This window comes from Eimeria acervulina, genomic scaffold, assembly GCF_000499425.1.
Source record: "Eimeria acervulina Houghton genomic scaffold, Eah_scaff10, whole genome shotgun sequence".
Lineage (NCBI taxonomy): Eukaryota > Apicomplexa > Conoidasida > Eucoccidiorida > Eimeriidae > Eimeria > Eimeria acervulina.
In genome coordinates, this window is record NW_013549486.1 from 41,295 (window position 1) to 174,289 (window position 132,995).

General features: G+C 49.3%; 14 protein-coding genes across 14 annotated transcripts; 12 read left to right on the plus strand and 2 right to left on the minus strand.

The window, feature by feature from the left end:
* Positions 1 to 9,099: 9,099 nt before the first annotated feature.
* EAH_00002910 (hypothetical protein, conserved) lies at positions 9,100 to 9,867 on the minus strand (the record flags this gene model as incomplete). The annotated part of the gene is made up of 1 exon (XM_013394001.1): positions 9,100 to 9,867. One exon carries the CDS (start codon positions 9,865 to 9,867, stop codon positions 9,100 to 9,102), a length of 768 nt encoding a protein of 255 aa, XP_013249455.1.
* Positions 9,868 to 18,301: 8,434 nt separating this feature from the next.
* EAH_00002920 (hypothetical protein) lies at positions 18,302 to 19,813 on the plus strand (the record flags this gene model as incomplete). The annotated part of the gene is made up of 2 exons (XM_013394002.1): positions 18,302 to 19,267; positions 19,592 to 19,813. 2 exons carry the CDS (start codon positions 18,302 to 18,304, stop codon positions 19,811 to 19,813), a joined length of 1,188 nt encoding a protein of 395 aa, XP_013249456.1.
* A 520-nt stretch (positions 19,814 to 20,333) lies between these two features.
* On the plus strand, positions 20,334 to 23,012 carry EAH_00002930 (hypothetical protein, conserved; the record flags this gene model as incomplete). Its single annotated transcript, XM_013394003.1, has 7 exons — positions 20,334 to 20,360; positions 20,685 to 21,056; positions 21,449 to 21,801; positions 21,922 to 22,084; positions 22,249 to 22,389; positions 22,534 to 22,632; positions 22,830 to 23,012. The coding sequence occupies 7 exons, from the start codon at positions 20,334 to 20,336 to the stop codon at positions 23,010 to 23,012; spliced, it is 1,338 nt and encodes a 445-aa protein (XP_013249457.1).
* Positions 23,013 to 33,510: 10,498 nt separating this feature from the next.
* On the plus strand, positions 33,511 to 37,658 carry EAH_00002940 (hypothetical protein, conserved; the record flags this gene model as incomplete). The annotated part of the gene is made up of 10 exons (XM_013394004.1): positions 33,511 to 33,702; positions 33,845 to 34,026; positions 34,175 to 34,321; positions 34,964 to 35,275; positions 35,408 to 35,534; positions 35,688 to 35,828; positions 35,953 to 36,106; positions 36,726 to 36,929; positions 37,078 to 37,257; positions 37,456 to 37,658. The coding sequence occupies 10 exons, from the start codon at positions 33,511 to 33,513 to the stop codon at positions 37,656 to 37,658; spliced, it is 1,842 nt and encodes a 613-aa protein (XP_013249458.1).
* Positions 37,659 to 40,609: 2,951 nt separating this feature from the next.
* EAH_00002950 (hypothetical protein) lies at positions 40,610 to 45,807 on the plus strand (the record flags this gene model as incomplete). The annotated part of the gene is made up of 14 exons (XM_013394005.1): positions 40,610 to 41,251; positions 41,382 to 41,567; positions 41,702 to 41,868; positions 42,027 to 42,226; positions 42,383 to 42,609; positions 42,769 to 43,092; positions 43,244 to 43,396; positions 43,579 to 43,809; positions 43,915 to 44,044; positions 44,228 to 44,394; positions 44,627 to 44,716; positions 44,869 to 45,132; positions 45,289 to 45,399; positions 45,574 to 45,807. The coding sequence occupies 14 exons, from the start codon at positions 40,610 to 40,612 to the stop codon at positions 45,805 to 45,807; spliced, it is 3,126 nt and encodes a 1,041-aa protein (XP_013249459.1).
* A 1,490-nt stretch (positions 45,808 to 47,297) lies between these two features.
* On the plus strand, positions 47,298 to 52,728 carry EAH_00002960 (Dynein heavy chain, related; the record flags this gene model as incomplete). Its single annotated transcript, XM_013394006.1, has 13 exons — positions 47,298 to 47,464; positions 47,714 to 48,014; positions 48,542 to 48,659; positions 48,755 to 49,052; positions 49,475 to 49,614; positions 49,750 to 49,868; positions 50,505 to 50,604; positions 50,733 to 50,945; positions 51,097 to 51,255; positions 51,505 to 51,623; positions 51,733 to 52,008; positions 52,095 to 52,302; positions 52,427 to 52,728. 13 exons carry the CDS (start codon positions 47,298 to 47,300, stop codon positions 52,726 to 52,728), a joined length of 2,520 nt encoding a protein of 839 aa, XP_013249460.1.
* Positions 52,729 to 54,048: 1,320 nt separating this feature from the next.
* EAH_00002970 (hypothetical protein) lies at positions 54,049 to 63,749 on the plus strand (the record flags this gene model as incomplete). The annotated part of the gene is made up of 22 exons (XM_013394007.1): positions 54,049 to 54,083; positions 54,610 to 55,116; positions 55,247 to 55,543; positions 55,733 to 55,944; positions 56,047 to 56,332; positions 56,452 to 56,695; positions 56,797 to 57,000; positions 57,213 to 57,387; positions 57,496 to 57,853; positions 57,959 to 58,235; positions 58,381 to 58,626; positions 58,742 to 59,164; positions 59,387 to 59,560; positions 59,753 to 59,844; positions 59,959 to 60,162; positions 60,695 to 60,862; positions 61,484 to 61,745; positions 62,070 to 62,171; positions 62,269 to 62,457; positions 62,621 to 62,779; positions 63,143 to 63,274; positions 63,405 to 63,749. The coding sequence occupies 22 exons, from the start codon at positions 54,049 to 54,051 to the stop codon at positions 63,747 to 63,749; spliced, it is 5,091 nt and encodes a 1,696-aa protein (XP_013249461.1).
* A 2,562-nt stretch (positions 63,750 to 66,311) lies between these two features.
* Positions 66,312 to 81,119, plus strand: EAH_00002980 (WD domain-containing protein, putative; the record flags this gene model as incomplete). Its single annotated transcript, XM_013394008.1, has 25 exons — positions 66,312 to 66,636; positions 66,936 to 67,407; positions 67,537 to 67,630; positions 68,069 to 68,415; positions 68,534 to 68,659; positions 69,554 to 69,744; positions 69,936 to 70,491; positions 70,763 to 71,501; positions 71,697 to 72,073; positions 72,256 to 72,442; positions 72,981 to 73,163; positions 73,401 to 73,493; positions 73,641 to 73,785; positions 74,235 to 74,412; positions 74,582 to 74,869; positions 74,958 to 75,474; positions 75,611 to 75,712; positions 76,525 to 76,745; positions 76,835 to 76,901; positions 77,185 to 77,346; positions 77,551 to 77,651; positions 77,822 to 77,915; positions 78,083 to 78,271; positions 78,698 to 78,853; positions 80,712 to 81,119. 25 exons carry the CDS (start codon positions 66,312 to 66,314, stop codon positions 81,117 to 81,119), a joined length of 6,318 nt encoding a protein of 2,105 aa, XP_013249462.1.
* Positions 81,120 to 87,497: 6,378 nt separating this feature from the next.
* On the plus strand, positions 87,498 to 94,349 carry EAH_00002990 (hypothetical protein, conserved; the record flags this gene model as incomplete). The annotated part of the gene is made up of 17 exons (XM_013394009.1): positions 87,498 to 88,125; positions 88,391 to 88,672; positions 88,815 to 89,188; positions 89,460 to 89,822; positions 89,968 to 90,249; positions 90,420 to 90,605; positions 90,747 to 90,899; positions 91,045 to 91,336; positions 91,540 to 91,654; positions 91,960 to 92,096; positions 92,223 to 92,297; positions 92,394 to 92,528; positions 92,799 to 92,995; positions 93,101 to 93,230; positions 93,515 to 93,662; positions 93,791 to 94,005; positions 94,309 to 94,349. The coding sequence occupies 17 exons, from the start codon at positions 87,498 to 87,500 to the stop codon at positions 94,347 to 94,349; spliced, it is 3,753 nt and encodes a 1,250-aa protein (XP_013249463.1).
* A 4,995-nt stretch (positions 94,350 to 99,344) lies between these two features.
* On the plus strand, positions 99,345 to 101,169 carry EAH_00003000 (hypothetical protein, conserved; the record flags this gene model as incomplete). Its single annotated transcript, XM_013394010.1, has 6 exons — positions 99,345 to 99,372; positions 99,706 to 99,779; positions 99,872 to 100,034; positions 100,287 to 100,445; positions 100,560 to 100,716; positions 100,956 to 101,169. 6 exons carry the CDS (start codon positions 99,345 to 99,347, stop codon positions 101,167 to 101,169), a joined length of 795 nt encoding a protein of 264 aa, XP_013249464.1.
* Positions 101,170 to 101,967: 798 nt separating this feature from the next.
* EAH_00003010 (Cytadherence high molecular weight protein 2, related) lies at positions 101,968 to 106,904 on the plus strand (the record flags this gene model as incomplete). Its single annotated transcript, XM_013394011.1, has 11 exons — positions 101,968 to 101,973; positions 102,146 to 102,346; positions 102,459 to 103,056; positions 103,403 to 103,534; positions 103,709 to 103,821; positions 103,985 to 104,200; positions 104,643 to 104,763; positions 104,933 to 105,124; positions 105,245 to 105,519; positions 105,673 to 105,771; positions 106,692 to 106,904. The coding sequence occupies 11 exons, from the start codon at positions 101,968 to 101,970 to the stop codon at positions 106,902 to 106,904; spliced, it is 2,166 nt and encodes a 721-aa protein (XP_013249465.1).
* A 1,955-nt stretch (positions 106,905 to 108,859) lies between these two features.
* Positions 108,860 to 121,468, plus strand: EAH_00003020 (hypothetical protein, conserved; the record flags this gene model as incomplete). The annotated part of the gene is made up of 32 exons (XM_013394012.1): positions 108,860 to 109,098; positions 109,294 to 109,336; positions 109,614 to 109,691; positions 109,987 to 110,078; positions 110,358 to 110,379; positions 110,647 to 110,732; positions 110,948 to 111,068; positions 111,205 to 111,562; positions 111,750 to 112,077; positions 112,186 to 112,579; positions 113,289 to 113,411; positions 113,514 to 113,783; positions 113,893 to 113,952; positions 114,067 to 114,171; positions 114,325 to 114,504; positions 115,547 to 115,786; positions 115,957 to 116,019; positions 116,138 to 116,379; positions 116,523 to 116,694; positions 117,125 to 117,295; positions 117,539 to 117,885; positions 117,984 to 118,095; positions 118,212 to 118,359; positions 118,538 to 118,737; positions 118,841 to 118,915; positions 119,042 to 119,160; positions 119,302 to 119,341; positions 119,632 to 119,748; positions 119,876 to 120,337; positions 120,501 to 120,574; positions 120,740 to 120,864; positions 121,005 to 121,468. The coding sequence occupies 32 exons, from the start codon at positions 108,860 to 108,862 to the stop codon at positions 121,466 to 121,468; spliced, it is 5,670 nt and encodes a 1,889-aa protein (XP_013249466.1).
* A 1,512-nt stretch (positions 121,469 to 122,980) lies between these two features.
* On the plus strand, positions 122,981 to 127,318 carry EAH_00003030 (CMGC kinase, putative; the record flags this gene model as incomplete). The annotated part of the gene is made up of 9 exons (XM_013394013.1): positions 122,981 to 123,079; positions 123,362 to 123,535; positions 123,634 to 124,011; positions 124,365 to 124,476; positions 124,819 to 124,907; positions 125,155 to 125,327; positions 125,624 to 125,809; positions 126,062 to 126,318; positions 126,813 to 127,318. The coding sequence occupies 9 exons, from the start codon at positions 122,981 to 122,983 to the stop codon at positions 127,316 to 127,318; spliced, it is 1,974 nt and encodes a 657-aa protein (XP_013249467.1).
* A 2,572-nt stretch (positions 127,319 to 129,890) lies between these two features.
* On the minus strand, positions 129,891 to 131,868 carry EAH_00003040 (CDP-alcohol phosphatidyltransferase domain-containing protein, putative; the record flags this gene model as incomplete). The annotated part of the gene is made up of 6 exons (XM_013394014.1): positions 129,891 to 129,898; positions 130,020 to 130,060; positions 130,188 to 130,465; positions 130,707 to 130,856; positions 130,941 to 131,150; positions 131,644 to 131,868. The coding sequence occupies 6 exons, from the start codon at positions 131,866 to 131,868 to the stop codon at positions 129,891 to 129,893; spliced, it is 912 nt and encodes a 303-aa protein (XP_013249468.1).
* Positions 131,869 to 132,995: the final 1,127 nt, after the last annotated feature.

Genomic DNA, 132,995 nt, shown 5'->3' on the forward strand with positions numbered 1-132,995 from the left:
TTCAATAACTGCACTCATTCAAACTGAGGTGGTCGTCTGTTGGTGGAATAACCAAGTTTCGGTTCGCTCCGCACTTTTTTTGGCACACCGGCTGTTTTGTGCGTGTTTTTAGTATGATAGTGGCAGAGTCCTGCCACTATATTTCTACTTCCGTAGCAGGCGCTACTGCACAAAGTTAAGGAGATCGTTTGTCGAAATTAGCTTGCTTGCCCATATGCCTGCCGGGCTTTCCCAAATTCGCCTATTTATTTGCACGCAAAATGGGTGCACTCATAAACTACCGCCCAAACAAGGGGTAGGAGCTATTGCGAGGCAGGAGGAACTAGCTTTGCACTGAACTGGCACAGCGCAAGTTTTTCATGACCCACGTGGCGTGCTTGAGCTCTTGGACAAACTTGGAGAGGTTGTCAGATATATGAGAACATGTAAGATGCCTGAGTCTGGGCTTTAGCGCCGGCAGTGGCGCCTGGCATGTTAACCTGCTTGATCCGCAATACTGACCAATCAACCTAATATTTCATCGACAGTGTCGAGAAGACAGCATGCACAGTGTGCGTTTTATTGAGTACTCCAAAAACAAGTTTTACTTGTGGACGATGTTTCCTTCGCAGAAATGGGCGAAGAAGGTAAGAGGAATGATATTCCATGCGTGAGGAAAATATGACCCTTCACAGGTAAAAACATTAGCACCAGCATCGAAATGCTTAAGACAATAGTTTTCCAGATGGTTATTAATATCTCTTCAAGCCTTCATGCGTTCTGAGCAGAGCAGCACATGGTACTGGTGCTGGTGGGGAGATGGCAGGACATCGCTGAAAGTACTGCCGCAAGGCAAACCCGCGCAAAAGCACGCCCAGTCGCCTTTGACAGGTGTACTACCCAAATTGTCTACCTGCCTTTCACTAGGCACACTACACAAGAAACATAGAAGCGGCTATATACTTTCAACCAAGCTAAGCTCACCCCTTTGCCTTTCCCCAAAATGCTTCCCAGCACATGCTCTCGTTTGTCGAGTCGTCCACGCAAAAAGCAGGACAAGAAGGCCTAGACAGGCTGGCAATTAGAACACTGCAAAACCAACTGTGAAAAAAATGAAGGGAATCAGGAGTGCTGCACATGCTGCACATACATCGTTCTGCGGTTGCACACCTCATGTGGCTGACTGATGCCGGGGCAAAGGCGTAGTCCACTCGTCACCTGGAAACATCACAGTAGCCAACGCGGGGTATAAGCCTTCGATTTGTGGGGGCGGCCCAACCTTAGACAAAATAAAAGATTGACACGCAGCAGCATAGTATGGGAAATGCAGAAAGGCACGCCAGCACCAAGTGGGAACCAAACCCCAAAGTGAGACACAAATGAGAATGCATTCCGCTGAACAAGCGCGCCAGTCAAAGGGGAAGGGATGTGCTCAGATCACTGCCAAACAGGCAAACGGTACAGAAAAGCACGTAGGAATAGGGTGTAGAACTTCATCTGACTTTTGACAAGGCGACTCACTCTCGCGACTGCAGACAGCTCATAAATAAATTCTGTTGTTCATGCCGATGCTTGCATTCGGTGCCGGCGAATCAAGGAGACCATGTAGTTGCCTCTGAGGGTTTCTCAAGCAGTCGTTATTGACGTACTCAGGTTTCCTATTTCTTGGCCAGTCCAAAAAGAGCTCGTTTTCTGTCACACGTGCCCATCACATAAGACTGTCTTGCGGCCTTCGCTGTCCTCCAGGTGGCTGCTTCCATAATGGCTTTACTGACGTCTAGTGGGGAGAGTTCGAGCGCAATTCGTTGCTTCTCTTGACCACCATAGACAACGGAGATTTTGAATAGTGGCGTGGTATGATGGCATCTTCATTTGCGGGGAGATCTAAATGGTAAGCCAACTCGCTTACCAGAGGGCAAACAACAAAGCTCCCTAGCCAGTGCCCGGCGCACCTCGTTTGATCTTCACCCTCCTTCGCACATTCTAAAGCATGATAATATAGGAAGAACAAATCCCTAGAGGTTAAAGCAGCTGCCAAAAGATTGTGCAGCAGTTTCTTTCCTGGCTGTAGGAAGATGAGGATTGCGGGGTTGAAGTATCACCCAGCGCTACACAAGGAAGGAGAGCAAGCCACTCTAATAAAACTTCAAATAACAGAGCAGGGAATACTCCACCAGCGTGCGGTGTGTGCGTTTCATTTGATTGCGAGCCTCCCGGGTGTTCTCTGTAGTTTCGTCACGGTCGATGTTGAGCGGCACCATGCATTCTATAAAAGGAGGATAACTTCGGATTTCTGGCAGTATGAGCGACGACGAGGAAAGTATAGATTGTTGAGACTTGATCAATCAATAACTGGGGTACTCCCGATTCGATTGACTGGTCCATAAGCGGATTTGGTGAGGCACCGCGATGGGTTTCAATGTGGGTTGATCAGCATTTAAAGCTCGCGATAGCATATACAGCAGCCTTGTGCAAGAAACGTAACTGCTTGGCGTCGACTTCATTCCTTGTTGGAATTTAGTTACCTAAGTTTCATCAGGCTCACTTTAATAAGTTCAGTGCTATCTCATCTAGTAGGAAGGCGAGCCTCATTTTGCGCATTTAGACTGCAATCACTGCACTCTTTATACATTTAATCAACGTTTAATGACATTTTCTAGTGCGTCGGAAAGATGGCCAGCCCTCATATTGGGTTTGCACAGCTTTGCAAAGGAGAGTCATCCTACGAGGAAGACTAAATAGGCAAAAAGCAGCGTTTATAGCAAAACATACAAGTGCAACTAGTGAAGTCTATATTAACCGCGGGTGTAAAATGCGCACTAGTCCCTCCACATTCGTCCGTAGAGTCAGTGATAAGATCACCCACGCCCAGTATATCCAGCAATTTTCACGCAAATTCATGCACAGATGACGATAAGCTGCGCATGCAACAAACAACGCAAAGGGTAGTTCATGCGAGACAAAAGATATATTGGGGACGACCCACTCTGGGGGAAGCCTTTCCCAAAACAAGGATCAGCCTGTTCGCTGTGATGATCGTCCAAGGCTGGTACCGTTGGCTGCCGTTCATTTGTGCTTGGTGCCTTTATTTCCATCTAGGCACAGGCTTTCATTCGAAGGCGTTTGCGGTCCCGCGATGCTGCCCTTTCACTAGCCAAGGAGGGGGCAGTTGGGTCATAGGCAGCGCAGTGGGAAAAACGCAAATAACGGGAAGCATTACCGAAGGAAAGATTGTCGAAGAACTATTATCTTTTTGGCTTACGTTGCGCTTGCTCAAGAAGCCCCTGGGTCTGCTACGCTGCAGCTGGTCACGTGGAACACTTGGAGTGTAAGAGCCTGCACAGTGGCTGGGTAGCCTCAAACACGCAGTCATTTCTTCCACTCGCAAGAAAGTGCATCTCTCACAGTAATTCGTAAGACAGTCCTGCGTAGCGTAAACTCAACACACCAGATTCTGCTGTGACACGGCCGAGTCAAACCGAGGAGTGCAACCCCTCACTAAAGAATACGAATAAAGGCAGGGCCTTACAGATGCATGCGCGTTTACAGTTTGACATGGTCTAATAAAGAATAAACCTGTACATATAGACCAAAATTTCCGTACCCAAGGCAATCTAGGGATGCTATGAAAGTTGCCGTCGCTGAAGGGTTACGGACGGCTTCTCCAGATAACTGGCTGCAATAAACGGAATCGGTCAGATCTTTTCTCCATTGTCTGAATCCCTCTTCAATCAAAATTTTTAATAGTCATTTACGCAACCCCATTCCTATCTCGCACCAACCAAAGGTCGTGGAGACGTATCTCCAACAAGATGGATTTCCTCCGAAGGGCCTCAGTTTACAGTCGGCTTCTCTGTACTGTAGTGGGGGTATCCTCAGTCTTTGAGGAACACTCACGAGGAATAAGTTCGGCGGAGTTTCACGCGTGTTGCAAGCCTCTGCCTTGCTTCTGATATGCGAGCCTCCGACCCCAATTGGCCCTCACCTTCTGAAGCAGCTTGCGCCTCTAGAGCTCCATCTGGAGATGGATTTTACCAAGATGGTAGTGCCACCAGTCACGAATTTCTTGGCTTCTCGCATGTGAGTTTCTGCCCAGAGGGCACGCTGCTCTGAGTTAGAACCCAAAAATTTGTTGCCCTCTCTTTTTTGCCTTGTGGTACTTCAAACATATGGGCACCCTTTGCACATAATCAGCTTCCGCAACTCGGAGTCAAAAACGCCAAGACCTTTTTGCTATACACTGAGTAAGTTGGGTGCTGCTACTTGGTCTTTGACTGCCGACGCACTAACGCTTTTTCTTCTGTGATATCTAAGTTCCTTGCGCTTAGTGGGTTTTCTCCGCGGCCTGCTACACATGCGTGGTAAACGAATATATGCTAAGCAGTACGCTCTGTCGGCACTCTGAAGGCGTCTCACAGTCTAGGGGCTTGGTGATGGTAAGGAAAAACATATGGGAAAATGAGTCGCTTCTCACTTGTCTTTGTAGCGAATCGTATAATGGTTTCAGGCAGGCGGAGGTAAGGCTAGGGATCTACACTGACAGGGCGTAGAGCCTGGGTGACAACGCCTGTACAGTATAGAGGCAAGTCGGGGAAAAAGTCCAAGATGTTTTTAACAGCAAGCAGAACAGGAAGAAACATGTATGAGCAGCCCATATGCAGGAAGGTTCTGACCTTGCAGAATCAAAGGACGTCTGAACGCCTCTAGGTGGCGAGTGCAAATGGGCTCTCAAGTTAGCTAAAGAATTGGGATTCTACTGCGTCAAGCATTTGCCACTGTCAAATTAGTGGTTGCTTAGGCCTTAGAGACGGCTTCTCCTCAGTATCTCGGCGTTAGAGGTTGGGGCGTTTTAACCGCGAGCTTGAACAAGTCGTGGCTTGGCTAAACATAACCGGTGGACACTTTCGACTACTCCTCCGTAGAATTGGAGCGAAAACTTTCACCTCCCAGCCCAGCGTTTCCCTAAGACATATAACTAACTACAGTGGGGTCGCAACGCATATTGTCATAGACGATATTGCTTCAATAGTCAAAAATATCATATTTTCCCCAAGGTATTGTACACTGGGACTCCGGTTGGTCCTTCATTCTTTGCTAGCCAAGCGTGCGAAATCTCCCGAATGTAAGTGCAAATTCCGCAAATAAATGTACCAATCTACCTCTATCCGACTCTCCAAAACTCAACTGTGCCATGTTGGGTCGTGCAACTACCGGAGACGAGCGCTTCGTGGGGTCATGTTGGCGGTTGAGAAGGGCGATGGTCTGCTCATTCCGTACACTAAACTCCTGAGTAAGTCGGTGCCCAAACAAACTGTTCGAGAAGGTGCACTTCGGCACCTTGATTTCGCTGCCTGTTACTTTTATGCTCTGTCGGTCTTTATCGCCCTCCTTTCCCCCTTCCAAAGCGTACGGCAACACATCTTTGCATATCGTGCCTTTTGTATCCATCTAACTACTTCGTACACCTATTGATTTGTGATATACCGATGTTGGGTGGGTAAAAGTAGCGAGGCTACGCGTGCCATACCTCTAAAGCTCGCTACGGCATTTCTCCCTACAATATAAACTGAAGGGCTTGCCCGCCTACGCCCTTGTCTCTTACACTAAGGAGATGTGGAAAAGAAGCATACCCTGCCCTTTAAATCAACGTTTAAAGTGCCATTGAGGGCTGCTCAATGACTGCCAGTTCAACCACAGGATGGAATGAGAGATGTTGGCAAATATGGGCAGAATGTGGGAAAACCAAAGACGCTTAGCGGCCAGCTTGGGCGGTATTTCCTTTTTGATCATTTCTGAACCCGCTAATTCCACAGGACCATAAGCTTTTTTTACCGGGAATAGGATTCACAACTCCTTTCCTGCTTATCAGCGCGTCCACCCTTTTTAACTCCCAGCATATCAAGCCCTCTGAAAACGTATTGGCGCTACTCATTGCACAAGCTTACCTACCAGCTGAAATGTGCTCAATTCCTGTTTTGCAAAGCCTACTTAGAGGGGATAAAATGCTGTCACGATGGGCGATCCTTCTCATAGCCCGTTGTTCGGATACTGTTCAAGACTTTTTGAAAATTTCACTCCCCCCAGTGGTGGGGAAAATGAATCACGCTGGAAGGGGGACTGAAAGAATCTTCCCGTCCTCTGCGTAAGAAAGAAAACACCCGTTGCTCTTGTTCGTTAGGGCTTCATACAGTACGTAAACCCCGTGGGTGGCGGGATATGTTACAAGCGCATCGATATTTTGCCAGAGTAGCACGACGCCTGCGTACATTACGAGAGCTGACTAACTGGAGAAGTACGTTGTGCATACAAACCTGTTCCTGTCAGCAGTATTTCGAGCTCGGCAACCTCTGTAGCGCTGCCAATGGGTACGTTGAGGTTGACTGCCTTTCGGAAGCTTGACCCCTTCCAAAAGGTCACTGCGCCGCCACGGGTTATCGAAGCCCAATCGATCTCTTTACCGGGAGTGGAAGAAGTACCCAAGATGGAGAAAGGCGGGTCTTCAAGTTGCATGAGAACATGCAGGCACTCGGCAGTATCCGGCTGCCACAGACGGATTGTCTTGTCCAGTGACCCTGAATATTGACTCATGCACATTCAGGCGATGTTGAGACGGCCAGACAGGAAAAATTCATCCGGATACATAAGCAAATCTCCCAATTGTTTAGCCCAGTTCCGTTTACCCGAGACCAGTAGATGCTCAACAATCTTCAATGCGGTAATCGAGTCCTGGACATCGGTAAGAATACCCCAAATATCAGTAGCTTAATACGTTCAGCAATCAAAAGCTTGCGCTTGAGGCACTAGGTGCTGCTAGTGCTTAAGAGAAGACAAGTTCTGTCACATTCGGGGGGATGAGAATCTTCTCATCTGACTGTGCCTCACAGTGTGGCCGCCTAGGCGGATAGTTGCTGTGGGGTCTTCTATGCAGTATCTGCTTATATCCCTGCCGTTTCCGGCTGCATATTCCGCATCAAATAGCTACGAGGCAGACCGATCGTGCAAGCACATACGATGAGCTTGCACTGGGGGCAAAACGAGAGCTAAAGCTGTGAAATGCCCTTTACCTGAGAAAAAAAGTCTCTTGGAGTAATAGCCGGCTAGGTACAGCACCTCCAGGTCTTTGCTCCCGCCGCTTCTATACAACTCCTGCGAAAATGCAGTGGCCACAAGGGGAGAACAAGTAATACAATGCCTAACTTGCGATGCCGTACAAGATGCGGATTCTGTAAGGCAATGTATCGCCGATACTGTCATTCTCAGAGGCGATATGGCCGTTTTCCCGTGCAACTAGAAAGCCAGCTTCGTCTCAAGGTGCACCATCATATTCCATACACATTGTCTCGTCATAATTCTCCCGTCTACTTCGTTGACGAACAGAAGACACATCTTGCCGTCGTAGCCACCCGTCAAGACGTAGAATGCATTGCATTTGAAATCGGGCTGGAGTAAGGAGCTCGCTATCCTCGTATCGTCTTTCGATTGCTCCGTCGTATCAGACCACGACTCCATGCAGGCCACTGTGTTCTCATGGAGGTTTTTGCCTGACCAATTTCATATGTGCAGTGTTAGTCATTCGATGCTTGCATCTAGCAATATCCTCTACTGTTAACGGGTCAGGTTTACCGCATGGGCGTTTAATTCCAAGTCCCACTACTCCTTGATGGTTCTATCAACGGTATGGCTTGAGATCTTGCCTTTTCTGTCTAGCACTGGTGCTGAGCTATCGCTGGGGAGAAGCCAGAAACGGACTGAACCGTCTTCATGGCCAGTCAAGAGAACATCCAACCCAGCCAAGAAGGTGAGGCTGACGTCAAAATCCGCATGCACTGCAGTGGTGTCCCATTAGCCTTGAAAAATATAATGAGTATGCAAGGGGGTAAACCGGAGGGGCATTTTAAAGGAGTGCTTTAGATGGTTTAAGATAGACGCGTAGCCTGCCTTGTGACTTCGGCATGCTTGCAGTAGATTGCGGAGACTGCCGTCGCTCTTTGCAGATCCCACCTGAGCAAATGCATTCCAGCATTGTTTTGCTCACTCCACACTAAGAAACATATGGTAAGTGCCAAATGCCTGAGAAGTTATCGATTTTTATTGCTCTTTTTGTTCGGCCCGCTGGTGACTCACAAAAGAAACGTTTTATCAGCTGCCATTGAAAGCAAAAGGCGAGTGTCTCCCATGGGCAACCAGAGCAAATGGGATACAGCACCTAATCGGGCATGGCGTATGGCACAGCCGTTGCTCCTCGGCAAAGGAAGCGTCAATTTCGCAACGGAGATGGCCAACGGGACTTTAATAAAAATTATTTTGGACAAGTGCAATATGCTGTACCCTCGTGGCCGGATAGGACTGGCTCCGTGTTTGTGGGCTTCGCTCGAACAGTAAAGACGGAATGAGTTGATCCAACGACGATTCGCTCGGCCTCTGGACGCACGCCATTCAATCACGTGCAGCAACACTGGTAATTCCTCTGTGAGCAACTTGATCCTGATTGATCGTGTGCAGTGAACCAAATCAACTAGCATATCTTACGCGGGTCAACGAATATGTGGAGAATCTTGTGCTCGCTTATTTGCTGTGAAGCAACTAATTCGTTGGAGTATATATTAAAGTAGCTCAAGGTGCCTGAATCGTCCCCGGCAAGGAGAAGGCTTTGCTTGGGGTCCCATGCCAAAGCCGAAAATGATACACCTCGTGGATTTGCCTGCTTCCACCAGACTTCCCCTAGAAAGGGATCGACAACAGCTATTCCTGTGTCACTTCCAGCAGTGACTACAACAGATTCTAACGGAAGGGAATATACAAGTCTAGTGCACAAGCTGTGCATCTGCATTTTTCGACAAATACTAAAGGCCTCGCGACACCAACGAGAAGACCGTGCTGGTTTCATATTCAACTCATCGAACTCTTGTTCGGCAGCGGAACCACCTCCCTCCAGTAATAATAGCGACCCGTCCGTAGACGCAGCAGAGACGCGCACTTTGTCTCCTGCCCATTTGGCTGTCACACATTCGAACCATGAATGCGTTAGCACCGTTATACCCTTGACTGTAGCTGCACACGACGCAAGCAGAGTCGTTACAGATAAACTTTAGTTATTCGATATTTCCCCACGATATGTGGTTAAAAGAGATTTTGGTTTTTGGCAGAATGCGACAGACATGTAGGGGCAGCTCCGCTTTGCAGCTTTTGCACCAAGGAGAAAGTCGGGGCCTTTCTCAGCGTAATGTCGACAACAAAGAATGAAAGAGATCCGTCAGTGGAGGAAGATATCAAATAAGGCATGCACATAGCCAAGGAGACGATTGTACCGCCGTGACCTCCAACTGTCCGGATGCATTCCACGCTCTTAGTGGAGATGCTCCATATTCGAATTGTGCGGTCTGCTGAGCCACTCAGCAACCACTGGCCCCCTACATCGCGATCTTCCGCAGCTGTTTCAGCAGCAGAGAGTCTGGGAAAGGCCTCGGGTTGAGTGTTGAACGCAAAGTGCAAACAGTGAACTGCCCCACTATGCCCACGGAGCCTCTCAACAGCTGCAGATTTCGGTGAAGGACCAACTAAATCGTGTTGAAAGAAAAGGATATCTCCCGATGATAAACCTATAAAGGTCAGCTTCAGTTCAGAAAAGCGCGCAACTGCAGTAATCTCATTTGCAGTTTCTTCACGAGAACGAGGGTTTCTCCCGAAGATCGCGAAGTCTTCGTGTATGAAGGTATCCGTCACAACAAAAGACATATCATAAGTAAACTTGGGAGGCCGTTTTATGGCTGCCACTATGTCTGCCCTGTTTGTCGTCGCAGAAGATGAGCTGGTGCTGAGCTTTTCTTGGCGGCATAGATAACTAGGGCGCCCTAGAGAGGCACGTGGGCGCAGATTATCAGGCTGCATTGCCAAACTGTTTTCCGACGTCCCAATGTGGAGGCGGAGACGCAGCCTGGGCAGTACACTTTTTAAAGAGAACCGTTTGCGCTTATCTATGGAGCACTAGCCTTTTTGGGATAGCGAGCCCAGAACGTCAAACTTGCCTCGCGACGAATACTGGACTACCCTGCATGCAGTGTATCACACTGACCAATGCCCCCCGTGTTATCATTGATGCCCTGACGGAGAAAGTTGCAATAGTTGGAGCAGGGCAGGCGTCGTGCAAATTCGAAGCACCGACGGAAGCCTACGCCTGTCTAACTGATAGTCGTCACCGGTGATTCACAAATATGAGACATAAGAGGTGAAAATGTTTTAAAAGTACACTTGAAATCTCATTGGTGAATAGCTAAGCATCTGCACCATTTCATTTCCCTCCTGTATTCATGTCCTTCACCAATTTCCATGGACATAGGAGCCCACCAGAAGCTGGACCAAAAGAGCTTATATAGCACATTAATTCTACATAGTTGGCCAAACGGATGATTTTGTGAGGCACATTGCAGATGGTGCTGCTCGTAGAGATCGCCATCTGCTACGTGTCAAACAGAACCAGCCTCCTGCTTTCTGCTCACCCTCGCCGCTACCGACGACGGCGAAACAATCAAAACCAAAAACTCCCTGAAATCCCCATTTTACGTGTCGATTAAGCTCAGTGTATCTAAGTAGATTCCCGTAGGAATAGGTTTTTTTGGTGTTCCCGACAGCAATGGCATGCGTCTTTGTTCATGCTTCATGCTATGCTGTCGAAGCACGTATGGATTATCGAGCGCCCAAGCTAGCAGCTAGCACCTCAAAGAAGTATTGATCACGATATAACAATTTGTTCTTTTGAAATCGGACATCACTGAGATCACGACAAAGGTTTATTTAGATGGAGCAGCGTTTCACAGTACTGCAGTTTCCGAAGCAGTGACCCCGTTGATGCAGACCGAACTCAGGTGAGAGCATCGTAAGCAATCCACAAACATCTTAGCTTTTGACGATTATCGTTGCACCAGTTTCTATTCGCCTAGCTTTGCAAGCAGATATTACTGCAGGGACCTGCGTCTATTGACCAGGCTAAAGTCCGTGAAATTCGCTTGAGCACTTCACACCTAAAGAGTCACTTATCGAGGTGCTGGGTACGTTTGGTGAGACCACTAGAACCCATTATGATGCGAGATAAATACCAGTACAGTGAGGGCATGCGGTTGCTGTTGCTCTCCTGCCCTTTACTCATGCCTGCGACTTCGCGAACTTCTGCTACGTTTAATTTATCATTTCTCCAATTTGTTTTGAGAGGTATCCAGCGTTCTACATCTTCCATATGAATTCGGCTTCCACCTAAAACCCTCATGAAAACTTTTCTTGTGCAGAGGAAGCGTTTCCTCGTTGGTTCCTTCTGAGGAGGCAGCAGTTGAAGACGCTTTGCTGCACAATCGTAGAGACTCACCAGCCTAGTCGACCTGTGCCGTCCACCACCTTCCCCAATAATTATAGCAAAGGCTAATGCGTTTGGGCGCTAAGGACTGATGTGTTAATGGCCTCTCACGCTTGCTGAAGCCTCGCCAGGTGCAAGGGTTGCGTGCAAATGCCTCCTGAGGATATGAGTGTATCTGCAAACCGCCATTAGAAGTCAGGCTCTGTTGCGCTGTATTTGTGACTCAAAGAATGCGCAGCCCTCAAAAAATGCACTGCATGACAACTTGCAGAGTAATCTCTAACAGCAGGCTCCAACATAAGGCGCAATCCACCCACTATCTGAACGTGGTTTTCAGTTCCGCTCTCCCCGGATACTACCTTTCCATATACCACAGCTGCGAGGCCCCAAGGATGAATCCCCGCACTGGGGATGGAAAGAAACTTGACAGACAAACGGACCCGTCAAAATGATCCAAAGCTGATTGTTAGGGCGAGGACAATGCAAGCAAAATGACACATTGGCAATACCAAAAACTTTGCTTCGACGGGTCCGTGCGAATAAACCCTATTACACTCCCATCACAGATAACGCATCTCTTCCACACCTCTGCGGCTTGCCACGGCTATTCCATCTAGGCATCATAGCCTGACTCAACGATGCAGTTTATATTCCCTCCAGTAAGACCTCGAAAAAATTCTTGGTCAGTTTTGGGCCTGTGCACGATCTGTTGCGTTTGGTGGCAAAACTCGCATGTGTCATGATGCCACCATTTGGCCTCGTTTTCATCTCTTTCTGATTTTTCCGGATATCCACGGCGTTTTTTTTCTTTTCAAGCCAATACATGAGTCCACTCCACATACCATGTTCCTGAGAATCTGAACCCGTAGAACTACAATGGCATCTCTTGTATTTGCCGAATCCTCATGGATTCGTCATCGCCGGCACCACTCAATGCCTGAATTCCAAAGCTTCATAGTCTAGCGTTTTCGGCTTCTAGATCAGTGCTTGTTTGGTTCTAGGCAACCGGATAACATGTCTTACCAGTAGGTATTCCGTGGGTCACCTCCAATTATGCAACAATGCATCCACATGCTCTTAAGAATCCCATTTGCCCCTCTAAGCCACTCCCGCTGTTCCGCTATCACTCCCGGAGACGTCATCCTTGGCACTGGAAACAAAGAAGCAATACACTCTATTCTTGTATACGCAGAGTGATGCCCTACGTTTCCGCAACTTAACGCAGAAAGACTTTGAGCTCCGGAGTTTATCACGAGACTAGGCACCGAGATGAAGAGTACCTGAAGTGGGTACACGATATTGAATACCTGTATTAAATTGTAATCTATGCCGGGGCAAAACAACCAGCCAACATAATTCACAGTGCAGTACATTCCTCAATGAAGGAAGGCACGGCTACCACATTGATGCATCTCGTTACAGACGTTATGAACAGACGAGATGAATACGCGTAAGCCTTGCTTGAATACGCATAAACCGTATGCGCGCTATGAGTTTTTTCTGATGTCAGCTTTGCAACACTCTAGTTCCCAACCCACTTTTCACAACATGCGCTGTTGACTATCGCATGCCCCGTTCGAGAGATGATGCACATGAACTAGTGAGCGCAAAAGGACCATTACATGTATTTAGGGCGAAGTAAACCTGACGTCGTCACTACAGTCAGAATCACTCAGCATGGGGGAACGATGGCCACAAAAAGCTTAGGTTTACGGCTTGCCTTGGGCTCACTGGGTTTCATTCCAAGGCTATCAACACAATCTCCTCTTATCTACTAGCGTTGCCAGGCCGTGCACCGCCTGGCAGCCCTAAAGCTTATTTGAGTGCTCTTTTTGCCAAGCAGCTTGTAAGTTGCTAGCTGCTCTACAAGCAACACTGATTCGCGAGATACTCAATTCTGGCAAACCCGCTTTTACAGACGTGGACAGAAGAAACAAAGAATTCTTCTGTAGGTGCGGCTCCTTTGCAAGGTACCAAAACAAAAAGCACATTTCCCGATTGTGGACTTGGCCATTACTTGGGGCTTCAAAGTCCGGCAGGCTCAAAAGCACCCCGAACCTGGAACCAATGGCGCTCCTGCTTCCATTTTCGACATTGGCCTTCCAATTTCGAAAGATCTGTTTACATCGGTTTATACTGTACCTACACTAGCAAATGCTACAGATGGAAGCATTTTCTTCGCCAGTGATTCTGTTAAACACTTGAATTCTGCGCTTGCTCATGTTCGCATTCGTACAGTCCTTTTCTCTGAACTACGCTTCCAATTTCCTGACCTCTTTTTGGTGAGAATGAATTTTAGCTTGGTCGTTTCTAGCCCGGGTCTTGTATCCGCAGTGGGGTACCTGATATCCTATCTTCCCATTCTCCTCCCATCTCTATTTGTGGGCCCGAGTGTTGTATCTGCTGTTCATACTGCCTGGTTTCATTTTCTCATCGGAAGTCTGGGTCAAGATGAGACATGGCGTACTGTTGGGAATAGCCACAATGCTTGGCTTGCCTTAGGGTTGAAATATTGCTGACGAAGACGATGCCGTGTCGACGAGCTACTAGATTCGCTGAAGGTGTGTGGATGCGCAGGGATAGTTTGAAAGGAAAGACGATTTCTTTGTAGAGCAGGCAAATTCAATTACACAGAGTAAAGCGCAAAAAAACATCTTTTTCTATCGTTTGCTAGGGTTCGCGGAAACCGACATCTGTCTCGAAAGAGTGAACCCTACTCGACCAGAAAGTGGTAGCTTGGGCTGGCCAGGTGCGGGCCTACGAAGAAAACACTGTATTGCTTCTCCATTTCTGAAGCGCTCTGCAGATGAAATGCAAGAATGGGTTAGCCAAGAATGGTCCTAGATGGCAAATCACTGTGGGCTAGGCAGTGCGGCAGGGCCTGCCTCAAGTAGGTGCAGCTGCCAATGTTTTGGTGTGTAGCAGCCCAAGCATGCTTAGACAAATCGGATGTATCCCATTTGCTGCGTAGGTTAGTTAGGAAGGAGGCGATGATGGCGAATCTGGGGATGAAAGTGCATTAGTGCGGTGCGAAGCTGAGGAGCACGCGAACGTCGTACACGTGTACAGGCGCAGTGGCAATGCCCTGGCCCTCTATTTTCCGGATCTGATTAGCCTGCCGACTCCTAGATACTGAACCCTAAAAATACTAGGTGCTTGCACGAAAGGAGACTTCCGTCCCTACACAAATCGCTGCTTCTCATACGGCATATGCAGAGCACGCTACAGGTGCTGCAACTGCTTCTGCCCATTCTGGTTCGGCACATTCACATGCATTGTCCACGTATCTAACCATCCAGCCAAGTTCCGCAGCTCGGCAGGTGCATTCACTAGCCCGAAGAGCATACCGCTGAACTGTACGTTGGGAGAGCAGGTATAGAACATTGTTTTGTGCCTTTCGTCGGGATGCATTGGAATATGCAAGGACACGTCAGCAAAGTCAAACGGTGAATATGCAGATAAATGCTGCAGGCTGCCAAGTGGTTCGTCCACCCCGGGCATCGGAAACTTCTGCGCCACCGTGAATTTGTCTAGTAGCTTGAAGTTGAGGGCAGTGCGTCACTTCCCGTCCTGGCTTTTCACCAGCGCAGGGTTGTGTCCAAAGGCGCTAGTTTGTCCAACTTTGCCTTTTCATAGCAGTTCGCCTGCGTCTCGCTCGTTGTCCTCGTTAAGATGTGGGGGTTGCATATACCTTGGAAGAGAACGGGGTCAGTTCGATGCGGTGCACTGGGAGCCCAGCAATTGGCCGGCCCGACCGTAGCTCGTAGCTATTTAGTGCATCTGAGAACACCTCCCTTAATTGTGCCCGTTACTGTTGTTGCTTTGGTGTTATGTTGATCGAACCCTGCCAGTTCCAGTCTTCGTACGACCATCAAGTGCTTGCGTCTCCCCGTCTGTTTCTGCAGTGCCTCTGCACTGAAGGGAAGCCTCCTCGCTCGTCTCTATTTGGGAAACCACTTCCACTCCTGTTACCTTGCGCGACGCAAGTACCGTTTGGAGCGCTAAGATATGCAGTCTCTCAGTGCTTCCAGGCCAATGTAGCTCGATAGTCTCTTCAGGGGGGCGATTGCGCAACGGCCGTATTGTCACCCACGGCATGCCTCGGATTTTTCGGTGATGAACTGGACCAAGAAGGACATCTCGTACCATGTGAATATGACCCATTTCCGAATTGCGCTCCCATTTACGCCCATAGTTTCGCCCATTGTAAAATAAAATTTGCTCCGCAGCCGGCATGAAGTAGCGCTAGCAACCGTTGGACCTTAATACGAACCTGGATAATCCCTGAGTTAATTTGATGGCCTGCACGTGCGGCTATCCTCGCCGTCGGCTGTAGCCCCATTACTGCGCCGCACTTTGCGCGGATGCCACGGCATTTTTTGGATTACTGTGTTTGCTCGTCTGGGTGCGCTGCTCGAGGTCTTGCTTCTCCAGTTCTTGGGCCTGAAATATTGAATAATGCGGCCTTGTTTATTGCAAAACAAGGGGATGCGCCGCTTCGCTCGCTCCGACGGCTTTTAACGTGCCGAATTTGCAAACTGTTGCCCGTTTCCCGATACCGCTTCTTGTTTTTCGAGGCGGGCAGGCGTTCACACTTTGAGTATCTGTATATATTACATATGGGTCATCTGCAAAGTGGAAGTGCCATCTTCCCCCTGTGTGATGCTAAAGCACTCCATCATCTTGGTGGGGTTAACTGTGTCACCCCCTAGCTCCCTCTCCGAGGCCTAGCCGGTTACGGATTGTCTATCTCCAGCGAAGTGTCCCGCTACGAGCCATTGCAAAAGAACTTTCGAGTCCATTGTTGGACTTCTCTTCATCAAGTACTCATGCTTATCGACGCAGCGCTCTATCTGTAGTTTCCCCACAGCTTGTACCCTTGCCGAACTGGGAACAGACCTATATCTCGGCATATCTCCTAAAGCTTCCATAGTCCAGGCTTGCTCCAGCAAAGTGGCATCCTGGATTAGATAGAATCACCATTGCTGCGTTCCCATTTCTAATAAAGAAGATGCCATTAATAACAGCAGTTCTTTGGGCGCGTTTTGGAGACGGAACAAGAACACCAGAGAAGCATGGGATTCCATCGCCCCCGCATGGTGGCACCGGCCATCCCTCCACTGCCTACAAAGGCGGGTGCGTTCTTCATGGGTTGTTCTCGCAGAAAAAACATTATTTGTTGGGCAGGATATAGATACTGCGTTGCTTTCAACGGGACGAGGCTACCAGTCGCTGGCTGCTTCCCCGCGCCAGGGGACAACTTGATCCATTTCCACTATGCAGGAGGAGCAAAGGCGCTGAGATCTCCACCGGGCTTTGGAGGGAGTACCTAAAGCTTTTCCGTCTTTTTCTTTGGGTTGTGCTTTTTATGCACCTCCGATACTAATGAGCGCTATGCTCCCTTCCGCCTTACTGTGGGGCGGAGGGGGGGCGGGTTCTTTGCTCTTTCCTTCCCTGATGAAACAAGGGCAATGATAATTCTCCATCCTATGAGGACTGCCGTGTGGATCAGCATAGCCAAATTCCTTAAGACCAGACTCCGCCAAAAAAGCTTGGCCAAGGGGCCAGTGAGGACAGGAGACGGTACAACGCTGCAAGTAATGCTGCGAGGCGGCCCCGCATGCAAGCACAACCAAGTCACCTTTGACGCATTCACTAACACTGTAGGCATTCGCTACACTCTTACTTGGCCCTGCTTAACCATCCCGCGCGCATGTAGCTACAGGCACCATCACAGAGACACGGGAAAAAGAGGCAAAAACACCTACATCCTGCATTCCAGAATTGGAGATATGCACGTAAAGATATATCCCTTACCTTTAGAAGAAACCTTTAAGAAACGGCTAGCACTGGCTGAATCACGGTGATTGGGGAATAATGGTTGTACCAGTGGCTCGCCAACTCGGACAGTATCAGGAGCTTCGTGAGTATGCTTTTGCATACTGCGGCACGAGAAAGTATGATGAGTGCAAATAACAAACATACCTTCCTAACTGCACATCTATGTGGACACGTAATTCGCCTTTTTGACCAATATTCTGCAAACTCGCCTCCTAGGTCACTTCCGGGAAGCCCCACAGACCCATCCTGCTCCATCCAGCCAGACCGACCGACTCCGTGCAAAGACTGTGTCAAGAAACGTTCCTTTTCCCTTGGGACCTTCAATTTGGAGCCTTTGTAGATAGGTGAAAGGTGCGAATGCCCATAGGCTGGCCTTTTCCAGGCTGCCTTTTTGAGTAGCCCCGTGCTTGCTCATGTGTGCGGGGCTGTCCGTGCTCCTTTGGGTTGTAGACGCACGTTGGAAGTTATTTTTGATGCAACGAAGTGCATTGAGCGACGTTTACACTAGTTAGGCAGGGGCTTCAGAGCTAGCACAGTGTAGAAACGCGCACACAGAGATGCGCGTTCGCTGCGCTCTCTAACGCGGCATCCTGTTGCATGTTTTAATGGAGAACAATCGACGTTTGAGAAAGCGACGAAGTCCAGGATAGTACTTAACGACAGGCAGGCTCTGCCGAAGCTAGGCAACGGCCGATGGAGTTGCGCCCATACGATGTTGGAGCCAACCCAGCTGATGCGGTCCAAACATATCCCGGAAAGACGCAGCGTTTGTTCCATAAGAAGTTAAGCAGACTTGCTTTGTTTTATTCACGCCGACACCGAAACATTGTCGAGGAGCTGCATTTTACTGGCAGCATTAGAGGCGCAGGGACGCTTGCATGACACGATAACACTATTGGGAGATGTGCTGCGGCAGGACATGAAACACAAGTAGGTTTCGATGCAGAAAAGCTGGATTCTCGCAGAGCTTTGGCTTCCTTTCCTGGGGTTGGAGGACCACCAGAACTAGTTGCTTTAAATGACAGCGTTTCAGTCGCTGCGCAAATCGGAAGCGGGGAAAAAGATGTTTCTGAGAACCACAACACGACTTCCGTTACTGTTGAATGAGTGAAAAAGCAGCTTTTTAGTGCAGTTGGGATGCATACCGAGATGTCGAACAACGCAACGCCGCAGTTTGATACACAATCAGCAGTTGACTCACCGGCGGGAGCGGAGAAGGAAGAACCGCCGGCCGAAGTTGCAGCGAAGGCAGCAGAGGAGACCGATGAAGAGCTGTTGCCTGCTCCCACTATAGAAAATTCTTGCCATGCAGAATCACACAGTCCTAAAACAGCGGTCGGCCAGCTTGGTTCTTTAGCAGGTACAATGGCGAGCAAGGGCATATCCACTGCTGTAGCTCTGGCATCAGAAACAGCGGCTGCACTTCTCACAGCAGCAGCAGGAACAGCAGCAGCAGCAAAGGGAACAGGAGGGAACCTGCCTGAATTGAACGGGGGGCTGTCTGAATCAGCTGGTAGACCATTGTGGAGCGCCTCCAGCCAGAACAGTCTTCACAGTGAGCCCTCCTCCAAAAAGAATCCATCTGACGAACAGCGGGACCCGTCTATTCTAAAATCGAATGGTGCATGTGGATCCAGCTCTGAATTGATACGCGCGGCAACAAAAACTGTAGAGGAGGAAGATGACTTGCCCGCATTCGCTGACGAGGAAAGCATTGCATTGTATGCCGAGATAAGGGATAAGCAGCGACTGCTGTCCAGACAAGGGACCGAGCTAGGGCAGAAAGCTGAGCGAGTAGTGATCATGCGACAGCATTTGCATCAATTAAAAGCAGAAGCAAACCATTTAGAAAATCTCGTTGCTGCAAAGGAAGCTCACATTCACAGTGACAAACACATGGAAGGGGTGGCGGTTCGCCAGACCAGCAAACTCAAAAGCGAGGTGCAGCAGCAGCAGCAGCAGCAGCAGCAACTCCAGTCTAGACTAACGGCACTGCAAGTCGACGTTGCAAAGGGGCAGGAACAGATGGACTGCTTCAAACTGCGAATGAGGTGGAATGAAGACGAACTGGCCCAATGGCGTTCGGCTGCTCACCAAAAGGAAGTGAGCGCACGCTCCAGTAGCAGTGATTCGCAGGAGTATTCGCACTATAAAATGAGGCATCGCTTTTGGGAATGCACTATTGATTCAAGTGGAACCGATTGGGCTAAAATATATAGCTAAGAACACTTAGCTACCTCTTTCAAGAGGCGACTTGGCCTGGATACTTCCCCTCTCCGTCTGGCTTGTTGCAATTCGCTTCCCTTGCAACTTCTGCACAAGAATTTTTCGGTGTCCTCTGTCCACATCCTCTCCCCGTGTGACGTAACTTAGGATGGGGGACGGGAAAAGCAAGGTGATGTTTTGTGATGTTCCCCGGCCGTTTAGGAAGACCTAGCTTGCATCGCCGAGTTCAAGAAGAAAGATGACATGCGAGCTGCAGGACTAATGGCACAGGCACAGAAAGCTTCTGCCGAAGTGACTGAAGCAAAGAAACGCCTACAGGAAGAACAGACAGCGTCCCGTGCTGCACGGGCAGAGCTCCAGCGATCGTTAGAGCACTTTGCCGAGCAACAGAAAGAGAGAGCACTCCTGATCGCCCAGGGGTGAGGCCAGACGGCGTGCGGGATGGCATGCCGTCTTCTTGAGCCATAGTGTGAGACACAACATGCAGTGTGTACTGCAAGAAGCGCCCCTGTGATTTTGATGTGCTTCGTGCGAATCCTTTGGAATCCTTTGTGGGCAGGGAAACTACTCTAGAAGAGATGTGGAGGAGCGATTCTCGTATTGCACGATCAACCTGCATATTTGAAAGGGCGCAACAAAGGCTGAAGCAACAGTTGGAGAAGCTAGGTAACAACAGCCTTTAGAACCCGAATTTACCTAGGTTGCCACCAGATCTGCAGCGGCAGCCTGCGTTGTGCCACCCGCCGGCGCATTTGTTGTCGAGCTGTAATTGGCGAGGTGCTCTTGTTCCTACAACACTCGCCTCAGCTATGCAAATGTGTGAGCAGCTGCTGCCAAGGGCTTCGCCCTTAGACAACAAACCCAAAACAAAGAACTTCAAGGGGGGATAGCTAGCTTAGAGCAACAGCTGACCCAGTGCAGGTCAAACTACTCCACTGCAACAATGGCTGTTAGCCAATTGACGGAAGAGGTCAGCGGCGATGAGAGGGAAACGTTGCGAGGGTCTTTGACGCGCAACCCAAACTGATGCGTCCAAAACATGGCCCCTCATTAAGGAGGAGTTATTGCTACTGAACAAAACCGCATGCAGTCAACGATTGGAATGCATTGGACAACCGGCGCTAGTCACCTCTGTTCTTGCCTTCACCTTGTAGCGTTCCATACTTACCGATCCGACAATCGTTCACAACTGATGCAGTTATGGAAGAACCGAAGGGCATGCCATTTTGCATTTTGCAATTATGACGGACACATTATCCTTTGCAACCGTGTTTTCAATACTATGCTTTTTCAGGTGGCCGGTTTACGAGGGCAGCTGTCCGCTACAGCAACCAGAGGAAAGACAGCAAAAGGGCAGCTAGTCGAGCTCCACGAGAGCCTCGCCGTTCAGAGGCAACGATTAGACTCCATGAATAAGAAAAAAGAGGCAGCACAAAGAAAGCTAGCCAAGGAACAAGAAAACGTTCGGTCGGCTGGGGAGGCAGGCGAGGCAAGAGAAGCTTTTCACGCACAGGTGGCTGCACGCCTCCAAAAGCTGCAACAGCGAGTCAAGTCAAGCAGAGATGCTCTCTTTGGAGCAGCACAGAAACTTGCAGAGGAGAAAGCAACGCTGAAGATGAAGCGCGGGGGACTGAGCAGCACAAAAAATGCATTGAGGAGTCTTCACGTAAGAAATTGGTCGTCAAAAGTGGCAGACTTGCACCAAGACTGATGTTATTGATCCTCTTAGTGGACTCTTAGTGGACTAATGTACTGTCCAGAATGCCAGCACTCATTGGGCGGTCTTGTACTTGATGCTTGGTAAACATCGTCGCAGTATATCGCTGACTTTCTGTTGCCCTCCTGCACATTTGGCGAACTTCGAAAGACGGTGTCCTGGCTCGGCGAAACTTCACCTTCTGCAGCTTCTAGAAAGTCACCATTTCGGCTTTTCTGTTATGGTACTGTGCGGCCGCATGCCTGCGTATACGGCCTGAACTTGCGAAAGCTCAAAGAGAATGTAAATGACTGTGCCAGTGTAGTCTGGCAGCGCCAACTGAGATGCTGTGCTTCCTTCAGGCTCAACTACAACAGCAGGAGGCAGAAAAGAGCCGACAACAAGAACTGCTGTATTCTATTGACTTCCAGTGCCAAGCAATGCAACGAAAAGTCTCGCGCATCTCGGGTTACAAGACTGCGGCAGAGGCGAAAGCCCTTCAGAAACACATGAAGGAATTACATGCTGTGTGCATCAATCTCCTGCCCTTGAAGTCTCCCAGACGATTTACGCCTTACATGACTGCCCCACAGTTGATGTCCATGCTTCTACTGGCATTGTGGCTCTGCGTTTCCGATAATCAGGAGTCCACATTGCAGAAGGAGGAACAGTCTATGCTCTCCTCTCAAGTCAAGCACCTTGACGGTGAATTAAGGTAAAATTGTCTAGTCACATTTTAGGCTATCTGTATTTCCAACCAGCACTATCGACCACATAAAATGGGCAGCAAACTTTATCCCAATGCCTTTTTGTGTATCATTTTTGGACTGGGCAGAAAGGCTCAACGAACACTTGCCAGGGTTGATGAAGAGGACAATCGATGCGCTAATAACGTTGGGGACATTCGTCTGGCTTGCGCGTCCCTTGATCGAGAACTGCAAACTATAGTCAAACAGAAGGAGAAGCTGGTTCTTGCCGAATCTCTAAGGAAGCTTGAGGTCATCAGATTCTTTTGAGTTCATTCTTTAAACCCTTCAGGGGTCACCGCCGCTAGAAACAACGAACAACTCTGTGTATCATCCAGTTTGCTCTTGTCTCCTTGACCTCACTACATGCCTGATTCAGTAGGCTGTCAAGTGCATGGCTCCGCTGTCATTATCAGGTTACACGGTTGCATGAGGAATTAGAGGCATGCGCCGATGCATCTTTAGAGGCAGAAAACAGGAAGGTGCAGCACCACCTTCAGATGCAGGAAGCCCTTGCGGCGATGGAGTTGGAGTTGGACAGTGCCAAAGGACAACTTGTGGGCTGCCACTGCCGAGGAGTTCATCAATTGCTATAGCTACTTACAAAAGTTTTTCTCACCTTATCTAAAGAGTTAATCCTCTTATTAAGGCTTTCATTCATTCGTGCACTCTTCCTTAGATTTAGGATTTTTCTTGCGCAGCGCGCGGTGGAGGAAGAGAAGCGCAAGCTTTTTAAGGAGGCGGCAGAGCGAAGGTCCAAAATCTCAGCGCTGGAAGCAAGATACGAAAACGTTGTGCAGGTGAATGGGCAAATGCAGCTCCTGCTCCTGCTTACGTGGGTGATGTTCCGATTTACCATGCGCACGCAGATCCATACCACTTTGCACAGGGTGGCCTCTGCTGAGGTTGACGTTGGTAGTCGTGGCTGCTGTCTGCAGGTCTCTACGAAACCCATAGAGGAAGTATGTAAAATGTTTTTGTTTGGGCGTACGCTCAGAGCAGCCAGACGGAAGACGGCGCAGGACATTCCCAGGCTTACTATGTCATTCGTGTCGGGCAGGTACCTTTGACATATTCCACAACTGCCCACGCTAAGGATGACGATTCGATGAATTATAACACCTCTTCAGTAAAGGCTGGCGTGGCTGGCGCACATCTGCGGCTGCCCAGGGATTTCTAGAGAAAAACTGGCGATGTTGAAATTACTAGCTAGAAAGCTGAATATTGCGAACCTTTCTCAGGAACGCGAGGAGCTCCAGCGGAAAGGTGCTGAAATGCACCGCAGGTTGCAGAGCGCTAGTGTTGAGGTACAGGGTCTTGAGGCTTCATTAAAAGATGTATCTCTCTCCAATAGCCGCCTACGTTCAAGACTTCAACAGGAAACCAAAGCCCTCGGAGCTCTACGCGAGCAAAGAGCGGAAAAAGAGGGAACCCTCTTCCTCAGGAATCACATGGTTTTTACACAGCAGCAGCAAATCTGCGTACTAAAAGAAGCCATCGAGGAAGAGCAGCGCTGCCTCCAAAAAACGAAGGAGCAGCACCAGTGCGTTCTGGACAGACTAAGGGTGCGTCAAGCAGCTGCGCCACCGAGAAACTGTCTGCCTCGTGTAGAGGCATAAAAGGAGCCTGAATTGTCTGTCGAGGAAGTAATAAGTTATTTTTACCTTCAACTTTGGGAGGAGAAACCCAATCCGTCTTGGATATATACCTGAGCCATTGTAGAGCCGTTGTAAATGCAGCATGCATTGCTAATTGCTGCTGCAGGACGTTGACGAAAAGAAAAGGAACGCGGAGAAGGAGAGCAGTCACATCTATGAAAAGCTGCAGCGGTCCATAAAGCAGAGGCATAAGGTACAAACCACTATACAGAAGCGCCGTCTACGTACTACCCCATCAAGTCAGCTGATGGAGGCGAACGAAGAATGCAAATTTTGCAATGCGGAGATAGAATATCACGCTGAATGCCTAAAAGGCATGCTGAAGAGTCTTTATCGATCGATGGGGTAAGAAACTTGGAATTGATCTTGAAGGTTAGCGGTGGTGTTGTTGAATGAGTTAATCTTAGCCACCTCATGTCAGTAGGCGATTTCTTGAAGCTTACAGCCGCATAGTTACTGATTTCCTTAATAGCTCTTGCTGTTGAATGTACCAGATAGGGAGATGCAATGCCTCCTGTTCGCCTCTCAGGCCAACGGTTGCCTCCCAGCCGGCTGCATTCGAGATTCTTCAGCGAGTATTAGGAGAGGGTAGGAATACCATATATTGCATCGCCACGTTTTGCCAGCCTCTATTCCATCCCCGTGCATCTCTGTTCATGAAGAATTAAGGGTTTATTTCAGTTCGTAGTTAAGTGCCATGCATAAAACTTTAGATGACTCACTTCTGGATTCTTAACATGATTAATACCAACCAACAAGATTTTCAGGGCTGATGAACGGGCTGAGAGATGTGTGCCTTCCTGTCCCTAAGCTGTAGGGCCAGATAATTCTTCTATGGAACTTTCGCTCTTCGACAGACGATCGTCCTTCAGATGACAGCAGAAGACAGCGCTTCGATAACAAGTGCGTCTATTGCCTTTCGCTATGCTCTCCTTGTAGTGGGTTCAAAGCGCGACCAACGTTGCTCAAGTGCCACAAGTGGACACTAGTGAGCGCCCTTCAAGTATATCCTTGTGCGGCAGGCGCCCACAGAAAATGAGTACAAATATTCTGCTGGGTGTGCACCCTTCCATTCATTGCGATGATGACGCTACTCAAGTGACCAAGTTCCCTGGCATGTGCACTTACTCTTATTTTCGTCGTGTTCGAACTGACTTCTAGAACCCCGCTTTTCCCTTCAGGTTCATATGAGCATATGAAGGGGCACAAATGCACATGATTGAGGCTTTGCACTAAAAGCACAGCTCGTCGTGCAAAACGTTTACTGGAATCACTGTGCCGGATCTGCTGTATTATTGCACGGCATGGCGCTCACTCGAGCAATCTTAGGGGGCCCGCAAAGCGAAATTCTGCCTGACGGATGCTGTTTGCTGCTGCGTTGATTTCTTGCTGCAGGCCCCTTTCTGACATCATGGAGCGCGAGCAAGCTTACAACCAATAAGACAACGCTTGGGACATGGGATGCATAGCATGGCTTCGTAAGCAAATAACACTGCATGCAAACGTTGTAGGCTGGTAATTTAGATTCACCAGCATGCCGGCAAACCAAGACGCTAGGTTACGTGGAGTCCTTTTCCCCATCGTAGCGATGTTTGCTTTTTGCCATAAGACAAAAATTATTCAATATCAGTGCCCATTCATATTGACGGCATAGATGCTTGCTTGATACCTACTCTACATGTTGCAACAGAATATCATCTCAGTCCCTTAGGTGCTGCTCGTAGAGGCATTCTTTACAAGAGGCAAGACACCTTTACGCTGCGGCCGCTAATGCGATTGGGGACGAAGTTCCCAAATATTTAGCTGGGCTATGAGCAGATATCGTTGCGGTAGTGCGCTGACTCCATTTTATCCCTCCCTGGCCGCAGCTCAAATAAGACTGCACACTCTCTCAGTTAAGCAGTTGAAGGCGGTGTAAAGTAGCCTACAACGGTCAAAAGCACTGTGAGGGAGTTAGCGCTTTGCACCCACGGGTGTTATGACAGCGTCACAGGCGCTGCTTGTAACCAGAGGCTGCACAACTTCAGAATTCTCCAATACGGAATATGCCCTCACGTTACACATGAATGGAGCTGAATTGTATGCCACGTCGTGGGATGCAGCAGTAAGTTAATTTTGTGGAACATTTGCTGTTGTCAGCAAATGACTGTCGCACCGCCGTCTGCAACCCACAATAATTTGCAGGGCGTCCGTTATTTAAAGTTACGTGCTCAAAACAGAAACATGAGGACATGAAATACTTGCAGCCTGCAACGCCGCCCTACCAATGCTTACTGGATGCGTTGCTACTATAATGCTACCAGTGGCCACCCAGCGCCCCGTACCCTGAAGTCCCTTTGCTACGGGAATTTCTTGCTTTGAGATTAACCTAGTTGGAGATATGTGATAATTATCTGTGAGGAAGGCAGACGAATACAGCAGTCACCGACCCACAGCAGTATTCAATGCAGTATTTAGCTGTGTATCTGAAGCAATCAGCAGAATCAGCCTACAACCAGTTGTACACCTTCGCCGAAGATCGTCGGCAACCTACCAATCGGAGAGCCTGTTCCTATGGTGAATGAGCAAATGAGGAAAGATCAGTGCAAAGGAGGGAGCGCGAAGCCTTTCCCTTTGCAAGGCCACTATACCTAACGTGCGCAGGCCACTGGGATTGTTCCCGCTGGAGCGAGGAGTAGTCCATGAAGGAAGGACCTGGGTAGGCAAGGGTATAATATGCCTTACTAAAAGGTGACGCGCTCCCAGGAGAAATGTGAGGACCTTTTATCTGTGACATGCGACGTGACTCCTTTTTTGCTCCCAACGCCCTGTTGCAACCCTTGGCGTTGGACAAGGGACAACCGGCCGAGCAGATATTGAATCCTGGTAATGTTCCCTCTACCTTCGGCTAGAAGTTTCACTGCAAACTAGCTAAGCAGAGCAGATTGCTTAAAGGTACCTCGAGACTTGCGAGAGCTCCCACGGAAGCGAGCGTTGAAGTCTGGCCGAGCGCTCGCGCCGGCAATGCCATCCACTACGGCCATTCACGCCCTACTTTTGCACAGCTGATTAATTTCTGCATGAAGACGACAATATCCGATTGCGGCATTTGCTTTACGTAGGACATTATGAAATGAACTAGTTGGTATCAGCTGCTGATCGAGGTCACCTTTCAGGGCTCTCTCCCGGTCCCCTCGAACAATCGCTGGCCTCCGCCTATTGCTCTGTAGCACTGAAAACGTTATCGGGGCCTATAGGGGGGCTATAGGCAACTATGCACATCTCTGTAGACTCGTTCTAGCCCTTCAAGTTATACTTTTGTGGTTGTGCTGCTCAGTCTGGCCCAGCAGATCGTAGCGTACATGCTGAGTATCCATGAAGCTGCACTCTGAAGCGCCAATACTATCCTTGAACCACAAACATACTAATTTGCACAAGAAAAACGGGTTGTAGCATCTCTCCTGACTCTTCAGTAGGCTGCTGCCATGGTGGGCAGATTCCACCGCCGCGGCCTATGGTGTACGGCGGAAGGCAAATTCTTCAGTCACATACTTAGCGGTCTGCGTGTGGCTGCTAAATCCACAGAAAGAGCAGCGGAAGGAAAATAAATGTTTAGGAGATGCATTGGTGTTCGTATTCTCCACGGCAAGGCCGAACTAGGGTTTGCTGTGTAAGAGCTTCTTCCCGGTGTTCCCTCCTGTCCATCTGAAGGGCGAACCTAAATTCTTGAAGGAACTGGATCGTCCTTTCAGCCAACAAATTGCAGCAATGGTGGCTCCCCGATGCACTAAAAAACCTTTCTTGCTGCTATCTTGCGGCTCCAGACCCGAATGCTTTTGCTCTTTTTCCGATGGTCGTACCTGCGAACTTTCTGGAAGACATCTACGAGTCACTAGCTTGCGCGGGGAGACAGAGTATATTTCGCTAGATGATGCTGACAGCAATTTAGGAGGGAGTGAAGAAGAGGCAAGCGGGTGCGCATACATCTCGTGTGCTAGCCACGATAAAAGAAAGCTTGTGGCTCTCGGAGGCGCAGGCATCAAAGCAAACATTAAGGTTATTCAGCTGTCTTGCACGCCTCCGAGGTGCGCATGGAGGCACACACTTAATATTGCAAGTCCAATGGAGATTCTTTCTCTAGAATTTTCACCATGCGGGCGCCGATTATTTTGCTTATCTTCTTGGTTGCAACCGGCGAAAGAGCAGCATCCGCAATATAGTCCCAGAGTTTATCACGTTACAATTCTGAGAGCATTTGATGGAGAAATGCAGGCTTGTCATCTACTGCAGTGGGACGATTCGGCGTCCTTTCCCACAAGGCTGCTTGCTGGAAACAGCTGTGCGCTTGCCGTTGTAGCAGAAACTAACTTGATGGTTCTGCAGGTACTTCGGAGCAATGAAGACAAGGTAGTAACATCTGGGCTATTGCTCCCAGTAACTCGCGGCCCCTCCATTGGCTCTGCGGGAGACGTGAGAATTACCGGGGCTTGCTGGATAGCTGCTACTGCAACGGGAAAGAAGAACGGCAGCAACCATAATCTTCTTTTTCTGGCGCTTAGCAACAAACTGCTTCTTGCACTTGGAATAGGATGTCTAGGCACAGACGAGCCGTTTCTTGCGTGGGCGACTACCTCGGAGGACAAGTACATATCACTAGCAGCGGAGGACGGGACAGGCATCTTGCTCGGGTTAACAGAATCATCAGTCCTACATACCTACAAGCTTAATGAAGGAGCAGCAGAAAGAGTTTTTCAAGAAACACAAGTAAGTGGGCTTCACTGACAGGAAGGATTTGGTGTGTTCCAAACAAGCAGGGGGCTTTGCCCTGTCCGGCGTTTCGGAGAAAGGAAGTTTGCAGCACAGATGAAGTATCCACCTTTGTACTACTCGTTACAATGCACCTCCGGGATGCATGAGTATTTAGGGCTGATACCAGTTATTTAGTTAGTTGGTTTAGTTAAGTGAACTGTGTGGCCTTTCAAACAATGCAGGAAGACCTGAAGAGGGGGCTCAAGGCTAATCTCACACGGTTACTTCAGGACCAGCCAAAAGGGACTCTCGTCTCGTTCGTCAAAGCAAGTCCATCTCACGGGTGTTCGCGCACCTCCTTCGCCGCTAATGGGTTCTCTGGACCATTGATTCTGCTGGAACACCAAATTCGTATTGACCTCCCAACAGCAGTTGACGCGTCTGAATGTGTTGCTTCCAGCATGTGAGGCTGTTGGAGAGCCATGTATCACTGCCATGCGCAGCAGAACACTTCCGGTCTTAAAATATGCTGTCTCACGAAGCAAGCTGCTGCCGGCATTGTGCAAAAAAATGGTGTTTAAGGATGAACATACCATATGGATTTAGAGCATCCAGCTCCACATAAATTTGCCCTAGTGCCATTTCGCAGAAGGTCGTGAAGTACTAACTGCCGTTTCAGACGCGAAGTACAACCAAAGCGCACCTCCTATCTCTTAGAACCCATTAGAATTCTTGTGTGCGATGCTTCTTGAGTGTAGGACGCCGGGCTCTGTACGACTGCTCAAAAGCCGCACTGAGGAGCTAGCTCCACTCCTCCTTTCGGATGCTGCGGGCTGTATGTGGAGCCTTTCTAAGGAGAGACATGTCCGGGAAAATTCGAACTGACACAAAACCACTTTTGTTTTCTTGCATTACAGTGCCTCTTATACGCTTGCGGAGCTTGATATGCAACAATTCCCCAGTTGCGAAATAGCTAGGACCGTTTCGTTACTTCAGAATGGAATACTGCGCAAAGCTTGCACTGCACTTCGTGATCACTGTATTATGGAATATGTACATTGTGCGGGCGTGCTGGTACCTTTTCTATTTAGGCTGAAGTTTGCAGTGGACGGAATAGCCCGCAAGAGATTGAGAAATATTCTGCGACGGATGATTCTGATGGCGACGACCGAAAGTGAGAACTGGCACGCTTTTTAAAAGCATTTCACGTACTTGGAAAAACTCCCGAAGAAGCATGGGACTGGCTTTGGTGACTTTGTCTACACGTGCCCTACAGTGAGCTGAGCTGGATCCCTGCTATCTGCGGCGGTTTTTTCGGTGGACTGGTCGGAATGACGCTGACTTGTGATGCTTGCAACCCCGATCACATATGTCTACGCGTGATGGGAGCGCACGCCTGCGGAACGGTCACGTAAGACGCATCCGCACATTTGTGATGCATTGAGATAGCCTCAAAAATAACCAATGCGCTCAGATGCCTGCGGCTCCACAAAGGGGCGTTGCTCTCCTTTTAGCTAAGCAAGTATGAAGGATTTCTTCTTGCAGGGTAACTGCAGCGCCTTAGCACGTTTGAAACTTCAATGACAGTCGTGTCGAGCATGCGACGCTGTAGGGAGTGGAAGATATCTGCAGAGAGGAAGAAAGAAGTACTCAAAGTGTCTCCCAAGTTGTCCAAATGTATCCATACTGGGATGCCCATAAGCTGCTTAGGCTGCATCACGGACAGCGCAGCCGGAAGCGAACATAAGCTCGAAGAGAAGTGGGAACAACGACGCCTCTTAGGCTTTGCTGATGGGAAAGTAGCCTGGGTAGAAGGTGGCGCTGTCCTCCAAGCGAGCCGGTGGGCCACCAGAATGCTTCTGCATCGTTCGCAAAAATCCTACAATATCAGCAACACCTTCACTGGAAGGAAAGCTGTTTCCTCAGCAACGATATTTTGGATATAGTGCTGTTGAATAAAAGTCAATATTGGGCATTTCCGGGTCTGTAGGGTGTCAAACGGTCCAATCAAAAGCCTGGTGGGAACGAGGATTTTGGGCATCTCGTCTGCCCGGTCACGAATGAACCAAAGCTGCTTTTCTGGTGCAGCTGATTTAGTGGACGACATCCTGTGGGCTGCAGTTTGCTCCAGTGGGGAGGTGGTCTTCTTTACGTTGCCGGTTGACACTGCAAAAGATAAGACAAATGTTCCAGAGGGCTCCACCACGACTGTTGTGAAGAGGTTCTTCCTGACCTCCTGGCTGGTCGAGAACACACCTGCCGTAATGCCAATCGTTTCCTAGGTCATTTGAGTATTAAATATTAGGCATTTCCCCCCTAAAATGGCGAAGCGAGTGATGACAGTGACTGCTTATCTGGCCTGTTTGCCCGCCTGCAGTCAATGCCGACAAAAAGAAGCCCATCATCTATCCGTCTTCGGCTTCCAGAGGGTAGCGGTTGTTGGCTGGACAAGGGACCTGAGATATGGGAAACACTTCAGCCCCACCAAGGCCAGCAAACAGGCCATTTGGACGCTCCCCTTGGAGTGTTTGTGCTTGGATTTGTAACGACACTTTTCGACACCCCCCTTGGCGGCCTTGCATTTTTCGCTCCCCAAGTTGACGGTGGCACCGCCTCAAGTCACCCGCAAGTAAGCCTTGCAGGGTACCAATAAGATGCACAGCTTTAACTAGGGGGGGGCAGTGCGCCGTACAGTAGATACCTGTTTCGTGCATCTCAAGCCAGCTAGCCTTTGCGGGAACCTCCAGAAGAGCTTCCTTTTAGGCAGAAAACAGCTTTCATAATGATATGTTTAGAAACGTACTCTGCCCTGCACTAAGAAAAGCGGATCTGTCAGGGCTCCAATCCCGTAAAATATGATGCGGCTTCCTTCTTCAGATTTGCTGCAGTCGATTGAGTGTAACACCAGTTTGCGTCGCCACCCGGGGCGCCCTACTTGCAGTTGGTACAGCATTTGGAGGGGTTTTGGTATTCTGTACGCATGACCTTCTCGGTGAATCTTACAGCTGCGTTACAGGATTTGCTGCTGCTGCCGCTGCCACACCTCTTACTTGTGTTTCTCTCGGGTCTCTTCCGATACAACGCGTCCAACTTCTTTGTCACAGCTGCGACACGGCGGCAGGTGCAGCCAAGAAGGAACTGACCTCCATCGCACATAGCACAACGCATTTGTTGGCCCTGCAAGTGGATGGAACCTTCTTTGAAATGCTGCTGCAGCCTGAGTTGCTGCAAAACCCCCTCTCGCGCTCGCTTCTTCTCGACAGAAAGCTGCATAGCCAGGCGGCGGGGGACGCTTGCAGAGTATTCGCAGGAACTACAGCACCCGTAGCTATTTCTTCAGGAAGCGGCTATCGCACTCACTCTTCCTTTCTTACAACGGCATATGCAGAAGGCGGACCTGTGGCTGCGGCTATATTAGGGGAGCTAGGCGTCTTCCAGCTGTGGCTGCTGGCAGAAAACACAGAAAAGCCAGGTTTGTCTACTGCATGGTCATCACCCCCCGAATCACTAACATTGGAATTTTTCTGGTACGTTCGTTCCCGAAACTGGCTCGCGTTGGCTGCTTCCCGTGTAGTTAGACAGAGGAGCTGAATCTGGTTTAGCAAGCCCTCATTGCTCACAGTTGTGAATCTTCCGATACAACCGCTACATTCAGCACCAAATAAACTGACTTACGGGACATTTGCCTGCAGCTCGGCTGCCTCCGAATTCGGCTCACCGGCCAGAGAAGTCGGTGATTCTCAAGGAATTCGAAGGGATCCCCACAATGGCCCGTCCAATCTCTCGTTCTCACCCAGGAGTTCGCGTTTCTGTTTGGCACGCCGCTTGTCAATGGCTCCTGACGTGCAGGAACAGCTTGAAGCCATACTACAAGAAAAAGAATCCCTTCAAAGAGAGTTGCAGGCTCTTCTCGGCAGAGTTGCAGTGAGAGTATTCTGCTTAAACTAGCTCAACCACTTGTGACACGAAAATGTTTCCAGGCGCTTACCAGACAGATCGAAAGAACCTTGGCGTCCAAAAAGCTCCCATATGGACCACTAGTTGTGCCACTCTGGTATTTCAGGCAAATCCTGCTCTCCGCGGCTTAGAAGTAGAAGCAGCCAACGTGGATGCAAGTGTCCGCACGCTCGCCAACGAACGAGCCGTAGCAAGCCGAAGGCAGAGGCAGCAGCAATTGCTGCTGCTTCAGCACGCGTTTGTCGCATTCAATGTAAACTTGCTGCAGCACTTAAAAGCGTCAACCCTCACTGCTCCAAAGGAACTAACTGTTGCTGCGGAAAACAGCGGAGAAACGATCACTGCAAAAACTTACCTCTCCTTCAAGCCGAGGTCAAGAGAAAAAGTACTGTCAAGAAAAATTCTCTTCCTAAGGAAAGTTCAGATAGACTCAACACTTCATTTCATCGTAGTCAAAAATAGTTGGGCCATTCGATATAATGGCTGGGCATTGCCGTTTTACATTAACTACAGCTGAAGGTTCCCTGCATGTTTACCACATCAGGAAGTACCTCCGCTAGAATAGAGAATTTCACTGGGAGTGAGGCGTTTGGCGGTGCTGGCTTTTCAGGAAACTTCAGCTGCTGGAGGACGAATGGGTAAGGCGTGTGACTCCAATCCATGAATCAATGCTACATATGCAACAAGAGGACCTTGCACCTCCTCTTGAAGGATTTGGAAGAAATGAACAGGAATATCTGGCCTTCTACCATTCTTCAGATGGACCCCATGGTGACAAGGAGCAACCACGCCACCTGCTGCTGCCCTAGGTTGTGGCTGCGTGGAAGGCACTTGCTGAAACCCTGCAGTGCACGTACAAACAACGAGCGGCTCCTCGCCACTGTCAGAATCAAATACCTCTTTCATCTTCCGAAGTCTATTTTCAGGTTGTAAAGAAACCACGGGACTGATACGGGAAGCGGCAATACCTGCTCCACACGTATCAAACGGATCAGAGACATCAAACCGGCGGGGATGGATATATTCTCAGCAACCCCTAAAACACCTCAGCAGAGTGTTACAGAATCCACTACTGATAACATCCAATGCCTCACGCCGGATACAGTTCTGGATCCTACGCGAGATGTCGGCCGAGGTGGGAAAGTATGACACATGTGTGCGTTGAGCAACAAAACGGCGCTCCCGAATAAACCGTGTCACTGACCCAGTACTGCTGCTACATTCCTAATTGAAAATTAAAGCCTAGGGAGCTGACCCAATGAGCTACTATACTGGAGTGAAGAAAATCAATCGCAGTGCATGTGCTATGGCAAAGTCTTTTTGTCAGCCTGACACATGCTTGCACAGCTCCAGGCTTCTTTCAATCGACAGCTAGAGGAGTGCAGCAGAGGTATCCTCCGTAAAATAGACAAAATGCAGCAGCAAGCCATAAAGGCAAGGGAATGCGCAACTCAACTGAACGAGGCCACCGATCCTTCAGCGCCAGAGTTGTCAGTACCTTGCATTCCTGACGTTGTAAAAGATCTGGTGAGCAAATCATGGGGCACTCACGACGCGCTCATCGCCTGCAACGTCACGGAATTATGGACTGCCCTTCGTTCACAAAGTGTATATGCTAGAAAGATATGAAATGCTCTATTTGCCCACATTGCTGCTACTTGGCTTGTAGGAAAGTGCGCTGAGGAGCCCGGGTGCGTCAGGGATCACCGGAGGCGATCATGGGACAGCATCATCGGAAAGAGGAGCCAATCCTACGGACTCAGGGGCCAAAAGAGCCCTTGACAAAATGATGGGAGGGAAACTGCAGACCGAAAATGCACTCACCTCACTTGATATCAAGGCTGACAAGTGGTGATTTGATCTCACTCCTGCGCTTTATCTATGCTATTTGGAGGATTAAATAGCGCTTCCCCCCAGCGCAATTTTGTTCTGAGGGTGCCGTATGCATTCAAGAGATTGCTGTTTGAACTGGGAGTCTGTGGTGTCACCGGCGAAACAGGGAGGCATGGATGGATGCTGTTTCTCCAGAGGCGATGACGGACGCGCAGGCAACCAAGTTTTCCGCCTACCAGGAGCAGTTAAGGACCATAAAAGAAAAGCAGGAGACGATGAGGGCAAAACTTCAAGGGGAGTTGAAAAAAATGAGGTAGGGCCGCACGGTAGATACCTTGTTGCGCATTAAGCGAGACAATGGAAAAGGGATACTTGTAACCTACAAAGAGAGATACCGTAGATAAGCTTTTGAAAGAGAACGAAAACACCTGAGAGTTGCAAAGCAGTGAATACAGCTAGGAAAGGTGCGGAGCAAGAGGCGCGAGAAGGAGGAAGGCCTTAGTGGCGGCAAATGAAGAGAACCAGGGTCTCACTGACTGTGGTACTCGTGAGAAGCACAAAAAACATACATGCGCTTACGCGTTCATTCAGGAGCGAACTTAACGCCACTGCAGCTCAGCTCCGTGGTGACCTACAAAGCCTGGCAGACTGGAAGTGAGCAAGCTCTATGAGATGTTACAAGGCGTAGCCAATAAAATACGGGTGAACAGGGTTAGCGAGCACGACGGCGAAGCATAGGCAAAAACGCACAAACCTAGGAGCCAGCGATCAAGCCTGAGCCTGCGTTGACTGCCAGTGATACCATATATCTGCCCCAAGCATTGATTCCCTTATGCGCGAGTCCCCGTGAAGGCCGCCATTCGGGTCCCCCATCTTCTCACTCAGCAATGATGTGCAGCCTTTACGTGAAGCTGGATTTGCTTCTGCCATTTCTGCTATTGTCCGACCATGTTAGGCGGGTCTACGAGGAGGAGCTGCTGCTCAATGAGTTAGCAAGCGCAAGGCTCACGGATAGCATAACACAAGAGACCAGACTGAGAAAGACTGGAACAGAGCTGCGAATGAGGCTTGAGACCACTAGACTAGATGCACAAGAGACAAATAGAGAACTTCAGAAGCAACAATGTTCTTGCTGGTTGTTAGAGGATGAGCGCACGTCTGCCCAACATGAACACAGAGAAAAGCAAGCTGCCTTATCAGCTGCGCTTGGGGCTGGGCATGTGCCGACCGAGGTGCTGGCGACTCTCAACAGACGACTTGACGATGCGTAAGATAGTGCCGGCCCCAGATCTGCAGATAAGTCTTCTATCCGCTAGGTATATTGTTGCCCCAATCCTCCATTGTATCCACTGTCGACACTCGACTGATACCCTGCTTCTACATTCGGCCGCCAATGCAGGTTAATACCTCAGGAAGCTCAGGGACAGGGAAGTTCTTCCGGACCACAAGAGGAGCCAGAGCAAGCACTCAGAAGAGAATGTGCAGCCTTGAGCTGCCGCCTGGACATGCTAGTTGGTTCATTAAGGGTGAGCAAGTGATTGCAGCTCTAGTAACGGCAGAGCCTCGCAGCCAGGTGTGAACATTGTAGCCCCAGAGTAGCTCATGGTCATACGATGCCGACGATGAAGAATAGTGCTCAAGTGCAGAGACCGAGTCGCTGCCAGGTCTGCCCTTCGTAGGCGGAGCTTGGTACTGGGTCAGAGGGACCCTTCTGCAAGGTTCTGGAGGCATCACGTGACGTTGTCTATGCTCACCGACGGCTAGTCCTTGCGTCTGAAGCGGCAGACGCTGAGCAACAGAAGTTGGCACATATCAAAACGGTACTTGGCCCCTGCTGTAGAAAAATGCAACAAAGACAGAGACGATGCAGTGATACGAGCTAGTTGGCACACGGTGCAAAACTGAAGTGCACTCTCGTGCGCTGCCTCGCAATTATGCCCGCAGAGGCTAGAACTGAGCCAGAAGGAGGAAGCAGCCCTTCGTCTCCAGTTGGAAACTTTTCGGGATGCATTCGAAGAAACGCAGCGTGACGTGGATGTGCTGTTGAGGGTCAGAAAGGGGATTGTCCAGGAGCTTCCTTCGGCAATCGCTGGGCTTCGTGAGCCTTTCGACTTTTCGGATTCTTGCCTCGTTAGCCAGGGGAGTATGGATGGCTACAAGCAAGATATCATTGCTTGTGGACGGCAAAAGCTAAGGACCCTTCAAGCCATTAAGGTCAGAGTTCAGCTACACAGGAATGCAGCTCGTTAAGCGAAAATTCCTTTCAATGCGCGTACGGAGGGGATGATGCAATTCAGACTCTAGTGCGCGCATACACAAATATTGCAGGCGCTCCGCCGGCAAGTAGAAGCAATACAATGGCGAACACGTCTTCTGGAACTCGAGGCAAAAGATGTTAGTGAAAGGACAAAGGACATCCATCTTCTCCGCATTACCAGGAGCATGCAGCGGATTCTACAAATGCCAGGTAGGCCTGCTCGCTCTAGTGATGTGGCGTGGGGCGTGTCTTCTCACGATAATTGGAACTGCGCCTCCCTTGCTGCTGCAGTGACAAAGCAACAGTTACTTTCTGCCCTGTTGCTTGCTAGCATGCAAAAGAAAATAATGGCTTTGCCCTAGGGCGTTACAAACCTCGACGAACAGCGCATCCGACTTGAAAAAAAGAGTCAACCGGTGACCCTGGAAAATTCTGTTTCAGCGAAGCTGTTGATTTTCAGGGGGGGATATCCCAAATGGTGCCTCGGTTGTAGTGTCAAAGCAGCAGAGGGAACTTGGCGGCCACCAATGGGCCTCTCAGCTGCCTACAGATGGCTTAAAGGATGGTCAAGAGAGCGAGGTTGGGCTAGGAAGGCTTGAAGAGGAGCGCGCCGAGCTAGAAAAGAAGTCCGCTGCAGTGATAGCGGAGACTAGGCAGCGGGTATGTCCGTCCGCCTATGTTTCTAAACAGACGGCACCAAGGCCGGCGTACACTCTGGCGTTACGACTGCCTCGTTATGGCTTCAGATTTAGCGTTTGTCAGCAACTTGCAGCCTCATTTGAACGGTGGCTGGGGTCAACGCTGAGTATCAGCCTTGAAACAACACAAAACTGTGCTTGTAGTATTCCATCTGGCGGATGAATCGCATGTTGCCCCGCAGGAAATGGCGATAGAAAGAACAGAGCGGCAGCTGGAGCGTGTCAATCAGAACCGAAAGTTCAAGCAGCGTGTAATTGTCCTTCGCCGTGCTCAGGAAAAACAGTCCAACAAATGTAAGCTGAATAGGAGACATGCAAATTGCACCAGGAGGGCAGGCCTTGCAGCTAGCGGCTTCGTAAGAACTACGGAACGCTAACGCAATGGGGTACATCAATATGCCAACCCCGTAGTGTATGCCGTAATCCGCCGCTTATGTTGGACTGCTGTAAACACTGGCACTCTAGCTGTGAATTGCTGAGCTATTTGGGCAGATGCCGCTAGAAGGAATGCCTCAGCAGCGTGGGAACCAGCAGATGACATACGGATGGCCTCCCAGATGAAGATGCGCTTACGGAAAAATACAGAATTGATTAACTCACTTTCCGAAGAACTTAATGCGTTACGAGAGCGGAGCGTCATTTTCTTCCAGGATGTACCGGAAGCACGCCCACTCAAGCAGAAGCCTGCTCCTTAAGCGAAAGGGATTGTGAGGAAGCTCGCAGCGCGATGCGTTTGACACTATGGAACCAACCATCCAAGTGCTGGTCGCGTTTCCCCGTTCAACTGAAAATCTTGTAGTGGCGCTGGCACCGAGTCTTGTGCCACCAGCCTCTCTGAGCCTAGCGCTCTCTCGCAGCGAGACTCAGCTACAGGAGTCGAAATGAGCGCAGTTTTCGAGGTGTCTAAGGCTCAGTCGTTGAACAATTGCCCCAGAGAATGCCTGAGTGTATGTGTTCTGCCAGCGCACCGGGAATCAGCTAAAATTGACAGCTACAATTGCCCGTGGTGGGGAATGTAGTTCGCACATATACGGCTAACGCCATTTGCACCCCTTACTTTACCTGAAAATCATATAATGCGCGCAGTATATTTACTTGTGCTACAGAGCACCTCAGCGCGTGCGTTTAACTTTACGAAAGGCACTATATTGATAAACATTGTGCTGTGGCGCTTCCGCTGTTGGCTTACAGCGTGCTCGTTCCCCATAGGGAGCTTGTGTGCTGGCTTCGTAGGCGCTGCGCTGTGCAAGGAAAATATACACAATTTTGCCGCTTCTGTGCTGTAAGAAGTTTGCGGAGCAGGAGCTGAGTGCGCCTGCCTACCACGCAGGTAGGGGTGCAAGTCCTGCGTATCAGAAAACATACTTCAAGTTACTTCTGCTTAGGGGCGAGTTTCCACCATGCAAGCAGGCTTCATTGTATTTGCCTGCGCTACGTAGGCTGTCTCGCTGTATGCCTGCCCCCATAAGGCGAATTAATAGTCTTGATGCGGCACTCGTACTAGGAATGCAACGCTTCGTACTGACACTGCAGACAGTAGTGGATACTTTCACTTCCACCACTTGTTGTACTTTTTTGTCAAAAGCCTGCCTCACGACGGCATCAAAACAGCAGCAAGGCATACGGGGGCTTATTTGTTAGCAACCAGCCGAGGCATATGCCAGGCACAGTGCAATCAGTGAACAATGAAATGGCCTAAAATAGGAACGATCCCGGTACAGGGCTTGAGAGTGCATGCCAACTTTACCCGCTGCCACCTGAAACCTTCTCCCAAAGACAGCCTTCACTTCAGTAGGTTTCCGGCACTGTTCCAATGCAGGGATTCTTTGCAGCAGCCCTCCAAGGATAGAGGGTGGTCAAAGGACCCCTATTTGCAGTTCACAGAACACACATTCCCCATTGAGTGGTTGCGGTTGGTGTTCTTCGTCGTGCATTGCTGTAAAGAAAACTCCGTGTAAAGCTTGAAAGCTTACTCCGTGAGGAAAACGTAAGATAATGAGGCGCAGCGCTCCCTCTACAGGTTCAAGGACTACGGAAGTTCAACGGGAGGGGCAAACGGGCGGCCTGGACCGCAAGATTCCAGCTTATCTAGTATGCCTTCAAAGTCTTCTTGTGCATCAAATGCATGTGAAAAGCGTTCTGCCGCACCATTCGACAGTTGTTATGCCTTCGACTGCGACGCGGAACAAAATTGTGCGCTGGATGGTCCGGTGCAACGCTGTATTAGAACGAATTTGCTCAATTTAAGTGGACAAATTCTTGCACCCTACACAATGGTGCAAGGAAAGAGCATTGTGTGGCTCCTCCTAACCTTTGAGGAATTTGACTACAATGCAGCAGCCAGCCTGCGCAGGCATGCTTAGTGCGATGTGTCCGGGTTTTGACACAACCCCACGCGATAGTGACCTCCAGGGTGCATCCCATGGCTGAAACACTCTAAAAGATCGTGTTCACCTTCATTTCTTATGAATTATCTCGGAAATTTCCCTTAATATTCCGTTATGCTCTAGAAAATAACTCTGAAAAACAATTTTCGTGCACCTTTGCTCTAAAGGACCGGAGACACTGCGCGCCCCCTCTGTGAGCCCCACAAAGAATAGTAGTGGGCAGCGGGTTGAAACTTTTTTGGTTCTCCATTTAAGAGTTAGAATGGATTTTTTCATGAAGGTGAATCTGTTTACAAACTTTCCTTGCCCTCTCGTGACCCTTTAGAGAAGCAGGGGAGCTGGAATGCAGCCGCAACACCAGCGCAGAGAGATACTTCGCCACGGCCGCTCGTTTGTATTGGAATGGTGTCTTTCATAAACTTTTTATGGAAGCAAATTAGGTCAAAAGTTACCAGCATCTAAGAACCTGGTACTTGGCCCCACGCCGGTGGTTCAGTTTTTGTTTTCCAGCACCCATTAGACGACGAACGAGTGCAGGAGTGCAGCGAATGCCGCTGGTGCAGCGGAACGTACTCCGTGGGAGTAATGATGCTAATTAGAAACGCATTAAACGTTTAGCCGCCGGGTGAATTGCTTCCTGTCGCTTCTGCAGTGCGTGAGGAACGGGATGTTCTCGACCACCATAAGGGCGGGAAAAAGTTGGGCGGTAGGAGGAGTAATAGCGTTGTAGGCTAGCTGAACGCAAGCCGTGAAAGCACAACTTCGTATAGATTCGGAGGCATGAGTCCCTTTTGCCCTCTTTATCAATATACATTACGTTTATTTGGGAGACAATTTGCCTCTACACACGTAAAGCACCCGCAGCAGGCACCGTAGACTTCGCCGAGCAGGGCCCTAATGGACCCTTGAAGAGGATTGTACTAAGCATAGGATCAGGCATGGACTGTTGATGGATTTCTCGAGAGGACTACTCTCAGGAGCTCGGGGTATCTCGTACAGCCGTTCCAGGCCCTTCCGGGCAGTTGCACTTCTTTGCAGCCCACCAAACATCGCGCTGCTGAAAACTGCAAAGTAAACTGGAACGGCGAAATGCACCATTTGCAGGCTATTCCAGGACAGAGAATACACTACACTCGACACTGAATCCTCAGCAAACGGGTGGTTGGTGCAACGCGACACTCAGTTGTTCTCTGCGGGGCAAGCCTTTCACTAGGTGGCAGCTGAATACTGCATCTTGGCAATTGAAGGTATCAGAAACGATGTCTGATGTGGTTTCCGAAACTCCAATGGCAACCCCAGATGAGAACATGGGGCATGGCACGAGTAACCCACAGGGAGGATCAGCACAATGCAACGGAACAGCAACGCACGGCCCCCACTCTTCGATGGAAGACCCTTGTTCCCTGCCGGTAGCTGAAGAGCTAGCCAGGTGGCTTGTCGCTCAGATTCAGTTGCCTGGCTTCGTCGCAGATGAAGACTGGACCCCGGAGCACACGACGGAATTCGCTAGATTCTGCAATGACGAGAACCGCAAGCAGTGGTTTCTATGGATAAGCAAGCCTTCATGCAGAACTCCACCGAACCTCAAGGAAGAAGGTGAATCCGTTATGGAAAGATGGCGCTCTGCTAGGCTCTCGTTTAGCGATGAACTTCCTGCACACTGCATCGGCTCAATGCTGCAGCAGACAACTGCTGAGGAGCCTAGTGGAAATGGATTGGTTTTTGTCGGGAAGCGAAATGGGTTGGTGAGGCACCGAAATGCGGAGGAGCAGCTGCTGTGCCTTTCATTCCACGGCGACGTTCTTTCGCGTCTTGCTGCCGTCATTCGCGGTGTCCACATCCCGGTGCTCGGAGACAACCATGCTTGGCCACAAAGCTTCAAAAGAGAGCTTTTAAGAAGGGTAGGAGCTGGCGCAACTGGGAAAATAGAACCAGGAGTTGTAGAAGGGTTGGGTAAGTCACTCTATAATACATGGCAATATGTGACACTACGTGGAGGGGCAAAAGCACTGCCTTTCGCTATCTCCGCAGTTGAGTAACTATGTCGGCCGCATGACGGACATAGTGCATCGTGCCCAGGGATGCGCTAAGCTTGTCCTTCCATTGGAGGACCTTGGAGATACTGAGGGATGCCTATGCGATCGGGACCTGGTACAACGGCTTGAGGCACTCGTCGTGTGTTGGACACGGCAAGTGAAAGAAATTCTAGCGCTGCAGGTGTGTTTCCAGTTCATGTTTACAGCAAATATGTGCTGCTCAAGTACCTCGCCATACATGGTTGCTTTACTGAATATATAGTTTTCACGAATGGTCTTCACGCTGTTTCCGACGGAGAACTGCATCTTGCTCAGGACGGTCCGGAGGGGGCAGTAGAATCAGGGCACCTCGGGGAAATTCAGCGGTGGACCGAGCATGCTCAGAACCTAGCTTCACTTCTTGAGCAGTTTCAAGAAGAATCTTTACACTCTGTGCTCAAGATATTAAATGCGGCGAAGTCATCTTACGCCAAGCCATTTCAGTGTGTGACCACCAGGGTTGCTTTGAGTTCCTGCACACGCTCTTGGTCCTAAGGAGGCAAACCGATACGCCGTCCAAAAGGCTAGTTGCACCGATATTTTGGGAATTACGAAATCCTAAAACGCTTTCTATAAGAGCGCAACCTGTTTTTGATTGCAGAGCTGCACAGCATGAGGTTGCTGTTGCCGCACACTTAGCGGATGAAAACTTGAAGTTTCTGGAAGTGCTTCGAGGGCCTTGTCAGGCTTTACGAGAAGCTGATTCAACGCAGATACCTCGAGTAGCAACTAGACTCCTGATGGCTGTGCGAATCGTTGCAACACACAGCAAGTACTACACGACTCCCGAAAGGATTGGTGGTAAGCAAAGAGACAACCCCAAACTCGACAGGCCTCCACAGAGAAACCATCGGATTTAGGGGTCCCGTGCTTCACCCGGTTAGCAGGTTTCTTCTGCTGGTCACGCATAGAGGAGAAGCCTCATTTTTCACTTAGTCGAGGTTGGGTGCTCCACAGGCCTGCTGCGGAACATCGCGGGAGAAATTATTCGGCGAGGTCAGGCCTCAATAAATGTTGATTCTATATGGTCTGGAAATGTGGCGGAGCCTATGGAAAGTCTGAGGAACGCGGTTCAATGCGGGTTAGCTCTAAACAAGATTTTCAGCCAGCTTTCTACGTTGATCAAGGCGGAGGGAAAGGCTGTATGCAGTTGGGACTTCGCAGACGGCGCGGCGTTTGCAGAGGTGACTTTACTAGACAGGATAACGCCATTGTGCTGTTGAAACAACGATGATGGGTTAAATATTTGCAGTGTACCATTTTGCCCACACCAAATGAATTTGCTATTCCTTTCCGTCTGAGTGCGGCTTCTGTGTTCTCTTCCTTGTGTGCACTGGTTCTAGAGCGACGCCTTTGTACAGAGATGTAGCGACCTGTTGGACGTCTGCCAAGCCCAGCTCCAGTTCAACCCCACAGTTCAGTTAAGGCAGCATGAGGCAACAGTGTCCTCTAAGGAGGAATTCCAGACGAAAGCTCAGCAGAACAACGTTCATCAAAATCAACTACCATTTTTTGGTGCATTTCAAACTGAGTCAATTCGCTGCAACATAAGAGATATTCAAGAAACATTTGGAAAATCTCTCTCGAGGTTGCGTGCAATGGGACGCAGCGTGCTCCATGTTAAAGCTACTAACTGGCATACTGAATACGCTCTATTTAAGGAGCAGGTAAAAAGGCATCTTCATAGCAATGAACAATCTTTCCCCTTCGGTTGGTTGGAATCCTTTTCGATGTTGCAACAATAAAGCAAAGCGGCAGGACATCTTCTCTTATGCCGATTATATACGATGTGTCACCCCGTTTGGAGTCACATTGCAGGTTCGTGACCAGGAATGCATGTATACGAACGTTATTGCGACTGCTTTTAAACGAGTTGCTACAGTTGAGGAAGCGTGTGAGATTTACGATGGCTTTAAAGTTCTGGCGAAACGACCGAAGATCCAGAGATTTTTGGAGAAGAAGGCCGGGGAGGTGTGGAAGCTCTTTCTCCAGGCAAGTTGAAACAAAACTATCACGTCAACTGAACCCTTGAACCTGACAGAGTCGCGTAGCTGCCTCCCAGTTCAAACAAGCTGGGCTCAGAACATCTGGGTGTCGACAAGAAGTATATCGTTACTTTCAACCATGCGGCCCTGCAAATGCGTTCCTGGCAGTCTTTACTCGCCATCAAAAAACAGTTTGATAATCTAAAAAGATCTCGGGCGGCTTTTTTGGTGACAAGAGTGCTCCATCCAAACAAATCAGGTGCTGCACTTTGGTGCCGAGGAGCCGCCATATATTTGCAGCGCAAGCTGCAGACTCTCCGTAGAGTCGCTTTGCCAGCAGACGGAAAGGACGCTGAGCAAGCGCTGGAGCTCTTTGAAACTGTAACAAGCATGCTGCAGGTGCGTATACAGCTGACTGCTTGGTGGATGCACTTAATCACCCACTAAAACACGTTTGCACCTATGAATATTTATTAATTTTACTGGGGTGCTGCACATCTGCAGAAATTCGTGGAGAAATCTTTTCAGGAATGGCTACAGGATATCGAAACCCTTCATCCATCTGGGCAAGCCAGCCAACCTTCTGATCTCCCCCAGTTTGGCTGTGACATTTACATTCTAACCAAAGGACGAGGTTAGTCGATCGGTAGGGTCCTGTTGAATCCATGCAGCTAGGCTAGCCGGCAAAGACCACAAGCTGCATTGCAGACTCGGCTGTGCCATACACTTTTCACAGTTTCGTGGAGCCGAAGCCTTATTTTACCAGTCTGGAGACTCCTTGATATTGCCGACCTAATAATGTTATACTTTGCTGTAGGCGGTGGGCTAGAGCTGAATTTTGACAAAGGGCTTCAGCGGGTTTTGCAAGAAGCTCGCTTCTGGCAGTGCTTGCAAGACCAGACTATCCGGCTTCCGTTTTCTATCCTCGAGATAATGAGGCACCAGGACCGTCTATTCCTTCTCCGGCAGCATGTGTCAAAAATTGTGAAAGCATACAACGCCATATTCGAGGGTCTATCGGCAAGTTCTACACAAACGGAGCCAGAGCCGGCGAAGTAGCGATTCGATTGCAAACACGCCGACGCTCCATATCGCTTCACATGCCTTTTAGCACAGGCGGGAAGCCTTTGACAAGGGAAAGTCAACGTAGCCACAAAGGCGGTCCCAATAGAGCATGCCAGAAACATGGGAATGTTCTGTCAGCATGTGCCCTCAGCCCGAAGAGCGACGTCTGTTCCAGCATCATTTTGGCGCCCTTGACAAAAAAATTGCCCCAGGAATCCAGAAACTGACATGGAATTCGAAGGTAAGGGGGCCACAGCATTCCAATCATGCGTGAAAAAATATTAGCTTGCGTTCAGAATACTGGTCCTTTCAGGCACGACGTGAAGAATGGAACAAAGCTCGACAGACATACTGCGGCCAACTATTACCATGCTGATCCATGTTGGATTGCAGGGTATTAAGGAGTTTTTCGTGCGTGACGTATGGAAGGACTGCCAAGAAGTTTCCGAATACGTGAATCGTTTTCAATCTGCAAAAAGAGCGATTGCTGGAATTATGGAGGCGGCAACCCATGTGCGCCTAATATGCGTCGACAAGAAAAGCACACGGGAACTTGAAGACTTCCTCTGTCAACAAACTGAGATCCATACAGCTGCTCTACGACTCTTGAAAGATCATTACAACGAACTTTTGGGCAATATTCTTAGGGTTCAAGAGGTATGCCGTACGCGATTCCTCTTGCGATAAGGATATGGAGTTATGAGATTGCTGCAGAGAGCTGCATTACCCGTACCCTCTTTCTTCACTTAGTAGAGCGGTGGGTGCTTAAGCTATCGACAAGCAAGTCGGGTTGTCACACGTTCTCATTCGCAGCTGTTCAAGGAGCAGAACAAAGATGTACAAAGAGAATGGGCAGCATTTGTTGATAGAATAGACGCTGAATGGCGGGAGACACTGAGAAAAATTGCCCGAATGTCTCTTCAGGTGAGACTGATTCCCCAAGGGTCGTAGTTGTCGAGCTGGGCGGAAAGTTGAACAAATGCGGCTCAGGGTTCTGGCAGCCTTTTTGTAGAAACGAAGCGTTGGCGCTCAGTGTAATGTTTTTACCACCCTCACGGTCCAGCGTTCCCCGTTGATTTATGGCCCGTTTCGCCGCAGGAGCTTGCGACAGCGCTCTACCCAAAAGAAAGCAAGCGGAATTCCGTTGATGCGTATCCAATGCTGCGGATTTTTGCCGTGCTTTGCCTTGACGAGGTGGATGGGAACTGCAGTCGGATGATGTTTGACCCACCAATGGATAAATTGAAGACAACAATGGAAAGGGTCTGCAGCGACGCCATCCAAACACTGAGCTACTTGCCCAAACTGTCTGAATCATTGGAGGAAGGGTGAGTTGCCTTAATAGGATGACACAAGGAAAAGCCATCAAGCTTTTTCGAGCTTTCAAGCGAGGTAGAGCGGTCATATCGAGAGGCAGGCTCTATGCTCCATGTGTTTGTCACAGAGACGCACCAACGTCCTCGAGTGAGCAGGCGGAGCTAAGCCAATTGGGTCTTGCGCGTCAGATTAAAAACAACGTGGCATATTGCTCTGTTTCTATTACTGCAATGCCTTATTGGCTAATGTCGGTTCCAAGGAGCCTATTCTTTGTCTCTCTCAAGCCGTCTGGAGCAATGCCTGGTTTACCCACGCAGTACTCTAAGAGCTAACTGCGCGAACAAGGTCTGGTAAGCCCACGACCCATACGGATTTGCGTGGCATTTTTCATGCATGTTTTTGTAGGTGAGGAGGGATATTCTAAACCAGCAAACAGCTGGTATACTGCACTTGCTACAGACGAAGAGTGTGAAAAGCTTGCGTCACAGGTACAACTTTGGGCTGCTGCTGACGCATATGAGCATTCATGGGGCACTCAGTAACAGCTGCAAGAAAGTAAACCGGTGTGTACACTTAGAAACGATCTGCGATGCAATCCTCCGCGCAGGTCTCCCGATGCGTAGCAAGTACGGCCCATAAAGTCCTTGAACGCCTGAAATGGTGGAGCACCAATTATTCGTGCCTGGTGGAAGAGAATGCAGAAGCTTTAAGCCTATTGCTCCAGCGCTCGGAGCAGCCGTTACAGCTGGTTGTGTCTTCCATCCAGGAATACAGCGACTATCACAGTGATATACAACAGGAGGAATCAAAGGTTAGCTTATCAGTGTCTGAACAAGCCAGCAATTGCCTACTCATGGCTTGAACGCTCTCCGCTCTGGCGGGCTTCTTATGTACTGTTGATGCGTGCATGCCTTCAGACGGTTATTTGTTTCCTAGAGACGGACTTTACACAACTAAAACAGTCTTTGCTAGAGCAATGCCAGATTAAGCGAACGTCCTTCACAGCGTATTTGCACGAAAGTGCAAGGAAACAACAACATGAAGTCTTCGATTTTATTGAGTGTGAGCACGTAGAGCCCTCGCCTTCCTGAGAAAAACGGGTTTAATGCGATTTGTCTCTTCATGAGCTCCTCAAATACTGAGCGAGAAATCAATATGGTGAGTAGCACATTTGGCGTGGATGCATCGCGCAGCCAACAGCAAGATTCTACAGCGGGTACCCACGAATACCGAAGAGCTGCGGAATCAAGTGGAGCTATGCAGCTATTGCAAAGAGCAGCTACCATTCTTACGCAGCAAAATCCAGCCTATTCAGGAACAGTTTGCAACTCTTCGAGACTTGCGAGGTATAAGCCCGATTTGCAGTATCTAGGGTCAAGTACAGAGCTGCTTACAAATGTCATTTCAGAATGAACATAGCCCAGTAAGGCTGGTATAGAGCCAAATCTCCTTTGGTCTCCTGTCGAGACTAAAGGACATTTGCACTCCTTGAATTACAATTATTAATGTATGCCTGGATGGAGAGCGAAGACTTTGTTGGCGCCTGCGGAACTCTTGTGGAAATCATTTCAGTGAATGTTTCTGAAGAGGAAACTGCTAACCTTGGAAAACTCACGCCAGAGATCGACGGATTCGTGGCAACGCTAGAAGCTGCAGAGGCTATGCTCATTCGGTGCGATGCAAATGGTACCATAGAGAGCACGTGCACTGGGATGGTAGACTACGTCTCCATCCGCTGACCACAGAGCTCGCTGAACAGTGGACTATTATTGAAGAGGCCTCTCTCACACTTCACTGTAGAAACTTATCAGGCGATGCTTCCCATCGATTGACACCCAGAAAAGTTCACCATAGGCCTAGTATTTCTACAGAAAAAGGCTCAACGGTGTGTTTTGTACAACTTGTTCTGCCCGCGTGCCAGGACCAAAAAGGCAATGAAAGTGGATACGGAAATTCTTGTCAACGCTTTGGGAAGAAGGGCGTCTGAGCTCTTCAAACAATTTACTGCATCTGCTCCGTTTGACGGATCTTCCTTTAAGTACGAGGCGTCCACAGCTTTCGGCATTATACAGGGCTTCAAAGCTGAATTAAGCAAACTTTCTGCTGACCGGGACCAACTTATTCCTATCCTTGAATTCTTTGGCATTGAATATCACACTAGCCGGGACCTGGAGCAGATGCAGGGTGATATCGAAAAGCTATGGGACGTCTGGTCACTAAAGGTCAGTCACGTGCATTACCTGATGCACAGTTAATCTGCCCAACTTAACGCACAAAGCTAGTGCTACAGTACACAAGCAACATGCACTCAAGAGCCCATAGCTCCAACATACAGCTGCCTCCGCTTTGTGGAAACTGGACAGAATAAGTGGGACGCAGCGTGGGAGTCAATGAGTGCCAAGCCATTTTATTCACTGGACGTCCCAGAAATTCGTGCTCAAGGAGAGGCTTTCCTTGAAAGTCTCTTAAACATAAAGGAAGGAAGGGACTGGGCAATCTGGCGAAAGGTTCACCTGGAGCTGGAACAATTAACACAGGCGCTACCGCTCATTACGAACCTCTTAGACCCCGTTAGTAGCATACGAGCGCCTTGGTAGTACCGAAAGCCATATGCACTACAACCCTTAAAGGAACATGGAAGGAATTGAGCCTTTTGCATATTGGGGCTTTCCGTTTTCTCGTGAATGCATTTGGCCATGCTGTGGTATATAATGTCACGGATATAATAGTGATTGTAATGTGCATTCAGGCAATTCGAGATCGTCACTGGGACAGAATCAAAGCCGAAGTTGCAGAAAAGTTCGACCAACGCTCTCCCGATTTTACTTTGAAGTCCGTGTTTCACCTGGATCTCCTGAGACGATCCGGTGCGTCTCATAACACTTTCAAGACTTCCTTACGAATACACACACAGCCTTTGCTGTAAACCTGATAAACACGATGTATGCTCGGGCTCTTGCAGATTTGATCTCCCGTCTTACTGACGAAGCGCGGAAGGAATTCAAAATTGAGGCTGCTTTGAATGAAATCATAGCTGTGTGGAGTTCCTTAGAGCTTAACATAGTGCCATACAAGAACAACATGCTCCGCGTCGAGGCAGACGAGGGCCTTCTGGCTACGCTGGAAGAGCATTTGCTAAGTCTTTCGACCATAAAAAGCGACCAGTTTCACTTCCCGTTCAAGGACCTCGTGTCCTACTGGGAGGCGACTTTATCCACGATTGCTGAGCTTCTGGAGCTGCTGCAGCAGGTGCAAAGACAGTGGGAATATCTGGAAAATGTCTTCCGAGGTGGGTTGATGGCTTCCTTAGAACACGAATGCGGGAATGGTGTATCGTGACGATCCAAAGACAACTCATTCATTCATTGCTCATGCCATGACAGGATCTGAAGATATTCGCATTCTACTACCACAAGAGGCGACCTTATTTGACAGAACTGACAGGCTGTTCTTCTACACATTGCTTAACTTTCAGCAGGCCTCGACGTTGGTCAATGCATGCAGCCAGCCCAACATACGAGAAGAGCTTCGTCTCATGAATGATGATTTAGAAGATATACAAAAATCTCTGGACGACTATCTTGAGAGGAAGAGGTTTGTCCGATAGCACCCGATGCCGATTTTGCTTATCCAAATGCGCTTCGCCTCTCCATTTTCAAGCTAAGCTGTGTATTGTTTTCAGGCAAGAGTTCCCCCGCTTCTACTTTGTCTCTAATTCTGACATGCTGGAAATATTGGGAGAAGCAAAGGATCCAGAAAAGGTCCAGAAGCACATCAAGAAGTGCTTTCAAGGAATTAAGAACCTGGACCTTGTGCCACCCGGTGCGGCCAGCGTTCATTGTTGCTACCTTTGCGAAAATTTGAGCTCTTTAGGGTAGGCGCTTTAGGGTAAGCGCTGATTATCACATGACAGTTTTTTGAAGCGACGTTTGGCGACCATTTAGTTGTGCTTTGCAGGCAAACGTGGAAACAGGTGCTGGGAAGCTGACGGGTTTACTTCATGCGAAGGAGAGCGACTGAAATTCACTCCACGACCTGTGACAGTGGAAGGAGGAGTGGAGCAGTGGCTAAACAAGGTATAGAGAGCAGAAAGGGCAGCTTTTGAAGAAACCGGAGATCAATATGCTCTACACATCTCCAAGAATGCATAATGATCTCAGGGCTAATGCTGCCTGCAGATTACGCGAGCGATGCGCGATACTTTAACGAAACAACTGGTAGCTGTCCACCAGCAAAGTATGGCACATGGGACGAAGAAAGACAAGTGGATCAAAGACAACTGCTTTCAGCTGGTCATAACATCTTCCCAGATTAGTTGGTGAGCAAGTGCTTCTGCTAGCTGCCACTGAATTTTATTTTCTCCACTCAAACCACACTGACCCAGCCCCTTGTGAACTCCTCTTGCGTCACTAGGACTATGGAAACCGAAAGCGCTCTCCGCCGGCTCAGCAGAGGAAACAAATTGGCCCTTAAAACGTTGAAGCGCCATCAGTCGAGACAGCTTCTGCATCTGGCAGAACTTATGAAGAGGGCTGGGAGTGACAAAGAAAGGATGAAGCTAAAGCCACTAGTGACCGTTGAAGTACACAACAGAGACGTACATGTAAGAACGAAGTGCCTCGATGCCATATTGCACTATACCACTCCTGCACTTTCGCAGCAAGTAACGCAGATTGCTTCAATTGCACGTTCAAACGATTGCGCCTGCACAGGAAAAACTGATGCAGAGTCGCTGTGACAGCGAGCATCACTTTTCATGGACTTCACAGCTCAGAATGGAACTGCGGGAAGACATTCACGAACCAGAGAAAAGTGATCTGCACTCGGAAGAATGACAGTTGCGGCATGGCCTTTGTGAACACAGTGTTAAGTCACTGAAACAGTATCCATCGACTCACTATGTACCTTGTTGAAGTAGTCTTCTGTGTGTTTCCTTGCAGATGGTATTTCGGCCCCCTTAATGCAGCCTGGATTTTCAGGCGCCTTGGTATGCCAGTGCCTTCAAACGGAAACAGTTACTCCTTATGGCTACGAGTACCAGGGGATTTACAGTCGGCTGGTCATAACCCCACTGACAGACCAGTGTTTCATGGCGCTTACATTCGCTTTGCACTTGAGACTCGGCGGGTCGTGTCAAGGGCCTGCAGGAACTGGTCGGCAAACTCCACAGTTGCGTATGATATCTCAGGGAACCTGTTGATTGCTACTGTCATCCGTCATAATTATTTTTTTCGCTATAAGCACACTACAACCACGACTAAGTGATATGACAACTGCGTCGTCGGTTCCGTTCATTTGGTGCAGGAAAGACCGAGACCGTGAAAGACCTTGGAAAGACCCTGGGGAAATTTGTTATTGTTTTCAATTGCTCTGACGCACTAGACTACGTGTCTCTAGGGAGGATATTTAGTGGGCTGGCTCAAAGTGGCGCTTGGTGCTGCTTTGACGAGTTCAACCGAATTGGTTTGGAGGTCCTCTCCGTGGTTGCACAGCAAATATCAACTATTCAAAACGCCTTAAGGCAAGTAGCGTTTTTGATGTCTGATGCGTATGGAAATTACTCCATGGCGTCCGCATGATTATCCTACTCTCCTTCGTGCTTGTTCTGCAGGGAAATTGCGTCGGATGATCACGTCCAACGAAAGTTTTTTTTTGAGGGACAGAGGGTACGCCTAGACCCTGGCTGTGGAATATTCACCACCATGAATCCAGGGTACAGAGGGAGAGCCGAACTACCTGACAACCTGAAAAGCCTTTTCCGGCCAGTTGCGATGATGACACCGGATGCCGCTCTCATATGTGAAATTTTGCTGATGGCTGAGGGATTTGACGTAAGCTGCAACAGGTGCTACTTTCGTGCGTACCCGAGCGTCGTGGAGGCACGAACAATTCAGGGTCCCTTTATTTAATCATTCATGATTCTGCTGTGGACAACTTCAGAACGCTAGACTACTTTCACGGAAAGCTACTGCGCTCTTCCAGCTGATGGCGCAGCAGCTTAGCAAGCAGGACCACTATGATTTTGGACTACGCCCAATCCGTGCAGCACTGCAAAGGGCAGGGGAAATAAAGCGTCAGGCTAGTGAATCCATGGTGGAACAAGCTGCCGTAATCCAAGCAATCCTTGACATGGTTGTCCCCAAAACAGTGCCAGACGACTTGGATATTTTGTTTGCGCTTGTCAAGGATCTTTTTCCAGAAGCTGAACTTGCTGAAGTAAGCATGGTGTGCCTCAACTGGCCAGAACAGCAACGTAGCAACATGGGCAAGGTTCATGAGCGCGTGCTGCGCACTTTCTTCAGAGTGAATCCGAAACCCTTAGGGAGGCTCTGGAAGTGATCATAGAGAAGAACGGTTGGACTAAAGTTGACCATCAAGCAACTAAAGCTCAACAATTGTATCAGTGCATGCGCACTCGTCATGGAAATATGATGGTTGGAAGTACCCTCTCCGGAAAGTCTACGGTGTTGTCAATGCTTGAGCAAGCGTTGACCTACCTCAGTATTGGAGGTTAGCCTGCGTGGTTACGTATTCAAGTCGACATCAAGACTCTGAGTCCAATAGTTAGGATAAAGACGTATTTCACCAGGGAAAGAAATGCCAACTGCGGAGTGCGAGCCTGCTGAAACCTCAGGATTGGACTACCCTACCGTCAGGAGGTGCGTAGTCAACCCCAAGTCACTGGATGGGGCTGAGCTCTACGGTGGGTTCAGCCCCACTACACGAGAATGGACAGATGGCGTATTTTCAGCATTGCTTCGGACATGCTGCAACGAAGTTCAGCAGCAAAGCCGAAGCAGCAGATGGGTTGTGCTCGACGGGCCCGTGGACACAACATGGGTAGAAAGTATGAATTCGTTGCTCGATGACAACAAGACACTGACTTTAACAAATGGAGATCGAATTGAACTGCATTCCCAGGTGGGTGCTCCTTGACATAACAGCAGTCTTTGGCATTGAAATGCAAAAGTGGCCTTTTGCGCCATGCGGGGAGTTCGGCTCAGGTTTCATTGCTCTTTGAAGTAGAAAACCTGTCAGCAGCGTCTCCAGCAACCGTTAGTAGAGTGGGCATTCTCTTTATGGACCCCACAATGCTAGGTAGGACAGTAGCCCTGGAAACTAAAGCTTGCGTGGGAGGACAGATCAAGATGCACACTCTGAAAGGACTGAATATAATCATCGAAGTTATACGAAAGACATAGTGTGCACGGGCAAGGCTTAATGAGCGAAAATCTGGGAGGTGGGACTTGCGACGGTTTAGGTTGGGTACCGTACGTGGAAGCGTGGCTGTCCAGGCAATACGGCGCAGACGATTCAGCAAGATATCTTCGTTCTCTCTTCGACAAGTATCTTCCGAAAGTGCTGCAGGTATGGATATTCGTCAGAAAGTGGTGTTGCGCACCGGAAAGAGATTTAGACTTCAGGAACACACTTGTGCGATGGCGCACAAGGTATGACCCGGAAATGCGCACTATTCAGCTCCCACCAACAAGAGTAAACGCGTACGCCACCTATGATTGCTTCACAGAACCATGTTCCATCAATGACTTTTAACGCAGGCAGTAAATGATTGTGAGCAAGTCGTAAAACAGTCTGAAATAGGGGCAGTTATATCCCTATGTCGACTTTTTGGTGCATTCGCTTCGCAGTCAAACGTCAATGCCAAGGTCAGTGACCCACGCACTTCACGTTCGCTAAGCAGCGGTTGGTTTACCTGTAGTAGGGGGGAGCTTACCTGTTCGCTCTGTTGTCTGAAGTTGAACGTCAAGTGCAATTCTCTGTCTGCAAAGTCTCAGGGGCATGGAACGCAGTCCTTTTTGGAAAAGCTCTTCCTGTTCTCCCTCACATGGTCTGTCGGAGCAGCTGTTGCTGAAGCCAGCCGGCAACATTTTGATTCTACAATTCGTCAGCTGAGCAACAGCTTTCCGCCATTGCATACCGTTTATGATTATGCTTTGAGCTCGGAGAAGGGTGATTGGATTCTCTGGGAGGACCGGGTGCCGTCGCCATACAGGTAGCGCCCAGATGATTCATATTGAAAACCCTATCTCTCTGCAGGCTTTCTATACCTCGGAATATGCACTGTGGAGCGTCCCCATATAATTGTTGACACTTGTTCAGAAGTGTTGCATTCGGTCGCTTCACGGCCTTTGCCGCTCCGCTGAGGGTAACCCGTTGAAGAAGGCATGCAGTATATGTGCTGCCCCAGGCCTCTAGACGGCATGCCATTCCATCGGATTTTCGTTCCAACCGCGGATGTCGTATGTCATGCTTTCCTTTTGGGTGGACTGGTGAGACACAAAGTTAACTCACTCGTAGTTGGGAGCCGTGGCTGTGGAAAAACTTCCTGCATCAAGAAAGCCGTTATCGACGACCTACCGGACAGCGTCTATACAACCACTACACTTACGTTCTCCTCACAAACATCGTCAAAGGAAGCACAGGAGGTACGGCTTTGATGAGTTGCGTCCAGATAGTGAAAAGGGATGGCGTTTCGCATGCGTGTGGATTGCCCACATCAGTTGGCACTACTTGAGGGAGTTGCGCAGGGCTTCGAAAGCAAACTTGAAAAGCGAGTGAAAGGGAAGTGGGGGCCGTCTGGAAGAAAACTGCTGCTCTGTTATGTTGACGATCTGAATATGCCGAAGCCTGATGAATTTGGCTCCCAGCCGCCGCTCGAACTCCTCAGGCATTTTCTCGATTATGGCTGCTGGTAGGAAGGCACTGACCACAGAGTCTTCACGAAGGTTTATTGTTACACTCTTGCACTCGCAGTCTGCAGCATCTCAGTTGCAGATGAGCCATTTGTATCTGCAGGTACGATCGAAGCCGGCAGTCACTCAAGGTAGTGCTTGACATGCAACTTATTGCGGCCATGGGAGCTCCTGAAGGCGGCCGAGCGTCCATTTCCTCTCGCTTACTTTCGCGATTCAACACTATCGCCTTTCTTGAGCCCCCATTGCCACGAATAAATCGGATCTACCAAACTCTTGTAGTCCACAAGTTCTCCGACTTCAAAGAGGTGAAAGTTAGTCGGATATGTTTGAGCATTGCATCAGATCACTTTAACGCATCCCACCACAATTTTTGCGATTGCGCTGCACGTCTATGCACACTCCGCACCATTCAGGACGTGAGGGGCGTCGCAGAGAACATTGCTGTATCAACTGTCGCTTTGCACCAAGCAGTCCGGCAGACATTCAGACCAAAGCCTGGAAAACCGCACTACCTATTCAGCATGCGCGACATGTCAAAAGTGGTGCAAGGTCTATATCAAGCTGATCATCGGTGCATTGAGGATAGGGACGTCTTGTTAAAGTTGTGGTCCGCCACAAATAACAGCCATGTCAAACATACACTGGAAAGACGCCGCCTAACAAGCTCTTGAGCTTCATACAATCGTAAAATCACAGCTAATCAAAGCTTAGTGTGCTTTTTTGGGGTCTGTACAAAGGTATCATGAATGCCAGCGCGTGTATCAAGATCGTTTGGCATCTACTTTGGATGTAGATCGCTTTACAGAGATATTGGACAGCATTCTTGAGAAGAACTTTCAGATGCGGACAAAGGAGTTGACGAAGGAACGGGGCATTCTGTTTAGCCACATGCGGCTAGAGCAGTCGGGCGCCTTGTCACTGGGAGGATACGAGGAAGTGCAGGATCGCCAAGCGCTACGATTGAGTCTACGCCAAAAGCTAAACGAGATCAATGCAACCAGCACCACCGGAGCAATCCACCTTGTCCTTTTTAAGTAAGCTACCTGCTGAACTCGTGGATATTCGCCGTAGCCGTCTGCTAATTATGGGACTTGCGTTATACAAACCTTTGGGAAGAAGATTTCCTCGCACTTCTCAAGACGTATGGGCTCACAGAGTAGTTGATCTGTGCCGCATAATTTAATATCAACCGCAACAGTCCTTTTTGTGCCGTTTTTATTCAGAGAGGCAGTCGAACATTGCTGTCGGATACACAGAACACTTTGTATGCCAAGAGGCCACATGCTGCTGGTTGGTATTGGAGGTAGTGGAAGAAAATCGCTGGCTACATTTGCGACAAAACTACTGAAGCTAAACCTCTGGCGAATTCGAGTGACGAAGAACTTTACTGTTCGAGACTTTCAAGAAGAGTTAAAGCAACATATTGTGAAGGCAGGTAAGGCTACGCCCTTTCAGCCTTGCATCGAAGAAGACTTGCTTTAAGACTGGCCAGCTGTTTCCAAAACAACCGAAGCGCATCTGGTGCGTTTGAATTCAGGGAGAGATGGTATTCGCTCAAGCCTACTGCTAACGGATAAAGACCTCAAGACTGACGCATTCGCAGACTGCCTGAACAGCTTATTAGGTTCTGGGCAAGTCCCGGGAATGCTGGATGCTGAAAGCCTTGGACTGCTGCTTAAGGACCTTCAGCCAGCAGCTGATGCTGCGAGGGTTTCAATGCCGCCGGATGCAATGCTTGAGTTCTTTCTAGGACGCGTTAGAGAAAATCTTCGTGTTCTTCTCTGCGTTAGTCCAATCGGGAGCACCATGAGGGACTACTGCAGGTATAGAACAGTAACAGCACGTTCGCAACCTAAACTCACGAATCCGTGTATGCAGCTTGCTTTGGCGGTTCACCCCTCCGCATAACTGGCAAAGTCGTGTAGACAATTTTTGCCTCCAGGATGTTCCCTGCATTCATCAACGAAACAACAATTGACTGGTTCTTCACATGGCCCCAGGAAGCTCTTGAGGAGGTTGCTGCCACATTCCTGGAGTCTGCTGATATGGAAGCTAGCACTCGAGAAGCAGTTGCGCGTGCCAGTAGCTATGTTCACATGGATGCTGTAAGCGAGGCCGAGGCCTTTCGGAAAGAGGCCAAGAGGACCAGCTTCATCACGCCTACGAAGTTTCTTCGGCTCGTTCGGGTGAGATTAAGTTTTTTCCCCATATGAATTGCTGATTAGATTCCTATAATTGTTGTTAATATTCTTGGATGGATGCGTAGGGGTATTGCCACACGCTTAAGGAGAAGAAAGATCGAGTCCACGAAAAGATTGATAAACTGTCAAGTGGTCTGGGCAAGCTAGTAGAGGCTCGTGAGCAGGTAGAGGCAATGAATGAAGAACTTGAGGCCAAAAAGGAGGACGTCGCAAGAAAACAGCGAGAGTGCGACGAGCTTATGGTGGTTATTGTCGAGAAACGCACTCTAGCAGATGAACAAATGAAACAGGTATCATCGTAGCTAATGGATTTCTTCAGTGCCTCGTGTATTGGCGTCTCCCTTCTCAAACAGAGAAACCACCATCTTTTCACCCTGATGCTTAGCTTTCCTCACCATTTTACAGCAAAAAGATACGCTATTCAAACCCTTGACCAGCAAAACCTGAGAAATCCTGCCCCCTTCCAATGATCTCCAGGATATTGCACCTCGTCCATCTTCAGGTTGAAGCTGACAGCGCCCGTATCCAGACCGAAGAAATGGAAACAAAACTTCTTTCAGACGAAGCCAGGCGGGATCTTGCCAAGGCGATGCCAGCCCTAGAAGCAGCAATAGATGCTCTTGAGAAGCTTGATAAGAAATCCGTGGCGGAGGTCAAAGCATACACCAAACCGCCAGGTCTTTGAACCACCCCTTGTCTTACTCGTCAGGCAGATTTTGCAACTGACGTCATGATCCCTTGATATTGACAGTCAATTGTTTAGCGGAGTTTGTTGAATGTTGCAGATCTCGTAGTCAAAACGATGGCAGCTGTTATGACAGTCATGGAAAAATCACCCTCATGGTCTCAGGCAAAAATCGAACTCAACGACCCCAGCTTCTTGACAAGGGTTAAAAACTTCGACAAGGATTCAATAACAAATGCGACCTTAAAAAAGATCGAGAAATTCACGAAGGACCCTTCATTTGCACCGCCAAACGTGCAGAAAGTGTCTCGCGCTGCTGGAGCCTTGTGCTTGTGGGTTCATGCAATGCAAATGTACGCGGAGGTTTACCGGGAGGTGGAGCCAAAGCGTTTGAAGCTGCGCCTTGCAGAGGAAGAGCTGGAAAAGAAGCAGAGCGACCTGCGGCTTGCTCGCAAAAGGTAAGGGGTAACGTACATCAGCATACTCATGCCTGAGCATGAGCTTGAACTGGCTGCTAGGGGCAGAAAACAATCAATGTGACTAACTGCGTGGCTCCTGCGCAGCCTAGAGGACATTCAAGGAAGACTCGAGGAACTGAATAATCAATATGACGAAAGCCTTCGCAACAAGAGTGAGCTAAACAGCTCGGCTGAGGAATTGCGAGTAAAGCTGGAAAGAGCAGAAAGCCTGATCACTGGTTTGGCTGACGAGAGAGATCGGTGGGAGCTGTCCCTGGAAAGCTACAAAGATAAGTTAGGCAACATCCCTGGGGATGCTCTCCTTGGATCAGCCTTCATGTCATATGCTGGCCCATTCACATCATCGTACAGGTCTCATCTTGTGAGTTCACTGGGTTGCTAGATGGTAACGAGTTTATAGTAGCATCGTCCAGAAATGAAAAACCCAATATTGAACGTACTTCACGGGGGACAAAGCACAAAATCGAAAAGCGCGCCTCTTCGTGGTTACGTGGCATTTTTTGCAGGTAAAAGATCTTTGGATTGGCAAAGTGCAAGCTGAGACCATCCCCTGTAGCGCCGATTTTGATTTCACTGATTTTTTCGTGACTCCTGTAGACGTTAGACAGTGGCAACTGGATGGGCTCCCAACAGACCCGTTTTCGGCTGAAAATGGCGTGTTAATAACAAAGGCTTCGAAGTGGCCTTTGATTATTGACCCTCAAAATCAAGCTAATCGCTGGATTAGGAAGCTGAAGTCTTCACAGATCACGGTAAAATATCGGAGCATGCAGGTTCTTCTTCGTCGCGTATCTCACAAGGTAGAGTGCCTATAGGAAGGCCAGAGGCTATAGGGCATGCGCCGTTTTTCTTCGCTCTGCATCCCAGGTGGTCGACCCCGAGTCAAATTCACTCCTGCGAATTCTCCATCTTTCAGTACAAACAGGACGATGCGTATTGCTTGAGCGCCTGCAAACCCAAATTGACCCATCTCTTGAGCCCATCATTACTAAGAACATTGTGGATGTCAACGGGAAGCGGCTCATTAGCATTGGTGGGGAAATAAGCAGGGCGGTTCGGGAGCTGTCTAAACGTATGGACACGCTAAACCCTAAGCCCTTTAGAAGTGGAAAACTGCCATGCGTTGTGCGGTCCCTTAATACAGGAGAACAGCTTGTGCCTTTTGATGACAGCTTTTCGCTTTGGATGACGACGAAAATCGGGAATCCCTTGTTTCCTCCTGAGATAGAGGCTGAAGTCACACTAATTAACTTTGTTATAATGCAGGATGGGCTCACAGAGCAGTTGTTGGTCAGCACGAAAACATACCGTTCATTGCTTCTCTCTGAAATTCATTAGGCGCCTTTCACTACAGGCAGACACGGAGTGCTGAACAGCAAAAGAAAACAACACAAGGAGAACAGCTGACAGCCATTGGCTCAGGCATTCAACTGTGCGACAGGAATGTCTGGTATTGCTAGTATGCTGAGGAAACGAACATCAGTATTTATCTGACAACTGCGGACGATGCAGGGAATCGTCGTCATGAAGGAAGAGCCAAGTCTAGAGGCACATAAGCACACCCTAGTATTAAGGCTTGCTGAAGGGCAGAAACGGTTGCAAGACATTGAGGACCAAATTTTAAGGCTGCTAACCGATGCAAGAGGCTGTCTTCTGGATGATCTCGAGCTGATTCGAGTGCTTCAGGTACTCCTGGAGACTCTGTAGATCGTTTGCACCTGCCCTGGAGGTGTGCTGTAATCATTGATCAGTATGTAGACCATAGGGCTATCAAACAAACGGACTTGGCCATTCCCATGGGTAGAAACACGGCTCAACGGTAGGTGAGAGCAACCGAATTAAAATGCGCGTGCCAGAAAGAGCATATCTCTGGTTCAGGATTCAAAACGCGTCGCAGGGGAAGTTAGTTCCCAAATTGAAGTTTCCGAACGCACTATGAGGAAGATTGATCAAGCGAGGGAGGCGTACCGGTAACGTTCCAAAAAACGCGCTGACCCAAGCACCAGTTCTAGTGATGGGATAATGCCCGAGGCCTACAGGTCACGTAAAGCGGCAAGATGAGCACTCCGTCTTGTTCTATTCAGGCCGTGCGGTCACCGAGCATCAGTTCTGTACTTTGTGTTACAAGATCTGGCAATGGCGGACTCCATGTATCAATTCTCTCTTGACGCCTATGAGGAACTGTTTGTGGAATCAATTCAAGGGGCGATGGAATCCAGTGCAATGGCCGCCTCCGCAGAAGACCACGTCATGACACTGAATACAGATCACACGCTAGCCGTGTACAAGTGAGAACAACAAACAATTAATTATTCACTTTTGAAGCACGCCTCGGCGGACAAACAGCCCGTTCGAAGAAAGAAGGCAAGCACGTACTCTTTGTGGTGCATGTCGTGCTGCTAAACAGGTACGCAAGGCAAGGAATATTTGAACGGCATAAACCCCTACTGAGCCTCCACTTGTGTGCTAGCGTGCTTCTTGCTGAAGATCAGATCAACAGGCAAGAATATGCCTTTCTGTTTACTCATGGGGGAGTCCCTGACTCACCTCCGCTTGTTGCTAATCCTGATCCGGAGTGGATTTCGCCATCAGTGTGGCAGCTTATTTGCAAGGCTGACCAACTGGAAGGCCTCCAAGGGTTGCAAAGCTCAATAGAACAAAACATAAGGTATGATGCGCTGATGGTTACTCGAAATCAGGGGTCTTGGCGGCTTGGTAATCTGCACCAATGTGTTGCCTCCCCGGTGGCCATTTAGGCAGCTACGCCCGTATTGTACTTTGGGAGAGTTCGCGCGGTTGTCGAGGTGATATTGAATGCAGGGAGTGGCGCCGGTGGTTTGGCTCCCCAGAGCCTGAGCGAGCTGCACTGCCCGGTGACTGGCAAAATAGACTGGACGCTCTCCAGAGGCTAATTGTCATTAGGTGTCTTCGTCCGGACAGAATAATCCCTGCGTCGTCTCGGTTCGTCACCGAGTCTATGGACTCTAAGTTCGTTGAGTGCTCGCCACTGGATTGGGAAGAATTGTTGTCATCGTCCAAAAACTCGGTTCCACTGCTCTTCATCCTGTCTGGAGTAGATCCTGTTGGGCAGCTTTTGTCCTTCGCCACTTCAAAAGGCACAACTGTGAGAAGCCGAGCAGGCAGAACTTGCAGTGACGAGATTTTCTACTTGCTCCTCTACGTAATTTGGGCTGCTGACACTTCACGTTTAATTGCGGCGTTCTTGTATTTAAACCAGGTAGTTTCTGTTGCACTAGGCCAAGGGCAAGCACTGAGGGCAGAACAAGTTATTCGTGACGGTGCGCGTCATGGCTTTTGGGTTTTCCTGGCAAACTGCCACCTTGCTATCTCTTGGCTGCCGGCACTCGAAAAGCTAGCCGAAGAGATTCTTGAAGCTCATCTTCATCCAGACTTTAGGCTGTGGCTTAGCTCTGAGCCTACACCTGATTTTCCGCTTGCCCTATTGCAAAGGTACTGCACAAATATTATGCAACTGTGGAAAATGAGGATCATAGGCTCCACTGCTCCACCCAAACAACGGTCAGCTGGCGAACAGCGGTGAGCCGGAGCTTGCTGCTCGTCATACTGCGGTTCGTTCTAAACCTGCAGGTCGACGAAAATATGTATAGAAAGACCGCGTGGATTGAAAGCCAATCTCCAGCGCTTGTTGCAACACCGCACCGAGGATGACATGCAGCGCTTGGCTGCAGGCGAGGAACGCTACAAGCGGCTTTTCTTCTCCCTATGCTGGCTGCACTCTTTACTTATCGAAAGAGGGAAATTCCACAATTTCGGGTGGAACACACCTACCAGTTTCAGCGACAGCGACTTCTTCGTGGGGGACAGCCTTCTTGCCACTTACTGTGAACAGGTACTTCATCGTTCCCGATTACCTTAAGAGGGCAGCATCTTCTGCATAGAATCTGCGTTTGCAGGAATTCTTCGCTCACTGCATTGCGTTGGGTGATGCAGTCTACAGGTGAATTCCCCTGGGATGCAGTACGCTTTCGGATTGCAGGAGCTTGTTATGGTGGCCGCTTAACTGACGAAAGGGACATGCGACTGCTGCGAGTGTACTGTAACGATTGTTTTAATCAACAAGTGTTGTCGAACGACTTTAAGTTTCAAGGACTCCAGCAGTATCCTATGCCTGAGGACACATCTTTGGTATGAAAAGTTTCTTTCTCGCGTCCAGGTGGCACTCGAAATAAATGGACACGCATGCTTGATTGTAGCCACCCCTCGAATGAACGGGGGTCGCACATGTTTGCTAACATCACACACAGAAATTGAAATCGTTAGCCAACGCTTGCAGACTCGCCGCAATATCATGTCCCTTTTGTTTGCCAAGCGGCCACCAAGTACTGCTTTCCGGTTTGTGCGCATTCGTCCAGGCGGGCCTCCGGCAGTACGTTCGCGAGCTGCCAGCAATAGATCCACCCGAGCTATTTGGTCAGCATGTTAATGCCGAAATCCAGTCGCAGATAGAAGAGGCCGAAGAACTTTTCGCAACTCTCCTGAGTATCCAACTCCCAGGGGCTGATCTCAGCGACACTGGAGACGCTGAATCCCGAGAATCTAGGGTATGCAAACACTAGGTAATACGAATATAACTGCATCCTCGACTTTCCATCGTTATCTCAAGTTGCTTTGACGGTAACGTGGAGGCGAGAACAGCTCTGCACCCAGCAGCTTAAACTACATGTGTATGCCATTACCTTCATATCCAGCCTTTGTAACGTACAGGTATTGCGGTGTTGTGATAACCTCGAAAACGTACTTCCCAACCATATAGACATTGCAAGGATGGAACAAGCAACGCTTGAAGACATGTCGCCTCTACGGGTCGTAATGATACAGGAAGCTCAGCGTCTCAACAGGCTTCTAACGTGCGTCACAGAGACGGTGCGCCATCTAAAGAGGGGTGTCGCAGGTCTTGTCGTGATGTCAGAAGATTTGGAAGACCTACAATGCTCTTTGCTGAACGGAAAGGTCCCACAATGCTGGGAATTCGCTTTCCCGTCACTGAAACCCCTGACTTCTTGGGCGTACGATGTAGCCGCACGCGTGGAGCAAATAAGCAAATGGGGCCTCGTAAGTTGACGTCATTGCCTCTTTCATTACTTTTGCTCATTGGTAGCATCGAGAAGATGTCGACCTACTTGGCGAAAAATTTTCATTCGAGTGCTCTGGATGAATAACATTTTTTCAGTATGCATGCCTATTACTTTATTTCGCAATGCTCTCCTCATGCGGTGCGTTCATTAGGAGGGACCGCCCAAGGCTTTCTGGTTAGGGGGGTTAACGTACCCAAGCGCCTTCTTGACGGCGCTTTTGCAGCAATTCGCCAGACGGAATTCAATATCAGTTGATACCATTAGCTTCGAATTCATAGCACTGGTACTTTCGCCGGTTATATTTAGAACAAACAACAACCACAAGATGGAGTACCGATTTGTCAGCTTTTCATAGTCAACCGAGCTAGAGGCGCATGATTGTTCCACGTGCAGTTTGCCTGCGCCCTTTTCAGACTACATACGACGAAAACACAATTGCGTCAGCGCCACGGGACGGGGCATACGTAAAACGGCTGTATCTCGAAGGCGCGTCATGGAATGTTGATGGCATGTCTCTTCGGGAACCGGAGCCCATGCAACTCATCTGCGAAATGCCAGTTGTCCACTTCAAGCCAGTAGCCCGCAGACGCGCTCCTTTAGATATGCCTTATATGTGTCCTATTTATCAATACCCCTGCCGTACAGGGAGCAATGGTAGGCCATCCCTGGTAACTATGCAAGAAATAAGGAGCGGAACGCAAGATCCTTCCTTTTGGATAAAGCGAGGCACTGCCATCTTGCTATCTACAGCTTCGTAACAGCGACTGCGTTTGTCCCAGCTCTTTTGTGAAAACTTCCCGAATGTGCGGCCTTCCTGACTGCTACCTGCCTCACTCTAGAAATGATGCTATACTTAAGTAAAGTGCTCCCTTAGCGCAAGCTCGATGAGCAGAGAAAACTTCACCCTGACAGCCAACGTCCAAAACAGGGTAGCTGTAAGTCGCTTGGAATCGGCAATCGTGAAACTGCTTGCCTAAGGAGGACCATTCCAGGCGCAGATGTGTCATTCAGAACAACTCACATGACATGCTTTCCCTTCTATGTTTTGTTACCTACCGGCTCAATATCCATACTTTCCTGGTGGAAATATCTGCAAACAGATGCTTAAGAGGCGCCAACCGCTTGGGAGACAAAAAAATACATGGTTAGGCTGTCTTCGCTGAATGGGAAACAGGGCACTGCTTTCCCTTCCCCCGTAGAATGCTGGTTGCTGACGCACTGGGAAGTGCTAATTAGCATCCATGCTAACCTGCCTTCTTCATCAAAAGAACTACTGCCGTACTTTAGCTCCACTTCACGGGCCTTCACCGTCAATACTGCTTGGCCCTGACGGAGTGCTAGTTGGCATTGAGCCTTGGAAGTACATGAAAGAAGATAGAACATGAATCGCTTCCCACTTACTATTAACAATCATGCTCGTGTTTTCCAACTGACCTTCGTGTAATGTTGACGCTCGCTGATTGTATTCATTTGTGTGCCGTCTGTTCTAGGATGGCAAATCACTGGTATTTGAACAAAACGCGTAGGTCTACATAGTATAACGCACCCAGATCCGCCAGCCTGCGCGAGTCTTGAGGCAAATCACAAGCTCAATCGGTAGATCTGGTGAAGTAACATCTCAACAGGGTGCTTGACTTGTTAATTGGGGTGAAACTCACGAAAGTGCGGGACCAAGCAGTCCTTAGGGGTAAATGAAATTCTAATATTTTTACCCTTGTCAATTGGAAACTCTACTACTCTGCGAACGGCTTTTGCCGCAAGTGTTATCGCCTGTTTCGAAGCCGTAAGGCAGCGCGACTCTTCCAGGGCGCATTTAATTCGAAACCCAAGCCTTAAGCCAGCCATGCTAAATCGCATGATCGGTGTATATGAAACTCATGGGCAGCGCACATAGAGGCAGCTTCTTTCGCTTCGACTGGAAACCGTAGCCCAAATAGGCTTCTGCCCATGCTCGGCAGGTGACCTGCTCGACGGCGTGTAAGATCTGCGCAGTTCACCCTAGTCAGAGGTCACAGCTACCCCACATAAACTACATTTAAATTAACGGAAGGCCAATATGGTTTATTTTCCCATATAGTAGCCGCAGCTGCCCCGTTTCTTCGAGTAGCCTCTAGTGTGCTTCAAGCCCACCGCTGCATATGCACTGCGAGTGGAGAACGTGCCACGTAGGTCCTGGCGGCTGACTATGGATAAATCTGGTGAACGGTAGGAACAGTTTGCGGTCGCTTTGCTACGCTACAAAGAACTGTGTTACTAGATGTAGAGTTGGATTTGCCCTCTGTAACGCTGGAGTCCCCGGAGATATAAACTGGCCACTCGCGGGACCAAGGGTTAGAGCAAATGCCGTGTTTTGGCCGACGCAAATGCTAGAACACAGGGGCATAACTCCATAAACACGATTCCAGAATACTTGAATGCTCGGCATTATGGCGTGTGCCCTGTGCTACCTGAACTACGGCAGAGCCCCAAGGCCCACATACCGAAGACGTCCCAGATTCGAACTTCACGTAACCATAAGTGAGCCCTTATCGCATAGCGTAGGCCTAACGATAAAATAAAAATTCCACATTGCATGAGAAAAGGAAACAGAGCGAGGTCAGTAATCGGGGATGAACGCGCTTGCGTTTCCCGTCCATCGCATCGCAAGTGCTTGCCGGACACTGGGATCCACACAAGCAGTACAAGGCTAAGCAGGAGATTAACGCCCGTGAAACCCAAGGAACCGCTCCCCGCAGGGAAGGCTGAGCTCATGCAAAGTGGCTGTTCCGATTGCGTGACACTCGGTCCGGTGCTCGTCCGTCTTGCTCGCCGACAGTAGTTCAACAACGACAATCCTTTCACTCAAAGCGCTTATGAGTTGCTCCCTATGCACCCATCCTATACTTTTTGAACTCTGCAGAGTCAATCATTCGTCGCGGTGATGCAGGCCTAGCGAGCACATGAGTTTTAAGCCTCCCCTATAACTCAGCCAATCGCTGAAAAACCATACTGTGGAAAACGTTGCCCACCCCGTTATTGATGGGGGAAATATATCCCCTTCTTCGATCAATTTTCGCGCAACGAGCTCCTCGAAAGCGTTATGCTGCCAGGATTCGGCAATACCCTGAGCTGCTTGTGGTTTATGCAGAGGTGCGGCTCCTCGTAAATGCAAAAATCCTCCGGCACCTTTTTGAATGTGACGGCTAAGCGCGCGTGGCAGCATATCGCTCTGTCTTAACGGCAGGAAAAAGCAGTTCTCGTGACTGCATTGGTTTGTTCCGTCTAGCATATTCAGTCAAAGAAAGCTTCCACTTAAGAGAAATAGTGGGGACAAAGTAAGAATGAGAAAGTCAAATTTGGTGCAGTGCCCTGTGGGGACGACTCATATTGGAGGTCAGGATTTAGCCCGGCAACAGGTACTGATTGTCGATAGTACGACGTTGGCGTGTGTCACGAACACGCAGGTTCTCTTGTACACTGTCCACAATTTTCCACCACTTTGTGGGGGAGATACCAGCCCACCTCCAGAAGGAAGGTGCCTTGAAAACCCTTACTTGTTGCATTCTTCAAATGACTTTGAGGATGATGGCGGAGTGTCTGCAGTCGCAGTGGACAACGACCACGAGCTCATCGCCGTCTGCGGCAGAAGTATCGGCAAGCCTGCAAGTGAGGACCACTAATATGTTTTTCGGTCATGATCGAGGTATTAAAAGTGCTAGTGCCCTCCCCATCGTTGGCTGTCATCCTGCTACTTAGTGTAGGGACCATCATTCAACCTTTGGTTTTCAGCTACGGCAGTTCGCAGTCACTCGGCTTGGACAAGCTTTCGGGCTGGCCGCGCTGTTGACTGGAGGGGGATACATACAAATTCTCACACGGAGACGTTGCACAAGCTATCCCTTTCTAGCTGTGGAGGTCATGCAACACTTCCAGGGGTTCATGCTTGTTTTCGTAAAATTTGGCAGGCATTTATGTGTATTCAACAAGAACCTTAGAGCGAGTGCGGCAATGCAAGGCCTTTAGCGAGCGTGGTTTTTCCGTTGCAACTTTCCGTGGAAAGTTTTCTTCAAATGGCACAGAAGCTAGTACCGTTAAGCAGCATCCTACTACTACGAAGCGCTGTGGGGATACGTTACCTCAAGATGACGGTGATAGCACGCCACAAAACAATGTTGAACAAGATGTGAATCACCAAATGAGTGCAGTGGAGTCTCTCTCCACAGACATCGCAACAGGGGAGCATGCAGGCGGCAGCGCGACAGAGGAGGAATTATATGATCCTCAACAAGTGCCGTTGCTGGCTGTTGTCGGATGGGAGGGTGAAGGCGGAGAAAGAGCATCACTTTCCTGCTGTTTCCTCACACTCTGGAACATCTCCACAGGGCGCCCATTCCTCCGAATGAAGACTCCTGCACTGCAAGTGATATCACTAGAATGGTATGGCCCGCAGGGTGCCCACGTTCCGCATACAATTTAGCAAACACGCAGCTGCATTTTGCTGTGTGAAAAGCTGCCACTCTACCCCGCACCGCCCCCCTGAACGGCTGTACGATGGTTGACGCCTAGGTCACCCTTCTTCGCTTACCAGCTTACATCTTCGGGGTCACGCCATATTCGGCTATGGACAGCTGTGCAGACGTTTACTGGGCTCAAGCTGAAGGTCCGTTTTGTTCAGTTCCATACAACATTTCTTTACTTCACGGTTTATTCCCTGACCAGCACAACACAACGCTGCAAGCATCAACTGCAGGAGTATGGGAAGGTCGAAAACCTCGCGTGGAAGTGACAATCACAATGGTAGTATGCGACTCAGGGAAGAACTTGCAGATTTGGTCAACTGACTGTTTCCGACGTCCCAAGCTTTGTCGAGCTCACAGGGCAAATGCTGCTCTCTGGCTCTGACTCGGGCAAGCTACTTCTGTGGGAGGTGATCCAGCCCGCTTCAGAACATGCATACGGCACTACTCTGTAGCGCTAAAACAACTATTCAACGGTGCCTAAAACATATTGTTTCCTTGCACGACAGCAAGCAGAAGCCGGCTTGCGCTTGGATGTGACGAGGCACGGTGTGTACCTTCTGCGCGACGCTACGCCGCAGGATGGAAATATTAAGGCAGAAGTGCTACAGCTGCAGCCCAGCACGATCAGTTCCTACCGTAGAAGTTTAAGCGTTGCGAGAGACCAGATAGAAAATCTCCAAACATTACGGGCTCCTTCAGGAACAGGGCGTATTCGTAGCAACCCTAGAGGGTCTGTTCGGTCTGGGCGTAGAGGCTCTTCAATTCTGCATTTGGAAGCTACTCACGGACAAGAATTGCAGGGCGAATCAGCTCAGCCCAATAAACTGCCAGTTGTGTGCCATCGAGGCACCATCAACAGCGTGTTTAGAGATCCAAGAAATGACAGTCACGTAGTCTCCGCTGGTGACGACGGGCAAATGAAATGGTAATTCAATAAGTTCGTCCCTTGCTCACGCACTTGATACAGTTTCGCCTTCAGGTACTTACGCTGGAGATGGAAACTGCGAAACTTAGCTTCGCTGATATGCTCGGTTTACTTACAGGTGGGCCGCAGATGAGGTTCTGGAAGCAGTCAGCTACATGACAGAAGAGTCCATTGTTGCAATTTCAGTTACTAAGGTCTTTACCATGCCAGAGGAAATGCCAATCAAGCGGGTTCTACCCCATAGGTTAGTCATTGTATGCCATGCTTGCCACACTGGCCAGAGGTTCGACAGGCACTGCCACACACTACTTATCAGCGGATGCTTTGGACGCCTGGCTTCAGGTTAGCCTTCTTCACAAAGGCAAAGCTCATGTCTATTTGATTGAAACGCCCCCAACCTTGCGGATTCCTCTTTTGTACAGGGATAGTGCATGCCCATTCTGGATAATAGTTGCTGGGTGCGGCATAACGTGGCTTTTTGCTCCGGACTCAAATTGCTTACTTAAGGTAAGGATTGCCTTCAGTTTCTGTTGCCGCTAGTTCATTTGTGCTTCCAATAATGCTTAGACCATGTGCCTGCACTGTACAGCCGCCTAAAATCCGGCTGATACATTTTGAGGTACGTTCCTATTAGGCATTTGATTTCCATGCCTCAAGTGTCCTTGTTGCGATGGAAGTCGTCAATGAGACAAAACGAACCAGGTGTGGTAAGCTTTGTAGCCGACTACGCTCTTCTAAAGCTAGTAGTTTGTACTACTAAGTAGCTGTTAGTCTGTGGCAAGTTACCACCCAGGAGGGGCTCAGCATTCTGGGGACTGGCTTAAGCCTAGCAGCTGTGCTTAAAGCATTTGCAGGCGCGCGGCAGCACTACTGTACTAGCTGCTTGTTGTATCGGTTCTCAGCACGGTGCACGGTCGCGGTTTTGTTTTGACTCCACGATGCTATGCAGACTTGTTAACTGTTGGAGCTGATGGATCCATACGCACTTGGGGAAGCCCACCGTGCCTCATGCCAGTGACCTGCCGGTATTTCATTTGCCTCTATCTCCTGCACGCCGAAGCAGGTTGACTATTATGTCCGCCGCCTGCGAGTCCTCATTCCCTGCCATGGAGGATGAAACCATTGGCTGTTAACGCAGGCGCTGGCCGAACGAGATCCGGTGCATTTCGCTGATGCCACAGGCAAGACAAAACAGCTGCCCCCTCTTCCTCTTCGGCTCCTCTGATGGAGTTGTTAGACTGTCTTCAGCTTCCAGGAACGGGGCACACCTTCTCATGGCCATAAAGACGCATGCATGCGCAGTCGCACACTTGGCTGTCGACCCTGCAGGTACAAAAATATGTTTTGCAGAAAACCTAGGCCAAGAGCCTTAAATCACTCTTGGATTCACTGGTACTTTCTGCATATATTGCGTTCTCTGCCAGCTTTAAGAACCCCGTAAAGTCACACTGGCTGCTTCGTTGCTCACATCTGCCTGTGCACTGGCGCTTTGTTGTAGTGATCATGTTGGGTCTCCTCAGGGCAGCACCTGGCGGTGTTGGGTGACGATGGGTTATTGCTGCTTCTGAAACTTGCCCAATGCCATCGACGAGAGACACAACTAACAGCAAATGACGATGTGGAGAATGTAGGGGACTCTCAGTATGCGCAAAGCCGATGGCAAGCAGAGCCCCTAGGGTTCATAAAAACTCCCGAACCCTTGACACGGCTGATGTGGGAGCATCCAGTGCACCTGCTAGGCCTGGCAAGAGATGCAGCAATATTCGTGCTGACTGGGCTCGAACAGCTTAGCACGCTACCTCGTAGAAACGGGACTAATGACACCGCCAACATGGGTCTGGTGGATGGCGCAAAAGCTCTCGGTGCCGAGCAGAAAGTGCCCACCGGTGACGTGGCTGCGGACGAACCAGGCAGCGAAGATATGAGCTCAGACTATACCGGCGACGATGGTTCGCAGGAAGAAGAGTGTGACCCCGCAGATAGAGATGCCGGAAGCGGCTCTCCACTCCCCCAGTCCGAGTCTGCCCTAAGTGCCGCAGAAGATCCATTAGATCTAACTCAAGTTCTCTTTTTCAGGCAAGGATAGTGGGATATCAGACAGGCAGCCTCGATAGTGACCCTTTAGTAGGGTCTGAAAGAAGTAGAGTTTTTCCACTATCGATTTGGCGATCCTCGATGGATTCAGTGTACAGGGCTACCTGGCGCTTACTAACGGTTCCGCCTTCCGCCTGCCATTTATTATTTCAAACGTTCTACTGGATGCTTCAGTGTAAATGCAACAGTTATGCTCTCTTCGGCATCTAGTGCAGTGCACTATTTTTGCAATGCGCAGGCGAATCGAAGTGAGGGTCCCAACTGCGATGCTGCGGAGCATGATTCCAGATGGAAAAGATCGACGCGAACACGAAGATTTAAATGAGAGCGACAGCGAGGCCGATGCGGCCAGCGATCATGACACGGCTTCTTCTGTAGGCTTTCATGAAGCCCAGCCTAGGGTGGCTTCTTCCAATGGGAGTCTTATAGAACAGTCTGCAGCTGCTGATGAAACCCGGCGTGTCCTGGCTGCAGCAATGAAACAGCAACAGCGGCGTCGTGCGGCTGCCGCGGCGGCTGCCGCAGCGGCAGCTCGGCTCACCGCAGTAACTATTGTTGAGCTAGAGCGATGCACCGACACAACAGGACTGTTGCGTTGGGGAACATTTTGCAGTGAGATCCCTAACACCGGCCTCTCACATGAGAATGATGAAGGAGCAAGGGTGCTAGGAGGTTCCTTTCTGCTATTTTCTGGGACGTCCACTTTGCGGAACGGTATATGGTGCACTCCGCTAGAGAGTCTGTCGATGGCAGGGACATCTGGGCCTTCTGTTGCCACTCCAGCAACTTCCATAACAGCTCGCCCTCTACTGTCTCTCTTCACCGCCCTTCAGCAGTTTTACAGTGAAAAGTCAGAGAATGCCTCCAGCGAAATTGCGGGACCTCACGTGACCCAGTTGGTTTTTGTGCCCAAACAGCATTTGCTTCTGTCCGGCACCTCAGACGGGCGGGTTTTAATGTTTCCCGCTGACACTCCGAATGCCTGCGCTGTGGTAAACCAATCCCAATACTCATTGCCTTCATATCCTCTAGTGATATGTCGAGGTTAATCCGAATTGGTGCAAAACTATGCTGTGGCTTAGGGGATTGACACTTTAGGGCTAGCCTTCGCACTTGTAAAATACCGCCTTACTTTTCTTCTGCAGAAATATTCTTCTTGTTCTAGCTGTATTTCAAATTGCCCGCAGGCAAGAGTCTTTGACAGTCACGTTGGGAGTCTAACAAGCCTTATCATCAGGCCGACGGGCGACACAAACCGATGGGCCTTGGTTGCTGCAGCTCAGAGCGGAGCTTGGTGGAGGTGGGAATTTGAGTATGATATTATCCTTTCCCGTTGCAAGGAGGCGCAGGATGCAGAGGGAGGAGTTGAGACAAATCCGCCTGCTAGAGATGAAGAAGACCGTATCGAAGCGCAAAGGGCTCGTAGATGTGGACCAACGCAGCCGGCAGAAAAGCACCAACAACAGCAGCAATTCCTACGCCGCTTGCTCATGCTAGAGGCAACTAGCTACGACGATCAACTTACTAATGAAGTGACTATGGATCCAAATGGGCTCACTCCCAAGTGTGTCACTATATCCCAGAGCGCATAAACGTCTCTGCCCTCTGCACTGGTTCATTGCTGTTCCGATGCTGAGGGGAACCAGGAGAGAGAGGATGCTTTCCCAGAAACTGCATGAAGACTCTACGTTCTTCATTGTAGGAAACGTTGCATGCTTCAGTTTTGGCAATATGCTGAGTTGGCAGGAAAGCAAAGGAGCCAAAAATACCGTGTCCGCGTCCGGTGCCAATCGACAAAATCTTGCAGGTGGTTTCAAATGCGTCAGAGACCATTGACACCAGTTCCCTGGCGGCTGCAGTGAATATATTACACACAGCAGCTGAAGCAGACGCTGTGAAAGATATTCTTCACCCAGAAGAGCCCACAATCACGGTGAATGTGCAATGCTGACTCAACAGCGTATACCCATTGCAGATGGTAGCCAATTGCCAGCACGACATGGACCAAGGTTTTCCCACGGACAGCAGCATTTGGGTGCCTTCTTCGGGCATGCGGCACACACTACGGTTAAGCGTATTGCTGCTGTGCATACCTGGGCAGGAGAATCAAAGGCTGCGGAGGCAACGCGCGGCGTACACTGAAGCTGAAGCTGTCAAGCAGCAAGAACGTGACATGCTAGAGGATATATCTAGGCGTTTCCAGGCAAGATCACCATGCTTTATATAACATTTTTTGCACTCAGGAACACACAGCCGTCCGTGGTGAAAAGCCCACAGTGCAAGCCACGGAATACGGTGTATCTATTAACAAGATTGCCGAATTACTTCTCTTCGGAGCCACAATGTGACGCCTTCATTGTAGCATTAAGGTAGTGAAAACGAGCACAAGGAGGCGAATAATTGTTTCTACAAATAAAAACTGCTAATGCATGGAATATCTTACTCGCTGGACCATACGCAAAATTGAACAGGACTTGATAACTCGCTTAAAAGCTCTTCCAGGTGTGAATACACAAGAAATGATGATGGAGCTGACTCTGCGGGGAGATCTCCTTAAGACTGATGAGGCTGAGGCAGCGAAATCCCTGGAGATAGTCGACCGCCATATACAAGATGCGGGAGAGCGGCACCAAGCATTCATAGATACACTAGCGGTATGGGAACCAAGCGCCGCCAGTCGCAAGCCTACTTGCGATTGATGGCTGAGTATTTTGCAAGGAAATACTGCACGAAAATTGCTCGAAGCGTCTCATTCCCTTGCATGTCTGCATGCTAAATAGCTAATTGCTACCGTAGAGCTAACCCATATCAACTGCTTTCGCTTCAATTGTTTACGCTCTGCGCGCCCTTCAAGAAGAACAAGATACGTTTGAACAGTGCCCTGCATTCAGCGACTTTTCGGTGGAGCTCTGGAAGCTGTCACAGTGGCTGGCATTTTGGACGACATTTGCGTGTGCTCATTCCCCACTGCGCAGACACCACTTGTACGTTGTTAAATACAGTAACTTGCTAATCTTTTTCCAAAGGAAACACTCTCTTCCCCTGGATGTTACAAGCGCAGTGCCACACTGCTGAATGGGACTACTACGATGCACAGTTAGATTTCCTTCACCGGTGGGGATTTTATTCAGGACATTCACCGATTACAAACAGAAGGACAGGCACAGTGCACCACAAGTGGAGCTGCCGAGATGCAGGCAATTTTGGAAGCCGCGCGAGAAAATGAACTGAGACACCTGCTGCTTCCTGAACAGCCAATAGCATCTAACACCCCGAGTGCGCGTGCATCAGATGCATCTATTCCGAGTTGCATTGCATGCTGCCTGAGCCATTCCAGATGCGAAAGATGCCTTTAATTCTCTCAGTAGACTGATTATCTATATGCCTTGTGCAACAACTGATCCATTCAGCTCCCAGTAGGCGGCCGACCGTTGAACCAGAGGCTGTGAAGGCTTCGCGAATTCAAGAAATGGAGATACCAGGCATATGCAACGGACCTGGGAGCCTCGTAGCACTTGCTTTGCAGTCTGGAGACTTCACTAGGGCAACAGGTTAGAGCACTATGTAGAGCTTGGCTCCTTGTGTAGCCATTGTTTCCTCGTGTGCCAACTTTCGCTTGCAATCCAAGAAAGTGTGAGAGCGTGTCGGATGGATCACCCTAAGCTTGTCCCTAAACCTCCCCAATGGCTGCCTCCACTGCGGAACTTGGCTGCGTGAATCCGCAGGCGCTGCACCGTCGACTGACGCCCGGAGAGAGCGCACGCTGCAGATGGCAGCACTCTTGAAGGCGCAGCCAAGGGAAGACTCTACAAATGCACAAGACGAGCATCGCATTGCAGACACGATCAAGAAGTTGAATGCGTGCAGCCTCACCCCATCTGGGACCGTATCAGAGGCCTCAATGTAAGCTTGCTCAGGCCGCGAATATGGAGCGGCGAACATGAATTTAAAGAGCCCAATCTACAGAAGAGCGGAACAGGTTGACTCGGAAAAGCTAAGCTGGGACTGCGGGGCAAGATGAAGATATTAGACAGGAATGTTCTCAACTATATGCGAGCTTGTACGTCTACAGAACTATGGCTTCACGGAAAAAGAAACAAATGCTGGAGCTTGCCGAGTGGGCCTCTGCGAAGGCGAACTCCTTTAATCGAAAAGTCCACGTACTGGCGCAAATGCGCAAGGAACTGCTCAGGGCATCTGATTGCATCCTGCAGGAACTTAGTGAGGCCTTGCAATCAGCTGAGCTCCAAGATTGTAACGAATTTAACCAGGTGCAGTTATTGGCTCAAGTTGTGGAAAGAGCTACTGTCGAGGAACACTCCAACGGATCCTTGTGGAGCATCAGCAAGGAGCAGCTCGTGTAGGTTCTTGTCGATTAACGATTTACATTATAAGAAAACCTAGTTCCTCTGAGGACATGCTCTCCAAGGATTCTCCGTGTTGTGCAGTGACTCGTTAGAAAAACGACTCAAGGAACTGAATAACACCGGAGCCCTCTTCGAAACTGACGCTGCCAAGGCAGAAATTGAAGAAGTCAAAACTGCTCTTGCTGAGGCCCGTCGGCAGCCTGGCGAGTTCGTTGTGTCTTTCGAGCACTTGCGCCCAGCTGCTTATACACCGTCTACTGAAGAATTGGGCACCATGCTAGAAAGACAAGCCAATGCCGCTGGTTCTCTTGGGGGCCGGATCAATACTTTCACAGATGGGTGTACACGTGCCACAAGCAAGAACGATCAAACATTCAAAGAACGCCTTGTGGTCGTCATAGATGGGCTTAGAAGATGCGAGATGTGCCAAAGCTGCACGGTCCAAAAAGCTCTCAACTTGCAGGAATGTTCAAAGATTTACCAGCACTACTACGTGGACAACTCCATCAACTCTGGTTCACTGTCCCGATCGGGCAAAAGTTGGGCAGCGCTTCAAGGTGTGGAAATTCAACTTCAGGCCAACCGATCTATTGATATGGTAAGCTTAAGGCGAAACCGCCGAGGTCTAGCAACGGTCACCACGATGTTGAAGATGCCGGGGATGCTGATACATGCAGCACTTCCCACAAAGAAATCCACGGCGTGCACATCATCTGCTACTTCGGCTTCTGCAGATTAAGCATGCCATTTCTACATTTGACCAAGAGTTGCGAGATCTGTTGAAGGAACGCACCGCAGTCCACCAACAGTTGCTTTTGGCACGCCTGAAACAACTCGTACGTTCCCCTTTAGGTGACTGCTCGCGGTCTTATACCTCTAAAAGAGTCACTGCAGTGGCTTAGAGTCTTGAACACAGCAGGAAACTACATAATTCTGCAATCGCTCAGGAGCAAATTCAAGAGCTGTGTATCATTGAATCAGTGGAGCCACGGAACTTCAGACTCCAGCAGGACCTGTTAAGTGTGCAGAAGGAGGGTCAGCAAGTCAATAGTCGCCTTGAAGCTCTTGATGCCTCTATTGCCGAAAAGATACAGGGGATCGATAATTGCCATGTGGGCCTGGCGACTTATGCCACTAAATCATATCGCGCAATAAAAAGAAACTACAACTACTGATGAACAACAAAACACCTTGAACCTGAACGTGGTTAGGTGAATGCGTTGCGGGACATAGTATCGTCGCTTTCCGTCTTCTTCGAGATTCGTGCAGGCGACAGAGATAGAAATACGCCGACGGGTGGCAGAGACTATCGGACAACGAAATCCTCAGCAGGCGGCCCTGATGCAAATTTTCGAGCGCACTGTACCACTCTTTCACTGCACCCGTCTTTAGGGACTGCTTCCGTGTTTATTCTCAGTTTCCTTCATCGCACTCAGCTTCTACTAGCCCAGACAAAACACTATTACTAGCCCTATCGAAAGTTTGAGATGGCTGCAGCCCCCTCTTCATTCCTAGTTCATATCCTGGCAGGTGGCCCATAAAATACAGAAACTACCCGCCAGCCCTCATGGTGGCGACGCTGAGGCTAGTGACCTGGAAGGTGAGATTCATACAGTATTACCTCTCTTCCCTTTTGTGCATTGCATAGAAGAATCTTCGCGTGCCGCTTACTATGCTTGATTCACGCCATTTGCGGCAAAGCCTGCTAAGCGTTTATGTCGTGCAGCATGTGCGTCCTGCGAGCTATATGGCGAACGCAGACGAAGCAGATGACGCTGAGCAGCTGCAAGCAAACTCCGGCGGTGTCGAAGAAGATATCTGCCCTTTAGGATGTGATATGGCTGTCTACGAGGCTCTCTTGGAATTCAGGTAAACTTTTATCGAGTGAGGAAGCCGTGAAACCTGCACTGCTGCACAAACTGACGAAGATGGACTTGGTAATGCGGATGCTTGCACAGAGACCAGAAAACGGCAAATGACGCGACGCTCACAGTTCATCAACGAGATCTTGATGAACTTAAGAGGGTAGGCTGATTCTTAGTTTGAAATCTGCCACCATCTTCAACTATAGAAAAGCCCGCGATGACTGGAGCGATCGCATTTGCGTTGCGATCGCTCAAATAATCGTTTGCCTCGTCAGCAAATATTCTTCCACATTGAAACGAAATGGCTATACAGAACGAGGCTCCTCCAAAATCAAGAACGCACGACTCTATCTGCAGGGTGACAGTTAGAAATGCCAAACTATGTACACACAACGACAGCTGGAGTTGGCAGCACCTTCCACAGTTTGCATGCTATTCTATAGGAATATACGAAAGTCCAGGGGATTCAAAAGCAACATGCGTCTCGTTACAAGTCTGTAGAGGCGGCGATCCACAAGTTTTTAAGGGAGCTTCAGGGCACTTTCGACGAGTTGGAGACCGTTGTGCCACTGCGGGCATCCCAGGTGCCGGCCGACACATTGACAGTATATGGCTACTAGGTGGCACCGTTGAGCCCTTTCCGCCTTGACAGTGGAGAGAAGCCCTTGTCTTGGCTTGCCGTCAGGCTTCGTTTTCGCAGCTTCACCCATTCTTGTGCAGTTGCCGAGGAGTTGTACAGTTGCAGTGGGATGGTTATCACTGCTCCACCGAAAATGGAGTGCTTGAATACAGCTATTTGCGGTTGGCAGATTAAATGCTTGTCATCTGTTGAAGAGACATGGCAGCTCCCTACAAAACTAGATTCCGCCATCATTTTCAGCAATGAAGGATTCGCTGCTCTTCGCCAACGGTAGGCGGACTCTCAGTTATCTAACAACAAATTCAACAGAGTTCAGGAGGAAACATTTGGTAGCAGCGCGCCTAGTGGGAAAAAAAGCAAACAATTCTTTGACTGCAGCATCTAGGGTGGGTAAGACAATATCACTTGCCTGGCTCAAACGTTCTCTGTTGTGCATGCAGAGTTGCAGAGCTGCAGCACGAAACAATTCTCGTGACGGACGACTTGAAGCAACTGAAACGCCTTCTTGCGAGTGCCCAAAGAGAAAATAAACAAGTAAAGCACTGAATCTCAGCCCAAGTGCAGCATTTAGATCCCGTCAAGTGCATATCGGAAAGAGCGCGCATCCCAAGCTGGGTCGGAGAAATCCCTCTGCGGCCATACGGGCTGGCCATGCTGTTGCATCAAGGGCGTCCCCTGCACCTACATGTCGTGGTATGCAGAGTTCGCAGCGCCTGGCAAATCTCCGAGCAACGTTCAAGGCAGTGGAGCTAGTGAGGTTTGGTGCGTCTCTTACGTTGGAGCAAGTTGAAGCCGCTGCAATAGCTGCAGGTCACGAGGACTCCCAAAGACATAGCGAGCCTACTAGGCCAGCGTTTGAGAGGGACATGGAAATGGTAGCTGCCAAGCAAGTGAGGCAGGAGCAGGAGCGATTTCTACCCTTGATGTAACTAGCGCTTCGCTTCAGCTGCAACTGAAGAGGCAGATATTCATAGGGTTCGTCTGGGAGCCCAGAATTTTGACCGCTTGGCGCACGTATGGAGCCGGTTTTTTTCCCATTGCCCTAAAGAAGGTTGTGTTTCTATTAATTTTCTTAGGCACAGCTCAAGCAGCAGCACCGACAGTACATGGAACTCAAGCACCAGCTTCGGAGCATAACCAAGCGTCACACTGAATTGTTGCACAGATTTGCCTTGGCAAGAGAGGGAGATTCATTACTCACCCAGCAACTGCAGGGCGAAAAGCGCCATCGAGTAAGCTACACAGTTTGATCAGTCTGGGGAGATGCCAGCATCGAGGGCTTCATGTTTCTAAGCAGTGAACGGCTGCGCGTAAAGGCATTTGGGAGTGAGGCTGCCGTAAGCGATATAATGTGGCTTCAGAACACAAGCGACGACGGCACATTTGCCAGGATGCGCCTAGACGAGCTTGCGCGACTCAAAGATATGCTCAAAAGAAGCGAAGGCGAAATTCAGAGATTGCAAGCTCTCGCCGTGAGAATGAAGACAAAAGGCAAGTTGGTTCATGTGGCATACATGCTTTTTGCCTGGGCTGGGAATGCCTGTATTTCTCATGGAACTGTAATTACCTGCAGAGTGCACAAAAGAGGATAGAGAAGATCCGCTGTACTTTTGGTGTCCGATGGGCTTCTGTGCTGCATAGGTGCCCACGTAGACCCCACCATTCTGTGGCGCCGAGACCCAGCAGTCCTTCACAAGTAGAGCCCTTTGAGAGTTAAAATGAAGCTAGTAATCGCGGCAGTTCTCTTCGAACGGTGGCCCGACTAGAACTATGAAAACACATAGCGAGTGCGATATTCCACGACATTCTGGCCACTGCCTTCAACCAGTTATAAGAGCGCTTTGCTAACGATGGAAGCAGGAACGCGCCACTGTATAGCTCACACTGGCTCCTGATCTAAGGCTTGAAAATGTTGGAAGTGGTGCAACGCTCCCCACCAAAGCATCATCAACTTAAGATGGCATTCAGATTATAGGTAGAGTGAGCATGCAGCGGCTAATCCTGAATTTGGGGCTCCATTGTCCGCCAAAAATTGCGATTTTAATTACTATACGGAATGACGACACATGCTGTCATTTTCCCTTGTTGCAAGAAGCAATTTTTATGTTTTGTACCTGAGCCTTGACCAGTTGTCGTGCACAGTAATTCGTTGTCAAGACCCCACGCACCCCCTCGGTTCGCGCGCATTGCCAGGCTCTACGGTGCCCCCCGTAATTGCCGTAATTGCCTCGCAAACATAAAACAACTAAAAATGTCAGATTACAAATGCAACAGTAATAAGTGGTATAACTTTACAAAATTGTTGGGGTCCTGCTGGTGGCTAGTGACCTGTACCCGCAGCCGACGGCGCGTGTGCGCACCCAGGGTTGTAGGGAAGGGGCGTTGGTTCTTTTCCTCTGCTCCAACTGAACTCCTGGGTAGCATAATAATGTATAAATATTAAGGTGATAGTTGGATACCCTGGACTAGTCACAAAGAAACCATAAGAACAAGCCGGTCCCGGATACTCACGAAGATCCCTGCGGTGGGCAGGGGAACCACGCTGCCTGCCCCTTGAGTAAAGCGCTAGCCATACGTTGGTGACACTCTCCCCCAAATTCCCGAAATAAAGAGTCTTAAACCGTAAACCAAAGAAAAAAGCTTACAGCAATGGCGCCGCTCCACTATATAGGGTCAGAAGACGCCGGTGTGCAGTCCGCGTCTCTGACAATGCGGTGTTCCGTTTTATGCACACTGTCTACTCGTTGCCAGCACTGGCGCACGTTCGTTCCTGCTCCTTCTCCACATATATACATAGACCGCAAATAAGCAGCGGTTGTACTCAGGCATGTGCATGGTCCGCCTAACAACTTGTGCCGGTGAAGTCGTGGTGGGCATTTTGAGTGACGCATGGTCCGCCAAACGCACTCTTCTTTGCTGGTGATTGCTTTAAGTACAACTGTGCACCAGTGTCTTTTTAAAAACGGAAAAACAATTTCCTTAGCTTTGATCGGGAGTAGGCTCCCCGCTCTTTCAATTCACCGCGTGAGTTCAGAAGTAGTGCCGCAGCCGCTGGTGCGGTGGGCATGGTGGGAGCGTGAACATCCAGGTGGTGGTATGACCAATCTGTTGGTCGTTCTTAGTATGTATAATAGTGAAGAACAAGCTTGTGGGAGAGTAATGCCTCGGCCTTGAATTGGCTTGGACCACCTTGTGGTTCTATGCGTTCTTCTGGTAATTACACTCCTGTGCAGCGGGGCGCTACATCATCCGCATCGAAAGCTCCCGCTCAGTCGCACTCTGCAACATCCCACTTTGATTGATGCTCTTTTGCATTTTGCTGGGGGGAAGGCACCTTGCAGTGAAGAAATGGGAAGAATTGATATGGCCCTGCAGCAGCAGGTGGAGGACTCATCTTCCTTCGTACTGCCTCTGAACCGTCGGTTCCCCGTGAAGGCTGCAGAGGAGGTGATGACGTCTGTGCTACAGTCGAGACTAAGAGGAGAAGTCTACTCAGCAGATCAGGCCTCTCAGCTTGCCAAGAACCTGGGTGCTTCCCTGCGTGATGCTTTAGTCGCCCTATCCAGGCCTAGGTTCAGGATAGGAGTCACCGTTGATCTGGGGGAGGATTGCGGTCAGGGTATTCGAGTGGGTTCTCGGTGCTTTTGGGATAGCAAAACGGATTCAGTGGCAAGAGCGGTATATAGGAGCTCATCACTTTTTTGCGTCGCCACCGCGTATGCGGTGTATCAATACTGAGTCTAATGGCAGTACCGAAAGGCAGGGTGGTTTATTGAATTGCAGCACTTAGAATTATACGTAGAATATCAACCAGTTATCAATTCAGAAGAGGGAAATGCGTCTCTTCCCTTTCCAGTGCTTCCGTCGTATATGCACTTCCCAGGCAGCAAAATGCACCACCGAGCAGCTCGCCTTTGTTTAACCTTAAGTAAACAAGGACTAAGCCGCATCACAGCAGTTTCTAGTCTCCGTTCTCCGTCATCAAGCATGTTATCTACTCAAAATATCCTGCCGGGCAGCTCACGAACGGGGTGCCTCATGTTACCTCATGGCATATTTGCCATCACTAATGGCGGAAAATCTACCAGAGCGGGAACATCATGTTTCATCGGCCCCTACTGCATTTTTGGATCTAAGATAGGTCCATTCATGAACGATCAGTAGTGCAACGCCGTTGCCCCTGTTGAAACTTTACTGAGCTCACAGAGTGCAACTTATTACTGCAAAAACGTGCATTTTCAAGCCCACCTTCCGAGTGAAACTACATGATTTGCTCCAGTCGTGAAACAGCCATGCGTAAAGAACCACTAACGCGCATGGCCGTGCATCGACTGTACTACAGGCACTGGTCCCCTGTAGTGGAAAGAGGAGTACCCATCTCCAATGGCGCCAATTTAGCCTTTTGGGCAAACCGGTAGCATGATCGCTTTCGGGCCACCCCCCCGGGGTACAGTCCCCGTTATGAAGTGCATTGATGACATCCACGGTTGCCATATTTTAAAAAGCTCCTGTAAGTATTTTCATGATCCCTTTCAAATGCCAAACGTAGGACTCTCGAGTGTTCCGTATTTCAGCGAGTTCTATTCCCTTACATTGCCTTGTACCAAAAGTTTATTTTTTTGCATGGGCTGTAACTGCAGTAGGTAGACTACTGTTGGTAGGAAATAGTAGTAGTGGGAATGGCCCATGTACTGTGTAGATGAGCGTTGCAGTGCACAAGAGCGGCAAGCGCTTTGATACCTACACCACTTCCTTCCCTTCGCCCTTTTGGTGCATATCCAAGTACATATGTGCAAAAGAAACCACTATCATACGTCTTCATTTTGCCGAAAAATGATCTCCAGGTATTCAATGTCCTGTGTCTGTTGCCGAGCAACTCTTCAATAGTGATCTATCTTCAGGCTTCGCAGGGTGCCTGGGTTGTACGGGAGGAGCGGCCCCCTAAGGCCTACAATATTTCCTTCTGCTATGCACATAGGGCACTCATCTGTGGAGCTGATGCATTGCAAGAGTGTCTAGCTTGATTGGATGCCTGTAGGACATGGGAAGGCATCCTGGTAAGTGCCTTGCACATCCCTGAATGTGGGAAACTCCCATCACTGAATTTCTCAAATCCTGAGGAGAGCCACACTTGGATCCACCAATACACTCCCGGTTATGGTATAGAGTTGAAACTTGACGCAGAATTCCAAATACTGCTCGTGCTCTAGGCAGGCATTGGCTGAAGCGTGGCATAGTTCAAATGCTAGCCGGCGGAGCACGCAGAAATTACTGAGCAAAGTTTCGGCTGCTGACTACCTGTATTTTGTTGGCCTACACGTATTTCACTAGCAAACTTCATTCTTGCAGTGCATCCGCAAAAACTTTCCCATGCCGCGCAGAACATTGCAGCGGCCTTCTTGTATAGCGGTGGAGACCTGCGGTCAAAGAAAGGCATCGGGGCCATTACGAAATACTTGTGAAGTACTGCGTGGACCACCTTTTGATGGTTTATGCCTCCACACAGCAGCAAAGTACATAGCTTGTTCATGAAATAGCTCATTCCATGGAGTTGCATGACGCGGAGGGTTTAGCTGACTCTTACCCCTCAGGAACTACATGTGCAGGGCAGCAACAATTACCGACTGTAGCTCACTCAGCATGAGGCGGGCACGTGTACGCTTACTTGCATGCAGGCTGGCCACCGAAGGATAAGTATTTTTTTGCAATTGTACAATTGTATAGTGTCAGTATAGTGCCAGTGCATCCAGCAATGGGAGCTCAGTTATGCGTGCATCCGGAGTTGCCTTATAGCAGGGGTTGCAGCAAACTCTGTTGCAGCCGATGGCAAATCGCCTCCTTCCCTCACCAGTTCCAAGTTGCTGTGAGGGAGGCTTTAATGCAAGGAATGGAGGCTAGGTATTTTTGGCGAGCCTTTGCTTTGAATTTTGTCTCTATTGCAAATCAAGACGATCAACAGCTCGACGAGTTTCATTAGGTTTCGTAGCACTGCAAGGCCAGTGGGTGCAGGCACGAGCAGGGAACTCCACACCTAAAGCTCGGCGGCATGGTACAACAGCTGGCAGAAGCCAGCGGTTCCAGCCCTCAGAACGGCGGAGGAACGTATGAAGCGGTGAATATGCTTTATCTTCAACAAACAAAGTCATATGATTCGAGATTGCACATGCAGAGAGAAAACGCTAAGAAGACGGAAAAGCAGAAATTCAAGTAGCATCACGAGAGGAACAAGCGAAGAGACCAGGGAAACTCCCGGGTCACCGCATCACGCGTGGGGCAGCGATGGGGTCGAAAGATATAACACCCACACCAGAAGATCAGTCGCGTGTCAGCTCTTTGCTCACCCAAAAGTTCGTATTATTGGCCAGGAGGTACCAGCGCCAGTTGACACAGGCTGCAGCTTCCTGGCAGCAACGGCCGAAGGGTCTGTGGGCACAGGTGAGGAGACGGCTTGATATGAATTCCAAGGCTGCAGCTGGTGCTCCTAAGTCAGCTCACATGAAAACACAACCAGACTCTATTTCCTGCATCGACTGTTGTAGAAGTACATGTGCCAACTTCAGACAGACCATGCTACACGAAGTGACTTACCGCGCATGGCAAAGTTATGAAGCTTGCAGTTGAAGTGGTGTATGGACTGAACATTCACTACAAAGTGCTTTTTCTCAAGAGCCGATGCTTGTGTCACCGCGTTTGGAGCGATGATCTGTCAGCAAGCCGACGACTCGACAAAAGCTGCGGCAAATAGACTTGTGTGATTCACGCCGCTTCATGGAGAGAGAGCAGAAGTATCAGATTCACGTTGCGTTGCTCTGTGCCGTCTGGAGGGGAGTAAGAGAGTGCCGAGAATAGTTTTAGCAGCCACCGTTCATTGCTCTAGCCGAACAACAATGCATAACACAGCTATCGCTATATGATAGTGGTGGATACATTCCAGCCTCAATTTGCACAAACGTTTTGCGCGAAATGCACTAGAAGGATTTAGTGGAGCATTGTGGGGTCAAAAAGGCAGTGAAGCGGGTGGGTCAACCCCTTTCGCTGGCCTAGGGTATGCATTTTAGCAGAGAATATATGTATGCAATACCATTTGTCTTCGTAAATAGATTCAGCTAGCCCACACTCTTCATCCCCTGGTCTTGTTGAGCTAGAGCACAGGGAATGGCCCAGTGATTCCCTAGCCCTTTTTTGGAAGCTACAGGGTTTTCCGAAAGCATGATTACTGACAACGTCGTTTGCTCCGTCTGGCGCCAATCCACAAAGCGGCCAGGCATCGACAACCATATAGCACCGACAACCACCCGGAGGCATGCTGTCACAGAAAGCGCGCACTGCACGCGAGTACAGTACTGGAGACACCATGCAAACAAATTTTACCAAAGTGTCTCGATTTCTTCCCTCTTGCGGCATGATGCTTTTAATGCAACAGTGAGCTCTCTGACCTGTTTCTCGCGTGCATGCCAGATCTACACCGAAACACCGTCATCTGACCAGAGGTTAGAGCCGGCTGTTGAGACTCAGCCCCCCAAAGCCGCAGCCGCTGAGTCCCATCTCCAGCTGCAAAAGCGCGGGAACGCGCGAACAGAGAACCAGAACGCAAGGAAGGAACTACAACGAACGACCTTCAGCTGTCACTTTCAACCGTTGCAACTTCGTTCTGGCGAATTCGACCGCTCTCAGAAGAACGCAGGACTGTGAACAGTGTGCGATGCTCGCAATGCGTGTAGTAGGGCATTTGGCTGTTGGTTTTCGGAGCAGCGTGCTAGCTTCAATTGTAAACTTGCCAACACCGTGGTGACGAGTTTACAAAAAGGCCCAAGAAATCGCCGGAATCCTCTCAAATCCTTTCCACAGAACGGCAGCAGCGTCTTTGAACGAATCAGTGGATGAGAACGAGGTCCCAGACATATACTGAACGACTACCAGAAACCTTCGAAAACCAGAACAATGCTTTAAACGGCCAGGAAACCGTCAACAAGAACGAGTTTCTGGGGTTTACTGCTGCGAATACAAGTTCTTGTAAGTGCCCTCCTCGACTCAACGAAGCGACTGCAAGCGCGCGCACGCGGAGTACAGCCTTCATTTGGGCTGCGCTCAACAAGTCGGTGGCATTCGCTTTGTCACGAGTTAAAGAGGCACTCTTGGTCCGTCGATGTGCATGGTTTGTTGCCGTGTTTCCAGTTACAACAGCAAAAGAGCAACGCCAGTTCCATACGCGCCTTGCTAAAACAGAAACCCAACCTGCTGCTGCTGTAGGAATCTGTTGGCGCAGCGCTTCCAAGACACAAATGTGGCAATTAACACTATCATGTGCGCGGCAACAGCGGAAGGGGCACAGCCAGCAACAGCTCTTGCTGCTGCGCCTCTGTTCCTATCACAGTTTGAGGCCAGGGCTGGTTCGGCGGGTTAGCCCGGTGCGGCCAAATCTCCGTGAAGCAGCAGCACCAAGAAGGCGACAACAGCACTACACCTTTCCCGTGTGCAAAACCTCGACCTGAAGTGCCTTCACAGAACGACCATAGTGGTGCTGCGTCCCCATACTACATATTCTCGATGCAGCAAACGCAGCAGCAGTTGCTGTTAACCGCGAACAATAGAAAGGGTACGCATACAGGCAATTTGAAGCAGTTTAGAGACAAAGAAAGCAGCAGTAGCAGCAAGCGACGCAATAGCAATAGATGCAACAGCAGGAGAACCGGCAGTAAGTTGCGCTGCCGAAGTACCCGGAGGGACCGATTGAACCGCAGAAACAACACTTGCTGCAGCAACAGGAAGTGCGGCAGGAATTCTCCACCCACCCTTTGCTGGGCGAGAAGGCACAGGAGAATTTGCGCTGCTGAATGGGAACAGATGTAGCATGGCGACACCGAAGTTTCTGCTTGAGCGCAAGCTGCAAGAGGACCCCCAGCTCGGGTCAAGGACCCTGGTTACGGTCATATGCTGCGTCACCAAAAGACTGCGCCAATCTTGCAGCACTGCTCTGCAGTGCTGCAAGATTGAGATAACGACATGCTATTATTTGAGGGATCGCGTGATGTTCAAATGCTTTCATTGCACTTGTTTCTTTGAAAAGAACCGAAATTCAGTTCGATCCGGACTATCCCTACAGCGCCAAGGTGGCTATTCTCTCGTTATCGCAACCACGCACATCACTGGTGCATCCATCAAGCATAGTTCCGCAAAGCTGTGTTCCCACCTTTGATAAATGACATAGAGGACTATCTGATGGCCGCATGCATGGAAAAGTGCCTTTGCTCAAGCTGTGCAACGCGCAACCCTTCCCTTGCTGGGCGTCAAGGTCACCCATTGGCACTCTACCATGAGGTTTGGCGTTCTATCCAGTCAAATGACAAAAATTTGCCTTTTAAATCCAAAGGAAATATGAGTTGCAGTACATTTCACTCGGTACTCTTGCGTGAGTAGGGAATGGGCCCGTTGGCTGCAGTCCACTGGTGGAGCGTCTCCTGCCCACCGGGTTCCTGCGGATCAGTCCTCGTGAGGTGGGGAGCCTTTGCAGGCCAAAGAATAGCTTTTTCATTATTTCTAAAGGTTTTCGCCGTCTTTGCTGTGCTCGTACGACGCCTGTGGCGCAGCGGCTAGGTTGCTTCAATCGTCTGAACTCAGTGTTCCCGTATTTCACTGCAGCCTCCCCTAAGTGGTGGTATAGAATATATCTCATCAAGGACTGCCTAGCCTCATGCACAAAGCAACAGGATTGCCGAAGTATGGGATCCCAGGAGTGAGACGAGGGACATTGACCTGACAGGAATGGCAAAAACGTAGCCAACACGGTCACAGGACTACTTAACCGGGCGAATAACATAGATCCTTTGCTTGTCAGCAGCTATAGGGCAAGAAATTCAGATGGACACCCAGTGCCTGCTGAAATGAATCTTTTTCGTGCCTGGAGAGGAACGGCAGTACCATATATCCTGCACCAAATTGCATCCAAGGTCGTTCTCCTCTAAGGGGGATTTACAGTTTCTCACTGCTCGGGAAAGCCCGCTGTAGTTTCTGGATATTCATATATCCCATTGTGCAAGCGTTAAAGCTTCCCAGTGGATCCTTGGTTGAGCTGGAGGAAACGCCATCTAGAGACATTCGGGGTTGTACTCACTGAAGATGCCACACGGAACTTACGGGTGTAATGGAGGGAAAAGCCCGCCCTTTAAGCTATGCAGCAAAGCAAGAATCAAGTACACAATGCCTGGCTTTTATTTTGTGCTGCTGGGAAGCTTGCTACGCTTGTCCTGTGCAACGCCAGCGGAACTCGAATTCGACACTAGCGCTGGCGAAAATTTTCCCTCGAGGCACCTGCAACAGTCTGCTTACTCTGTACAACCAAGGGTGGGACACAGAGGGGAAGAACCGGTCACTACTGCAGATTTGAGCTCGACCTCGACCCCCTTCAGTGCACACCCTGACCGTGAGCTTAACACGGGCAAGGCGAAACGCTATGCTGTTGAAAACGACGGCAAAGTAAAGGGAGACAGCAAAAGACCAGAAATATTCGTACAAGCACGTCAAATTCAGTTTAATCCCGGGGGGACGAAGTGGGTTGAGCTGAAAGTGGAGGTGCTGGGATCGGACGGGAAAATTAATAGGCGATACGACGGCGGTGTAGCTGCCTCGCTCATTTTAGCTGAGTCAGATGCAACTCCAGTGAGATCCCTAGTGGCGACTTTGGAGGACGAAAACGGGGTAACTGCTGAAAGGGCAGTGAGCATAGCGTCAAGCGTCGCCACTAACGGTACGCTCCAGTTTGCTTCGACTCATCGCACGAACTTTCACAGAGCATGCGGCTGCGGGAGAATTCCCCAGACACTGTTCTTTACATCGCGGGAATCTACCAGAAATCGTACTTGGTGGTGTGGATTTCCGATTGCCGCTTACATCCCGCGACGTAAAGAACAGTTTCTGGGGAATTCTCCCGCAGCCGCATGCTCTGTGCTCCGTATGTCATGGGTAGTGGAATTCAGGGAGTTTTAGCTTTTTCGCTGTTTGACTGCATACAGGAGTGGCCGTTCTGCACTTCAGTCCCCCAACTGACGGCGTATACCGGTTTAATATCACCTGCGGAGGCTGCAATCAAAAACTAAATACAGAGAAGCAATATTTCTCAGCAGGAACGAACGCCGTTCTAAAAGTCACGTCACAGCCCTCAGGGGCGAGCAGTGGGGCAATATTGGAATACCAGCCTGCAGTGCAACTGGAAGACCGAGACGGAAGGCCGCTTGAAGTGAAAACTACTATTGTAGCCAACATCATCCCCGTAGGCCCTCATACTAAGGAAGAGGGTAAGTACCGCCAGCTGCAATGACTAGTGCTTGTTTTGCGGTCGGATCTAACCCTTTTTGTACCCCATAATCTCCACCAAGTCTTCAGTTGTGTCGAAGAGTCACAACCGTAGAATTCCCGGTTCTTCGCCACTTTGCGCAGTCCCTTTGGACACTTGGACTCTGGAAACGGACGAATTTGGGTACGCCAAAGCCAGTGGCATACGCGTAACCAAGGCAGGCCAGCACATAATTCAGTTTGTGACCACGCTGTGGCAGGACACCCGTCTTGAAGTGTCCTCGGCCTCTTTTGAAGTGGTTCCAGGACCTGCCGCGGCAGCCACTTTCTCCATAAATCCTCCTCTAAGGGTTCTCATTCGTGAGCCATTTAGCATTGTGGCGGTCTTAGTGGATTCATATGGAAACGAAACGGCGAGCCCCCCTGAATTACAGAGGAACGGCGACCCTGTGGAAGTTCATCTAGGTGCCTTCAACAAGGCTGGCCAAAGAGTTCCACTGCATGGTCATACAAGACAGGTTTGGGGAGGGGGGCAGATTATTTTTGAAGGTCTTTGGTTTTCCGAGCCTGGAGCAATATCACTCAAGGCAAGCCTGCGCAGCAGCTTGTGGCAAGAGGTTGCGCACCGGGCCCTAGGCCCAATTTAAAGTAGTTGCAGTGATGCTTTACACGTTATTGGGCTCCCTTTCCGCACTACAATTTTGTTGCAAGTGAATTATCCCAGTGATAGACTGCACAGCTACTCAAGACCTTCTGCTGGGGTGGTTATGCTCTGCTTGGCGCTTCTAGGTAACATGCACGTTGTGCCCCAAAGGTGCACCCAGCTCTTCAGCAGAAATCCACGTGGCTTCAGCCTCAAGGGTTCACGTACATCATATGCCGCTGTTGATCGAGCGTCGCATACCAGTTGACGGTGAAGGCGTAGTGCCGTCCCGTGAATATTGGGGGCAGTTGCGGATATCACTGACGGCAGAGGACTGGAGCTTTGGAGCACCCCAAAAACCCGTTTCGGTGGAAGTTAAGGAAATCGTTCTACTGGATCCTCTTCGAGGATTGACTGGCGATGATGGGGGAAAGTATCTGAGGGTCGAGCCGAAGCGCTTACTATTTCCTGTAGAGAATGCAGCATACCCTCAAATATTTTATGTCCTGGTGAGCCATTGGCAGTAGATTAGTCCCTTGTGGCCTTCCTTGTTTTCAAATTAAAACAAGCAACTGCTTAATTCTAAAGTGCTACTGGACGGTTGTGTGCACGTGGGATATGCCGTGGCCATATTTTCCACTGCTGAATTTGCAGCCGTGGAGTCCTGGTGTGGTCGTTGGGAGTGAAGGACTGTCTAAGCCTATGTCTGCCACACACATTGGGGCCTTTTCTATCGAGCTTGACGTGGTTTCTGAGGACCCGTCCTGGTCATCGACCGCTGTAGTGTTTGATCTCCCTTCTCCAGCACTTGCGCGTGGAGTAAGCGTGAGCTTTGTTCCTGGGCCAAGGGACCTTATTGTATACGCCAAGGATAGCGACACAAACGAGGTTCTGACTGGCTTCCCTCAGCAGCAGCTTGTTCGAGAGGGAGACGTGGTGAGCATCACTTCTAACAGGCTTATTTTTGCGAAGGGACAACCCTTCGTTGACGGCTTCTAGCGACACAGGAAAAGAAGCCCGCGGCTTCCTTGTAAACATTGAAACCCACACCATGCTAGTCTTTGCAATGACCCGCTGTCACGATTGCGCGTTGGCTGCATATTCAGATCGCCTATACTCTGCGCCTCTCTGCCTGCCCGCTTGAAAATGAAGAAGTTGAAGTCCGCATTCACGGCGATCCCAGCGGCGGCTATTTCGTGGAGCCAGAGCGTCTGCACTTTTCCGCGACCAACTGGCAGCAGGAACAGACGGTTTCAATAAAGGTTGATCAGGATGACATTGCTCCATCTGGAGTAGGTATTGCAACATGTGCCCTGCAAGTGTTTCAGTACCTGCAACTTGTTTAGATAACCATTGTAGGCGACAAATAACGTCCAGCATGGGCCGGCTACCAAGCATTGCAACGGCAAGTGTTTTTCTGTGATGCTCCACAGGATGAGTTATCCTTCGAAGGGAGCACTATTGGGAACGCCATTCGAACTTTGATACTACACCATGAAGTTTCCAGCAGTGAGGAAGATCACGCCTGGTTCATGCGGGGTGGCAAAGAGGTGGCCTTTTCAGTCTGGGACGATGATATTGCAGGGGTAAGACAGATAACAGCTAGCCCATTCCCCGCTTTACGGTAAGATTTTCCATCTTACAGCTCTACCTTTGTGTAGGATACATATGCGATGGATCCCTTGGTAATGCTCAACATCAAGAGGACACTGTGAGAGGGGTGGTTCGCAGGTCGACTGGAGAGCGAATTCGGACTCTCTTGTTCAATCTGAACACTTCAAACTGGGATTCCGGCTTCGCTCTCAACCGGTGGCTGACGTTAGTCTGCAGCTGCACTGCGAAGGAACTGAAATTATTGCTCAGTTAAAACCTGATCAAGCCTTCAAAGACGCCTCTTCTAGCTTGAGTTTAATTGAAGGCGCAGAGCTGGGGAAGATTACCGTCCAACCTGCAAACTGGCGGACTGAATACGAGTTTTTACTCCGTCTCAAGATTACTGCAGAATCGTCTGCGGCTCAAAGTAGTATGCAAACATGCCTGGCTACTTCAAACACTGCTACGCAAAGGGCGTTCTATTATTTTACCTTTTGGAACCTTAAGAAATCCAATTCCTCTTGAGAAAACGTTTTAAGTTTTCGGAAGGAAGTGTGCAGGCAAAGAATGCTTTGGTATGCTCTCCGGCAGGTGCAGACGATGCAGTATTTCACACTTCATGTACTTTGACAGCAAGGTCCGACGATCCAAACTACAATACAAGTGAGCGTACGACACACGAATTTGGCGTGTCCTCTACATTCTCAGTGAACTTAACATTCAAGTCCCTCGCATTTCTCTTGAAGGGGTTGGCTCTTCCTTCTTCGGCATAGGGGGAAAATCTGCTAGCCAGCAGCACTTGTTAACCTTGCGTGGCTTTGGAATACCCCTGGCCATCAGCCACATCTCAAGTCAAACTCTGACAGATGGGCACTCCAATGGCCAAGCAACTGCTACATCGGTCGTTTCTTGTGTTGGAGCGCATTATTTGCGGTATGGCAAGAATTACAAATTTTTAATGTCTTCGGGCCGCCCACGCATCGCAGAATATGGAATCGGTAAACTTCAGGGCCCGAAATAATTGACACTGGCAATTTGTGTATGCTGCTACAGCACGGCAAACCGTGGAGTTGAGTGTTTACCCTGCCCTCCGGGATACGAATGCCCCGACCCCATGGAGCCCCCCAAACCGTGTCCCCAGGAGCATATGTCACTGGGTGGCTTCCTGGCATGCGTGCCGTGTCCTGAAGGTAAGTGTTTTCGTGGAGGGGCGACCTCTCACGACAGGGCTGTGGCAAATACTCGCCTAAGTTACCTGTACATGGCAAGCCGATCACTAAGCAGCATCCGTCCTGCTTGCGGATATTTGCATCCAGGCTTCACATGCCCTGAGGGAACAGCCGTTCCGAAAAAACTCAGACCAGGGTTTTATCATGGTATATCAGTTGAGGGTAACGATTTACGCAAAAGCACACGCGCCGCCATCCCTTGCCCCGAAGGATTTTACTGTGCTGGAGGATCAGCATCACCCGTGCCCTGCTTGCCAGGATATGTTAGCAACAAAGGCGCAAGCGAGTGCATCCCTTGCCCCGCTGGGTTTAAATGCAAGACCGGTCGAGCATCGGACTTGGAGGTGAATTACCACGGACTGACTCTTATTTTAAACAGAACACTAGGTCACAGTGAGTCCTGTAGTTGAAGGGCTTTTGTGCATTCCTTAGACGAAATGTTAGTTCTCACAGAAATTTAAGCGTAAGGCAATTGTTGGTTTGATAACGCAGCTTCGACGACCCCTAAGCAAAATGATTCGGTCGCTGCGCACAGGTTTATTTTAATACTTGTAAACGTAAAATTTTGAAACCTTGACTGCTCTTTCTTGGATTACTAACAGGTGTGCCCTGAAGGCTCATACAGTCTGCGGGGAGAACTTGCTTGCCGGCCGTGCCCGGCAGGATTCGCCTGCACAGTTCAACAAGGCGGTCTGTTCCGCTCTTTTGGTGGCGAGCCCACTGCAGTCGGACTCAGCGGCAGCGGAGTGGAAACCAACTTCCATGCCGAAGATGGAGATCTCCGCTCTGATTTCACCTTCGTCGAGCAAAACATTGCCGACCTGCTCCTTCCTTGCAAAGTTGGATACTTTTCAGGAGACGTGAGACAAAGCTGTGGAGTGGGTCTCGATTTGTGACTTTGCAGTTAGATGTACGGGCACTACTAGGTTCCAATTTTGACGTTCTAGCTTATTGGGTGTCTGTAGGGCGAGGCGGACTGCATTCCGTGCGGGGGAGCAGTGGCATGCCCGACTCCGTTCACTAGGGAGCATTGCTTTGTACCTTTTGCAGTGGCTCTTCCTGATGACCCCACAGAATGCGTGCCGTGCCCAGCAGGTATGCTCCCCATTACGTATTCCTTGACTGGTAGTGACCACTGAACATGAGAACTAAGAATTTGCCGACGTGGCTCCAGGCTTAGGAAGGACTAGAGTACCAATCGCTTGCCACACAGATGCGCGAAACAGATGCTGATGCACGATATGCCTTCAGACAGCCGTGGCAAAAAGTGCGTTGATGAATTACTACAGCGTTCCGGTTAGGTGGAAGGCAACCTATCGAGACGTTCCGACAATCGCAGTTGAGGGCGTGATCTGCCGTTGTCGTTTTTGCTACTTCAGGGCATTCTTGTAGTAATGGAATCGTGGAAAGGTGCCCCGACTTTCACTACGCAAGACTGGGCGAAGGTGTATGCCGACTATGCAAAGGAGGGTACCTTTGCAAAGGTGGAGCGACAGCACCTGATGAAGGAGATTTAGTTCCTATCGGGTGAGTGAATGAAAGTAGTCCCCTGTTCATTTTCAGTCCAACTAAATACTGTAATTGTGCCATCTTTTTACGAGCCCTGCCTTCTCGAATTTTAGCAACGTGTTAACTTATCTCCGTTGCATGCTCAGATACTACCGCTCAGAACGCGATGCTCAGGTTCACCCCTGCCCGAGTGGCACTCTGGGGTTGATACCCGGCGCTACCAGCAAGCAGAACTGCTCTCCATGCCCTTCTGGGTACATGTGCGAGATGAAGGATGAAGGAGGGGAGTTTCTAAGATCTTCGGCGGTTGCGTGCCCTCCGGGATATGTTTGTTTACCGGATCCTTTTGCGTGTCCATGGAGTAAGGGCTCTTTGGTAAAGAAGAGCAGTCTTTTTGTTGCAGCGCTGGACGCCTGTGCTTGCAGACTGGCCAGGTGCTTTCACTTAGGTCCCCGGCCGACAGATATAGTCGAGGAAACGCAGGCATAGAGTAGACGCAGACCTTTGCATTTTTCCGCTTGTGTGGGTCTTCCTTCCGAGCAGATTTCTACCAACCAACCCGAGGATCAACTGCTACACAGTGCACCCCCTGCCCATCGGGAAAACGTACTTTGACAACAGGCTCAGCCAGCTGCGAACGTTGTCTAACTTGGTATTACTGCAGTGGAGGAATTGGACCTTTGCCATGTCGGTACTCTTCTGTAATTGGCGCGGCTCTATGTAAGCTAAACATCGCATAGCGGACTTCTGCACCTCTCGTCCAACAATACGCTAGTCCTGAGAGCGCAGCCTTGTTTTGCCGTCTGCGAGATTCGTCATAGGATATAGATGGTACTACACATATGCGCTTGGCCTTTTGTAACTTAGCTTGGAGGTTAGACTCGTGTGCGCGGAAACCTGGAGAGTTCATCGTCTATACCGAAAGTGAAATCTTTCGAAACTCCGCAACATGCCCCGAAGGTAGCGCTCATCCGGATGACCTAACTGGCACTGGTATCGGGCTATTTAGCATGGAAGGCTACGGCAGCTGCATAAGCTGCGCGGCTGGAGATGTCTGCAGAGGCGGCAATGTTCCCTCTAAAATTCAGCAGTAAGGAAAGCTGGTGCAAACGTCGCTGTGCGAAGTAGTTATTTAACTTGGGAGTTCTTTATCTTGGGAGTACAACCGATGCATAGAACGTACGGTGCATCCCACTGGAGATCCCAGCAGGTGTTCGCGACGTCGCGACGTCGTGCTTCTCGTAGCTTATCTCCTTTTTTTGCCAAGTTCGCCGAATCTGCAGGTGCGTCGCCGGATATTACTGCCCAAGAGGAACAGGGCCCACCTCATTGATCAAGTGTCCTGCCGGGACAGAAGGCACGAAGAAACGCAGCATGAATTACTCAGATTGCAGCGCATGCAGCGCTGGTTTTGTGCGTTGGAAACACTGGAACGAAGACTGAGCTGCCACAGAAGCTTCAAATGAGAGTTTAGATCATCGCTCCATGCCTGGTACACGAGTACAGCCTTTCTGTCTAGTGGCTTATAACATACAATGCTCGGACACAGTGAGTTCAATGCTTTGACTCAGGTGTGCATCGGGAGCAAGAAATCAGCATGCCCCCAAGGATTTTACTGCCCTGCAGGTGAACCAGCACAAAGTTTTGTTGAGGCCTGGTCAACTGGGCATTTCGCACGTTATTTCCGTTGAAAAGAGCTGCTCTGCGAAAATGTGCTCGAATTTCACCTGCAGATATGCCGGCCTCAAACCATCTCCAGTTAAGGCGATACGTAATCAGTAAATTAGACTGCTGCCTTTTTCAGGATCGTGGAGCCAATACCTTTTCCCGTGCCCCGCCGGTACAGTGTCAGCTGTATTGAGCGCAACGAGCAAGGCCACATGCGTGACTACTCTTCCTGGATTTTGGTCGCCGAGTGCATCTTCGGTACCATCCATCTGTGGTCGTGGGAACTACTGCCCTCCTGGAAGCAAGGAGCCTACTCCATGTCCAAGAAAGACTTACTCGACTCTCCTTAGTGGGGTCAGCAGGGTCGCACATCCCCATAGCTAGGCGGTGTTACGGCGTGCTACGAAAGTAAACTGGATTGTCTTCTTTTTTCTGTGTATTCGTCCCCGTGTTCTCTGCAACAGCTACTCAACGACTGCTTAAGTTGTCCGAAAAACAAAATATGCCCAGAGGGATCCATGACTACCTATAGCTGCCCACCAGGTATGTCCAGGCCTTCGGTTGCAGCAGGTTCTTCATAATTAGCTAAAGGCACTCTGCACGACTACTGAAGTGCAAAGAGTGGGCAATGAATTACATCCCTGACCAAATTTGTAGCTCCCCACTCTTGTTGCCGGCTCCATTAGGCGGACTAGTAATGGCATATGCAGTGTTCGAATTGTTTTAATCGGCCTATATAAGAAATACAGTCATGCGCTTACTTCCAGGCAGCTAAAGGTTCACTCCGTGTCAAGAAGCAGCTCTGCGTCTGATTCAGTTGTGTCCTGCTGTCCCCGACAGGCTGGTACTACGACTCTACAGGGGAAGGTCAATGCCTTGTTTGCCCCCTGGGATATACATGCTCTTCTGGGCAACCGGTAGCCTGCTCGCCTGGCTTTTACGGAGCGTTTGTTTCACAGAAAAACTCACGAGACTGTGTTGCCTGCCCTCAAGTAAGACGGTAATCAGCCGTACCTGCACTATCTCATCTCATCCCTGCGTAAAGATTTCTCCAGAGGTGGTGAAAACAACAAGCTTTTTCCCAGCAGCAGTCTTCAAAACTTGCGCTGAAAAAGGGTCTGCTTATGAGTGCACTGCCTGCATTTTGTCGGACTAATAGCGTTCTCCTCATACTCAACTTGCGCCATTGATCTCTTGGTCCCAAGATTGACTGAATTGGCCTTGATGCTTGCGCCATTGATCTCTTGGTCCCAAGATTGAATGAATTGGCCTTCATGCGGAATGTCTTGTTATGGTTGTGGCGCGTGCGATGGGATTGTGCAGGGGTACTACTGCGAGGGCTCGGCATTGACAATAGGGGCAGCAAAGCCTTGTACTGCTGGATTCATATGCAATACGTCGGGGCTTGGTAGGTTTGTGCTAGCTGTGCAGAACATGACCTGTAGTAGGGGCAAATCCTGAAGGTTCAGAAATGATTCTTTGCAATGGAGCGCATATCAGTATATGCTTAGGTTGGATTTTTCGAGTTGCACTTCCAAAGGCCTGAGGATCAATTTGCTCTCAAGGCTCCTCTTACCTTATCAGACTGATAAAGGAAGCCTGCATCACTATAGCCTGCTAATACATGAAGCGCAGCTTTCGTTTCGTGAGTTGCTGAGCAGAAAGGCCTAAGATCGAGTGCCCTGAGGGATATTATTGCCCACTGGGAACGGCATTTCGTCTGGGAACACCCTGCCCACCCGGGACGTGGAGTAACCGAAAGGGGCTCGTATCTGCATCTCAGTGTAAACCTGTTAAAGCAGGGGCGTTTTCGTATGAGGGTGCCACAAGCGAAGAAGGTAGCGGGAGATGTGCAAAGGTTCGACTTTTCCACAGTTGCCGCATAATGCGACGTCCGGCCGAGACGGTTTGCTTCGTCTTCACATTTGAAAAAACGATGATCTTCATTCTCTGTGGGTTGAGCGTTGTACTTAGAAGTGGGCTTTCGCATATCTGTGTCTCATTAACAGGGATTTTACTGTCCAGAACGATCGACGACGTCAATGGCAGTGGCATGCCCTCCAGGGTAGGTGGAGCACGATTTTGGTGTCCTCGTATGTCTCTGTATTCGCCGTGAACGGGATGTTCAAGAGTGGGCGAATGTCAGAAGACATTCCCTAGTCCCCCATCCGTCTTGCCTTCACTACGGGAAGCGAACGTTTATTCTCTTGAACTCGGGTACACATTTCGATCCTTTTTGTCCACTTGTCCAGAACCTACAATGCCAAAGAAGGAGGCGCATCGCTTGATGCGTGCCTGCCTTGCCCCGCTGGAAAGGACTGCAGTACTAGTGGAACATCAGACCTCCGCAACTGCCCGACGTCTTACTATTGCCCCAAGGGCTCCTCCAAAGTCGTTCCCTGCCCAGTCGGGACTTTTAGGTAATTTATGCGATGCATGGTAGTAGTAGGTGCTGTCCTCCTTGACTCCTTTTGGTTTGCTGCTTGTTGGAACTTCCTGAAGAGGCTCGAATTTACTATCGTGTTTATTTCTGGCTCTGGTAGTAGTTTGACTTGAACGCTCAGCAATAAAGAAGGACTGGAGTCAGAAGATCAATGCACTAAATGCCCTGCCGGAAAGTTTTGCAGCATTGCCAGCTTGGCAGCGCCATCAGGCAGTTGCGAGCCAGGGTTCATCTGCCACGGTGGAGCAACAACACCAACTCCGACTGATGGAGAGACAGGTGAGAGCGCATCACAAAATCGAACCTGCACAGGTGTCATTACATCCACTTGAGGACTCGTCCGTGCTTCAATTCATTCACATGCCGGTACGGTTAGCTATTGAATGTTACATGGACACGCGGTAACATGAAAAAAGTAGCAGGAGGCTCAGTTTTGCTTAAATATTGTAATCTCTGGTAGTATGTGGAATGATTCAGGGGAGCAATGCCCTCCTGGCGGTTATTGCCCTGCTGGTGCAACACAAGTGACTCCCTGCTTGGCTGGATACTACAATCCACGATGGGGAGCTGGTTCCCCTTCTGCTTGCCTACAGTGTCCCCTTGGTGCATACTGTGACGGCAAAGTGGTGAGCGAAGGAGGGATTACAGGGAGCTGTAAAGAAGGATACTTCTGCGGGGAGGGATCGACAACGGCCCAGGCCAATCAAGCCCCAGCTGGCTCCTTTGCCCCAACTGGAAGCAGCAGCCCACTCCTCTGTTATCCAGGGACATTTCAAGATGAGGCCGGTCGTGGTAACTGCAAAAGTTGTCCTGCAGGAAAGTACTGCCAGCACCTGGTGGGTCTCCGTGGGAAGTAGAATGGATCGCTGCCATGGGGCCAATGCGTTGCATCGTGCGAACGTTTGACGACCAGTAGCTGCGTAGCTTTTCGTGTCAAATTTAGATTTTTTGCCTGCCCAGCTGCGGCGGGGCTGGTTGGGCGCTGTCTTGAGCAAACCACATGCGTCATTTACACTTGGATGGGGGGAAGACTTATTCATGGGCAAACGAAGTTTTTCTAAAGGACGTCCCAGGCAGCAACAAGATACATGTGTGATTCGTTTAATCCTATTCATGTCACAGGGTATGGTAGGCGGGACAGATTGCCCACAATCCTTCTACTGCCCCGAGGGAAGTTCAGCCCCCAAGCTGTGTCCCGCAGGCACGCACTCTTCAACCAAAAATCTGCAGGCGGCGTCTACCTGCACGCCATGCCCAGAAGGAAAATATTGTGGAGACGATGGTCTTGAACTACCATCTGGAGATTGCCAAGCAGGGTTTTTCTGCAAAGGCGGCAGCGCCTCATCAGCTCCCCAGGTAAATACGGTCAGGTATAAGTAGATTGCTTACTCCTTCACCCGATCTAAAACCTAGACTGAGTGGCGGAGTGGAGAGACTGCTTTACTAGCACAGTTTAAATGCTGCGTCCCAGGACACTACAGGGAAGAATCAAATTTGCCCTGTTGGGCACTACTGCGAATCCGGCAGCCGAGAGCCTCAACCATGCCAAATTGGGACGTATTCTCCGTCTCAGCAGGCAATTAATCAAAATGCTTGTATACCTTGCGACCCTGGAAAGTAGGAATCGTCTTACGTGCAAACATTGACCCTAACGGCTGTAGACGCCACTATGCTACATGCTATCTGCATTATTCCCTTTTAGCACTTAATCCACGGGTTTCTTTTGCGACATGTTTCAGGGTGTGTTCTAAACCCGGGCTTTCTGCACCGGACGGTCTCTGTCCCAGTGGCGAATACTGTCCAGGTACAGAGATCTGCACAAGAAAAGAGGCGCGACGCTAAAATCCCGACGCATTTCCGCCGCATTTGCTGCCTGCTGGGTTTTCACATCCGAAAGAGTTTCTTATGTAATATGGGTGGAATGCTTAAACAAACTTTTGTGTGAGTTAGGTGGCACTCCAATTCAGTGCGAAGCAGGTCACGAGTGCCCTGAGGGATCTGCCTCACCAACCCCTTGCAAACCGGTATGCAATCACGTCAAGGCTAACGTTGCATTCTGAGGAGACAGCATTTTAGTCAATATTACACTTCCAAATCTCTTGACTGTGCCACGCAGGGCACATACGCAGACACAAAAGGGCTTGATAAATGCAAAGAGTGCCCAGCAGGATACTTCTGCGACTCCACCGTCGACGCGCCAACGGAAAGTAAAAAGTGCCCCCGCGGATACTTCTGCCCTGCTGGCACTGCATCTTCGCATGAAAACCCCTGCCCACAGGGTACGCTTGCGAAAGCCATTCTTCTATGCTTAAATCTAGCACGTCTGAAACTCCCTAAGATACATTCCGTCCGACCTATGCCAGAAAACTGTGTACTGGTTTCCAAGTGGGCGTGCATGCCAAGCTAACCAGCGTTGCTCAATCTGCAGCAGGCGTTTTTAGACTGTAGAAGAAGACACGCGTGCGTCCAGCCAGTAGGGGACGGCAGCTGGTTAAAGGATGAGTCTTTGCGGTTGTTGGACGTGCTGGTAGGGACAATCAACAAGGAAGAAGGAGCCACTTCATTAGATAACTGCGTACCGTGCCCAGCAGGTCACTACTGCGTGGGACCAGCGGCTTCCACGGAAACTGGAGAGGTTGATGGCGGATATTACAGCATGGGCGGTGCCATGTCCCCTAGACCAGTTCCAGGTCAAGACCACCTTTTCAGTGTAGTATTGCAGCAGTGCCAGCGCGTCGGTTCCAGCCTTTTAACAGAGTGAAAAAAATGATGGTGCTCTGCACTTCTGCCTTGTTTTTCATCAGGATGTAGGATACTGGCGGCTCTTGCTGGTGTGCAGAAGACAGCTTGCAAAGGGCTCGAATCACCCATACTCGCCTTTTCGGATGCCACAACCAAGTGCTTAGAGAATGATGCATGCCAGGGGATTGTCGAAACGCCAGAAAAAACATTTTTCCTCAGGTCAGCCAAGCGAATTTCCAGCTTCGCCATCTAAATCTCCACTGATCATCCAACGGCCTGTAACCCCCAGTCAAATGGGGATTCCTCCAACATTTTCACTGCACCTCAGCCGCTAGGTGTCCGCATGAGCACCGTACCTTCACGCCATATTTTCAGACGCATTTTGACAACTTGGTGTACAGATGTAACAGTAAATCAGCCATATAGTGCATCCCGATATGAAAGCGTTGCTCATGCAGGTGCGGGAACTTCAGCAGGGTTTCTGATGAAAAGCTGAGCTTCTTCCACCCGAAACTTTGCACAATTGGAGGCATGTGCAAGCCAGGAACATATTGTCCAGTAGGAACGACGGAGCCCCACAAGTGCCCGGAAGGGTCGTACTGCGCACTTCATGGCCTCACAAGTCCTTCTGCAAAATGTGTAGCTGGATACGTCTGCCCGGGGGGTCAGTGACCTAAGCTATTCCGCAGCCTCTGCATGCGGAGAAAGTCTGCGAATACGCTAGTTCGATTAAACATGCACTGTAAAGTTTCGTATGCCGCAGGTTCCTCAAGCCCTCATGAGGCCTCAGCATTGTGCTCGCCAGGGCACTATTGTCCAGAAAATGCAGCTACCGCCACTCCGTGTCCTGCCGGGAAAGTAATTGGTGGCTTGTAGGTTGCCACAATACCAGATGGTAGCTGCCCCCTAAATTTTCTTTTTGGCAGTTTTTCTAAGGAAAACAGGTTTGGCTGTTGCTGTGATAACAGGGGTGGCTCCAAAGAGGCAGACTGTTTACCATGTCCAGCAGGGCATTACTGCGACAAGGACGGCCTTTCTTCCCCAACTGGTGCCTGCGTAGCAGGTTAGTCTCCCATTTAGTTTGAAAGCCCTTCTCTGACTAGAGCTTCCATCGGGGGAAGACTGGCTACGCGCGCGCGGTCAACCCTCACGGAGATCCCTTTCATAACTAAAAATGATGTATTGTGCTTATGCATAAAGCGCATCATCGAAAGGGCGCTAGCATACGCTAGCATATGCTGGAGAACAGCTACTTTATTTTTTCGGCCGTTAATTAGGAACCAACCGGGCGCCCGTGCCCTGTGACATTTCTGGCTTCAGGGAAGTATTGCCCTGAAGGCACAGACACCGTGGAGAAAGCGAAGGAGTGCACTGCTGGCCATATGTGCCCTGAAGGTAGCGCCGCCCCTGTTCCTTGCCCTCGTGGGACAAAACAGCCTCAAACAGGCAAAGCATCCTGTCTTAGCTGTGATGCCGGTAGGCCTCGCCTGCACTCTTTCATAGATTAGCAAGCATGCATGAACATTTAACTTGGCTCTGACTAGTTTGTGCGTAGGATTTGGCAGAAGTTGCCGCTGGCGTAGAATGCGCCATAGGAAACGCTGATGGATGCACAGTTTGCTATGTTCTCCCTCGTGACTCCTTTCAGGAGAGATTTGCAGCGAAGGCAGTAAAGAAGGCGAAACGTGTCCACTGGGATTTACATGCCCAGAGGGGACGTCTGTCAAAACGTCATTCCCTTGTCCTCCAGGGACGTATTCGGATCATGCTGGCAGTTGCACTTCTTGCCCGCAAGGCTTTTATTGTGATAGGCCAGCAAGCGATGCACCTAGTGGACAGTGCAAGGCTGGTAGGTTTGCTGAACGATGAAGCATCAACCTCATTACGTTAAGTGCTAGCCTGGTTTGCAAAGCTTGCGGAATTCAATCCTGTGCACCCTGTGTATGTGCTTGTGTTTAAAGGATATTACTGCCCTGCCGGGACCAAATGGAAGGAGCCTACGACCTTCTGCAAACATGGAGAAATATGCCCGCCTGGGTCGGCAACTCCCCTGGACTGCCCACCTAATCACTTTTGTAATACCATCAAGCTCGCGGAGCCTTCGGGCCCCTGTAGTGGTGGATTCATCTGCACCTCTAGATCAGCCAGTCCCAGGCCAATCGGGACCGAAAATGGCTCCGCCTGCGAAGAAAATATGCATGGGAGGCCTTGCCTCAGAGGCCATTACTGCCCTCGCCGTGAGCCGCAAACTATCGCTGCGCTATGGTTGCCTTTTGCCATTAAACCGAATACGGTCAATTTCTGCTGCACAAGCGCAAGCAATTGTATGGTTGAACCAGCATCAAACCTCTGGCGAATGTTTAATATCTGCTGGCTCTTTCTCAGCCGATTCCCCCTTGATTGCGGGGACAGGTTTTGCCGGCAGTGGAGGAGATGGACTTCCCGGCCCGGAGACGCTTCTAATGCTCCCTGCAAATGCTATAATGGATGCAGATACGGGCGACGTGTACGTTGCAGACTACAGCAACTATGCTGTGAAAGTAGTCCATGGAGAGACAGGTATGTGGGACTTGAGAGGGCAGATTCTAGGCGGACTAAGGTTTTAACGCAATATGCTTTACCTTACTAAGCCAAGCCTCCATGCATGTGTACTTAACAGGAACTGTAGAAACCCTCGTCTCTGGAGCGTCTGTAAGCGGAACGCTCACCTGGGTCCGAAGTACTAGCCCTGCCGGCCTAGCATTCTGCACAAGCACCAAGAAGCTGTACATTTCCTATCCGGGTTTGTCCCCTTTTGCGATCCTGAGATATTGGTTTTGCCTGCATAAACTTAGGGGCTCCTCTTGTTGTCGAGAGCAGCAATACTCTGTCAAAAGAAATTGCGTGGTTAATTGCTTTCCTCCAGGCAGAAACGCGATTGTTGAGCACGATGTGGCACTGCGCTCTTCCACATTGATGAGCAGCATTAGTGCTCAATTGTCGAAGCCACTGGGTTTAGGAGTGGATACAGATTGCAGCAACCTGTACATTGCTGACAGTGGGAACCACCGTGTGCTGAAATACAATCTAGGTGGAAGCCAACCCCCCGAAACCATTATTGGAACTGGCACTGCAGGTCCGTTCCTCTCAACATGTCCACCGTTTTAAAATTACAGTCCTCAACGCAGGTATTCCATGTTTTGTCGTGTAAATTTGTGAATGGCGCTTTTAGGGAAAGGTGATGCTACGTCAAACACCCCTCTTAACTCATTCGAGGTTAACGTGCCTTCTGGAGTGGCGCTTCACAATGACACCGTCTACATTGTAGATTCTGGGAATAAGCGAGTAGGCGTTTTTCCCGGTAACATACTCGACAGCACTTCAGGGATAGGGATGAGAGCACACAATCGTTTGCGCTGTGTCCGGCATTTCTCCTTGTTTCATGACAATTAACAGACAACAGCTACGAGTAATTGCTACCACAGAATGGCACAGTGCCTGTTCTTAGGTGCTAGAAATAAACACGAACACAAATGCTGTCAAGGTACTTCCGGGAAGCGGTGCCGGGACAACATCTGGCGGCGGCGATAGCTCCTCTGGGGTCGTCTTTGAGAGGCCGGTTTCAGTGGCAATTGCTGATCGGGAGGTATTCAAACAGCCATCCTTCGAACTCACTTCTGCCTCTTGCTTAGAAAAAGTTCCATATCTGGAAGCAGTATGCGTGGTGCGTTGTGCAGAGTAACGTAGTGCTCATTGTTGCTGATCTCGATGCTCGCGCGTAAGTAAACAGACAGAAACCAGGACGCACTACACATTATTCCCTGCTGCCCGCATCGCACGTGCAGTTTGGCACACAAGCTTCATAGTCTTGCGCTTTCCGCACAGTGTCCTTCCATCGCAGCCTGAGAAAGATAGACCTTCAAGCAAATACTATATCAACACTGGTTGATTATTCAGCCTGGAGGTCGCATGTGATCGACGACGCGGAGATTAGCATTGCCACGACAGGAGTAGAGGAAGCCTTTTATGGTGTTAGTAGCTTCTATGGAGTAAGGCAACAGGCGGAATCCTAGTTAGAGCACATTCTTTCCAGTTATTGAGCTGCTTTCCCCAAAGAAAAGTGATGGTTTGAGTTTTTGCTTTTGCCAACGGCTTTCTTGTGGCAGAAGGGCAGGAAGCGAACAGGGGTGCTTCTTGCTGACAGTTATACCCACCGAATACGCCGTATTGAACTTGAAGAGAACCTTTATTTGCGTCCAGCTGTGTCGGATATCCCCTGCCCTGAAGGTACGATTATCTCGGCCTTCCTTCCGGCGGCCTCCCGTGCGATTCCAGTGTAGATGTGCGCAAAGGACAGAGTGAAAATGCTACCCATAGCAGTTTGCTTATTATGCACTACAGCGAAGCCTGTTCAAAATCCGATACGCGAAGTCAGTTCTGCTCTGTGAGTTTGCAGGGACATTTCTACCATACACTGGGGCTGCTTCTGAGGCCGAGTGCATAAAGTGCCCTTTTGGAATGTACTGTAGCTCCCCTGGACTTATCGAGCCTGAGGGTCCCTGCGTTGAAGGTTACTACTGCCCCCGAGGGTCGACATCTCCTACTGCACACAAGTGTGCTCGTGGTCATTACTGCTCTGCACATTCAGGTGGGGAAGACGCAGGAGTATACTTGACTACTAGCTAGGCGGTGCAGACGAACGCAAGATGTTCAAAAATCCCGGTCAACGTTCAAAATGGTTCCTGTGCTCTCCATTCTGACTTAACAGGGACAATTCATGCTAAGGCAAAGCGCCCTAGTAGTAGGGAGCTGCCGTTGAAGCGTGAAGCCCTTACTGACCTGGAGCTAGCCGCGAATGGTGCAGGTCTTTCATCTGGATGGTTCAGACGTCGCGTGGGTAGTGCGAGCTGCATTGAAGCAACTACGTGCCGCCAACGAGCTGCTGCTAGTCAAGAACAGGAAGAGCTCTTCGTGGTAGAGCTAGTCGAGCCGACAGATTTGGTCGGCATTCGCATTCAGCTAGAAGGCGGCCAAAACCCTGCGGTAGGGCGACGCTCCAAGCCCTCTCGAAAAGGCTTTTGCAGGGAACATAGTAATCGGAGTTACACCCGTCTTTCAATTACATTTCGAACAGCACCATACCTGCAAGCTTGGGGCTACGATTATGCTAACATCACATCTGGACCATTTCCCTAGGTACTCGCCTACAATCGTCCGAACAGAGAGTTCTGTCAGCGTACCTGGTTCGGATTGACCAATCGTGGTTCTATCATGCAGGCCTTGCTCGGAGTGGACGTAAACTATGAAAATGGGTGTATTACTCTGTGCGGGACTTCCGCTGGACTCGACGGATCCACGTGGTCTACGCCCTACACATTTGGTGCATGGAGGCGCCCCCTTCCGTATCGTGCCAAATCAATACACCATATCGTGGAAAATAAGGGCGAGGAGCTGAAGGGCGTAAAGTCTATAATATTTCGCTTTTTTCCTGGAACTCAATCCATTACGGCCTATGCTTCACTATCCAGCAAAGCGACTCGAGGTCGGGAAACTAGGAAAATAAACGAGCTGCAAAACCTTCAGAGTGCAGATGCAAGCTAGTTCTCTAGGCCTCATAGAGTGCCATGTAGTCGCGCCACTTGGCGCGGTGCCTAGTGGGCGTGAGTCCCTACACTTCCCTTCAAGCCACAATATTCCTTTATACTGAGGCTGCATCGAAGGAATCGACCTTCTGCGCTACTTTTGTTGTACTGCAAGGCCCGGTAACACAAAAGAAGTGCCCACCAGGAACATATCAGCCAGAGGAAGGTGCAGGAAGCTGCAAAGTTTGCCCTGCTGGCTATTACTGCGATGCGTTCGGTGTCGAGAACCCCAAAGAATGTTTAGCGGGTTTTGTATGTCCTGAGGGATCAACTAGAGGAACATCGGAATACTGCAAGATTGGTTGGATCTCTACGGGAGTAGGGTCGTCAAACACAAAATCCTGCGTGCCCTGTGAAAAGGGCAAGTTTTGTGCAGAAACAGGAGCAACAAAGGACTCAGGGAAATGCTCAGCCGTAAGTATTACTTATGTCTCGTTGTCGATTTTCCTCAGTTCGTCTACGCAACGCTTAATATATTTGAATATACGCACTACAAACTATTTGCTGGATGTCATGGTTACTGGTGCACATATGATACTGCTCTTGATCTACAAACTATTTGCTGGATGTCAGGGTTACTACTGCAAAGGAGGGTCTTGGACTGCCACACCGTTGGCAGGCATGGTGCATCCGGAGACTGGTGAAGTAGTTGATATCGGCGACATCTGCCCTCCCAACCATTTCTGCATCGAAGGCGTTTCGCAGCCCACCGCATGCCCCGTGTACGCCCACCTGTGCATGCTGGTCCTCGCAGAGTTCGCAACGAATTCCGCAGAAGTAGACTGACCATTAGCCTCCTTGTCTGGCGCCCACCCATGTTCTGTTCAGTCATAACAAGTCGCTGGCTTCTCAGTGATAACGTAATAACCGCAACTGACTCCCTTAAACCGCTGTCATAATTTGTAAAGACACGAATCTTGGGTTAGTAGTTGGTATGGCTTGCGCGCAGAGGAACATTCTCGCAAACGGGAGGAGTTACTTCTGAGTCCGGGTGCTTCAAATGCTCCGCCGGCTTCGCATGCATCAGCGAGGGTGTGCAGGTTCCCTGTGCTGAGGGCTACGTCTGCCTGGAAGGATCAAACACCGCAACACCTGAAGACAAGAAAATGGGCTACATCTGTCCAGCAGGCCATTACTGTCCTGAAGGCTCATTCGCCGAGAAGGCAAGAGAACGGATACATTCACAGTATTGTTTAGTCGCCAGTGACACTACTTAGCCAGCTACACCAGTGTAGGGAATTCAGTGAAATAACCAGTACCAATATTATTCCCCCACTTTGCCACAGCCCCATGCTGCTCTCAGAGTGTCATTTTACTGATTTGATAACGTAGGCCACCTTTGATTGGTTAGTTCATGACGCCCTGCAGTTTCAGCCCAGTGGAGGCTCAATTGTGCAAGACGGCACGTTTGCAGCATCCATATCTTTTTGGCACTTCTCAGCAATGCCCTGCCGGAACATTCAGCTCTGCTGGCCAAGCTTCGTGCACTCCTTGCAGCCCCGGCACCTACTGTCCAACTCCAGGGAATACCCAAGACGGTGCAGAGTGCCCGATAGGGCACTTCTGCGGCCAACAAACTATAATCCCACAGCCTTGCAAACCTGGGACGTTTCAGGATCAACCAGGGCAATCATCGTGCAAGCTGTGTCCTAGAGGAGTATACTGCCCTAACTACAGGGCATCAGCTGCCACAGACAAGTGCTACGCAGGGACTATCTGCGTCGCAGGAGCCACACATCCCCGCATTATTGATCATGTGTACAGTTTTGAAGACGAGATGAATGGGCTGTGTCCGCCAGGTCATTTTTGTAAGGCAGGAGTTACGAAGCCAACGCCATGTCCTGAAGGGCAGTATCAGGTTCGTTGCCTTAGTAATTTAGGCTGCATGTTGCTGGCTTGCAGTATATTCACCCCCGCCATCTCGTTTTTGCAATGTGTGGCTCTAGGAGAAACCCGGAGGGACGTCGTGCGTAGAATGCCCAGCGGGCAAGTATTGTTCTGGAGAGGGCAATACAGCCCCTACAGGAGACTGCGCCCCCGGATACGTCTGTTACAAAGGTTCTGCAACAAGAAAACCCACGGATGGGGATAAAGGCGAAGTCTGCCCAAAAGGATTTTATTGTGAAGAGGGGGCAACCCATCCCATTGCATGCGCACCAGGCTCATACACTAGCACGACGGGCCAACGCTCTTGCCAACCCTGCCCAGAAGGGTTCTACTGCAACGCGACTAGCACCGACCCGATAGAGTGCCCCGCAGAAAAGGTCAGTAGCAACTCGGCAAGAGCGAATTCAACGTTTTGCTTGAAAGGAATATCTAAATCGCCTTTTTTCGCAAGAAACTTACTTTAGGGGAGAACACGGAGGCCATGCATGCATCGTATTTATTGACACAAAATTGATTGCGAATGTATACGCGAGCCGCAGGTGTGTCCCGAAGGAAGTGCAGAACCTGGCCTCTGCCCTCGAGGCTCTGTACCCGCTTCAGACCCTGATGCAACTGATATTTGCGTTCCATGTCCGAGAGGAAAATATTGTAGGGGGGCTGCCGAAGTTGGGGATTGCCTTGCAGGGTATGCACTTCGGAATATTGCCATTGGTTTCACGACAAATGGGAGGATGCACTGTGAAGAATTTGAGGACCAAGAGGAAACGCACAGCATGCTAAAAGCACTGGTGTGCCTATGAACCCGTGTGGGCAGGTTCTTCTGTGGTCTGGGCAATTGGGTGCCCAACCCATGGATGGAACAGCTGCCAAATGAACCGTTTGTACCACCGAGTGCTAGTGCTGCCGGAGACGTTACACTATTGACCTTGGATAATTGGGAAGAAGTATGGGACACAGGATATGGAGGCATCCCTTGCCCTCCAGGGCATTACTGCCCAGCAGGTGCCAAGGGACCACAGGCTTGTCCAGCCGGAAGTGTCAGACAGGCTACATTAGGCAGATGGGAAAGCGATTGTTCTATTTGTCCGAAGGGGTAGGTTCTGAACATCGTGCACCTTAGACCTTAAAATTGTAGGAATTGAGGCTTCCTGGCATGTGTTTTCCTTTCGGTGCGCTGCGTACCTCTTTGATTTTGGTGCCTCGGCTCCTCGCAAACACAGCGATTTCTTGCATCGTTTAGTTGCCCACTATGGCATTGCCATTCTGTGGAGTTTTCATCGGTGTTCAGGTTCTATTGCCCTGCCCTCGCGCTTGTCCCTGAACCTTGCCCAGTAGGCCACTTTTGTCCTCTGGGCTCTTCGGAACCACGGCCGTGCATAGGGGGCACTTACAATCCCCACCAAGAAGGCAGCGGCACCGCCGCATGCCTTATTTGCCTACCCGGATACCTCTGTCCTGGTGAAGGCAATGGAGAATTGTCAAAGGAGAACCAATGCCCTACGGGGCACTATTGCCTCGAGGGTAGTCAGCAAGCAATACCTTGCCCACCTGGAACGTATGCAGACGAGCGCGGGTTGACCAGTGACTTTGGTTGTAAGCCCTGTCCAGGTGAGCGAAGCTTATGGCCTGCACACTACCCGGTGCCATAAACAGGCGTCTTTTCTGAGTGGGTGCTTGCTTTGCGGGGTAGCAGGTAGCGCTCTAGCCTTCACCTAGTGCCAGACATCTGCGCTAAGGAGCCTATTGGGTTGCAAAACAACAGCGTTTTACCTACAAGTGCATGCTATAGATCCCCTATGCCTGCTGGGGCTCCTTAGGAACTGGTGCTCACTCGTCGTGGTTCACATTTGTTATGGTGCCCGCTAACCGTATGCGGCCAATATCCCTCGCCTGGATGCGTGTTCAGCGGGGAGTTATTGTCCAGTGGAAGGGTCATCCGAGCCTGGAGTTGCATGTCCAGTAGGGCATTCTTGCCCTTTAGGGACCGCAGTCCCACGCAAATGCCTACAGGGAACTTGGTGCCCTGCCGGTAGCGGCGAACCACAACTATGCCCAGCTGGAGCTCTGTGTCCAGTGGGCTCAGGGACGCCCTTGCAGTGTCCACCCGGTTCCTATTGTCCGCTCGATCAATCAATCCCCAGTCCATGCCCAGCTGGTTACATGGGTTCCGCCGATCGATCTGACACTACTTCATTGGAAACTGGCTGTACTATATGCCCAGCGGTATCGTCTTCAGCACGCCAGCGTACAAAATTCAAAGGCCGTACTGCAATGCACTAAACCTATGAAATAAATAAGGTAATAAATGGCCTGATAATAGGTGAATGCGTTTGCATTTACGCTATCTTGCAGGGCACCTACTCAAGCGAGCCTGGTATGACAGAGTGTCGGCCGTGTACCCCTGGATACGTTTGTTTGGAAGGATGCAACTCCCAGTAAGATCAGGCACCGAAGCGTAAATACCTTAGTTCTGCTCAAGAATACGGTCCAATAGGAGAGAAAGAAGGAGCATTTGCCGGTGCAAACTCGGCGCTTCACCAATACTCTGTAGGCAGCACTCCCCAATGTGCGTTCAGGATGCCAACCAACAAGGAAAGAGACAAGGGCTTTCGGTGTGCCCCTGGCACGTACTGCCCTGCAGGATCTAGGAGCGAGACACCTTGTCCTCCAGGGACATACGGACTTCAAGCTGCCTCATCAAGTGCTAAGGCTTGCTATTCATGCCCGGTAGGACAGGCGTTGCCAAACAGCAGTTCAGACGCATAAAGAATCCAACATCCACGGCATTCAATCGCGTAACCACTTAGATGGTATGCGTGCTTTGACAATATGCATGCGTTGCTGCAGTCAGGGACATACAACCCCTTGGAAGGCCAAACAGGCTGCGTACTATGCGGGGCCACAGCAACGTCTAATTCGAAAGCTACGTCTTGTTCTTGTAGGGGAACGAATCGAGCGTTCCAACAGGCAGACAGGTCGTGCGTTTGCCTGTCCGGGTTCCACTATATTCAAGGGAAGGAAGACCTTAGTGATCAGGATGGCGTGGAGCCCTGCCAACAAACTGTGAGTCACTGATTATTGGTGGAGCATGAAAATGAAAAAAACCGCGACAGGATGCTGGGATACTTCATCATCTCAACCCAATATTCATGCAGTGCAATCAATACTTCGTCACACTTTTGCGCATGCTGGTATCCAGATTTACGATGAATGCACAGAAGACGCGGTGCGGGACTCAACAGGAGCTTGCTCATCTTCAAAGGATATTTGCTCTAGCCAGTGCGGCCCGGCAGGCGGTTCCTTTAGCAGTATATCGGGTCTTTGCTCTTGTGCCGGCGAAAAGTCCCTGGATGAAGTCTGCGACGAAGCTTGCAGGGCTACGCGCCCCCAATTGATTCTAAAGGAGTCTAAGCTGCTTATTGACGACCCTGAAACAGCGTCGGGCGACAGAGAGTTTGCGCTACAAGATCTTACAACGCAGACTGGGCTTGCCACTGGTTCATATGAGTGCGAGGACAAAGCAGGCTGTACTATCCGGATGTTTGATACGACGCTAGGTCAGCGTCTCCGCACAAAGTCAAAAATAGACTTTATTACATTAGTTCATCTTTCGTAGGTTTGGGAAGCGGGTAATGAAAGCTATACAAAGGGCACTCGCATTTATCACCAAGGTCCTCCCGGTGTGAGCCTTCCGGCCCTCCCCTCAGCTTGAGCAGCACGACTGTGTGTGTTAATATGCTTCAGCCAAAATGACAGGTCTTGTGGGCGTACCACAGAGTTTCGTTGATGACGTAACTGAACGCTTAGAGGGATACGGCATCGTGCCCGAAATCCCCAGCAGCGGTGAGGAAGAAGGAACAAAAGACACGGAAATTGATGCAAGGGCTCACACACGACGATTGGCACCATCTGTCGACTTCGGTTACTTCGGAGTGTCCGATCCAGTCCAATGCCTTCCACTGGGCTCGACTGTAGCCTGGCACATCCGCCCGAGCCCTAATCCCATATACCCGGTGTATCTTCGGAACAATTTGTTGAACACGAACCAACAGTTCGACTACGGAGCCTTTAGGTGAGAAGCACATCGCTTGCGCTTCCCGTTTGTCGAGCGAGGCCTTGGGCTTAGTTGTAGTGTTGGGTTTAGCTAATGCACAATAAGCCCCTTGCTGACTTTGCGCAGGGAACTGGATACCGACATGAAAGCGGGAGAACAGAGAATCCTATTCATGTTTACCTTCAAAGATCCCGGGCTCTACGTATTTGGCCTGAATGCAGACCAAAACAAGATCTTGGTCCTGCGTGTCATGGAACCCAAAAGGCTTTGCAGGGACGACGCACTGCTACCCCAACTGCGAACTGCTGAGACACTCGCCGCCATTTCTGCGCGGCTCCCTACTGCCTTAGAAACATCTGGCTGGCTGTTATTTAGTGCAGTCGTTTTGGGGACCGTATTGATGGCAGTGTTCCTGTTTTTGGCGGCCTGGACGGTCAAACATCAGAGACTGGAAAAGCTTGAAACAGACCCCAAATCGAAATACAACCAGCGGCCCCCAAAGGAGACATCCACGTATGTTGTACACCTACTGTAACGTCGCCTATGCAATGCGCTAGTTGGTATGCATCACGTCACCACTGAATTGACATTTGCACAGGAAAGCCACAATTAGGGAAGTGGAAGACCTCATCCTTCAAAACCAAGCTCAGGTTCCCATGGAGGAGGATCCTGGTGTTTTAAGGGCAAGACGAGCCTTGGCCAAAAAGCTGGAAACGCAAGACCCTCGACTATTCATTGCAGTTCTCAACCTAGCCAAACAAATTCAACAGGAAGCAGAGCACCAATGCAGCCAAATAATGGCTGAACGCAGCCAGGGTTTATCTCAACTTCTCGAATCAACGAAGCAATTGAAACAGGCCCTTTCACAACAGCTACAAGATGCTGCAGCCTCAGATGTAAGTCGTGGGGAAACGGGATAGAGCTATGCCTGCTGAAACTATTAATGGGAGTGGTCTATAGTGCAAATGGACCGTGGAAAGTCATCCGAAAGTGCTATGTGTCATCTATAGCAAGAGAGGCAGCGTACCCTAGAAAACCTGTTAGCGGTAGTATGGCAGTGGTGGCCCTAGAAAAATATCGCCCCAGCTGAGGAAAAGAGAAGCGATGGTAGACAGGTGATGCTCGTCTCATATGGTTCAATGTAACTGTGGAGGGTCTATACCGGCATACCTGACCCGAAACAAACTTCTTGTACCACGGATTTATGCGCGTGTGCCGCTTGAAAACAGATATGGGACAAGGAGCATGATGAAGAGCGTGAAGAGATTCTATCTACACTGCTTAGCCTGCTCCGGTTAAGAAGACGAGATCTTGTCAACAAGCTGGCGCGGGAAGAGAAGGAGCACCAGGAGGTTTGCTTCCTTGCACTGCAGTTGTGCTCTGTAGGATATACTTGATACTCTCCTCTCGACAGTCAGCCGTGGTTTTATGCGGTTTCTGCGGTACCTGGATAGGAAGAGGCCCTCAAAGGCAAAGGCGAGCAGCTACTGCTACTGCGCCAAGCAAGCGGGATGTGGTCACGAAACGACTCCCTAGTCTCAAGTATTATTCTTCCAGCTGTTGGTGAAAAAGGGCAGACGCAAATTTCTTCGATCAAGCTTTCTGTAGAGACGCAGATAGAAGAACTCCTCGAGGAGTTCAGAAAAGCTCGGGCTGATGAGGACGACGACATGCCTTCCATAATAGAGATCTACAAAGCCAGAATGAGAAATCTTCTGGAAGAAGTGAGGCTTTTCATTGACTTTCCCACTTTTATCAACTATTGACGATGAGGAAGCTTTTCCCGCCCATGCATGGATGTCTTACGGCTTCCGTTGGTGCTGTCATGGTTAGGCTCAAGGAGACACAAACCTTGCTTTCAAGAGCATGCTTTCTGAAGATATTGAAGGGCACGTGAGTGCATGGCAGCTATTAACCAGACGCACCGATAGTTGGTTCAATAGAGTATCTTGCTGAGATGAAAATGACTGCCACTGCGGTTTCACCTGTCAATGAATGTGCGATTAGCTAATGACTGGCAGTGCTTTGTTGGAGCTAAGAGAAGCCAGGGCCAACTTGGCACGAAGCGAAGACGAGGCTGAGGAGCAAAAGGCTCTTGAAATATATCGTGCGGTATGCCATCTGTTCAACGTCTGGTTTTCCTGCCCTTTTTTTCGCAGAACGTTGCCCCCTAGCACTGGATTCAAGGCAATTCTGAGCCTTCATAGCTGATTCCTTTTTTGGGTTGGAAATTTGTCTGGAGAGTGTTTTTCGTTTGCTATACAGCTCGCAGGAGCAGCATGGAAGCTAACTGTGTACACAGCTGTCATTGAACAAGAAATTTCGTCTTCCACCCAAGCGGTAAATAGGGCTGCTTTCGAGGGAAAGCAAGCGGTGGAAACGGCGAAGATGGATTCCGGCGAAGCAGCCAAAGCGCTGAAGGTTGCTGTGATGGGTAGTCTTAAGGTAAGCGTTAATCCCAATGGCTACTCAATGGAAATAAAAGTGTGCAATATACGGCGTGGAGTATAAACAAACCCTAAAACCCAACGGAGAATACGCACTTGAACCCGGAAATTATGAGTTCCTTAACACTGGTGACGGCAGGAGGGACGCTCAAGAGTACAAGAAGCTGCTGAAGCAGCTGAAAAAGCCATTGCTTCTGCGGAAGAACAGGCAATGTCACAAATGGACTCTTGGACTGCCAATTACCAAGCAGAATTGAGAGATATGTATGATGTAAGCTTTGTAGCACTTTTGTGCATGTGATGACTGAAGTGCTCCATTGAAAAACTCTGTCTGGACCTTACCCGCCAGGATGCATGCGTTTGGCGTGCGAATAGGGCGAGCGTTTCACATCAACCAAACACTTCACCCTAGCATAATTCCTGCCATATGCCTGTAGGCAATAATTGATGCTCAAAATAAAACGTTGAATTCGGCGTTTGCCACTGAGTCAAGACTCCTTAAAACATCCATGCAAACTACGAAGAACCAAATTTTGGAGCGCATACGTAATCGGTACGAGCAATAGGCACCCGCGGAGCCGGCCTAAACTTTGAATAGGAACATCGTGGATCGTCTAACAGTAGCGCGTTTCAAAATATGAAGTTTGTAGACCAGTGGGCATACCGTCAAAACATGCGTCCCTTCAGGTACGACAATATCCAATCTGTTAGGTGCTCCGACATTTTGGAAGAAATGCAGGTTACACTAGATGCAAGCATTTCGGACAGAAGCTTCAAAAACAGGCGAAAGTTCATCGATGACTCGGTGAACGAGGTCGGTCAAATTTTAGCATGCTAGACAGATAAAAAGTCTTACCTATCTAGATGGTGCTGCCAAATGACGCACCAACACTGCTTCGGCGAAGATTGTCAATGCTCGAGCAGCCAGTCAAACTACTCGAACAAGCAATATCACCGAAGGTCTCAGAAAGGTCGCGAATATCTCTTGGGTGCTACCTAAAGGCTGTGAGGCTGAGCTGCAGTTTTTGTCCTACACACAGGTTTCAAAAGAAACTCACCGCCTTCGGGACGCCGAGCTAGAATCCGCCACTGCTGCCCTTAAGCGTGTCATTGCTTCAAGGGCAGAATCGGTTCACAAGAGACAGTCTGCATTCAAGTCGCGCAAGCTTTTGATGCTTCAAAAACGGCAAGAACTGGCAGTTCAGCACGTATCTCTGCAAGCACAATGTGCAGTTGCGCTGATGCGCAGGGGGTTGCACATACTGGCTGAACAACTGAAGGTCAGAAAATACTTGAAGCAAAGAGCGGAGGTAGTGGCCGCTCTCTGTGCTCCAGACCACATTTGCGTTCATGAATTAGTGCATAATTCTTCGTATTAAAGGAGGAGATCCAAAACACCCTATGCCGCATTTTGCGAATGCAACGCCTTTTGTGTCTCCTGTTGATTTAGGCTGCTACGACTTATGAAACAACCCTCTTCCAAAATGTCGCCAAGTTCGGGGTGGATATGGCGGTGAGAATTGAACCGTTGTTGGCCTAACTTAGCCGGAGTACGCTTGCTTTTAGTCAGGCATAGACATTCACTGGCAGCGTTGCTAGAATACACTCTGTTTTACTGTGCGGGCTTTCAGACATTGATAAAGGATAACACAGAGGATCTCAGCGCACCGGCAACTCTTCAGGACGAACTGAAAACGCAGCAGGGTGAAGCGCTGGCTAAGTACAGAGATCAGTTGCTTGCGTGCTTGCGAAACCAGAGACAGGAAGCAACGGAAGAACTGTGGGACCTGGAGCTACAAGAACGAAAGCGGGTCGCCGAGCTTCTCGAAGATCAAACAGAGCAACTCGAAGTAGCCTGTAATAAACTGGATGAGTATGAAAGCAACTACCGCAAATATTGAACACTACACATGAAAAGAGTGCAACCAACACAAGTGGGCGCTGATAAGCATGTAGTGTGCTGCATAACCATCCATATATGCACACCGGCTGCTTCTGACATGCTGTGCCGGACAGGGCTACCGCGAAAGAGGAGACAGTCCTTGACGAGTACGAGGATACCGTACTAAAATTAAGACAACAGAACCAAAGGGGATTAAAGGAACTAGACACAATCCATGCTGTCTCTACATTCAAGCAAAAGCTGCTCAGCAAAGTTAATGATTCGTTTTTGGCCCGCGCAAACGAGGTACCGTTACATCGCGCTATTTGAGGTCCATCATACTCTACCAATCATAGTGCATTCAGGTATGCTTGAGCTCTACACGACCAAATATGTATAAATGGCATGATCGGCGTACTGGAAACTCAGGCAAGGAGCAAGGGTATTGATGACGCGGACACAGACGATAGGTTGCAGGTGAGCACACATGCAAATTTCAGTCTTGCATACACGTAGGAATTTATTGCTAAGAAAGACCCTAGGATGCAGCTACACAAGCGGGAACACGTTTCCTCAGGATGCTTTCTTTGCAATATTGGCCGCGCATTTGGCGTTCTACGACTGTTGAATGCTGTGCGCCCAATGCTAAGCCTGTTGGGCCCTAAGCGGCCCCCCATGCTAGAATCTGCACAGACGCTGCTCCTGTTATAACGGTATGCTGTGCCTTGGCCTGTAGAAAGAGTGGAGGCTTGCAGCAGCTGAGCTGGAGCCGCTCATAGGCCGAGAGAAAGAAACGTACTGTCGATACGCCGACTTAGCTTTCCAGACTCAGAACGAAAACGCCATGAGGGCTCTTCAGAGCTCAAGGCAAAACCGCCTCAGCCAGGCAGCTCTCACAAAGTCCATGGTAAGACATGCGTAAAAGGTAGAAGCCATTGGAGTTTAGTGCCGAGTAGACGTCGGAAGACTCACTGTACCGTCTAACATCTGCGTAACCGTCAACATGTCCTGCAAACACGAAAATTTCACGTGTCACCTCTCGCAGCGGCCTTCATTTTGGATTACACTGTACACTTCCTTACGATTTTTGCGCATTGTCGGGCTGCACATATTTTGCGCTATGTGGGTGCTTCACCTGCTTATTCTGCAGGAGCAAGCTGAGGAGGAGGGAGAGGAGGACTTGCTCAACAAACGCCGGGCTATGGGAACTGATGAAGTCCAACGTATCGTTTGGCGCATTTGCGCCATTCTGTCATCTGGAGGAGTTGCCTCTGCAGAAACGTCTAAGCCTAGTCTCGTTGTTCCTGAAAACAGGCAAGATGAAACGATCGAAGAACTACGCCAGCAGCTTCGTCGCCGACGAAAGAAGCATCTAGCCTACTGCATTGCACAGCGCAACATGATTGAGGGTAGTTCTAAGTCCGCTTTAGCCATTCTTCAGAGCGAGACTATTCAGGGGCTCTCGGACACGTCAGAGGCTATCGAAAAATTCAGCAGGTCAGCCCAACTGATGATATGGGGCATTTGCATTTCTGCATTATTACAGCAGTGCATTTGCACCAGGACAATATACGCTACTGTGCTTTCTCTCTTAGGGGCTCTGCCACAATGGAGGCAGCAGATTCCTCTGCAACAATTTTGCAAATCATGGAAGAAGCTCAGCAAAAGCTGGACAAGGCCCTTGAGGAAATTCAGAAGGAACAGGAGGTACGCACTCCATCTGTTGTTTGTAGCGCTCTACTGAGTAGGCCACAGTGCACTCTGAGGAGGACAGGGCCTCATCGCACTCGAAGACTGCCTATTTCTTCACCTTTGAATTCTAGGAAGCAGAGGAACGCGATAGAATCGAGCGAGAACAGGAAATTGCTGAACGGAGGAGAGCTCACGAGCTGGCGAAGCAAAAGCTTAACGAAGAGCGGGAAGCAAAACTAGCACAAGTTCCTGATGACGCAAGGGAAGAACTTCTTAAAGGTAATAAATATGCGTTGTCGAAATTTGAAGCTCCCCGTATTCCCCCAATAATATACGGTTAGAGCTCTAGTTCGGATGGGTCCGATCATTCGCTGCACTCCTACCCCCTATGTAGGAGAGGGTATGAGAATATGCCGCTCCCTCCCTTGTTATGATTCGCGTGGATCTTGTGCTGCAGAACATGAGCTTGCACTAAAGCAAATGGAGTCGACATTGGCAGCTGAACTGCAAGAGCAAGAAGAGCGAGCTCAGCGGCGGCTGCTGGAGCGAAGGCAACGTCTACAACAAAAGCGGCAGGAAGCAGAAGCGCAGAAGCAGAAAGCAATTGAACAAGCTAAAGCGGAACTTGAGGCAAAGATTGCTGCTGAGGCTAAGCAGGTACGAACGCTTGTCATGCTTGGAAGGAGACGGTTCTCTCATTGTCCTCAGGCGTGTTAGGAATCCAGCTGCAATCTTCTGCTGCGATTGAGTTGCGCTGCAGAAAGAAGAGGCAGCAGAAATGGAGGAGTTGCAACGCCTAGTCAATCAGGGTAGCAACACTGCTGCAGTGGCACAGGTAAGCAAACAGCCGCATGTTATCTACTAGCGCAGCTATTTTGTCTTCCTCCTAGCACAGCTGAGACGTAAAGGCTTAAGCTGGTGTTGAGGGCAGACACAGATTAGGCTTTGGATTCTATCGCAGCTGCTAGCACGCAAACACGACAAGGAAACGGCGTCGCTTCTTCAAGAGCTAACTATGAAAAAAGCAGAAGAGATCAGCGCACTCACGGAAAACTTCTGGAAGGACAAGGGAGGCAGAGTGTACGTGAAATCGCAACAGCCATCTGTCACAAACCCCAAATAGCGGTAACTTTTTAGCAGTTATACATAAACAAATGCATACATGTATATATCAAGCAATGGACAGAATGAAGTCCTTCTTTGCTGAGCTTTTGTTTTCAGGTGCGACGGACGTCCTGACGATGTGCAAGAGCTCTACAAAGTAAGGTCCAGTCAGCCCGGTGGCACGCATGTTCCTCTTCCGTTGGTTTGGTGACTTTCAAATGCGTGGACTTGTTGGATGTACATCCTCAGGCCGAGTTACAGGAATACTTGTTCGTACAAACACAGACGGTAGGGAAACTTCATCTTCCTTTATCTTCGAGCGACGTTGTGTGCTCATCATAAGAAGAATTCGGTACCAGATGAATATCTGTAACTGTCTTCATTCCCTGCCAAGTGCGGTTGCATTCTTACGCGCAAGCTACTGGACATAGGCCTTATTATTTGCAGGTGGATGACCGCATTACCCTGCAAATGCAGGAGCTACAGCAGCGCCAAGCGGCAGAAACGGAGGCCATGATGAAACAGATGGAACGCATGGCGAAACTGACACGGGAAACTGAGTTGGTCAGTGGCGGTGCTTGATGCTGTGCATTCAGAAATGCGTTTCGAGGTTCTCCATCTCGACGCTATTTTAAAATTAACGGGCGAGGAGTATTTATGTTCTTGGTCTTGAACGGTGTGTGTACTTCAGCCTCAAATGTCTGAAGAAGAACAATATGCTCAGCTACAGCGAGAAGCTGAAGCTGCGGCAGAGGAGGAAGTTGGCGCCATAGAAAAACGCATGATGGAAGAACAGGAAAAGCTGCTAAAGGAAATGGAAGAAAAGCGCAATGCCTACGATAAGGTGCTGGACAAGTTGAAGCACCGTAAACAAATGGAGGAAAAACGACGAGCATTGCTTCAAGAGCAGGAGCAGCGCAAGCGAGAAGGACAGGGAAGTGCGCTAAAGCAGCTCATGAGCCAGTTCGAGGAACACAGGAAGTTGCTGGAAGAAGCGCTGGCTATTGAGGCGGAAAGGCAGCACAAACAAGCAAGAGAGCGCGTTCTTCTGCGAAATGCCGAGAGAGCGGATCGTTTATACCAGAAACGACTCATTGAGAAACAGAGGTTCCTTGTGAACCAGAACGAGATAAAACGACGGGAACTGGGGCTAGTGAGATAATACCCCTAGGACCCCGTTCACTTCACTAAGTCAAAGGCAATACACAGCGAAGTCCAAGTTCGTTGCACTCATTCATTCGTTTAGATTGCGTTAGTCACCAGCCTGCCTCACCCCATTCTCACCAATGACTACTCTGCAGTTAATTCTCTTGCAGAACAATGCCCGGGCAGGAGTGAGGAGCCAGAGGAATTTGGTCGAGACTTTGAATCAGCAAGAGCTGAAGCGAAGGTGGGCGCAAACTAGCGACCTACCCTGATACTATAAGAGGTTTCTACCGGACTATTATCGCCATTCCCTATGCTCGTTGACTGGAAGCAGCCTTTTTTCTCCCTCACTCTGAAGCGAATGCATAAGCAAACAGTTAACGTTCAGCTGTGCCTGGTTTCCATTCAGGATGGAGCTGGCACATCGGTTGGAGGAGGAGCGCCATTGGGCTCCTATCTGGCGAGAGATCCTTGAAGAGGAGCAGAACGCGGGCACATTCGATTCCTGGGATCTTGATGATCAGCAAATTAGTTGTGCGTATTTCTTCTGCGTATTGTGTATGCTACTTGCATAGAAGAATAAAGAGGGCACGATGGTTGCTCTCCGCCTTCTGTGGAGGCTGCGTTAAAGTACTAGAAAGACGCTTTCTCTCTGTGAATGGTTCTGTGTGCAGTCGCCGGGCCATTTGCAACAAATTTGCTGCACACCGAGCGCATGCTGCAGAGCGAAGGGTCTTATATGCGCAAACTCATCGGCGAACTCCAGCAGCTCAGCGAGTTGATTTCTCTTGTAAATGCATCTGAGAAGGAGGAAGGGGCAACTCCCTTAGAAGAGGAAGCGTCCAAGCATTCCTCCAGCAGCTCGTCTTCAACTGAAGAAGATGAATCTGAAAGCACTGACAGTGCCAGTTCAGAAAGCAGCAGCACCGAGGAAAGCTCCGAATCCGAGAGCGACGACTCCAGCAGCGAATCTCAACCCGCATCCTCTGACTCCAGTTCAGATGAAGAGGAACAAGCCGCCTCATCTAGCAGCGAAGAGGCATCAGAGAGCAGCAACAGCTCCAGCAGCTCAGCAAGCAGCGACGAAAGTAGCAGCAGCAGTACAAATTCCTCCAGTTCAGACGCCGATAGCGACTGACACCATCTGTCTCCTTATTGTTTTGAACCGGAGACACGGTCTTTCTCCTTATTGTTTTGTGCGGGAGACACTGTTTACCTCCCTATTCTTTTGCCTAGAAGAGACTGTCCGTCTCCTTACTATTTTGCAAAGGAGCAAGCAGCTGTCTGGCCCCTTATTGCTGAATGTTAGAGACAGTGTTTGTTTCTGTATTGGTTTCCGCTCGAGACGCCATCTGTCTCCTCCTTGTTCTTCTGAGGAGACACCGTTGATCTCCTCATTGTTTTGCCCGTGAGGCGTTTTCTGTCTCATAATTGTTTTGCCTGTGAGACGCTTGCTGTCTCTTTTTTTTACAGACGAGGAGCTGTCTTTCTCATTATTGTTTAGGGTTGGGTACGCTGTTTGCCTCCTCCTTGTTTTAAGTTGGAGACACTGGCCCTGGCATCCAGCAAATGCCTCAGCACCAAACACGGCTAAAACAAACGGACGAATATACGGAGAGGTAGATAGAGGAGAGAGAAGAAATGCTGCAGCCGCCACGTACAACCCGCTAGCTGCATCCAATATCACACAGGGTTCAGGTGTATGTACACCAGGATTACACCAGGATTTGTTGGAGCTTCGTTTTCTTTTTCAGTTTTTATTGTATTGTGTTCTCTATTATGGTTCTATTAAAAAGCTCCCCTACAGACTCCTATTGAAAAGGAAATATGTGAGGGTAACTCAGCACGAAGCAAACTGTTATAATGATGCCTTCGAGGGTCTTTACAGAATGCATCTTCGGTGTCTGCGCAGACACCGGAGAAGACCACCTAATTAGCTAACGCTGCTGAGGCTTTTACCTTCACAAATAGTGTAGTTAATAATGTTGTACCTTCTTAACTTATTTACGAGACTGAGCATACATCAATTAGAGCACGTACACCCCAAGTACAGAAACACGACACAGGGACATGAAGCGAATAGCTCAACGGAACAACAACTTGTTGTTGTTGCTGTTATGTACTACTGTTTATTTTATTTTCCATTATTTCTGATTCGTTGTTTCTTATATTCCCGCGCCCCAGGGGAAGAAAGACGCCCCCTGGGGGTAGGGAGGCGTTATGAAGGTAAAACAACGAATGTTTTCATTTATATGGCGCATGCAGCTGTGTAACAAACATAGTCAAGACAAAATCGATTATAATATTCTGAAAAGTGTCTATTTCAAAAATAAAGAACATGTGACGTAAATGGTAGTGTTGTTTTTCCTTCGGGCTACACCAGCCCTATATAGCGTGGTGGGCCCTCCTGCGCACGTTTGTGTTTTTATCTTTCTTGGCATGAGGCTTGTGAGTTCTTTTTCTTTGTTTGTTTATTGGTTCTTTTTGCTAATAATTAAACCCCTAAATGAAATGCTGAAGATGGCCGGGAGCCGCTGCTAGCTGCGTGCAGCAGCTGCCACCCCACCCCGATAAACACCCCCCCGGGTTTTCGGGGTATATAGGCAAAAGAGAGGGCTGATGCTGCCTCTTTGTTTTGTATTTAAACAAAATGGCGCTGCAAGACTTTACAGTTGATCTCGTTCAACAAGTAATTCCTTTTCGCTCCCCCAACCCCCTAGAGGACCCTCGCGAGCATCGCCTCCGCCTGGTATGCAGCAATAAATACATATTTATACTCATATATATTTATTTATTCGTTTAAATGCCTCGGGATAATGCAGATTTCAGGGACCGGAAAAGACAACACAATACACAAGACGATCCAGTGCCTTCTTCACTTACCTGGAAAGCGTTTGTATATTTTCGTTTCTTTCTTTGAAAGCATGCTAAACATTCCCCCGCTGCATTTTCTGCACCAATTGAATAAAGACGCGGGCACTGTGGAGAGATTAAATGCATTAATTGCGATAGGATTCAGGTGTATGTGCAGGTTGAACGACTCGGCGGCGGCACGTACGGCGATGTGTACAGAGCAGTAGAAGAACCCGAAGAAGGAGTAGGAGGAGGAGAAACATTTGCAGTTAAATATTATGTTGATGAAACACGAACAGTCACAGAAGATGGGTTGGGGTGTACGACGATTCGCGAGCTTTCTACGATTTCTGTAAGCGGAGTATTTCAGGTGTACGTGCAGCTCGTATGTTTACCGACGTGTTGTGGCTCATTCTGCTGCTCTTCATTTGCTTTCTTTTGCGTTTTCAGTCTTTCGGAACCCATCCGAACCTGGTTCGGATGCGTTATCTCTTTATAGATCAGCTTCCTCGTCTGGTTGAGTGCATCAATCAACAACGCATTCAATGGGCCCGCCAGCAGCACGCCGCAGCAGACCCGGAAAACCAGGAGCAGCTACGGAGGGAGTTGCAGGCGCAGTTGGCGCAGGAGGAGCTGAAGCAGACCCAAGTATTTGTATTTGCTGCCTATGAGTTGTGCGAGGGAGGGGACTTAAAGAAACTTCTAGCTAAGAAAAGAGAAGCAAAACCCTCTCCCACCGTCTCACCTGAATGGGGCCTCCCCTTAAAGCACGCGAAACTCCTTGCATTTCAGTTGCTGAACGGCTTGGCTTTTCTGCACAATGAGAAGGTAACAAACATGCATGCAACGCAGCACAAACAACCAAACACCAGCAGATGCTGATATTTGCTTCTGCTATAACAAAAGTTTGCTTCGACTGCGTCCCACATCTACTGAATGGCTAATACACTCAGCTCGATCTATTGCCCAAAAAAGCCTCCGAATGGCCGCTTTTCTCGTTTTTAAATTCAACTTGACTCACAGCAGCAACAGCAGCAGCACGAGCAGCAGCAGCACTTCCCCATCTCCACCACCCCCACCAATCTCTCGTTCCTCCGTAGCCCCAGTATTTACTGCCCATCACTGCAGTACTATTATAGCGGCTAGGGGAAATGCATGGGGGGCGTTGGGTGTCTGCACAGCTCTGCCACCGCGACCTGAAGCCCGACAATTTGATGCTGACATCTGAAAGTGAAAACTGCATCCTTAAAATCGGCGACTTGGGGCTCTGCAGGAGCTTCCGGGCCAACGCAGGTATTTAATAAGCCTCATCCGTGTCTTCAGCTGCACAAAGCTGCTGCTTCTGGCGGTGCTGCTGTTGTTGCTGCTGTAGGTGGTAGTGCTCGTGCTGCTGTTGCTGCTGGTGGTGGTGATGCTGCTGCTGTAGGTGGTGCTGCTTGTGCTGCTGCTGTTCTTGTTGTTGCTGCGTGTTTATGTGGATACTGAGGCCTCTAGCGTTCGCCTAAAAGTGATAATATTAAAGTGAATTTTCTCCTTTGGGCCGTCGGTGTTCGTGATGGGGTGTATCTGCATCTTTTTGCGGTGTTTGCGTGCGCATTGACTGTTGCTTGTTTGTCTCGCTGCTGCGACTCTCAGGAGAAATAACGCCAACTGTCTGCACCATTTATTACCGCCCTCTGGAGGTTCTTTTGGGGAGAATGAAAATCGGGAGCGACGGCACGGAGGTTTGTCTTCTTTTACTGCTTTGTTTGTCTTATTAGTCTTTCTGGTTTGCTTGTTTTGCTGATTTTTTTGCTTTGTTTGTTTTGTTTGCAGTGCCTCAGTTTATATATATGAATATTTAAATTAACTATATATATAATGTAAACCTATATATGTATAGAAGTGTACCCGCAGTGCAGATTGCTGTAGGCCCTTATCCCTGGCGGTTTAGGGTTTAGGGTTTAGGGTTTAGCGGTGTTGTTTGTGTAGGAGCATGGGACGCACTATGGCTTGGGAGCAGACATTTGGGGGGCGGGCTGCATTATAGCGGAGATGTTTCGAGGAATTCCTCTTTTTAAAGGCACTCAGGAATTCGAAGTTTTAATTCGCGTTACTAAAATACTCGGTACACCCACCGAGGCAGAGTGGACAAACTGCACCGCGTAAGAGCACCAACACATAACAATCCAACCCCACGATCCCAACCCCACGATCCCAACCCCACGATCCCAACCCCACGATCCCAACCCCACGATCCCAACCCCACAATCCCAACCCCACAATCCTGGGATCCCTCGATATTGTGATCCCACGATCTTGATTTTCCTGTGTGGAGATCGCTTTGTCCCGTATCATTGAAGTTGGAGTGTACGCTGCTTGTTGGATTAATAATACTAGTTTATTTGTTTTTGTTTGTGTGTTTTGTTTGTCTTGTTTGTCTGGTTGTGGGGTGGTGCAGGCTGCAGCACTATCCGTTTGGGAACAGGGGGGAGAGTCACTTTTTCAGTGAGCACGATAAGCGTTCGAATTTAAATGCGGTGCTCTTCGGCAAACTCGACTTAGATGGTCTCGATCTTCTAGCGAGGATGCTGGATTATAACCCTCATACGCGCATCTCAGCACAAGAGGCCCTCAGCCACCAGTGGTACGCAACCCTAAACCCTAAAACCCTAAACCCTAAACCCTTTTGGAAGACAATCTCGCGCTTCTTTCCCTCGCAGCCCTGCAAAGTGAATGGGCAAAGAAGGTAGATTGTACTCCGCATGAAGAGCAATCTTGGTTATCGCTGCTGGTGCTTCTGCTGCTGTTGCTGCTGCTGCTTATGCTGGTATTGTTGTTGCTGCGTGTGCTGCTGCTGCTGCTGCTGCTTCTGATGCTGCTGCTGTTGCTGCTGCAGGTTCACGGACGTGGCGTTTGGGCAGCTAGACGGGCTTGGAGTGTATAATTGGTTTGTGGATGTGTTAAAGTTTCGTCTGGGGGAGAAGACGTTCTCAGCAATGGAGGCGCACACTCCGGGGTGTCTATGCACCTCGAAGCTGTCGCATATATTATGCCAACGCGGATATAGAGGGGCTGTAGTCCAGCGCATTGATCGCGTTTTCGCCGAAGTCGGAGGCTTTCAAGAACCCGAACAAAGCCAACACTGGAAACAAGGTCCCCCCCCTGATGCTGCTGTTGCTGCTGCTGCTGCTGCTGTTGTTGTTCCTGTTGCTGCTGATGGTGCTGCTGCTGCTGTCGTTCCCAATGCTGCTGATCGTGCTGCTGCTGTTGTGCCTGTTGCTGCTTATGGTGCTGTTGCTGCTGTTGTTGCCGCTGCTGTTGCTGCTGCTCTTGCTGCTGCTAGAGACAGACTTGCACTTTCTGCTGCTGCGGCACCCTTTGGGGTGTTAATGTGTTTGGCCGTGGAGTTGTTCTCTTCTTTGTTGCTGCTGCTCCGCATTGTGCTGCTGCTACTGGTGTTTGCGATTCTGCTGCTGCTGCGATTTGTGTTGCTGCTGCTGAATTTTGTGTTGCTGTTCCAGTGCTATCTGCTGCTGCTGCTGCGCTATGTATTGCTACTGCTGGGCAGCCAATCGTTTGCTGCACCTTGCGGTTTATCTACGGTTGCTGCTTACTTCATGATGTTCTGTTTTGATGCTGTGCTGCAGTTGTTGCTGCTGAAAAGCTAGCAAGGGCTAGGAGGGACCGTAAGCAGGCGAAAGACACGCAGCAGAAGCCTTTTGCTGCTGCTGGTGCAGCAGCAGCAGCAGCAGCAGCAGGGGATCAGGAAAATGCACCTGGCCGCACAAACCTTCGTTGCTGCCCCTACCCCACGACGAAAGGAACGTCTCTAGGCCATGCTGCTGCTGCTGCTGCTCCTTCTGAGGGCCCCGTAAGACGGGGTACGCACTGGCACAGCGCAGCAGCAGAGACAGACGCTGGCAGCAGCAAGAGCAGCAGCAGCAGCAGCAACTGTAACAGTAGCAGCAACAGCAGCAGCAGCAGCAGCAGTGGCGGCAGCAGTGGACGGCTGGGCATAGCCTCTTTGTTGCTGTCCAATGCGCCGCTTGCAGCAGCAACTCTACACGAAGAAGCTGCTGTCTCTTCTCAAGACTTGGGAGAGCCAGCTGCTGCTGCTGCTGATACCAACAAAAACTGCAACACCGCTCTTTAAATGTTACACCCAAACAGCCTCCGTCTCTGCTGATGCTACGCATTGCTTCTGCTGCTTGAGATACTGCTGCTGGTGCTGTTTCCGCTGCTGCTTGGCATATTGCTGCTGCTACTGCTGCTGCTTAGGGCGCTCTTGCTACTGCTGCTGCTTTTGTGATGGTGCTGCTGGTGCTTGGGTTGCTCCTGCTGCTACTGCTGCTGCTGCTGCTGCTGTTTGGGGTGCTGCTGCTGCTGCATCTTGTGTTTCGGCCGAGTGCGCGCCAGCAGATATCTGCCGGCCGCTGCATTCGTCTCACTGTACATGTTTTATTAATTGCATGCATCGAGAGGTAATTTTTAATAATATAATAATATCATTGTTTTAAAAAATTATAATTAAAAATATTTTTTTCTTCCTGTCATTTCTATTGCCCCTTGGGCCGCATGCGAAACTCAGCGTGATATATTTAACATATATTTGCAATATATATGTTAAATATATCATGCTGGGTTTCGCGTGTATATATATATATATATGCATACATATATATATACTTGTATATATATATATATATATATATCCACACACACACACACACACACACACACACACACACACACACACACACACACACACACACACACACTCACATATCCACATACGTGATACATATGAATGCATATATATATATATATATGTATATACATTCATATGTATGTACATACACATATATCTACGTATATATTCAGATAAATAAATATCTATGAATATATAATAATGGTTACTACGGGGCCCTTGCAAGTATTCGCTGTGCGCCCAACTTGTCGATTAAAATACAAAATACGAAATTCTTCGGCTCTTAACAAAGCCAAAGGCAGACAGCTCAGAGAATATCCCTAAGGCTGCACGCCGCTGGGGATGGCTAACCAGCTAGCTAGCTACCTAGCTTGCTGGATGTCTAGCTAGCTGACTGGCTAGCTAGCTGGCTGTCTAGCTAGGCAGTTAGCTAGCTAGCTAGCTAGCCAACTGACTTCCGAGCCGGCTGATCGTCTAACTAACTAGTTAGCTAGCTAGCTAGCAAGCATTGCAAACGTTTGCCGTGCGCCCAGCACACTAGCCGTTCGCTGTACAGCTAGCTAGCTAGCTGTACAGCAGACAGCTAGTCTGCTGCACGTTTAGGGTTTGGTTTGGGGTTGTTCCGGCAGTTAATGATATGTTTATAAATGAAGAGACAGCAAAAAAGAAGAGAGAAAGAAGAGACAGCAAATAACTCGTCGAGCGCGTAGGAAGAACGAAGGCGATGCAGCAGCCGCAGCAGCAAATAAGGGCTTGCTGCACTTCCACGAACAGCAGCAGCAACACCTGCTGCTTCTGCTAGCTGCTGCAGCAGCAGCGGAGGAGACAGACAGAGACAAATGCTAATGTACAGCAGAACTGGCAGCCAGAGATACTGCATGCAAACAAACACAAAAAACAAACATAAAAATTAAATCGTATTATATCTAAACAAACAAACACAAAAAATAAATCATAAGTCCAAATAAACGTTCTAAATAAACAAACAAACAAACAAACAAACAAACAAACAAACAAACAAACAAAACAAACGAACGAACGAACGAACAAACAAACAAACAAACAAACAAACAAACAAACAATAGACAAATAACCAAATAAACAAATATTGCAATGCATACAAGCAAACAAACTCAAACGAGGAGAGATATGAACAAGTATATTGATATAACTATCGAAATAATAATAATTATAATTATGTTAATGTCTTTATTACAAAAATAATAATATTAGTAAACGTAAAATAATATTATAACAATACAATAATAATAATAATAATACTGATACAATAGTAGTGTAATAATAAGAATAATAGAATAACTACTATTATAATTATATAAATAATACATACTAACATTAATAATTATAAAACAATATTAAAATAACAATACAATAATAATAATAATAATAATGATACAACAGTAGTAAAGTAATAACAGCAATAGAAATAATAAGAATAAAGATTATAATAAATAAATAATAAACAATAACATTACTAATACTAATATAATAATATAATATTATTAAACATAATAATATAATATAATATTATTAAACCCTCTTCTCACCAGCAAAGAGCGAACATGCAGCTTCAGACGCGCGGCGATGAGTTCCACACAAACGAGAGAAAAACAAATTATTTGAATGCCTAAAGGAGGTGAAAAGTAAAAAGTCTGCAGCAAACAAACACCAGCTGTACGTACACCCCAATCCATACTCCTAATCCTCTCTTCCCGCAACAGCAGCAGCTCCTGTTGCTGCAGCAGGAGCTGCTGCAGCAGCAGCAACTGCTGCTGCTGCAGTAGTAACAGTTGCTTGTTTTAAGCCTCAACCACAAACCCTAAACCCTCAAGCATGAACAGGTGAGGCATTCCTTATTTTCGTGTGAATGTTCGTTGCCTCTAGCCAAAACTCTAAACCCTAAACCCTAAACCCTAAACCCTGATGTTGCTTACAACAGCGAAAAAGCATAGCCCAGGAACAAACCGCGGGAAGTGTTCGCGAGACATCAAGCTCATCAGCAGCCTGCACACAAATTCTAAACCCTAAACCCTAAACCCTAGCCGTAAACCCCAAACCCTAAACCCTAAGCCTGCACACAAAGTCAAGGTAATATTATAAATAAAATATAACTTCCCGTTGTTACACCTCTGGAGTGCAAAGAAGAAAGCGTAGAAAAAGACCCACCTACCCCGCAAACCCTAAACCCTAAACCCTAAACCCTAAACCCTAAACCCTGCATACCCAAACTTTAGACCCTAACCATCGCAAACCCTACTAAACCCTAAACCCTAAACCGTAGAGGACAGCCTACCGAGATGACTGGAATATACAGAAAGCCACAGAAATGAGGAGGGCGCAGAGGCCGACAGTAAGTTGCTGCTGCAGCATGAGCATGACTTGCTGCTGCTGCTGCTGCGGCACGAAGAAGCTGCTGCACCACTGCGCTGCTGCTGCTGCTGCTGCAGCAACAGAACCCCCAAACACTGGCAGCAACTCCAACAGCTTAAATATAGACATAACGAAAAAAGAAGGGTAGACTGCTCGTAGCAGCAGCAGCAACGGAATAACGATAAAATTCAACTCATCAACCTGCAAGCACAAAACCCAAACCCTAAACCCTAAACCCTAAACCCTAAAACCCCCTAAGCACTCACCCCTAACCCCGAAACCCTAAGCCCTAAACCCGATGCCGACAAAACCATTAAACCCTATACACCTAAACCCTAGACCCTGGAAGGAGGATTTGCTCAGCACTAAATACTAAACCCTAAACCCATGAAGTTGCTGTACCCCAAACCTAAACCCTAAACCCTAAACCCTAAACCCTCACGGAGAAGGTTCCTGGGCCCTCTAGCGAGGCGGAGAGCATTGTCCTGCCAACAATTGGATGCGCCCAAGTTGCTGTGAAGAACGGCAGCTGAGCTAAGACAATAAAGCAGAGTTGAAAGAGCCTGGGGTGTATATGCAGCTCGGAGACAGCCTGGAAGCAAACCCTAAACCCTAAACCCCCGCCTGGTAGCAAAACCCTCAAAAGCGGAATATGCCGCAGAAACGCCAGAGATACACAAGCCTGCTGCGGCCCTGCTGCTTCTGCTGCTGCTCCTGCTGCTGCTTCGTTTGCTGCTGCTGCTGCTGCTGCTGCTGCAGGTTCTGCTGCTGCTACGGGCCCACACAACATATGCAAAATAATTAGAGCAGCAAAAGAAGAAGAAATCGAATCGCTCGAGTGGTCGAAGAAATCCCCTCCAGCGCTGCACAGCCCCAAACGGCGAGCCTGAAACCGCAAACCCTAAACCCTAAACCCTAAACCCTAAACCCTAAACCCTAAACCATAAACACTACGGGCCACAACGCACCAACATTTCAACAATATAATCCTCAAACAAAACTAGAAACCCTAAACCCTAAACCCTAAAGTAGAGCACAAGCCCCTATACCCTAAACCCTAAACCCTTCCACTAAAGAACAGTACACAGTACACCCCTGAAGCCCAAACCCTAAACCCCTCAGCCACAGCGCAGAGTCCTAAACCCTAAACCCTAAACCCTAAACCCTCGACGGACTTGCTTGCCATCCAGATTGTCTAAGAGAGCATAGAGAACCCAGAAGAAGGCAGAAGCTGCTAGAGAGGGTGTGCTGCTGCCGGAGTGGGGAGAGCAGCAGCAAAAAGCAGCAGCAGCAGCACAAGACAAACCCAAGAAAGAAACCATATCAGGGTGAACCCAACGAGGAATATATTCGCAAATGGAGTCGCACAGTGGAGATACAGCCCGCTGATAAAATAGCGTGCCCGTGCTGCTGCTGCTGCTGCTGCTGCTACTGCTGGCGTTGTTCCTGCGGTTGCTGCTGCTGCTGCTGCTGATGCTGTTGTTGCTGCTGTTGCTGATGATGTTGTTGCTGTTATTCCTGCGGTTGCTGCTGCTGCTGCTGCTGCTGCTGCTGCTGCTGCTCTTCAGGCGCGCCCGGGGGCCCCCTGCACAGGCCTCTGCCATTGTCTCGGGTGTATAGGCAGCTTCCCTTAGCAAATATTTACTTTATAGAATTAAACCCTAAACCATAAACCCTAAACCCTAAACCCTAAGCCTTGCAGGCAGCCAAAACAGCTCCAACTGCGGCCCTAGGGCTAGCAGCAGCAGCAGCATGCTGCTGCTGCTGCTACTGCTGATAGAATTGTAACAAAGGAATCTCGCAGCGCTGAGACCTTCACCCTAAACACTAAACCCTAATCCCTTTCTTATAGACCTCGAAAACCCTAAAGCCTAAACCCTCATGCACAAGACACCGAAGCATGCGTCGGCTGCCGGCGTGGGGGGTGTAAATGCTGATGCGCGCTTATATGGATTAGGGTTTAGGGTTTAGGGTTTAAGGTTCCTAGCTGCATGCATTTTTTTGCTTCTAACAGTATTTGCTGTATACACCAGAAAAGCTGCTGCATCGCCGCTCTTCCGCTGATCCGCTGGCCTTGGGGCTGCGGCTGTGGGGTCACTAAACCCTAAACCCTAAACCCTAAACCCTAAACCCCAAACCCTAAACCCTAGGCCGTAAACGCTCAAATTAGATAGGAAGTTTTTATTATTATAGATGTTTGTAATGCAGAATTCGGTGTCTGTATAACCGTGCTGCTGCCCCTTGCAGCTGTGCATACACCCGGAAGAGCAGCAGCTAATAGGCGACTGATTATATATTCTTCTGCCCTATTAAATTTTATATAAAAATAAAACTTATATTCATAAATATAACATAAAACACTCACCACAATAACAGAGACGTAGCCTAAACCCCCCTAATACCCTCACACCCTTGTGTCTACTGCTACTACTACTACTGCTGCAGCTGCTGCTGCTGCTGCACTGCTGCTGCTGATGCTGCTGCTGCAGCTGCTGCTGCAGTTGTCTCAATAATTTCGCCTCGTTTAATTATATATTTTATGGCTTTTTGGTGTTTGTCTTTTGAGGAGGAATTGGAGCAACAGGCAATGGGGCGCAGCTTTCGGGGGTATAGTATGTTATACATATATAATATATAATATATCTATATATATATAATATAATATATGTATATATATGAGAGCAGCAGTGCATGCAGTTAACACAAAAGGGTATTATATATATATATATAT